At 41.9% G+C, this 144179-nt stretch overlaps 3 protein-coding genes across 11 annotated transcripts; 2 read left to right on the forward strand and 1 right to left on the reverse strand.

Moving 5' to 3' along the window:
* The first annotated feature begins 3387 nt into the window (after positions 1-3387).
* Positions 3388-6723, forward strand: CKS2 (CDC28 protein kinase regulatory subunit 2). Its single transcript, XM_082336088.1, has 3 exons — positions 3388-3516; positions 4935-5062; positions 6297-6723. Exons 1-3 carry the CDS (start codon positions 3458-3460, stop codon positions 6347-6349), a joined length of 240 nt encoding a protein of 79 aa, XP_082192214.1. The 5' UTR covers positions 3388-3457; the 3' UTR covers positions 6350-6723.
* Positions 6724-8095: 1372 nt separating this feature from the next.
* On the forward strand, positions 8096-38380 carry SECISBP2 (SECIS binding protein 2). Of its 8 annotated transcripts, none has more exons than XR_014230679.1 (18): positions 8096-8640; positions 12425-12686; positions 14699-14828; positions 15248-15471; positions 16540-16627; positions 18987-19111; positions 19690-19845; positions 22772-22873; positions 24687-24806; positions 26006-26138; positions 28777-28946; positions 30613-30751; positions 31190-31319; positions 33703-33923; positions 34656-34810; positions 35256-35457; positions 36281-37563; positions 38316-38380. XR_014230679.1 is itself a non-coding variant. In XM_082336143.1 (18 exons), exons 1-18 carry the CDS (start codon positions 8599-8601, stop codon positions 36388-36390), a joined length of 2655 nt encoding a protein of 884 aa, XP_082192269.1. In that variant the 5' UTR covers positions 8551-8598; the 3' UTR covers positions 36391-37578. The 8 variants fall into 8 exon arrangements, 7 of the variants coding, with proteins under 7 accessions (XP_082192268.1, XP_082192267.1, XP_082192272.1 ...); XM_082336143.1 differs by lacking the exon at positions 38316-38380 and adding an exon at positions 10452-10597 and having other exon boundaries at positions 8551-8640; positions 36281-37578; XM_082336144.1 differs by lacking the exon at positions 38316-38380 and adding an exon at positions 10452-10597 and having other exon boundaries at positions 8551-8640; positions 12494-12686; positions 36281-37578.
* A 1330-nt stretch (positions 38381-39710) lies between these two features.
* SEMA4D (semaphorin 4D) lies at positions 39711-76209 on the reverse strand. Of its 2 annotated transcripts, XM_082336150.1 has the most exons (17): positions 76086-76209; positions 73566-73711; positions 72282-72344; positions 69691-69789; positions 68375-68468; positions 67399-67512; positions 66316-66467; positions 64418-64593; positions 64146-64302; positions 63129-63351; positions 62564-62679; positions 57759-57931; positions 57485-57528; positions 56042-56368; positions 41864-42073; positions 40306-40403; positions 39711-39766 (listed from the first exon to the last, which is right to left on the reverse strand). In XM_082336150.1, the coding sequence occupies exons 1-17, from the start codon at positions 76177-76179 to the stop codon at positions 39737-39739; spliced, it is 2316 nt and encodes a 771-aa protein (XP_082192276.1). In that variant the 5' UTR covers positions 76180-76209; the 3' UTR covers positions 39711-39736. The 2 variants fall into 2 exon arrangements, with proteins under 2 accessions (XP_082192276.1, XP_082192275.1); XM_082336149.1 differs by lacking the exons at positions 39711-39766; positions 40306-40403; positions 41864-42073 and having other exon boundaries at positions 55411-56368.
* Positions 76210-144179: the final 67970 nt, after the last annotated feature.

Genomic DNA, 144179 nt, shown 5'->3' on the forward strand with positions numbered 1-144179 from the left:
AGACAGCTCTGGAAGATCTCCAAGGATGGAGACTCCAGCAGCGCTCTGGGCAACCTCTGCCAGTGCCCCATCACCCTCACGGTAAAAAAAGTGTTTCCTGATGTTCAGGAGGCACATCCCATGTTTCAGTTTGTGCCCATTGCCTCTGGTCCTGCCACTGGACACCACTGGAAAGAGCCTGGCTCAGTCTTCTTTGCACCCTGCCTTCAGGTTTTTATATACGTTAAGGTCCCCCCTGAGCCTTCTCTTCTCTAGGCTGAACAGTCCCAGCTTTCTCAGCCTGTCCTCATAGGAGAGATGCACCAGTCCCTCCATCATCTTTGTGGCCCTTCGTTGGACTCTCTCCAGTAGCTCCCTTGTACTGGGGAGCCCAGAACTGGGCACAGTACTCCAGCAGTGGCCTCCCCCGTGCTGAACGGAGGGGAAGGATCACCTCCCTCAGTCTGCGGGCAACACTCCTCCTAATGCAGCTCAGGACACCATTGGCCGCCTTTGATGCAAGGGCACAGTGCTGGCTCCTGTTTAACTTGGTGTCCATCAGGACTCCCAGGTCCTTTTCTGCAAAACTGATCTCCAGCTGGGGGGTTCCCACCATGTACCGGTGCCTGTGGTTGTTCCTCCCAGGCGCAGGACTTTGCACTTCCCCTTGTTCAACGCCATGAGGTTCCTCTCAGCCGATTTCTGCAGCCCATCGACCTGGCAGCACAACCCTCTGGCATATCACCCACTCCGCCCAGTTTTGTGTCATTTGCAAACTTGCTGCAGGTACGCTCTGCCCCATTCTGCAGATCATTAATGACGATGTTGGACGGGATCAGGCCCGGTACTGACCCCTGGGGTACACCACTACTTACTGGCCTCCGACGGGACTTTGCGCCGCTGATCACCACCCTCTGGGCCCGGCCATTCACCTCGCTGTCTGCACATCCAGCCCATACATCAACAGCTTCTCTATGGAGATGTTATGGGAGACAGCGTCAAAAGCCTTACCGGAGCCTAGGTAGACTGTAACCACTGCTCTCTCCCTGGCTCTGCCAGGCCACTTCATCATAGAAGTTTAACAGGTTGGTCAAGCGTGACTTCCCCTTGGTGAATTGATAATGATTACTCCTGATGCTTTTCTTGTCCTTCATGTGCCTGGAAATGATCATCAAGCTTAACCATTTAACAAGCTTATTACTTTATTTCGGTAATTTTACAAATGATATCCCTAACGTTAAGGTTTTCATTTTAGGAAAAAGATACCAAATTAATAGTGGACCTTAACAAATTAACAAATTCCTGGTATTGTTGCATTATTTATCATTCACCAATGTCTTCAAGTCTTGTCGGGAAAAAGAAATGATGAAAGAGGAAGCTGAAATGGCACTCCAGTACTTAATAAGATCTCCAAACCCTGGATTACTAAAACCAGTATGTTAGTTTTGTTAGCTCTACCAGTTGCCTGGCAAATACAGTTGTTTAATCCTAAGGAACATGGATTTTCAAAGTAATTTGAGGGATCTCAAAGAAAATTGGATGCATGTCTGCCTAAGAATCCTTTTAATCCTCCTCAAAATTGTGATTTGTAAGAGTATTTGCAATAGAAGGAAAAGTTGCTTTGAAGGGACTACAAGCTTTCACTTCTGAGTGAACGCAAAGGAGGCTTATGCATAGGCTTCCATAAAGGTCAATTTTGTCTCATGTTCAAGATGCGCGAGATAAGCTGAAAGGTTATAAAAAAGGCACATAGACGAAACATCTTCCGTCCAGCAGAACCCCTTTGTCAGGGTGGTTTGATCTTTCTTTCCATTATTATACAACGCCATTCCTAACAGAGATTACTGCGTACTCTCTGCCTTAAGTATTCAAAAATAACCATTGTGCTGCCTAAAACTAAGCTAAAAAAACCCCTATACTGTTTTGAATAATCACCCAATACCTTAGAAAACTTGCAGGTGGTTTGTACTTGTACAATTATACTGGAATTGATATTCCTGCCAAGAATCTTTGTTAATGAAAGGAATTTCACACATTTAACTACACCAGTACAAAAATACTGACTTCATTGTGCCCGTAAATTACCTGTGTCAACATGCCTTAAGATGCAGTCCAGTTGAGTGAAAAATATTAGTGCTGGATTATGATAAGCACTCCTTTCAATGGTTATAAGGTGTGAGACTGGTTTAAACCTAAGCATTTAAGACATCAGGCCGCAGTACCAGTAAAAACAATGCTGCTAAAACTAATGATCCCTACCCATGCATGTGTGCCAGCACTTGTGCCTCACATGACTTCAATTTTTTTTTCCCCATCAGAACAGTTTTCAGACAGATGTATTACATGATCACAGACAATCCCCGTGTTTCTGGTAGCACCATGAAAGCAGAAAAATAAACTAGTCGTCTCTTACTACAGAGGCCCAACAAGGAGAGGAGACGGCAGCACACCGTAGGCAGCGGGCAGAGAGCGTGAAGAAGAAAGCAGTGGCGAGCTTGCCCTTTCTGGCAGCATTCCCACTAGGCTTGTATCATCTCACAGGGCAACCACACCCAAGAACACCCGCTGGAGTTTAGGAAAGCACAGAATTCAGCATTCACCTACTGAAAAAGCCTGACACCAAAAATAACACTCAAATCCTAGGAACTGCAGTGCATTGTATCAAATCCTGGCAAGTTGCTACGTATGTTTTACCACGGAAGTATTTACTGTGCTATTTTGCTGTGTAGGATTGCTTGTAAGCTGAAATCCTGTCCACAGACCCCACACAGCTCTGAAAACACCTGCACCCCATGTTTATTTTCTGTTTGCACGCTGAGCAAGCAGCACTCCAAGTACTACGGACGCTACGGCCTTTACAAGTCAGGGGAGCAGCCGTCTTCGTCGAACAGCCATAACCCAGCACGCCGTGAGTTCACAACACCTACCCAGCCCCAGGGATGCGGCACACCAGCGGCACCGCGGCACGCGTTTAACTTAAACCTTTATTAAAGCTTTATGAGGAGGCGGGAGAAGGCTCCCTCCCGCTGCTTGCCGTGAAACATGCCCCCAGGGCAGGGCGCTGCAGCGCGAGACGGCCACCGCTAACGGCTCCGCACACGCCCAGCCTAGAACCTGCTGGAACCGCCCCGCCCCGGCCGCGGCTGGCCAATCACCGCGCCCTGCGCCTCACGCCCGCCCCCTCGGCAGCGCCCCCCCGCCCCGCCGGGCCGCGCTCCCAACCGTCACCGCCTGACGTCAGGCCCCCCTGCAGCTTCCGGCGATTGGTGGCAGGGCGAGCGCTCGGGTCACGCGGCGGCGCGGCGGGCGCGGCGGCGCGGCACGCTATTGGCTGGCCGGGCAAGGCCAATGAGAGTCGAGCTGTTAGATTCAAACCGAGCGGGGCGCGGAAGCGGCGGTTAGTCTGCGGGGCTGTCCGTGAGGAGAGCTGCTACGGCCGTTACTGCTCCTCCCGTCGCCACCGCCGCCGCCTCTCGCCATGGCCCACAAGCAAATCTACTATTCCGACAAGTACTTTGACGAGCAGTACGAGTACCGGTAGGAGGCTGTGGGAGAGCGCGGGGGGGCCGGCTGAAGGGGCCGGGAAGGGGCTCCCGCCGGCCCTTTGGCGGGGGGCGGCTTGGGCAGGCGCCTCTCCTGGGGCCTGCGCGATGCCCTCAGGGAGGAAGCTCCGCCGGCGGCGGCAGCGAGCGTGGCTCTGGCGCCCGAGGGGCCTAAGGCCTGCGGGGAGGGGCCGTGCCTTGCCTCTTCATGGCGGGTTTTGGCGTGGGAGGCGGCTGCGGCAGGGCTGGGCTCGGGCCGCGCTGCTGGCGGGGAGCGCTCGGCGCCTGCGGACGAGAACTGGGTGGGGACCGCGGCGGAGGGCATGGGGGGCGGCCGGCCCCATCCGTCCCGCTGGCGGCGCAAGCGCTAACGGCGCGGGGGAGGGCCGGCGCCTCTCCGGCGGGAGGAGGGTCTAGGCCGCCTGGGCGGCCTCGGGCCCTGCCGCCTCATTCGCGTAGGCGGCGTAAGAAGGTGGAGCGGGGAGATGGGCCCCTTGTCCCCAGAACGCTCTGTACAGCTAAGGGTAACATCTTGTACTGTCTCAATTCGAGCTCGCGATGTGGATGAGGCATGCATTTTGATTACCGCATCAGCTCTGAAGGCGCTTCATAAGTCCACGTCAAAACATAGTACTAATAAATGCAGTTTGTAAAGCCTTCGAGGCAGTGCTCTTTCTGCCAGTTTTCAAAGCTCTGCTATAGCACCAGTCAGTTCTGGATTAGAACTAATACTGTTGAAGTTCAGTCCTCTGGGCTTACTTGAAAGCACTACTACAAATCAGGCCTTTTTTTTCCTCTAAGTGTCCCTCTTACCAGCTAACTCTAACGATCTCAAAAAACAGATTGAATACTTCGCTTTCTATTAAGTGATAAAGGAACTTGCAGATGTGGAGAGCAGGCTGCATGTTTCTCCTCAGCTGACATCATGCTCTTACGTGGTGTTAGTGTTCACCCTTTCTAAACCAGTACTGTAATCTCTGTGGAAAACATACTGTTGGTTACAAAATGCAAAATACAAACGAGTGATTTTATCAATCATTCTAAAAGTCCAAAGCCCTTATTTTTCAAATAGCTGATATGACGGCCAATTGCCAGGAAGACATACTTCTATACAAGTAGCATGATTAGAGCATACAGCGGTATTAAACTCTTCTACGAAGCAAGTTGAGTGTTCCAACGTACAGTTGCATTACAGATGTAATGTTTAGTAGACAAAGTGAACTTAAAACTGGATTCTGGGACAGATGCTTCATAATCAAAGTAGCGGTGTCAGCACCCTAGGCTGCTTTATAGGGGATGCTGGTATTCATAACTGAACTTGCTTACTGTCTTTCAGTTTAGATCTGTGCAGGTTTTCAAGTGTACACAGGCATTAGTGTATGTAGCTTGTGTTTAATAATTAAACCTCTACAGGCACGTGATGCTGCCAAGAGAACTTTCAAAACAAGTGCCAAAATCCCATCTAATGACTGAAGAGGAGTGGAGACGACTTGGTGTTCAGCAAAGTCTTGGCTGGGTTCACTATATGATCCATGAGCCAGGTAAGCACATCTGAGCAGAATTAGATGAACAAAAGGGTCTAAAATATTAACTGCCTGGTGCTCAACTGAAGTGTGTAGTGCATAATCGCTCCTGCTGTGGAATCCGGATGGAATACACTACTGAATGTTTAGACTCCTCTTTATCTTCTTGCTATTTTAACTGTTTGGCAACAAAGGCAACGTAACAGCCATTATTTTAAACCTTTACATCTTGCTCCCACAACTGCAAAGTGCTAGCCTTGTCCTAAGTATGTGTGATCTGTCAGTAGACAAAACATGCCAGACTGGAAACTGTTCCTACCTGTGCCTATAGAACTACGCTTCTTTGTGAGCTCTTGAATAATGTTACTATCTCGGGGACTGAACCAAACTTTATGTAGCAGCATATCTTTAAATCATAAAGCTGACAAACCTACTTTTTGTACCAAAACTTAATAGATGCTTACCTATACAAGGTCCTGTATTAATGCTCTGAAAAGTCTACAGTATAGTTCAAACTCTAGTTATACAGTTTACTAAAAGCAGCACTTAAAAAGTCTTTCACTTAATGGGGTACAAAGCCCTAAAACTCTACCAGCTAGGGTGTACTGAAAACAGCCATTCAAGACAACTTACCACCGACAAGCCTGACTAAAAAGTAACTGGTGATAGGTGAATTGCAGCAGCATGGAGTTCCAAGTATCTGAAGAACCAGGTGAAGAATTTGGTATAACCTTCCAGTGTTACCCTTACCTGGGCACCTTTGATACTGTGGGCTGTTTTAGAGGAGTTTACAATTAATCAGATCAATAATAATATAAGCTGGTTGTATTAACTAAAGCAGCTTTTGTTGATGTTTGACACTACGTACCTAACAAGGACAGCATCAGCATTTTGTTAATCGAAGTTACAGTAATAAAGCTCATCAAATACCCCAATGTAGAGAGACAGAGTTAGTACCACTACTAACTAAAAATACTCTGTATTTTTTTTCCAGTATTTCCTTCCTGTAAGCATCTTAAGATACTGCCAACATTTGGTATAAAACTTACAAAAGCACCTGTTTGACTATTGCAAGGTTACTGCAAAGCTGGTCTGTAGATACTACACATGGGGCCACATTTGTGGATTTCTTAATCTGTTTATTATTTGACAGCAAGTTTCAACTATTGTTCAAGACTTCTTAAATGGAAGAAATCCTTGTAATCAAGACTTAGGTGACAGACTGACACTTTGTTAAATTTTATTTCCACAGAACCGCATATTCTTCTCTTCAGAAGACCTCTTCCAAAGGATGAGCAGAAATGAACCATTGTCTATAAATCTCCTAAATCTTCTGGAACTATGTATATGAGTGTATATATGTTGGTAGTATTCAGTGAATACTTTAAAATGTACAAAACATACATCCATACCTGTGCATGAGCTGTATTATTCACAGCAACAAAGCTCAGTCAAATGCAATTCCAAGTAGGCTGCTATGGTGTTCAAAGAGTGATGAAATTATCTTTTTTACTGTTAATGTAAGTGCCTATCTGACTTTTCAGTGAATTTTGTTCGTTAAATTTTACATATTGCATGTTCTGACTAGATGATCACTTGTTACCTGTGTTCAATAACTTTTGCACTCAGCTTTTCTGCTGAAGTGCAGTATATTCAAATCCACTAGCTCACCTGTTCAGTAGTAGGCATAAAGAAATAAACTCTATTTTTAATGCTCTATAAAACCTAAGTGTCTAGAGTTCTAATTCACCAGACAAGGCAAATATTCATTGTCTAACATGTTAAGAGTACCTACTTCAGAAAAAAATTAACCTATTTTGTTTCTCTGCAAGAATTATTTTGCCCTACATGCCAAAGTTCCTAACCCTGGTTTGAATTGGGAACTGCAGGCGATCTGAAAAGAAAGCTGGCAGTGACAGGTAATACTCAGACTAGTGTCTGACATGCTCCGGTTACGGGACTCTGTAGCTGATGTAGGTTATAATGGGATTAATTATTCTGCAATGTCTACTTGGCATCCTACTTCTCATGAGGTGTCCGGTGATAGGACACAAGGGAATGGCTTAATGCTGCGTCAGGGGAAGTTCAGCGTAGGCATTGGGAAAAAGTTATTCACTGAGAGGGTGGTCAAGCACTGGAACAGGCTGCCCAGGGAGGTGGTCATGGCCCCAAGCCTGTCGGTGTTCAAGGAAACAGTTTGGACAATGCTCTTGGAGGTGGGATTTAACTTTGAGGTTGCCCTGTATGGAGTCAGGAGTTGGACCATCCAGCAGCTCACCTTTGCGGGCACACGGCTCGCTAAAAGGGCTGGCCAGAGCATCGCTGTATTAGCCCTGACCTCGTATACTGTGAGGAGACCGAGACTGGCCTACAGCCAGCAGCTGCTTTTGTCAGATGAAAAGTTGGACTTGATCGTTGTGGATCCCTTCCAACTCAGGATATTCAATGATGACTTGGTATTAACCTGCCTTAAGGTGTTCAGCAGTACTTAATATTTTATAGGGATATTTTTATGCTTGTTTGATTTACTTTGGATGGCCTTGATCTGACAAGGTCAGAGGTAATACATTGCATCAAAAGGGTCACTGTGGCATCTTGGGACGCTGTGCTAGTAGCCACACAATCAGATTTTTCAAAAAGGTGCTTCAGTATACTTGGTGTTTGAATCCCTCTGTGTGGTACCAGCGGTTGTGTCTGGGTCATTTCAAATGCAAGCCAGCATTACGACTGTGTAGGATGTGGAAGGCCAATGGAAACGGGAGTATCTGCACGTGGCTTAACTGAACATGCTCTCCCTGCGTCACGTGTGAGGGCAACTGCGGTTGTTACCACGACGGACAGAGGCAAGTAACCTGCCAGGTGTGGTGAGGGAAACGACCCTCGTGGTCTTCCCTCCGAAGCTGCCGGAGACGCCTGTCTCGGTGGCGGTCAGTACCAGGCTGCCGGGGCCGCAGCGCAAGGCTCTGCAGCCTCGCCCCGCCCCCGCGGCGGGGCCCTCCGAGAGCCCAGCAGGCGCCGCCCCTACAGGAACCGCCCGCAGGAGTCCGCCTGAGCGGAGCCTCAGCCGCGCTCTCCCCAGGGCTCTGCCACCCGAGTCCTGCGTGTGGGCTTTCGACGTCCCGCCGCCGCCGGCGGTCCGTGAAGGGCTCCCTGCGATCGGCCGCCTGTCGGTGCCTTCCGCCCCGCCTCCCGGGGGACGAAGACCGGCTGCGCGCCGCGGCGGGGCCGAGCCCCCGGCGCTGCCAGTACCGGTTCCCCCAGCCGCTCAGCGGGGGCTGCTCTTCGCGCATGCGCGGCCCCCTGGCCTGCCCGCCTGACGCCCGCCGGTTACGTCACTGTGCCGTAAACGCCGGCTGCTTCCTGAGGAAACCCTCCCCTGCGGCGGCTGCCCCGGCCGCTGCGGCCCCGCCCCGTGCCCCCGGCCTGGGCCGCGGGGGCGGGACCGACCCGCCACCGCCCCTCGCCCTCCGCGGCGGCGTCATCGCGGCGCGCCGCTGCGTCGGGGCCGGGGCCGGGGCGGCGGGGGCAGCGGGGAGCGGCGGGGCGCCCGCGCCATGTCCGCGGAGCGGCGGCCGGGCTCGGGCCCAGGCGGCGAGGTAAGGGCGGCGGCAGCAGCTCCTCGCAGTCCCCCGCTCCCTCCCCGCCTCCTCCCGGCCCCCTGTGTAACGGGGGCGCGGAGCCGCCTCCAGCGAGCCGCCGCCTCCGCCCGCCGTGGGAGCCGCGGGCGGCCCGCGGCGCTGCCGGGGCCGGCGGCGGGCTGCCTTCCTCTCACCCGGCGGCCGGGCCGGCGGAGGCCGGGGTCTGCCCGCGCAGGGGCGGCCCCGCCGGGCCGAGCGCTCCGCCTGCCCGCGGGCCTCCGCCGGGGCGGGACGGGTGGCCGGCACCGCGCCTTCCCTCAGCCTCTGGTTCGGGGCAGGGGAGAAGAGCCCCTCCCGAGGGGCAGCAGCGGGGCGGGGGGGAGCCGGGGCCGATGCACAGCGCCCCGCTTCCCGCCGCTGGTGGGGGGGACGCCCAGGCGTTGCCGCTTCCAGCGCGCCCGGGTCGAGGGAGCGGGGAGCGCCGCGGGGGCGGGCAGCCCGTCCGGTCGCTTCAGAGACGGGTGCGCGAATTCTCACCCGTAACAACGGCGGTGCCTTGCACCCGGGCTCCGCTCCGTCCCGGGCGCTGGGTCTTTAAAGTTAGTGATTGATGAGCTTGCAGTCACGGGTGCTGCCTGCTGCGCCTTTAGCGAATACGGTATTCTCGGTAATTGGTCAATAACGCTTTGCGTTAATTACCTCCCAAGCTTACGTTTTTCGTATACGTTAGTGTGCTTAACTGTGCAAATTTCGCCTTTTATTTGTCACTGTTATAGTGGATGTTCATTGTTTATTTGGATCTGCTGGTTAATTCAGAAACGGAAGAGTTTGCAGTTATTTGTAATGTGCTTTAGGCTGTCAGAGCTCTTTAAATGTTTATAACACAAGTGACTGCTGCTGTAGGATGCAGGGAGTCTGGTTTATATGCTCAAGCGTTGAAATTATCGTTCAAATATTTTTAAAAGCCTTGTGTGCAATTTAGTCATTGAAACTGGCTTTGACAAGTGAAGAAAATCCCAGTTTTCGTGTAGTGTGTCAGTTACCCGAAAATACATGATCAGCTACAGGAACGACTTGTGGCATGTATTAGAGTGAGTAAAGCAGTGTAACACAAAATGGCAATAAATACTTTGAGTCTCATTTCAATGTCCTTCCATATATACATATCCAGTTCAAGTTGATGGTAATTCAGAACAAATGGAAGATTTGTCCTAATAGATTTGTGTTGTGCCAAAAATGAGAAGGCTATACAATTAAGTATTGATTTCAGACAGACTACCTTAAAACACAGATGTACACAAAGCTATTATTCTTACATACTTCCAGAGTTTGATTTTACAGTAGTGCTAGCATGTGTTATGAGCTTTAGCTTATGTTGTTCAAATCTAAAGTAAGAACTCGTATAATGCTGTTTACTGCATCTTTTGTTAAGCAAGCCTATGTCCCTTCCATAACTGACCTTTTTGAGTATTGACTTTTAGCTTGTATTGTTAAAATCTAAAGCAAGAATTTGTATATTAGCGTTTACTGCATCTTGTGTTCAGCAAGCTTCCGTCCTTTCCGTAACTGACCTTTGTGAGTATTTCGTGATAAATGTGGGTACTAAAGGAAATAACATTCCAGAACAGTCACATTTCTCTTAGAAGTCCTTGGGTTTGTTTTTCCCTTTTCCTCCATTTCCTTTTGGTGAGCTTTATTATTTTGCATGCTTTGTTAGAAGAGAGCAAACTAACACTTACCTATGACAGTTAAGCTCATAAGGATGACTGTTTTTCACTGATAACATTAATCTCCAAATGCGTGTAGCCAAAAAACGTTTTGTTTCTCAGGGCATCAAGTTGTCAGCAGAAGTCAAACCATTTGTTCCAAAACATGCGGCGGTAACTGTGGCATGGTCAGAACCCTCAGAAGCATGTGTCTTTCCTAGGTACTTAACTACATGCTACCCATTTGTTCAGGAACCATCTTTGGATAAGTATGTATATTTTCTGCATCTTATTTCTTGGGGGATTTTAACCTTCCAGTTTTGGACATTGAATACTCTTACAAACTCAAAGCTCTGATACATTAATATTTTAACTGTAGAAACGCTTGTGCGTTGTCTTCATAATGTATGTTTTTGTATTTATGTTCTTCGGGCATATATCTGGTACCTTGTCTCTTGCTCCCGAGGGCCTGTATTGTTATAGAGCATTTAGGAGGATTTGTTGGTCTCTAATGATTGATCTGGTTCATTAGTGCTTTGGAAGGAACTGAACCCAGTCCTTAGGTGAAAGAATGTTTGTGCGAAAGAATGGTTGTCATAACAAGGCTGGGGTAAATATAGTTGTATAAAAGGAAGAGGAAGATCCTTCAAGAAGGTTTTTCATGCTATAAAACATTTGAATACTGTATGGGGCTCCTCTTGGATCCCCTCTCCACAACCTGCGCGTCCCCAGGAAGGCAGTTTTAGTAAGAATGCTATAGGTTTCTGAAGTTTTTTTCTAATAAGGCCTGAAAAAAAAGACATTCGTGATAGACTTATAAAAGTATTGTTAACCCCAGAGCAAGCTAGAAAAAAGCCTACAGAGTAGGATAGGAAATAATCGAGTTTTGTAAGAATCTTGTGGTGTTACATAGTTCTCTAGTTGCTTCTCAGAACTCTAAGCATTGGATTAATTTTGCAATTACTGTAAAGTTATTGGTGCATCCGAAGAAGTTCAGTTAGAGCCTTAGTGAACACATTCATTGTAGGCCTTAATTTTGCCCTACAGGAAATCTCAGTATTTTCAACCCATTTTGATTTGTAATAGAAATTTAACATTGAGGTGAGTATGGCCTGTTCTATGCATTAGGAAAAACACAGCATATAGCATTAAATGAATTAGCATTAGAAAAAAACCCAGCAGAGAGCAGCAATGTTCCGATTAATGTTTTGCCTTGTTGGGACTGAGCCATAGTTATTTTTTTGACTCTCATTTGTTACTTTTCTTACCTGTGTGTAAACTACGATTGTAAGAGTTGTTTTGACTACAGTCTATCAGAATTGCAACAGGCAGTAAGAAGGGTGTTACCTGCGTTCTCTGGTTCTGATGGGAAAGCCTCTATGTTTTCCATTACATACCCAAGATTCAGAGCTTGGCTACTTCGTGGTGATCAGCTTTAAAAACTAAGTGCAGCTTTCTTAAGCTGAGAAATTTCCTTTCTCCCTAATCAAATTTGGATCTCAGCATATAGTTTCTGTACAAAGTGTAGGAGGAAATTAGAAGGGAACTTTGAGTATACATTTGAAGAAAAAAGGCATGCCCCAGCCATGTTGTGTTTTCATAAACTGTGATGATTAAATGCAGGTCAGTTAATGGCTGTCTTATAATTCTGTATTGTATTTCATACATGTCTTGTACCCCATAAGATGCTATACTCCTACTTCATTATTATGGCATTTTAAGACAGGTTTTACTCTTCAATGTTTGTATTTTTTCAGTCAAGTATATAATGCATGTCAAGTAGTAATACTGTGCTTTTGGTTTGTTTCACAAGAAAAAGCCTACCAAAAATAAGTATGAAAAATCTTGATAACCTTAAACAGAAATGAGGACTATAACTGCAAATCAGACTAGCTGTGAAACTTAGAAACAGATAACATCTGTGTTTTAAAATACTTGCTAAACTGCATGGTTTCCCAAAACAAAATTCATTCTTTTTAAAGCAGTCTGTAGCAGTGAGTAAATACTTAATTGAAGCAACATGGAATCATTCTCTTTTGAAATACAGCTTTCTTGTTAAACAAATTCTTCAGCCAAGGAATGATACGTTTATCTAGGCAACAAGTATATGCTGAAGATTTGCCCTGGGATGACTTCTCATCTCTTTCTCAATGTCCATCACATAGTGTTGTGGGAGATCCTGCCTTCCGTGAATACTCCAGCTGCTCTTACTCACCTGATGTTGTTTCAAATGTATATCCAGTAGCTGGCTCACAATATCATTCTAACAACTCAACACACTATAATGGTTCAGGAATAGTCAGTGAATCTGCTGAGCAAACGTATCCTATCAGACAAGAAAGTAAGAATCTTTCAAAGGTGAGCAAATACATGTTTTTTAAAAATTAAAACTAAATTCTTATTTTAAATCAATCTTTCTAAATGTTTGGTTTGTTTTTTAAAGTGAATAATCACTCTCTGTTCTTGCAGTGACAATGAATGGCATTTAAAGAGGATGGTAGTAATGTCCCCAACTTCAGATTTCAAAAAAGTTCATGGAATTCTACAGTTCAGATTAATACAATTTTTCAAGCGGTGTTTTTGGAACATGAGGGGAATTTAATTCTTTTTCCACAGAAAGCAGCATCTGGAAAAAAAAAAAAAAAAGAAAAGACCATTCGTTTGTGAACTATGCTTTCCTTTGTTCACTAGGCTTGGAGGGCGGGGTGGAAAGGGCTTTTTTTGAGCCCAGTGGCAGCTTCCATGAACCTGAGTTAAAAGGGACCTAGTGGCTGTAATTGGCTACGTGGCTGATAAGTGATGAGACCACATCTGTTGTTGAAGGATTTCCAAGGCCTGCTACAGGTAGAGAACAATCCACAAGAGAGTAGGAACTTGTGTTGGTCTGGAGAGGGAAGAAAGGTTCATGTTTGAAATCTTCTCTTTCAGTCAAAAGTAAAACAGAAGTTCAGTAAACATTTTCTGTCATTTTTTGTGTGTGCCTGTTTGGGGATAAATTTCCTGAAACTTGGATAATATTTTCAAACAAAAAATAGTCAAAATCCTCAAAATATAAAAATCAGGGGAAAAAAATCAAATATATTATTAACCCATTTTCCTCTCTGGTTAGACGTTGTGTCTCCTGGATTTGTAAGGCTGTTGTTGTTTCCAACAGGTTCAAGTAATCTGTTCTCCAGTCACATCCGTCTGGTGGACCTTACTCCCTAGGCAGAGACCTGGTAACTTCACTGTGGTCAAGCCTGTGTAGAGGAAGTTGTAAGATCAGGTCCCATGCATGCATGACTAGACATGAGATACAAAGGCTAGAGACCGAAAATTAGTAGTTTTCTTGCTGAGAGAAAAATTAAACACTGAAGCTCTCTGGGGAGATGATTAGCTCAGCTTTAGCACAGGTGGTGTAATGTGAAGAAACTTAGTTTAGCTTCCAGGAGGATTTCTGTCATGTTTCTTGGGCTGAGCTGCATACTGTTTGACAGTCTTTTTGTCATTGTTCCCTGTCGTTTATTTTTTTGTGAGCTTGAAGAGAAATGATTGATCTTTGCAGGTTTGCATTAATTTGAGCACATCTCCTAAAGCTTTACGAATTTAGCTTTGGAGGTCAGGAAATGCCTTGTCCTCCCACCGAAGAAAATAATGTTGCTGCCAGATGTACTTTGAATTTAGTCCAGCATCCTGTAATGAGAAAGAGTTAAGCCACTCATCTCGGGTGATACGGTATACTTTGCATAGATGCAAGCCTAGTGCTTGTTCCTTGCCTGCCATACTGATTCTTGAACCCACATCTTACAGGCTGTTTCTTGCGAGAATCACAAGACTTTACAGGATAGGTGAATGTGTTTCCTCTACTGGGATCATATAGGTGTATCTGTTCTACTTACTTTCTGTCTGCTCCAAGTGTTTTGGATGTTGTGACATCAGTCTTGCCTAGTTTTGCCCATAATACGTAGTTTGGTCAAAAGATTGGAATGCTTTTAGGATTTTTAGCCCTGTTCTAGAAGAAACTCATTTTTAGAAAATCAGACTGGATGATTTAAGACCAAACAATTTTAAACTATTAGGAATGCTCTGATTAATGAGATCTTAAAAATACAGTTGTCTAGAAACATATGGAATAATCCTTCGTGCTTGGGCTATAATATGTGCTAAAGATAGCACAGTTGACAACGTAGATAAAATTAAATAACAAATCTCTAACTGGCTGTTCCTGTTTTTATTGGTTATTTGTGGTTAGGGTATACTACTTATGTTGTATTAACTTGATGGTCAACCTCCAGATGCAGAGGTAGTTAACTGTAACTCAAGTTAATGCAAACTTGATGGCTTTACAAAGTTCAAGTAAAATCAGCTAAATATGTCACAAATACTTGCAGCAGAGGAGATCAAAAGAGGGTGAGAAAAAATCCGACAAGAAAAAGCATGATGGAGATGACTCTTCTGTCAGAATTGCGAACAGGACTTCGTTCCAGACCTCTGCATGCAGCAGAGATTCCGTGAAGCCAGGTACAAATGTGTTGTTTGGGTAGAAATACATCAGATAGATAGATGTCAAATGGTTGACTGTGCTGTAGCCTCCAGTTTGTGACCATGTTTCTAATCTAGAATAATTAAGGAACGGTATTTCTTTCCTGTGTGACTTTTTGACGAGGGATGGTGACTTACTTCTTTTTGCCGATTGAACAAATTCATGTAAACTGATAGGAAAAATTTCCTAAGCAAGCATCTGAATTTATAGTTGCTTGTTGAGTCAGTGTTGTGTATACATGTTGGTTATAATTACTAGGTTGTTTTTTTAATATGAGCTATGTGTAGCAATAGTTCTGTGACAATTACTGTAGTTATATCAACTAGTGTACTATAAAACATACCTAAAAATGATCACAAGCAAGTTTAACTATTCAGACTTTACATGCTTTATTCAGACAGGTTCAATAAAACTACAACCCAGAAGTCAACTCGAACTCCAAAAACAGAGTCTCCTCCTGTACCCACATTTGAAGCTACCATTCTGGATTTCCACAAGTCACAGAGTTTGGGAAGCAGTGAGATATTGAATGTACAGCATAAAAGCGGACCAATATGTTCAGCGGAAAGTAACATTACGTGCCTTAGTCAACCACAGATGTCTCTTTTGTTGAACACAGAGGTTAGCTGATGCTTTCATGTTGCAGAACTCCTAAAAATAAAACTTTGTCTAAAGTTCAAGCATTTCTGAATGCAAGTATTTTGCATTTCGTGTGATAGTTTAAGACCTCTTTAAGTACCTTGCAAGCAAGGAGTTTCATAGCTAGAGGTTTTATGGTTCTTTTTGTAGATGGTGGTGTCAGTGCTTGCTGTCTCCCCTTTTACCCATTCTCACTATTCTTTCCTTGTCTGTGTTGCCAGCAGATAGGGGAAAGCCAGGTACTGTTAGAATGTAGATTGGTACTGCTATGGTCTAGACTTATGTGCTCTGTATAGGCAAGCTATATGTTCCTGAGGTTTCTTAATAGCTTCTTGTTTTCTCTCTCGCCTGGAAATAATAGGTAAGAAGTCACTTATCCAATAGTTTTAACAGCTGAAAAAAAACACCTCTGGAATATTGTACTTAATTTCTTTGTGCTAAAGGATAAAAATAAGAAACTGAATTCCAGGAGGAAAAATATTGTTAAGATGTAAGCATTTAACTTTATTCTTCTCGATTTCCTTGGTTCCCTCTTCCTTAGTAAATACAATACTGATGCATTCAGCAGTATGTCACATATATTGATTCAGAGTTTTCAACAGTGATTGAAGGTGAATAAATTTGAAGGATCCAAACAGTATAATACTTCCAGTGCCTCTCAGTGGAAAACTGCCTGTGATGGAAAAAAGACCCTTCTGCTGTCCTTGAGTTTCTTTTTTCATTGCTAGTTTGAGTTTGATGATGGGCTTTGGTTTTTCTGTTCATTCCTAGGATCGTTGTTTGGATGCTTTTGTAAAATGTAAGAAGGCATCATCTTACTTGTGTACAGCAGTGGAGAGGCATCTGCGTATATTTTGTAATGCTATAGGGTCGAAATGATGGTTCCACTAAGAAAAGCAACACAAAAAGTCAGGCTACAAAATTCCCTACACCTTTATCTGTAGCATGGGTTGAGGATTTTTTTAATTTACGGGTTTTTTTTATGTTTAGCTCTGTTTAGGTCAGTGATTTTATTCTTACTTTTATGATACCTGCCTGTGTATTTTACAGGAAGATAGTTCTGCGGAAAGCAAAGCTTCATCAAAAACTTTAGATGAAACAGTAGCCAGCTTAGTTCCCTCTTCATTTGATGGCAGAGGTAAGTGCTCCAGACAAATTATTTCCCCATATTGGAACTGCTTGCATCCCATCAATTTGGAAAACTCAAGTATTCTGAGGAGCTGTTGATGTGTAAAAGCAAAAAAGGAATTAAACAGCAAGCTCATTACAAAAGAAAAAAACCAAACAAATATAGCTGAATCAGTTTCTTTCAAATGAGATGACCACTTACAGCTCATTCTTGCTTATGATCAGCAGATCAAAACTGGGATTATCTTCCTTCTCTGTTGTTTCATTGATGCTCAAGGGCAAATATTGCTGTGGTTGCCTCCCATGTTGTTTAAGAGGAGAGAAAGTAATGCATATTGATTATTGGAAGTCTGTTGAGTAATTTTCAGGTTTTTTCAAGAATAAATGAGACGTAAATATTTCATCAGTCTTGATAAGCAGGTTTGTTTTAAATAGCTGTCAGTCTAGAGTCTATTATGTACCTTAAAAATTCTGTGGCATATGTTATTTCTGTCAAGTCTGTTAAACAAAGAAAGTTAGCTGTGGAGAACCGTGATGGTGAAATATCTACTTTTTTTTTGTTGTGTTTACCTGTTGTCTGGCTGTGAGGATGCAGAATTTTTTTTTTTTTTAAATTGCCACAGACTGTCAAGTGGCTAGTTTCAAGTAAGTAAGTATTTGAATTACTTGAAACTTAAATAATTAATTTAATTATTATGAAATAATTAAATCCAGAATTGTGTGAAAAAAGGTCCTGTTCGGCAGGACTCTGTCTTGGAGGCGTCACATGCATTATGCATTGTGTTGTCTAAGTGCTTCTTACTGGATTTCTGTGTATACACAGACATTCACCAGTCTGGACAGTTGGGTCCTTATCTTCCCGCTGACTTTGGTAAGGATTCAGAAAGGACAGGTTAATCTGCTGAAGTGCCTTGAAGGGCCCTCTAAAGATAAAGTTATTCCGGAAACTTTACAGTCATCTCATGTGTTTTGCCCAAACACTATCCTCAGTTCCTATCCCCCAGAATACAGCAGCAGTTTGTGGTGGGTTGACGTTGGCTGGAGGCCAGACTCCCACCCAGCTGCTTTCTCACTCCCTCCTCAGCAGGACAGGAGGAGAAAGTAAGATAAAAAAACTTGTGGGTCAAGATAAGGACAGGGAGATTACTCACCAGTCTCACATTACGGGCAAAGCAGACTTGACTTGGTGAAGATTAACTTGTTGCCAATTATAAATAGGGAAGGGTGGTGAGAAACAAAGACAAAACTAAAAACACTTCTTTCCCCTTCCCCCCTTCTTCCCAGGCTCATCTTTACTCCTTCAAGTAGCACAGGGGGATGGAGTTGCGGTCAGTTCATAACAGCTCCTCTCTGCCGCTCCTTCCTCTGCAGGGCTGCTGGGGGACAGCCTGCTCCACCATGGTCTTCTCCAGGGGCTGCAGGGGAATCTCTGCTCCAGTGCCTGGAGCACCTCCTCCCCCTCCTTCTTCACTGACCTTGGTGTCTGCAGGGTTGTTTCTCTCATGTTTTTTTCTTACCCCTTCCTCTTACACAGTGTTTTTTACCCTGTCTTAAATATGTTATCACATAGGCGCCACCAGCGTTGGTGATGGGCTCAACTGTATCTGGCAGTGGGTCTGTTTTGGAGCCAGCTGCGGCTGGCGGTGTCCATCTTCGGACAGAGGCCACCCCTGCAGTCTTAGCCCGCTACCAAAACCTTGCCATGTAAACCCTTTATGCTCTTTAATTGTTCAGTGAAAGTTTTCTTAAAGAAAAATTTAGATTTTGTTCTGTATTTCCTGTGCGTTAGGAATATTTACAAAATTCATTAAGTGTGAGTTCTTTCAAAACATTGAAACATCTGAATAGTAGTGGGTGAAATTCTTGTACACCAAGGCACATTAGGAAGTCTTCCAGCTGGTATATATGTCTGTAAAACTGGGAAGTTTTTAGAAAGTAGAAAGTACTGATGTAGCCTCGTACATGAAAGCTGTATGACTGAGTGGGATAAACAGTAAAGGAATTTTGCATATAAATATAGCAGAATTTCATTATTTTAAAGAAAAATAGCTCAGAAAATGAGCATGGAATTATTGTAGTAGTTAGTATGACACAGTATAGACTTCCAGTTATAATTTAATTGGGCTAAATATATGTATATAGTGCTGGACAATAGATATGGAGTAGTTACAATTCTAGAAATTTTTCTGGAGAAATGAAATGTGTGAGTGTCTTATTGCAGTCCTTCTTCAGAAGGAATATTTGCTGTATTTGCTAGTCCTTGATTAATTCATTACTGATCCTTTTTCTTTTGAATATTTAAGAAATATTTTTGAGACATCTTTGTATATCACTTTTTTTCCCAATGGCATTTCCTGAAACACCTGCAGATGGCTCTGCTCAGCCATATGTGTCTTGGGCCATGGTGCTTTCACAGCCCCCAAAGAAAATTGTGTCATCACCAGCATCTGAAGGTCTTTCCAGAGGCAAAGGAAAGCAAGATAGTGAAGCAAAGGTACTTGAGAAATGTCTGCTCTAAACTTATTTCTGTCACTGTGTGATTGTGTCTCTTGATGTGAGACATTGCTGTTTTTTTCCTAGGCTCTGTAGAGTGTCCACTTCTAATATAGCTTTTAAGAAGTAATATAAAATTACCTTGTCCTTATTAGAATTTTTCTTCTCTTGTAGTGGAAAAGAATAACAAGATGTCAAAAAGACAGTGATACTCCAGCAACACGAACTTGCAAAATAGCTGATTTGAATACATTACTTTTAGGCTGGACTTTTTTCAAATTCTTGACCCTCAGAACGAGATGTGCAACATGGAACTCTTTCCTAATTTGGGTGGATATTTCCTGTTGAAATCTCAGGAGTCCCAATATGTTCTGATAACCGTGCAATGTGCTTTAAATGAAGAGTTTTTACAGTAGCTCTGAATTTCGAACTACTTGTTCCTTGTCCACCTAATGTCCGAGCCTCAATTGATTAAGATACCCTTTCGTTGTATAAGTGTGGTCACTTGTATTTGTTTTGGTAGGTGGTATTGAAATAAATCAATTTCTAATGGTCACGCCTCATGATATTTTTCAACAGTCAGAAACAAAAAATGACGCTAGTGAAACTGAGCCTGAAGAAGGGTCAGAAAAGAAGAAGAAAAAGAAGAAGAAGAAGAAAAAACTGAAGTCACCTACTGATGTAGAGAAACCTCAGAATGAATCTACTACAATACAGGAACCACCAAGGATTGAGGTACAGTGAAGAGGTTTTTGTTATTGTTCTTTTAAATGTTATGAGTGTATTGGAAGACCAGATGTTAACACAGCTTTGTACAAGTTAAGGTTCAAATCCCATTTGTAGAGGATATTGGTTCAGGTCCATTTCAGTTGAGATGTTTGTCAGAAATTACTGGTAGGGAACAGTTGTGCCTTTTGACTTATCACACATGCAGTGAGCCCAGAGGAGTTCAGAAGAGACTTAGGCGCAAATTTGGAATGATGCATCTGAGAGTCTGGGTGTTAACAGATAGTAATAAAAATCAAATTGCCTAAATTAAAAATACTCTGTTGTAACTGTTGCAGAAAGCAAAGTGCACAAGGGACAGGGAATGTACTGGGTACCATAGTCTGTCATAGTTTTAAAGAATGTGGTACTGGTATTACAGTTCTACCCATCTCACATCTGGAAGCAATTTCTATGGAACACAGTTGTCATTGCTTGCATTCCTGATGGCTAATTCTAGGGGTTTTTTCAAATTCATATAGCTGTAATATGCATATTAGTATTTTGATACTTTCGTGTATCAGTATAATGAAGGCTTTAGACTCTCCCACATTAGAGAATTGTTGTATGGTCTGTGGTTTTAACAGTGCTTCGTTGAAGGACCAATATTGCACAGCACTATGTACATGTGTTGATTTATATGTTTGCTTTAGAGTAGATAGTGTTCAGTCTGTGAAAGGACAGCATAAAGAAGCCTTACTGGCTGGCTTCTGTTCTGTATGTTTTAACAGGGAACATGTAGCCACAGTTCTGCTCCATGTTCTTTTCATTGTATGGTTCATTGTCCTGGAACAGCACAAGAAATGACAGCTTACAGACCTCTTTGTTAGAGAATTATGGGTAGAATCAAAGATCTGCAGGTTCTTTCCCTCATGAGAACATCCCCATTTTTACTATATGCTACCATACAATGTCTGACCTGTGAATAACTTACCATCTGAACAGAAAGAGAATGGCAGGAGTCATGGAAAATAGTAGGAAGGTAATGGGACTATTGAAGACAAAAATGAAAAAAAAATGGCGTAGAATTATGGAACAGGACATACGCATTGCACTGAAATCTGTGATGTGGATGCAGCATCTGTTGTGGCAGTGGGGGACGGCTTTCAGACCCTCCTGATTTGCTGGGAATGCTCGCGTGCTCATCAGTTTGAAAAATGGGTGAGACACTTGTATAATGCTCTTGAAATAGAAGAGCATGAAAAGATCATACACACGGAATTTCTGGGCACCCAGGAGATTTAAGAAGGTTCTGCTATGTGCAGCAGCTCACTGGAGCAATATATTGGACTGCATACTAGTTTTAAGTCACTCATTTATAGATGCTGTTAATGAGCATAAATGGATGCATTTGGGGAAAAGTAATCCTGTTCTTCGATACACAGTGATAGGCCCTGAGCTAGGTATTTTCCCTGACGGGAAAAAAAATTTAAGCTACTGTTGATAATCAGGTCAGTGCTGGTAGTACTGGTGAAACATGCAGACAGTGCTGGGAATTATTAGGAAAATAGAAAAGAAAATGGATTATGACAACACATAAATCCAGGACATGTCCAATCTAAATATAGTGTGAATTTTGTTTTCTTGTGTTTCCCCCACTCCTTAAAAAATACACATACTTGAACTGAAAAAGATAGTCAAAAAGCTCCAAAAATAATCAAAGGTATGAAGAAATTTCTGTGGGAGGCAAGACTTGAATAAACTAGAACTTCTCAGTCTGTAAAATAGATGGCTAAGTGGGAATCAGAAGTGACATGGAAATAAAAAGGAGATGATTTGATCTTTCTCCTAATTTTGTTTGATGTTCTCTGGTTCTTACAGGTGATGAGTTAAGAGCAAATAGAAGGAGGTATATTGTCACACTGAGCGCTAGATTTTAGTTATTCATTTTGCTACAGGATGTTGCAAATGCCAGAAATTTATTTGAATTCAAGAAGTGATTGGACAGACTGGAATAAAAATTTATTCTAGTGAAGGCTATTTAAATGCCAAGGTACTACCTCTGGTTCAAGAAAATCCTAAGCTGGAAGAGAGTGTTTGTGAAACATTTTTCTCTTTCTTGCAGTTGTCTTTTGGCATACTTCCAAGCTTCTTTAAAAATAGTTCATTAAGTGAGGTATGTCTGTCCTTATGCTAGAGCTTCCTAGCTTGGGCTGTTTAAGTGAAGTCTTTTGGGCTGCAGAAGTGTTGGTGTGTTCGGTAGTATTGTATTGCAGCTAAAAAGGCCTCTCAGAAAGTGGGAGGAGAAGTAATTGAATGAAAATCAAGCTGGTGGATCAGGATCATTATGATTGAGGTAGTGGATATAAGGTGACTAGCGTAGAGCAAGCTCCAGCCTGTCTGCACTTAGTTAATCCAGAGTCTGGATAATGTATCCTCTGCTAATAAAATTTACTGTTGTGTCTAAGCCTACATAATCACTTGAGTGATTTATCTGTTTATTTCCATACTGTAGTCGAGAGTTATTACCCTTTTGTCTGCCCTTTTTGTTCTTCACCACTCACATGTTTAAGGCAGAGTTGCACAGCTGGTGACTGTACTGGAAGAAGAGGGAAGTTGTTCGCAAGGCTGTTAAATGATCTGAAAAACACTCCTTTAGGAGCCGTTTACCTCTAATTATTTGTATCAGCTGACAGCAATAACAAGCTGCTGTTGGCAGCATTTCTCTTGTAAGCTCTTTCAGCCCTGAATTAGCTGCCACGTAGATGACTTAACCATTGTAGTGCTGATTATAGTTGGTGGCACAGCACTTGGCTTCTGAATTTTTGTGCAGTGAAACAAATTATGGTAAATGTTTGATAAGCAGGGAGAAAATCATTTGAACATAGGAAAACACAGTTTTGAGAATATAGTCTTGATAGTTCTTATAAAATCATCTTCTGTTTTATTTGTTCAGGATGCTGAGGAGTTTCCTGATCTGGCAGCTGCTTCTGAGAGGAGAAACAGACTAGGATCTCAGAAATCATTATTTACTCCTGCTGTCAGAAAGCAGTCTGAAGTAAGTAATCTTACAATATTATGTAAATGTTAAGAAAATAAGCAGGAAAAAACTGCAAGTTTTAAATGAGACTAAAGGTAAAATTCTTTTGAGTAAATGTAGGTGCTAACGATGTGGGGCTCTGCCCTGGCAATCCCCTTAGGTACTCTGTGGACAGTGAAGAGCTACTCACTATATTCAGTAGATTCCTGTCATTCCAAAGGACATACCTTTTTCGTCTCTGAACTGCTGCATAAACTCTGGGCTACTAATTCCGATATAGACACCTCTTTTGTGGACACTCAAAGTTAGTTGAGATGAACGAATTCTGTTTATGTAGTTTATATTCCTACAGGTAGTGTTCTGGTTTAATTTTGCATTTCATAAAAATAATACTACGACACTTTCAATTTCTGCCTCTGCTGTTTGTTCATATAATCAAATTTCAAGGGCATCTGAAAAGTGTAACGTTTTGTTGTCAAGCTGTGCAAGGGTAAGAATTTTGAGTCTAACATCAATTATAAATTCAAGCTATTTTTTTTATATAAGTGAAATGAATCCCAAGGATTAATTTGGAAATCAATTTAATATGGGAATGAATCCCAAACATAAATCACAAGGATTGGAAATATGATTGTTCTTGCAAAGCAAATAACATGTATAATAAAGGTGAAATTCCAGGTTCTGTTTCTTTGAAACTAGTTTTGCTGCTAGTAATTTTTGTCATTTGTTTTGTTTCACGGCAAATATTAGTGGTATAAAAACAAACAAAAAACCCCAACAAAACAAAACACAAAAAACCAAACTCCTTGTTTGCGCTGAGGCAGTAAATTGCATTGACAGGGAGGAATGAGCAGGAAAAGGCACAGTAATTGCTCAAACCAGATGCGTTATAAAGAAAGTGCTATACAGACTTGCACCTCAAATGAGAGACACCTTTTAGCTTTGTAGGCATAAGTGGGGTATAAGCTCTCAAAGCTTGCCCAAGTTGTAGAGACATGTGATCATTAAGCCACTCATACTCCTCTGTAACAAATATTGGAAGATGAAGATGCCGTGCTGTTTTTTTCTTCCAAATCTGAAAAAAGAAGGAAATAAGGAGTCTGAGTAGTATGGCAGCCAATAAATGATCATGCTTTTAGAAGGCCACAGTAGGGTCTTTCCAGAGCCTTCTCTTCTCTGTGCTGAACAACCCTAACTCTCTCCACCTTTTATCATAGGGGAGATATTCCAGCCCTCTGGCCGTTTTAATGGCCCTCATCTGGACCTGCTGGACCAGGTCCATGTCTTTCTTGTGCTGGGGACCCCAGAACTGGATGCAGTACTGCAGGTGGGGTCTCACCAGAGCAGGGTAGAGGGGCACAATCACCTCCCTCAACCTGCTGGCCACACTTCTTTTTACACAGTCCAGGATAGAATTGGCTTTCTGGGCTGCCAGCGCACATTGCTGGCTCATGTCCAGTTTTTCATCCACTAGTATCCCCAAGTCCTTCTTTGCAGGGCTGCTCTTAATCCATTCATCCCCCAGTCTGTGTTGATGTTGGGGATTATCCCAACCCAGGTCCAGAACCTTGCACTTGGCCTTGTTGAACTTAGGAGGTTTATGCAGGCCCACTCCTCAAGCCTGTCGAGGTTGCTCTGGATGGCATCCCTTCCCTGAAGCATATCAACTATACTACTCGGATTGGTGTCATTCACAAACTTACTGAGGGTGCACTCAATCCCACTGTCTATGTTCCATTTGAATTTAATGTCATCTTCACTTTACGCTTTTCCATGTGTCTTTAAATATTTACCCTTCCTCCTTGTCACCTTTCGTCTCTAAATTTTGAAGATCCATCTCCCTGAAGAGCCTGGCGATAGTCGGTCTCCCACACTGGATGGAACTCCCAAGGTGGATGGACTGTCAGGGAAGCAAGCTTCATCTTCTATATTAGAAAGAAAGAAAATGCAGGTAAATTAATTCATGTTTGAAAATAAGCTTACAACTCAAAATGATAAATGAAATTAGTATATTTAAATATAAGACTAAGTCCAAGCTCATCTGTGATTGTATTCATACTTTGTCATTCATCCTTTGAGATAAGTGACAAGATCCTCTTGATTAGAAGCACTCAATGGTAGTTATTGCTAGCCTGCAGTTTGTGATACAGTGTTTAGGGAAAAATACTATCTTTTCATTTATGTCTGCGAGTTTCAGACACCAGGGATTGTTCTTTCACCAGTCTTACTTGATCATGGCATAAATCCAGTCCAAACTGATTGTCTTAAGCTGTTGGGAACCTCTTAAAAGTGGTTCTGCTAGATTAAGACAAGGAGGCAAGGAGATCCACTTAGCCTGGGGCAAGAAGAAGAAATACGGAGCAACAGTGAGTTCAGTGAGTAGTTCCATGTTGGTGAGTAGGTTCTGGCATAGCTCTTGATGCAAGATGAGATCCTAGGCTCGGAAGGAGCAGGTCACATTCCTTAACCCTGTTGCAACAGAAGCTATAATGAATTGATCCTCCAGGGTAAGACTTCTAACAGCACAAAATCTGTGAGTCATTTCCTTAGCAGGTTCTGCTGTGTCTTTTGCCCTTTCTTAGTCTTTGCTAGACAATTTATTTGTAATCTTTTGCTATTCTAAATCATTAAATGTGGTGCCAAGTGTTGGGCACCATTTTTGCCTTCTCTTCAAAGCAGACAGAAAGATTACTGCTTATGAGGAGATGGTGCTTAAAGATAATGACCTCTGTTTTTAATAAGGCATTGAAGGTCGTGATATATGTGTATTGCAATCACATACCCTGGAAGATTCACAGAGTAGTTTTTCTGTACTTCTAACAAAACTTTCAATTCTGGTAAGCCTTTTTTCTTTTTCAAAGATAGGTGGCAGTCTGACCAAAGTGGGAGTGTGACATAAAGCACCTCCTTTATTAAAGACTTTATACTTCTATGCTTTATTGCAGTAGCTATTCAAAAGTTATTTGAACTGTTTCTGACTTATTTATTTTTCACATTAAAATTGATGTTTATTTAAAGATCAAAATACTTTGATTGAATGAGGTTAAAAGCATCGTGGATGAAGATGTTGAGTGTATTACACGCCATACAAAATACAGTCTTTACATTCTGAAATGGAGAGCATTACTAATTGGTACTGAACTTGTTCAGGAAACATCCAGGAGCAGTGGTAAGAAGAGTCAAATTCCCGTGCAGTTGGATTTGGGTGGCATGCTGGCAGTCTTGGAGCAGAAGCAGCAAACAGAGAAGTCAAAACAGTCTTCTAAACCTGTGGTGTTTTCAGGTATTGGTTATGATGAAATTTCCTTTCTTTTGACTTGAGTTGTTTTTAAGTATTTGAACGTCAAATGTAGCCTGATTTCTGATCTGTAATGATCTCTGAATATGCAGGCAGGAGCACAGTTTACAAGATACAAGAGAAAATTAAGGTTCTTTTAAAAAAAAAAAAATTAAAAAGCATGGCAATCTGAATTGTTTGGAGGAAGACTTGGGGAACGAAAAATCTTCAGGACAATGATTTGTAAAAGAATACCTTATATAAATATGAGAGGTGATTGAAATTTAGCTCTTACAAAAATACTAATGTTTATGGAGGTTTTTGCTTTGTCTTAAATACGTGTGTTACTGTTGTGATGTTATCCGGCAGGAAGGGGCTACACAGTAACAAAGGCTTGCTTAAAAGCTCCTCTGGTGCTAGAAATCCTAGAGCTGTAACTTGAGTGAAAAAGCTCCTTTGCAAACACAGGGGTGTTATGAGTGTCAATCAGCCCAAGCCAAAGGATGAGTTCTGCTGTGCCTGATAATTGTGAAATAATTGCTGTTAACAAAATGCTAGGTTTTGGCGATGGAGAGAATCCTTCAGACCTTGTGGGTGCATAACCAGGAAGCAGAAACAAATAGCTCAACGTCTTTTTCATTGTAGGTCAAAATTTAGTCTTGGCTATGTTAGTGCAGTATATTTTGCAAAAGAAAACATGATGTTTGCTAGAATTTAACAATGATAGAATTTCTCTCCTTATTTCCGTAAAGATTTTTTTAAAAAATTATTTCAGAGACCTCATCAGGAGAGAATTCATCTCACAATGTTTAATATGATGGCTGAGCTTTTAAATGAAAAGTTCAAAATACCAAGCATCGATGAGATTTTCCTTCACTAAGTGAGAGAACTTGTAAGATGCTTTTTTAAATTCTTTTTCTGCAATTGATCTCTTTTTTTTTTTTTTTTTTTTTTTCATTTGAGTCAGTCAAACTCAATGCTGCAGGGGTGCTAATAGCCAGTTTTGTTTATATAAAATGACACAGTGCACAGATTGGTGAGTAGATGGTGGAGCACAAAGGTATGGGTCACAGTACCTGTTTTCTAATATTGCCTGTGTCTGAATCTGCTGCAAAAGAGAAATTGATGTGTCATGTTCATATCCTGGAAGTAAAGGCTGATGTTACCTCAGCTTTGTACTTTTTTTTAACATTCAGTGAACCTATTAAATTGGCATGTACGAAAATGTAACTTTAGTTTGTGAAGTGGGATTGTGCTGACCTCTGTAACCAGAAGAGAAGCACAGTGAACAAGAAGGGCAAGGAGTGTGACTGCAGACAAAGTTACTTCATTCCACTTACTACTTCGTTTGGTAAATAATGTATGGAGGGAACAGCATAGTAAAGCAGTGATTATCTGAACTTAAGTTACATTTTGGAAATGCATCAATCGTGCAAAATGACACAAACTGTTAAAGACACTAAGTTCAGTGAATTTCACATCACTTTGAAATGAAGAGGTGATGTACACAGTGAAGGAAATATCATGTGTTTGTAGGATGTGTACTTATGTATTGCTTCAATTCTTGTAGCCACCTATGCTAACATACTGCACAACGTTCTTGGCAGTGTTCTCAATTTGCCTTTGTTACACAGAGCCAAAAAAAAAGTTGTGGTGTAGCAGTTTTATGAAGTATACTGTTTATGCTAATAGTACTGTATGTGGTGTTGGAGGATCAGCATAGAAATACCTTGGAAGCAATAAATGAAGATGACTTAAGACAAGCTGCCAGAAGCTTTGGGTGTTTTTTAGGGAGGAGAGGTTGCCTGAGGCACAAAGATGTCAAGCTCATTCCACTGATACTTTTGTCATCATCTTCATTGACTTGCTAATGTAACCTGGTTTATATGGCAGGTAACTGAAGTTTGACAAAGTGCTCTCACATGATACGGCAATTCCTACTGACAGCGAGTTGAAACGGGAGAGTACTTTTTAGGGGTTGAGGTCATGGTTTGGAAGGTCCGGGTTCAGTAACTTGGCCAGTCATTTAAAGCTGCTGTGCTCTAAACCTTCTGAAAAATGCAAGTAAAGTGGACAGCTCCTGAGAGCTGTGCTGGTTAAGCAGAAGAGTTTTAGCTGTAGCTTTGCATTACTCATTACCCATCTACAAATGAACTTTATTCAACTTCATTAAGGTGTAACAAATGGTAGGAGTGAGTACTCAAGATTATTTACAGCAATTAAATCTAAAATCTGTAGTACTGCAATTCAGTATTTATCTTAACACAGTACAGAATCTGTGGAGGAGGAAATGCCATTACCATGAAACATGGAGATTCCTGAAGGTTTGCAAAGCTGGCATGGTGTTGAAGGTAGCTTGGAGTGCAGCATTCTGCCAAATTCTGCTTTTGAGAGCTCAGGGACAGAGCTTGTGATTCTGGTTGTATAATGAAAGTAGAGGACATGTCAGTCTTCTGGGAGGAGTTTCTTTATTAAATAACATTGTTTAATGACACAGGATTGCCTATAAATATTCTTAATAGCAACACAACACAAATTTAATATGCGTATACTAGTGCTAATCCAGTCATTAAACTTGCATTGGATTCTAGTTTAGGTATTTGTTACAGTTGTCTGATGCAGACTTTCTTTTTTTTAATCTCAGTTGGTGGTGCCGTACCATTACTTTCTAAAGAACCTGCTACAGCCACAAAAAGTCACCGGTTAAACCAAGGAAAGATGCCTCATAACCCTTTGGATTCCAGTGCTCCTTTGGTAAAGAAAGGGAAACAGAGAGAAGTCCCTAAAGCAAAGAGACCAACACCTCTTAAAAAGGTGCTCATACTTTTACCTTGAATAGTACAATATAGGCTAATTTAACTTCAGTATTACTCTGAGTCTGTTAAACCTTCTGGTATGGAGATCTGCATCTCGGCATCCGCTTGTCTAAATTCCATTTTAGCTTTCCTTGGTTTAAAAAAGGGGAGGGGGGGCAGGGGAGAAGAGGGGAGTCTTGCTAAATAGCATATACGAATTCACCCAAAAGATATTTTCTCACTTAAATCACTTGATAGCTGAAGAAGCGCCACTACAGAAGTGTCCACACATCATTGGTACAGGGGGACATCCAAAGAAATGTTATTTGGTTTGGACACGACATGCTTATTTGCAGGACCAGGGAGAATGGATCAAAGCTAGTATTTAATGTTTCTGTGCTCTTCCAAGCCAGAACTTCAGCTGCTTCTGCAGCGACTACTGTTAGATCCACCTGGTGATTTCTCTTGTATCTTCCCTTTGCCCATTCACGTTGCTTCCTGTGGTGTCTTCTATACAGAGGATTTGGAGATGCCACTCCATGGCTAGGTCACTTCTTGGTCTAGAACAATTCTTACAGAGCTAGTGTGAAAGTAGTTTAGTGGTCATTCTGTGCTGCTTAATTGAATTTGAGAACTGTACAATATAAACAACATATAACAAACTCTGGAGGGTGATACTAATTATGGTCTTCTGGCTGTTCTGTCTTCATGCCATCTATTTTCCAAAGTAGGTTTGAGAGGACAAAGATTGCTTTGTCTGTGTAATATCTGTGTTCTGAGTATGGTAGGGAGCTTATTTTTGTTCTTTGTTCATCTTTGACAAATGCAAATGGAGAAATTTACTTCTGCAATTAGATTGTGTGGTGTAATTAATTACAAATTTTGGGTAGATTAGCTGAGCTAGTGGTCACATATACAATAACTGCTTCTTAGCAGCTATGAAAGCAGAGAACGAAGATGAGTTTCAGGAAACTGATTATTGCTTTCACTGATGGTAGCATGCTTGGATCCAGCATATGTCCTGCTTTCCTTCCTTCCATGTAGCATACGGCTTAGCTATCCATGGTAGTTTCTTCTTTTACTTTTCAACCAGTAAATTCAGAGACAGCGGTCTGTTAGACTGACTCAAGATTTTTAACAGAGGAATAAGGGGAAGAGTAACTGTGTCTGTGTGTCTGTGTGTCTGTGTGTCTGTGTGTCTGTGTGTCTGTGTGTCTGTGTGTCTGTGTGTCTGTGTGTCTGTGTGTCTGTGTGTCTGTGTGTCTGTGTGTCTGTGTGTCTGTGTGTCTGTGTGTCTGTGTGTCTGTGTGTCTGTGTGTCTGTTCAGCCCCTTGCATGTTTGGCTGAATTGCTACAAAGATAAAGACGGAGACTTCTTCACCTGCTTCTCTGCATTGAAGCAATTCATGTCTTTAATTTTAGTTCTGCTCTTGTAGTTGATCCCTAGTAATTGTTTTCTCCACCCAGACACTGGTAATCAAGGAAAAAGTCCTTTTCTGTGTAGATTTAGGGAATATCTTTCCTTCTTTTTATGTGCAAACTAAGAAGAAACCCAAATGTTATCAGCTTTGAATGATAGTGCCAAACTTCCTTATGAATGGTCTGTATGTAAACACTTGGTAAGAGAAACTGCTTTGTTACCTATGTGACATTGAATTGATTTGGGTTTTGGTTTTTTTTTTTAGATTATTCTGAAAGAAAGAGAACAACGAAAACAGCAACACCTGTTAGAACAGAGAGCAGTACCAAAAGATGAAGATAATATTTGTCAGTCTGCAGAAAATATTACTGAAGCTGAAACACTTCCACAGGAGAGTCAAGCAGGTATCTTTCAAGAGAAGGCTATAATACAGTATGTAGATGGAGATTTGAGAGTGAGCACACTAGTACTTTCAAACATGTGTACCAAATACTGCCAAATGAAAATGGTTACTTGAGAATTTTCTAACATTCAGCTTAGGCTTATCTAAAGTTTAAAGTGTGCTGAAGCTGATAGTTGATGTAGTTGAGTATTTGGCATTCTGATTACTGTTCCACACTTCAGTGCCTCTTGGATTTATTGTATGTTGAAATGAGAGTCCCTGCATCTCTCTGGCCATCTGTTTAAAAAGAGGTACAATAATAAAAACTAAGAGATTAACAATGTGTGATCTGTTCCCCTACTACCACAGACTATTGTAATACTGAATACTTGACAAGTTAGTCTCTTCACAATGCTTTTTGGTCTGTCTTTTCATTAAAATATCTTTATTTACATGATAGCTGTTCCTGTAACACAAGTTGCTGAAGGGGTTGTGGAGAACACAGGGATCAAGGAATCTACAGAAGGTTCTATGACTTCAAAGCAGCTAACCTCCAATCTTCCAAAAATCCATAGTAGGAATTTTAGAGAGTAAGTATTTATTGTATTGATGTCTGTTTGTTCACAGTACTACTGATATAGCATTTTTCAAACAAGATACTTCAATTGCATTCTGTGCAACACCAATTGGAGTTCAGACTGAAGGTTCTAAATATTTTTTTTCATTTTTTCTGAAAAGCTGACGCACAAACAAAGAAATTAGATCCAGAGAAATAGTCTGTACATTGTTGTAATTCTCACTTCAAAATGCATGTTCCTTGAAGGAAAGAAAGACTGGAAATTCATTAGAGGCTAAGGAAGGAAAAGGAGCCACTGTTAAATTAGAAGTACCTTATTTTAAATAAATAGTGTACCAGCCTAATATTTATGAAAAAGAGGAGTTGTCGTGGTTTAACCCCAGCTGGCCACTAAGCACCACACAGCTGCTTGCTCACTCCCCCCCAGTGGGATGGGGAAGAGGATCGGAAGAGTAAAAGTGAGAAAACTTGTGGGTTGAGATAAAAACAGTTTAATTGGTAAAGCGAAAGCCATGCACGCAAGCAAAGCAAAACAAGGAATTAATTCGCTACTTCCCATCAGCAGGCAGGTGTTCAGCCATCTCCAGGAAAGCAGGGCTCCATCACGCGTAACGGTTACTTGGGAAGACAAACGCCATAACCCTCAATGTTGCCCCCTTCCTTCTTCCCCCAGCTTTATCTGCTGAGCATGATGTCGTATGGTCTGGAATATCCCTTTGGTCAGTTGGGGTCAGTTGTTCGAGCTGTGTCCCCTCCCAGCTTCTTGTGCACCCCCAGCCTACTCACTGGTGGGGTGGGGTGAGAAGCAGAAAAGGCCTTGACTCTGTGTAAGCGCTGCTCAGCAATAACAGAAACATCCCTGTGTTACCAACTCTGTTTTCAGCACAAATCCAAAACATAGCCCCATACTAGCTACTATGAAGAGAATTAACTCTATCCCAGCCAAAACAAGCACAGTAGTACACCTTCGTTATTTTTAGTGTGTACTTTGGTTTTCTGCTGCCCGACCAGATGGCAAAAATGTAAAGAATGTGACTAGCCAGATGACATTTTCATGTTGTGGCTAGGCAGTAAAATAAAGGAAAGATTTATGGGTGGTTATGTGCCAACACCTTTAGTTTTGTTTAAACAGATGTGTATACATGTTTCCTTATAAAAGAAGAAATAGTCATTACTATATGTGAAGAGGTCAGAGATCCAAGCCTGACAGTTTAGAACAGTTAGTTTAGATAAACAGTATTTTAACTTTTTGGTTTCCTCCCATAAAGGCACCACTAGCCTTTTTGCAGTTCATGTTCTAGTAAAGGTTAATACTTACATGGTCATTCTTTATCTTCCTGATGCCATGTGTTAACTCTAATTTAACTTTTAATTGCATTAAAAATTACTTAATTTGTGTCTATGCAACACTGTTTTACTGAAAGCACAGTTTGGGTTGAATATGTACAGGGCAACTCAGTCCTAGCTATTACAGAATGTAGAGCATTCAGCAAAGCTTGGAGTATCTTGTGTCTGTAGATCAGATTTTTCAGTGTTTTAGTAGACTTGTCTTTGAGACTTCATGACATCAACTGGAAATAATAAATAAAAACTCTTGTAACTTAAATAAAATTTTGAGATAATTCTGTCTCTAAGATCCAGGGTATATCTTGCATTCTCTTCTCATAATCTTAAGTGAATTTGCCACTTGGCATCTTTCTGTTGCCTATGCAGTTGAGATTCCTTTAGTTTTTCTCTTTGAGACCCTTCTTTACTGAATGATTCTTTGTGTGAAAGATGGGGGAAAAACAATTTGGAACCCTGATCTTTCCCAGAGTGTACTAGAAGGATGAAGTACATCCATTTGTATCCTTGCCTTATGAACACCACAAGGCTGTAGTCTGATAAGTGAAATAGGATGAGAGACAGAAAATAAGAACCTAGGGAGGAGGAATTTGATCCAGATTTCCATCTTTGTTATAAGTTGCCTTGTATTTATAGAAATAAATTGGAATTTTATACTTCGGTTGCGGTACTTTGATTTATATAGGTCAAAATAAATGCCCTCAGAAAAATGCTTCAATAGAAAACATATGTACATATATATTTATTGGTACAAAATATATTTATATAGGTTTATTGTACATGTGTGTATGTATTTTTAGTATAGTTTAATAGTGGAGCCAGATACCACAAGTAACAAAACTTCCTGTAAGTTCTCAGCCACTGAAAAAAAATATTAAGTAAATTTTTGTTTTCATATGTATAACAAGAGTGTTTGGAGTGGAAACAGGAAAAAAAAGACAAAGACATGGAATAGAAGGTAAACTGTTTATATTTTACTTATTTTATGTATTACATATTTGTGTTACATCTTTGTAATGTTAGGGTTTTTAACATTTGACTCTTTCTTCCAGTTATTGCAGTCAGGTGCTTAGTAAAGAAGTTGACGGTTGTGTGACAGATCTCTTAAAAGAACTGGTTCGTTTCCAAGATCGCTTGTATCAGAAAGACCCAGTAAAGGCCAAGATAAAACGGAGGCTTGTTATGGGTCTTAGAGAAGTTTTGAAACATCTGAAGCTGAAAAAACTGAAGTGTGTTATCATCTCTCCTAACTGTGAAAAGATTCAGTCAAAGGGTAAATAAAGTTTTAAAAAAATATTTCTGTGATAAAACAAATGTAAAAAAGCAGACTCGGTATGCTGGCAGCAGTATTATTATTGGAGGAACCTATTTGAGTAGTCTTTGAAATCCAGTCATACGAAGATGCCTTCCTTCTTCTTGTTTACTGCTGTGCAGCTGAAGCGTGATCTGAGTCAAGACTGTCTGGGGTGGGGGAAGTTATCTGAAACTAGGATCTGTTTAGTTATCGATTTGCAGTGCAGTTGCACAAAAGATTGCACTGGCACAGCTGAGAAGAGACAAAGGCTACTGATGCCAGCTGTGCCACCACAAGAAGTCGTGCTGTATCGGCCTCTTTTAGGCCACAGATTGACAGTAAGTTCTCAGTGACAGTTTGTTTAAAATTTGTTGTAATTATTGTCATTACTCTCCATTAACTTTTAATAATTTGTTAGCAGCTGGGTCTTTTCTTAATACTAAATTAGACTGTGCTGTAACAAAATACGGAATAGTAGCAGTCTAAGGATACTGCTAATTAAGAATGAGGAAAAAAATGTCGACTTCCCCTTTAAAAATGGATATCTAATGCTATTATTGAGATCCATGTATTTTTTCCTATAAATTCTTGTAGTTTCAAAATGCACCTATAATCTTGGGGTATTTTTTGCCATCTTTTAACAGTACTGTCCTTTTAGTTATAATTGGCTTGAATAGTGTCATTCTTTGCAAATTCTGCTGTCTGCTCCAGGTGGGTTGGATGAGACTCTACACAACATTATTGACTGCGCCTGTGAACAGAATATCCCCTTTGTTTTTGCCCTTAATCGCAAGGCCCTAGGCCGCTGTGTGAACAAAGCAGTGCCTGTGAGTGTGGTGGGAATTTTTAGCTATGATGGGGCTCAGGTAAGTTGAAATACGTTGGTTTATGTTTTTGTTTAGCTTTACTTTTTACCTCCAAGGGAAAAAAAAATACTCTGACTTTAAGGGTTGGTTGGTTGGTTTGTTTTGCTTTTGCACACTTACACTTTTTATCCCAGGTCAGTGGCTTATACGAAAAATTGATTTTAGAAGTACAGCCACTCAGCACTGTTCAAAAAAGTAGTTTGGCCATCTCTTCCTGACATCCTCTCCATCTAGATCTCTTTCCAAAATTTTTTTTTCAAGAGAACTGATGTTTTTATAAATGCTTATAAATGGTTTGATTTTCATGTCTTTATACATACTTAGCTGTTCAACTTTTATATATGAACATATGTTCTGAATAAGGAATATTCGTTGCAGATTTTCATGGAGATGTTAAAAAATTACTGTATGATTTAAGCTGTACTAATATTTTATTTTTCCATAGGACCATTTTCATAGAATGGTACAACTGACAACAGAGGCCAGGAAGGCCTACAAAGATATGATAGCAGCTTTAGAGGAACAAGCTGAAGGAGGACTAAGAGAAACCCAACCCAGCATATTAACCACTGAATATGAAAAAAATGGCTTATCAGAAACTGGTAAAACATCTTCCAAGGACTCTGAGGAGGATGTACCAAATTATAGTGAGTATTTACTGACTTGGTTTTGGTTCAGTTTTCATTAAAAAGTGCGCTTCAGTTCTACCATTTTCATTGAAACAAATGACACCTGACACTTTTGTGGTTAGTGGGGGGGGGGGAGATTCTGCTTTTCTGTGATTTCTCCCCACCTCCCTAATTTTATAAACCTGAAGTTATCTTTTGCTGAGAAACTGTTAGAGAAAATTCCTCTCTGAAATCCACTGATGGCAGGTGGTACTCATTGCTTTGTCCAAGGAGGTTTAACAGACCTCTTTATTATTTCTATTTGTTAAAAAAATCCTCTTAAGCTTTTTTCTAGAAGTGCATACTCTGTAGCTATGGTGGACTTAAGTTTTGTATTGAAGCCTGTTTTAGATGCATCTTCCTGTCCAAAAGTGTTCATGTTTTGTAAAGGCCTTCCACTTCTAGAAACACATTCATCCAGCTCTGCTCATACGGTCACCAGACAACGACAGTTATCACAGATACATGAGGCAACTTAAACCTTCTTTGAAAATTTGGAAAACTTCTGAGTTTTTTTTAAAGTTGGGTCCACCTTCACAATTAGCCTTGCTTGACTAGGGGGCTGGACACAAGGACCTCAATGGATCCTGTCACTCCTAAAGTGTTCTTTCATGCATCACCTGATGTCGCGTCGTGTACATGCCAACATGCCCACGTGCCAACTTATCTCAGCACTTACTTTGAGGAGGAAGTAGAGAATCAGTGTGACTTTTCACTTTTAAGTTTTTCCTCAAGTATTATACAGTAACCTGTTTGTTGTTTGTTTTGTTTTTTTTTTTTTCCCCCCCCTAATATTCCCTAGTTAAAATCTGGAAGAGAAAACTTGAAGAGGAGTATAACCCATATGCACTGGAACTGGAAAAGAGTGCAACTGCTGACATGGTGATAGTGAATTCAGAAGAGCATCAGTAAATCCAGATCCAATTCTATTGGGCTCTCAATTTCTTTTTTTTTTTTTTTTTTTGACCCCTAGGAAGCAGGTAGCAAAATAAAATAATAAATATCTGAGGTCAGCTAAGTAAACTGTTCTGAATCCCTTTAAGCAAAATACACACTGGAGCACATGAGGCACTGTCTAATGCTTTTATGTTTTATGTATTTGGCTGATTGCTATAGCAGATGACAACAGCAAATTGTCTTAGCCCCAAACCACTTGAACTGGTTTGGCATACATTAATGGTTTTATGGACTAGCATTGATTTGTTAGCGATACAGTATACCAAAAGAACTTGCTAGAAAGATAATTTTATGTGGGAAGAGATTCCATGAGCTAGAAGGTTGGGGCTTGTGGGGAGTTACTTCTTATTTTTAACTCTTGTTTAAATAATGTCCAACTGTTTTTTGATTGTGGGTTTGCTTTTGTTTTTTTCTTCTAAATAGAAGGCTGGCATCAATGTCACTTTCTTCCAGTCAGCAAGAAATTAATTCTGGGCAGGCAGCTTGATTGAAACTAATTAAGGAAGGCCATGATGACTCAAGTTCCCAGTTAGCTCTTCTGTGTGATATTTTTGTTCTTCTGGGATCATACAGCAGGTGTAAAGGAGAGAGCATGGACTGCGAAGGTCTGAAATCCCTGAAGTGAAAATGATCTGTTTAGAAATTTTGTAAAGTTGATTAAGTGTACAATGATTATGTTTCTGCTGCTACTGAGACTAGTTTATCATAGGTCCTGCTTTGAAGTTATAGGATATTGAAGGACAGCAAAATGTGCGAGCCTGCTATCTTATCTGTACCTTCTCCATGCTGACTGACTCCTCATTCCTTCAGTTTGGGGTTGTGTCGGTGTATATATGTAAGAGTTTTGATCAATCTCAGTTTGTATCTAAGGTAGGGAAAATTTATATGTCTTATACAAAATAAAATTTATATCTTACAGGAGATGAAATTTTGAAAACAAAGTGTGCTCATAATGGTGGTGGAGCACCTTAGTGGGAATGTCCTAGATAAATACCATTGTTTACAAGTTGCAGACATAAGAGGACAAGCCTAAAGAAAGTAACTGGAGGATGTACCTGTAACTTGTCAGCTGTTCTGAAAGATGCTATAGATGCTGCGTGCTGCTGCCAGCATCTCTGAAGTGTGTCTGTAAGTGCTTCACCACATTGACCATTTGTAGTGCAATACTTTGGAAAGTAGCTGCCTTGTGAAGTTAGAAGCTATATAAAAACTTTAACTGATTTTTAAATTCAAACAATTTTGTAGAATGTAAATTGTATAAAATCTGTTACAATATATTGATTCTATAAAGTATGGTTGTGACTTAAATAAATTCTTCTGATGGGTACTTCATGATACTTGAAATGCCAGCTTTGAGGAGGAACATTGGTAAGGGAAGCCAGCCTTAAGCTGAAATGCACAGCTGGTCACTAGTTATAATGATGATCTTTTTGTATTAGTTTTTTCTAATCTTAAATGGAAATTGAGGGTGAAAGATTCCAGGGATGAAAGATGGTTTTGGCCAGGAGATATCCTTGATCCAGAGGTAAGTTGTGATTTATTCATACTTGTGCCACTTTGATATACATCTAAAACTCTGAAACTGCTAAACTTAGTCACCACATGGAATGGAGACCAGTTGGTGAAGATCACATTAACAGCTTCTTGGGTTTTTGGCCATATTCTCTATTTTGTCTTACTGTAGAAGAGCTTGAAAAGTTACTTTGGAAACATTACAGGTTGTTTAAACTCTTAGAGAGTTATTTCCTGTTCTTATAATATAGCAAACAAAATTCACTATAAGGGGTCACAGCTGTGTTCACTGATTCTGTTACACAGATGTTTTGTCACAAAGTTGAGCTAAACAAAAAATCTGGCAATCTTTTTTTTACTACTTGCAGTACTTTGCTGCAGAGACAAGGCAAAGCTCAGCTATGCTCATCTAAAACTCTGACCTCAATTTTACAAAGCCTTACCTTCCCACTCCACCACGGAACTAAACTTAAGTAAGTCTGCTCCAAATCTATTGAACAAATAGAGGCGGGACAATTCAAGAAGAGTCTTCTTATAGTTGTCTCTTAGCCATAAAAGATGCTGCAAGAGAAACACAATGGGGAAAAATGCCCTCTGAATGTGGGTGTCAGAAGTCTGCATCAGCATTCATTTATGATTGCCAAGGTGAAAAATAGGGAAAATGGTGTGTGTTTAAGAATTTTCACCCTGCATGTTTGTTTGACCACAAGGTGATCTGGTATTAAAAAAGAAAAAAGGGTCATTTAGAAACAATCTAATTTAAATCTTACCAGTTAGGGGATAACTTTGGGATAAGTATGAAGCTTTCTGCTATTGCTAGCAGGGGCTGTCCCCATGGACTTAAGCTGTAGTGATTCTTAGGTGGCATCTTACTTGCTTCCAGATTGTTGAAAACCATTGAGAAGACAAGACAGAAAACTTGACTTGTGACTCAGACTTTTGTTTATTAGATGCAGAAGGACAAAACTCTGAACAGCAATGCAGTAAAACAATTTCACTGTGGATTAAGTAGGTCCTCACATTTCCAGTCTGCAGTTGTTCACTAGGAATATGTGAACTTGATGCAATTGTAGTCTCAGAATTCATTTAACATAGAATTTTTTAAAGCTACCACAGTTATCTCAAATATAGAAGAATAATTTGCAAAAACTAAAGAGTCTGCTTTAACTTGGGTGATTTGTAATCTGTATTTTGAGCATTAGTCAGAAGTTCTTTATTTGGTACAGAAACTTTATTACCAAAGGAAATGTGTTTGAACGAATGAACTTGCTGACACCAGAAGGGAGGGCTCTTCAAAACACTGGGAAGAGTATAAGGGTAAACACATTAGAAGAAAATAAATGGGCCAGTTTAAGTGCCTTTAAATAAATGTGATCCACATCTTATTATTAATCTCTAAATCATATGCCAAGATCCACAAGCCCAAAATTAACTGGTTTGCCTAATAAACTCAAAACAGAAGCCATACATCATATTACATTGTTTGCGCAGCACAAGTCTTACTGAGGCCTCTTTTGTTCTTCATTAAGCTGAAATAACTGGCATCGGAAAACCAGAGGTAGTTCCAGCATGGTATGGGCGGCCTCTCTTGTAGCATGTAACTTGGTTATTCTTTGGTGCAGTAAGTATATTCTTCTTCCACCTCAAGCTTCAGGTGATTCTCCTGAATATCAATTTTAATGCCAGTACTAGTACTCGCAAATACCTCTTTGAATGCTCTGATATTACAGTACCTGGTACTCTTAATTTGCATACATTTCTCCTTCTAGCCTGTTCATTCCTTTGTCCATTAGAGGCTGTTTTTCTTGTTGCAGCTCTCCTGAAGAAGTTCAGAGTGATGTGTTAATACTGCTTTAAAATTAAAATGGGGTTTAAAGGTTGCCTATACTAAGTGTTCCACATGCACGTGTTGTATCCAAAAGTTGTCAAAAGTAATCTTTGTTATAACTGTTGGAGAAAAACATTAAAAGCTAAGTATGGACTATTTTTAGAGGAAGGCCAGCTTTGATGGACAATACCATTTATGAAGTCCAGTAGTCTCTGCAATTCAATTAGTTTATGTATGTGATGAATTTAATCTACTATATTCAGTATACACAGACTACGGTTTTGGGCAGGATGACAGCTACTGACTGATTAGCGAACTGAAGGAGCAAGATGACATAACCGTAATATGTCATAGATCGAGCAGGTTTTACTGCTGAGAGGGTCAAGAATGATGATGTGTACAGGAGCGCTAATGACTTTGTTATATAAATAGATTAGGTTGCAGATGTGTCATAGGCTATCTATAAAATTGGGACTGTAGTGCATCATGTAGAAAGCACTGTAGGAGATATCTTTTCCAAAAATTCTTACCCATGTTTTCCTCCAGTTTTGCATCATTTTGTCATGCTCACTGATGGCACTTCTCCAGGTATCAAATTCTTTGGTCCATCCATCCTGACCACCACTACCTGAAAATTGTACATGGGATGATTACATAACTACGTAATGATGCAGTAAGTTGATACCTATTCAGTTACAGTACCTCCTGTGGAGGACTGGGCTAGGAGGAACAAAAGCCACCATCTTGTCCTTCATTTTGCTTTACCTCCTCTCATGTTATTTGCAAGTAAGTTCTGTTCAGATGCTTGTGTCTCTTCCCCTCTGCAGCAGACTTGATATCCTCCAGTGTAAACAGATTCAGTGCCTTTATCTGTGATTCAAGGTCTAGGAAATGCAGCCTACAAGTTAAGAGTTCACACCCATCTAAGAAGCACAGGAATGCTCCAGTTAGATCTTATCATTCTTCTCCCCAGGCTTGGTATGATGCAGCTGCCTATGTCCAGTTTGTAATTTCCCCATTTTTCAGTAATGTTACATAGTTATTCTTCATTCCATTAAGAACTTAAGAAGGGCTATTTCACTGCATTTTGATAAAATTATAGTTCTAATTCTGCCAGTTTTTCTCGCAGAATGTAACACTGCAGTGGTGACATACACAGATGTAATATTTTCTATTTATCCTTTGGGACGCTAGCAACAGTATGTAAAGCTTTTGGAGCACACTGAAAGCCTCCCTGTGTTTCACGTTTACAGTAGTTTCATAGAGATGCTCTTCATTCTGCTTCCAAGACAGACTTCAAAGTAACTGGAGTGATGGGAAGACAACTTCTGTAACTCCTACTGCTTTTCTCTGTCACTGGAAAAAGAAGGGTTGAGCTGTTCTTGACAAATTTGTGTTCGTTATTAACCAGCTAATTAAAAATACTTTTTCCTTCACCCTGCCAAGAAAATCCATACTATATCATCTTCATTGCTTCTGCTGTCTTTTTAAAGACTAATTCAGACCTTCTCCAGGCCTGGGTAAATTCTCAAAAGCTAGTTGCAAATGATGCTGAAGTTGCATCAGCCAGTTCTGGGTACCTGAAGATCTTGCACAGCTGCTGGTTAGCTAACTGACCTCCTGCCCAGCTGGTGTCCGAATGAAGAGGTAGGAACTGACCCCATGCAACTACAGGTGATGTACAAATCATCTGATTTTTAAAAATCTCGGGTAGTGGGGGTTTCTCTTTACCATCTGACTTCCTTGGTATTAAAGAATTTTTCTACGTTACCCTGTGGAGTTCTGGCAGGGCACCTATTTTAACTCTCTAGTACTCATCTGACTTCCAGTTTGTGTCCAGTAGTTTAGCAGTTTTGGTTTCATTTCTAGATCATAACTGCTAATTTGCAGGTTAGTCCTTTGTGGGAGGGGGTGGAAGAAGGAATTTTTATGGCTCTAAAACCTATTTGTAAACAACTGAAGTGCATACTGATACAGTAAGCAAGGGTTACCATCTTCAGACATGCACATATTTTATGGGTGAAAATTACAGAGCTTTTCTTGTACCAGGGTCAGGCCAAACATGGCATACCTTCAAAACCAGCCTACCTTTATCCTCCACTGTGATGTGCACTTCTGACGTTGTGTTCCCAACTTTTGAGATAAACGAACATTTATATTCTGTGTTTTCTGATACTGTGTCTTTCACCCAACTCAGAACATGCACTCTGCCATCAAACAGCATATGAGATTGCTCAGTGATGCATGCCTTCATCTTCTGCCCGTTCTTCTTCCAGACAAAATGGGAGTCATCCGGACCTGTAAAAATGTCAGTCAGCTTATTTTGTAAGAAAATACAAGATGAGTCTTTTCAAAGAAAAGAAAACAAAAGCCGAAGACCTCAAGATTAGGCTCAAAAGCATAAATGGTTGGTTGTAATGTTTCTTAGGTTTCTTCAGCTGAAATTCTGGGTGCCAAAAACCTGGGATAAAAAGGAGCTACCACTGGTAATTTAGGTTCAAGCCAAAGTTGCAAATGAGCTCATGTGTATAAAGGAATTCTGTCTGGATTCCCACAAGGGGGAACTTACCCCATGAACATGATGGAGCCGATGAGGAACATCAGCACTATCTGCCTATAGGATTTCCTGTAGAGCTAGGCCACGTCACCTACTGCTGATGAAGCTAGCTTTTAGTACGAAGCTGAAACCGAGACATACCTTGCAAAATCTAAAATAAAGGCCAGGAGGGGAAAAAGTTCAAGAACTCACTGTGTCAAAGATGCTGGAACTAATAATGAAAGCAGCAGAATTGGAAAAAGCACAGAACCATTAGTCACAGCAGGCAATTAGGCAAGACACAACTTGGAAGAAGCTTGGATCAACAACAAAGAGCAATCTAATCTTTTAGCCTTGCTGCTATTATTCGTCTTAACCTGCGAGGACAGAATTTGTATAAATCAGAGATTGACAGTAGCCCAGAGGACATATAGCAGCTGTTGCTGGAAAATTAGCAAGGTTGGCTGAAGTATACTTGGCCGTATCAGAACCTTTTCATTTAAAAGACAGACATCTGGGCCAAGCTAAGAACTTTGCAGTAATTCTGATGTTTAAAATACGCCTATTTCTCCCTCAGGGCCTAGGATCCAGACTAGCCTTAGCAAGAGAAGATGTAAAGAGAAATTTGGGGTAAAATGAAAATAAACTATTTTTGCAGGTGTGTCTTGAGAGAACAGGTAGCCTATACAGAAGTCAGCTTTTACTATGAGCGTTTCAGATTGCAAATCAATGTGGCATTTTTCTGTAGAAAAAGATTTGATTCTAGGTCAGTGTCCTGAAAACTAATTAAATGTTAGATAATCATGCAGGCAGACAAAAAAAAAAAATAGTCTTTACACCTGTGCACTTCCTCAGCATAGCATGTTAAATTCTTAAATCATTTGAAAATAGAACTAATATACTACAAATATAGAGATATAAACCAGTAGTAAGAGTAAGGGCGAATGATAGAGAATGTGATCTAGTTAAAGCCTGGTGGAGTTTTATCTCTGAGGGACAGAGGGAGGGAAGCAGTACAATCTCTCGAGAAGGATGGACAGCAGCTCTGACAAAGTGGAGAGGACAAGCATAAGCTGAACTGAAAACAGCTAGCCTAGCACACACTGATTTTTTAAAAAAAAAAAAAAGTGTCTTATGGACGATTGTACTCATTCTACCATTAACGGTCGATGGGTTACGTGTCGCTAAAATCACGTGAAATCTGGAACCCGGGACAAATTATTTCAGTAAACTAATGCTGAAGTTGGAATTTGGACAAATAGGAGGAATAGTAAGTAAATGCAAGCACAGCAGAAAGATAGAAATCTTTAAGTGGAAAAAAAAAAAAAAATAGGCTTGAAGAGTAGAAACCTACCTTCAAATACGCTCTGGATTATCATTTCTAACAGATGCCACAGTAAGTCAGAAACGAAAGTAAGCTACTTGGAGAAGTTAGTTAAGACCAGCTTGACCACAGTGAAGATCAGTAAGAAGTGGGAATGCTGCGGCACAAGCCTCGGGATGAACTTTTCCAAGTGTAGAAGAGTCATTACTCTAGCATGGTAAAGCTAAAAGCTAGGTGCTCAAGTAAAGCCACAAGCTCACAAGTTTTATTTGCAGTAGTTCAAACCCTAACACGTGGGAACAGGGCCATTACCTAAAACCATGAGCTTGAAAGATACCATTTTAGGGCCATGTAAGGAAGTGGCAAGTTCAGTGCAGGACACTTCCCTAAACTTACTCCAAACGTTACTACTCACACCAGAGAACCTGCTCTATTTTCTGGTGCTAAAGATCACAGTTGTTCTGGAGATCTCCCAAAAGCTCACAGTTTAGACACAACATTTCACCAAAAGACTAAAATCAAACAATTTCTTCACATGGGAAATCCTGCAAGCTGTGTTGTTGCAGGTCAGCCCCTTAACAAGTTGCAACTGGGCAATTTTGCCCTACCTTTGTTTTCTGGGTAGTCAGAAGCACTGGAAATCCCCACAGAGTAACACTCATACACAACTTAGTTGACAGCAAAATCTAGGTTCAAGTGCTAGTCAGGGTTTTTACTGATCTTCGTGTTTCACTGCAGTTTATTCCTGATTTTCAGGCACTGTGCTATTACCTTCTCTACTTTTATTTCCTTTTCAGGATTGAGCAATAGAAAAAATAAATACACTGTGAAACAGCTTCATCTGCAAAAACTTTGAATCACATTTGTTAAATGCAAATTTGCTACACCTCGAGAGTGAGATAAGTTCAGACTCAGATGTAACAGAGTATTTTTTGAAAACAAAGGCAATTAATATGAACACATACTCTGCATTTGCTACTGTTATAATACAAATTAATTACATGTCTAGTGTAAACTTTAAAATACAGATTTCTAATACATTTGATCTACTTACTTTGCCATCCATTTTAAGAATGCTTGAAAGATTTAAAAAAGTCATCTCATTAAAATGTAACATTCAAGCAGAGAATTAAACAGCAAGTCAGTCTAGATACGTAAGTATCTATGTTTAAGCAACAATGAAAGATATTTCAAACAGTTAACTTCGAAAACATTGCTTCAATTTCAGTAAATACATGATTAATAAATCAACTTCACGACCTTAACAATTTTAGAAGGGGAAAGGTTAACAGTTATCAAACAAAATAAAAAAAGCTTTGCTGCACTGTTTAAACTACCCCTTTTCTCTGCATAAGCTCTTCATAATTTCCAGTGTCTCTGGAAGTGTTTGCTGCTTTTCCATATAGATTGTATTTTCTATACCGCTCCTGTCAGCACTTTGAGTGAAATGGTACTGCCCAGGTAGTAAGTTTCCGCTGGCAAAATGGGTTCCCTGACCTACATCAGGTCAGGCAGGTTTGCACAAACCATGTATTTAGTCAGCAGATGATTCTGCCTCAAGATTTCCCAGAAGGAAAAATGTCAGCAGCCACAGATAGCATTAAAAACTTAAACCACTGCAGCTGCTTGTAAACTTCCACCCACAGTCTAACTGTATTCACTGAATTATTGGTGTAAATTTGATCTTAGGTTAAAATAAATCAATAAATAAATAAACCCAGATGTAAAGAATTGAAGTATACAGCTACAGATCCAGAGCAGCATGCTGACGTGCCCTGCTGAACTGTACCAAATTAAGCATTTGCCATATACGCATCAAACCCTAACAGACCTGTGGCTTTCAAGAAGGCTTGGAGATACTAATTTAAAAGCAGAGAAGAGAAAAAAAGAGATTATGGATTAAGTAGAGCTCACTGACATAAGGCTGGGGTGGGGGAGCAAGAAGGAGTACCGGCCAAGCTAGCTCCTTTTGCCAAATGCTGCAGCCTGCAGAGCTGCACAGACATTTCAAAAGCTACCCAAAGAAGCTGTATAAGCGAAACGCTCAGTAGCACTGCTGCACTGCTGCTGGTTTAGCACGCTGTTTTTCCTAATTTTTAACATGGTTCTTGAAGGGTAACATTAAAACAAGGCTTCCCTATAAATTATTCAGAGAAACACTTCAGGATAGAGGGAGGTGAGCTGGGTGAAACAGAGCATGAGAAATCCAGTGAAGATAACAGACAGGTATCCCACAGAGAAGTTCCAGCAGGGTAACAAAAAGTCTTTTTCACAAATTCCTATAATCTAGACACGGAACTGCTACCAGAGGCTATCCTCAGTGACAGGAAGTTTAGGTTGTTGGGGGAAAAAAACTCCCCTCTATTCCCCAATGCACACCAAAACCCTTCCAAAGCTCACAACGTGTAGCAGGATAGAAGAAAAAAGTTAATCTTTTTTTTTTTTTTAAAAAAAGAGTGGCATCTGGATTTAACGCTTGCTATCTAGCTTACAGCTTTGGCTCGTGCTGAATGCTACTGAACTAAACATCCCAGATTTCAGAAAACCAAGATCATATAGAAAGTGCTCATCCAGAGCAGGGATTAAGTTTTTAAAAGACACGACAATCTGGGTTCAGAAAGATGATTATTTTAAATCAAAGTTAGCACAGGAAGAGGTTAGTCAATCGTTAATATGGAAAACGACCACCAGCACTACCCAGTACGTGAATGCAAGTTAGATTTAAGGCTGATCACAGTTAATCTTGAGTTGTAGGAGTCTGAGCCACTGTTGCTGACAAGCTAACAAAATAATAAATGGATAGTAAATGAAGCAATCAGGAGGGTCACAGACTGGAAAAGTGGGGAAGGAAAGAATCTTTAAGACAAGCAGTTTTCTGGAAATAGTGTCCAGGGTAGGTAACCTGAATCTGAGAGAACTGGGGGGTTTTGGTAGTTTTGGTTTTTGGTGGGTTTTTGTTTTGTTTTTCGACTAGGAGCAATCCATTCTAGAAAACAAACTGGAATAGCTTGACAGCAATGAAAAAAAAGCCAAAACAATCACTTAAAAAGCCAAGGAAAACAGACCTCTCTGAAACATCAACAGAGACTATTGCTTCAAACACCAGATAATTCATACTGAAGAACGCATGACATACATACTCCTTGAAAAACCTGGTGACTTTGTTAAATTACTGGTCCATTTTCTGTCACATCACCATGGCAAGCTGATGCCGCCTTGTCGAGGCGGATTAAAAGCAGGGAGCGCCTGCCGCAGAAGGCGGACCACGGAAAAGCCGGCAGGAGCAGGCAGTCGCCCGCGGAGGCGATGCCCAGCGCGCGCAGATGGAAGTGGGACGCGGCATCTGCCTTCTCGGGTTGGAACTTCAGAGCAGGCCGGGAAAACGGCTGCCTTGCCTACGAGACGAAAATGCAATTCGTCACTGTCCACGCTTCCCAGCAGGAACAGCATTTATTTAGATATTCTCTGAGTGGGTCCAAAAAAAAAGGTTTTGCAATTGGAACCCAGATAATTGCCTCTGAAGAATAATTAAATGAAGGACTAGCAAAGTAGAACGAGGGACTGGCAGAAAAAATTAGTTTCCAGCTTGAGTTTGCATACTTATTTTTGGCCCTCCCATCAGCTGGCAAGGCTACTACATTAAGTTTTAAAATAAAGTGAAGAAAATTGGAGAACCTATTTCGGGGTGTAACCTGCTCTCCAGAAATCACTCCTGCCCTCCAGAGAGCACAAGCTACTGCTTTTGCTCCTTCATTTGCCAGACAGACCCAGCAGGAAGATGACTGGAAGAGATGGAAATGAGATTTTCATCTCCACTGAGGGGACAATGCACATGACATGCTGAAGCAGCTCTGGTAAGCCATTTCTGCTGAAATAGTTAAAAAACAGTGACAGCTATGTTCCAAATCCATACCCAGTTAATCAGCCATCACACTGAGGGATTAATTATTACAAGTCTACAGGTTGCAGCTCTCATGGGGAAGACAAGAAAGATAAGCGTACAGGTAGTCAGTCTGCAAACAGGGCTGGTGGGGGTAACAAGAAGTTCTGAGGAAAAGAGCATCACGTTGGGGTTACGCTGCAGAGACTCTGATGCCAGTCCAAACCCATCACGTCTCACTAAGGCAGCACTGGGAAATCCAGCTTTTCAGTCATGGCCAGGGTTTAGGAGTTGGTACCAGCGTACCGCTCCAAGATGAGACATTACTGAATCAGAGCTGCATATTAGTGAGGAGAAGAACAGTGTAAATATTTATGTTGGATTGCAAAAGAAGAAGAGCTAAGCTGGGACATCAAGTCAAACCTTGTAAGCAAATGATACATAGAAGTAAATATACAGCAGGTGAACCTCTCTCCTGAGAGAAGACACATGCCAAAAGTCATTTAGAAATTACATTTGGATCTCGACAACCCCAATGTGAAGCAAACTTCTCCTTTTATATATACGTAGTCATACTATAAAAGCTGCAATGGATTCTGCAATACCTCTTTTTCTTGCACTCTTGTAGTCCCCCCATAATAACACATATATGAAATTCAAAAGGTGAATGCTCCTCGTTTTGTGACCAAACCAGTTTGTCTCTGCGAACGGCCCGTGCAGCACCTGATTCCAGCAGTGAGCTGAAGAACTGAACTCAGCAACTCGGCAGCAAAGCTGCTGCTTCCCACGGGTACTCCTTCATATAGGTACTGGCTGTTTTCCTTAGTCTCAAGAGACTTTCTGACAAATTATTTTCTGAAAAGGATGGCTTATTCAAACTGTGCAGCTACCAATCAAAAAAACTTTTAAAACGATGCAATGGGCTTAATCTAACTAAGCCCTCTGCTGACATATGATGCAGCTGATCAAATTCACCAGTGAGTGTACAAGAACACTTACTGGTATTATATGGGATACACTACAACTTGCATGCAGTTTGAAATGTTTTAAGCACATTACAACAGTAATAATTACTTGCAGGCTACGACTACTAGTCCTAACTGGACTGATTTCCTCACAGGGAGGAAGATATTTTAGAGTCTCTTCTTATGTTTTAAGCATTTATAAATTGCCAGAAGTCACACAAGAAGAGGTTTCCGAACTGCACCTTATTATTCATTGCACAGGAAAAACCTGTATGAATGCAGCCAGCTGCACACTCTGCAAGGCAAGACTCTATTCAGCAGGAAAAAAAAAATGAAGGAAATCTTTTGAAGAAGAAGTAATAAGACCTTCTTGGTTCTGCTTCTCCTCTTTACTCTTCCCTTTTTTAACTTGATGTGCCTTATGCTTAAATTATGTTTATACTGAGGTTACACTAGTCCTTACAAGAAAATAACATATTAATAAAAAAAAGGAAAAAGGTGTTCTTCTTGCATGCCTTCCCAGATATTTCTTAGCTTGACCACAGCCTTTACATATAAGAGTGCACAGCAAAAGAAACTTGTACAGAAATTTTTCAAAATCTGCTGTTGATGCCAGAAATTAAGAATCCAGCATCCATATCATAGTCCTTACAGAAATTAATTTTCAGTTGCCTTACAGCAGTGACTATGCTCTTTTTACACGCGGCGTCAGATGTAAGAGGGCCACACACAGATCCACACGATGGAATGGTGTCATCATACCAAGATGACTTTAAGTCAGTGCAGAAATCACTGAAACAAGTGGTACAAAACTACAGAATTACAAATTAACGGCTACTATCAGACTACTGTAGCCAAAGATGCTGAAACTGAGTTGTAGGTAGACAGCAGCCGATAAAGCACCAAAGGTCTGTGGAGACGCTAATTCATAAAGCGGGATATGAAACTGTTTAATGAGGTACAAACCTGGCACTCCCATATGAGGATAAAGATAAACCAACCACAGATTACTGAACAACCATACAGATGAAAGTCAAGGGTATTCCTTCAACAAAGCATCACCATGTAAATCTCAAAATATACTGCATAAAAACTAAAAAATTATTTTACGAAGTTTTAAAATATTTGTGCAGTGGATTGAATTGGCCTGGTAGATGCAGAGCTTTTCCTCTCTAGGCTACCTGTTAAACCATTTTCAGGTTTCAAAAACTAATGATGTATCATGTCCACAGGCATAATTATTAAGAAACACTCACTAGCGAAGGTAGAAAGAGGAGATGTTCTGGGGATTACTTCATACAACAGTTCACAAAAAGAAAGACTAGCTGGAAAATGCAACTGGTTATAAAACACAGATGTACATCCACGGAAAATTGCTATCTGATATTTGTGTTCCTGTAAGAGCAGAACAAAATAACGACCGAAGTAAAACTCCATTTTAAGATACTGACATGCTGCAATTTAAATGCTGTTAATTTGTAGTCCTAGACAAACATTTTGTGGTCTAGCACAAAGCACTTTCCTACGCAGGCTCATTCTGCTCGGGGTGCTGCAGGCCTGCACGCCTCTCCTGACAGAGCTCTTAATACATTGCACCACGCCAACCAACCAGACCACCCCGGGGCACCACGGGTGATGCAGTTCATCTAAAAAACCTCACCCAAGGGCGACTTAGAAAAGCCACTTCCAGTGAGAAAGCTTACTCGTGTCCGTGGGCAAGTCAGTCTCTGGCAGACGGGCTCCTCCTCCCAGGGCAACAGGCGCGCCTTGGGGCGCAGGGGCCCCCCGCTGCAGGAGCGCTTGGCGAGAGCGGCACAGGCAGCCCTCGGGCACCGGGACACAGCCGCGGGCGAGGTCCGTTCCGGACTCGCTCGGCAGGCGCTTTGCCTAGAGTTTTGCTCCGTCTGTAGCAGCGCTTGGTGAAGCACAGCTCCTATTTTCCCCGCCCTTCTGCGTGCCTTTCAGTGCGGCTTCTTCACCAAAGAGAGGAAAACCGTAGTGAATCACGTGCGACTCCGATTCTTGCGAGTTGTGGATCTTTTCCCGCATGGATGTGGGAAGCTTTCTTTGCACTCCCTTTAAAATAGCGTAACCACAGGGAACAGGCATTGTACGTGGGTGTTATCAGGTACCCATCTCAATATCTCTGTGAAATAATAACTCCTTCAAAGTATACTGCTGAGTTTGCATAACTTTTATGTTCACACTCCAGGGGTTATTTTAATGAGACTGAAAAGTTAAGAAACCATTATGGAAAAACTCCAGCTTCAGACAAACTAAGGGAAGAGGTAAGACTTCTTGACACCATGGGCACTGACAGTCTGAACCTGCAGGCCAGAAATACAAATATAAAGCATAATGTTTCGCACTGTTTGTGATTATAAATGCATTTAAATTGTTGCTCAGCATACTCAGGATTTTCTAGTATGTCATTCTTCTGTGAAATTACGGCCAAGGATATACTACTCTATAGTTTGGGGAGGAGGTGTTAGTAAAACATCTTTAAGGAGAACCAAAACTGCTAGAAAAAGCCTGTTTCTACTATACCTACATTCAAAACAGAGCACACCAGAGGAATTATAAAGCAGGTGCACACACCATCAACTCCCTGCCTCTCCCCTGCACCAGATGGTGTAGTATTTTGTTCAATTTATTTGAAGCCTGCCTCAAATGCCTTTAGAGGGTTTAAAAATTCTGTAATGGGAGAGAAAAGTTCTATTAGAGAAAGTATACGGGAAACCTAATGTTCGCCAGTGAGTAACTAGCAGACAGGTCTTTGGAGAAACGTGAAGACGTGAGACTCTTCAGGGGAGCAGAGAGAAACTGGGAGGGAATTCGTGAAGGGAGATTTATTCCTTCCTTTTCAGGAAGGGCAGGAGCACTCCATTCTTGAAAAACTCATTTTCTGGAAAAAAATAACAGTATGTGACAAGTGGCTGTTTGTGCTGTATGCACTTTAACTTAACGCTGTTGAAATGAGGCAGTTACAAGGTTGTAAAGTATTATCCTTAGGCGAGCTTTCAGGTTAAAACATGTGGTATGAGTAAGAGATGAGTAAGAGAACTCACCAACTCCTGCTGAATTTCCAGACAGCTTGAAGCAGACATTTACAATTAAAAAAAGGAAGAGATTCAGTAATTCACATAAAAATAATGTTAGAAACGTAATTAAAAATAAGCTTCACGTTTTTGACTGGATAATACGGCAATCTATGTATTTGCATCATACATTTGCTGATACCATATCATTTATGCGGAAGACCAGGTACAACATTTAACTCTCTGCCCGTCTCATTTTACCCTTCTGCTCCTTGTGAACACATTTTACCTTATATTTATAGCAGAGGGAAATAAAGTTCCATTACAGCTATGTTTATATAAAGAAATATAAACAGGCACCGAAGGAGTGTGAATAAATCCAAGTAAAGAGCTTCCTAGTAAAAGCATTTGTTTAGCCACCCCCCGCACCAAGGTCAGTTTATACATCCTCACATGCAGGCCCCAGAAAGATGCAGAAGACGCACATCAGTTTGGTACGCTGGTTTGCATTTGTTGGGTTTTTGGTTTGTTTTTTTTTTTTTTTTTTTTTAATCAATGGAATAAAGTTGTGATTCTGGGTAAGAGAAGGGTGCGATGCATCAGCCAAGTGCCTTGTTTCCCAAAGGCAGTAAAACCCCCATCCGTAACAGAAAGTCCCATCCTTCACTGCTTTCGGAGAGAAGTCAGAAACGCTTCCACAGCTGGCTCATCCCGCCCCTGCCTGCGCCATCACCGCACCTCTGGGACGGCCGATTCCTGTTACAGTTTCTTCCACTATCTGTCCCTACCTCCTCAGGAGGCTGACTTTAGGACACTGCTCCTTCTGGCTTAGGCCGACTGCCAAGGGAATTACGATTACTGACAATTTTTAAAAAGCAGCACGTGAGTATCATGTTAAAACAAGACACTGCTGGATGAAAAAAGTAATTTTTAAAATAAATTCCAGATCTGTAGCACAATTACCAGGCTGTTTAAATCCTCCCGCTGTTCTTTTTAGCCATGGAAATACAAATCATGCCTTTGTTAAGACCTACTCTAATAAAGATTTACGCATTTTGATCTGATTCCATGTACACTAACAGACACTGACTCACAGACAGACCAATATGAAACAATGCTACTTTCTCAAATTAATCTATATCTATATTCTCTTCTTTTAAGGAATAAGGTTACATTTTAAGACCCGTTTAGATCCATTAAATCTCACTTAGCTTAAACAGGCAACTACTATCCAAACAAAAGCTGAAAGACAGATGTTGGATTTCTATAGGAAAAAAAGCTTTGTCCTTCTCCTGTACACCTCAGATAATCTATTCTTCATAAAATGGAAGTTGCCATTACTGTAAGTACTTTACCATTTGAAATAATTTAAGACTAAAAAGGAATAACTGACCTGGTCCAGAAAAATACACTGAATTCAAAATCCAACAGAAGTGTATTTTTCAAATGGCATATGTACCGGCAGTGAAAATCTTTACCTGCTAAACATCTACATGCAATCCTGATTCAGTGAACTCCTTCGGCATGCAAGTGAGCCTATTAAAGTCAATTGACGATTAATAGACTAAAGTAGGCTGCTAAATCAGAGCCTGCATTGTATAGTACAGTATTCGCAGTGCCCGGTTCTGGGTAACAGCATGTTCACAATATATCCTAACGTGGTCTTTTTTTCTTCCTTCTTTTTTTTAAACATCAAAGAAGTAAAACATACGCAGTACATGGCGACACAGCTAGACCTTTAATGCAGAAAATGTTGGTTTATACAGGGGTCCTCCAACTTACCTGTGGCTTGGCAGAAGAGGCGGAAGGGTCCCCGGACACTAACATGCTGTGCCTGGTCACTTAGGAAAGGTGGCAACAACATGACCTTTACAGGGTCTGTGCTAGACCAAACATCAGGCTGGGTACTGGTGGGTGAAGGAGGTGAATCACTTCCCACACAGGACAAAAAGGAGGTACCAGTAGGAGGGAAAGGTATAGGAGATGAGGCTGTGTAACAGAAGAGGACAGAAAAGAAAAAAAAGAGGGTACTAAGGAAAAAAGTTTTGAGAAATTCATCACACACCGAAGAAATAATGCAAAAAGACAAATGAATTTTAGAAGGGTAATATGAGGAAGTGTCCCTAGGCCCCTAGAGAAGAGCGCTTTACTTCTTCACCCATGTTTCTTTCTCCATCCTTCCAATCCTCCCCAGCCCCGGGTTATAACCCATTCAAATAAAGCTGAGAAGAGAATTCTGCTTCAAATTAATTACAAAAGTTTTCACTTTTCCCCCTTAAAGGAAACCACAAGTAACATTAGTGCTTGCAATACGGAAAGCAGTGTCATTGTGCCAAATTTCATAAAAGTCAAGATGTAATACAATTTATTTTAATATTTATTCTGTTATATGTACATAATTAAAATAGAAAAATAAAACCAAACTGAATCTTATAAAATATAAACTGTTTACACTAAGATGGTCTAAATTATGTTCGCATGAAAGTTCAACATAGAAAAGCAGCCCAGGCATACTGCTATTTACTGTTAAAACATACTCTACTGCTAGCAATATTTACAGAAAGATGCAGTGAGAGGAACAATTCTTCAGGACTGTACCGCACAAAATGCTTTTACAGACAAACAGTGCTGCTGTGAACCAGGCTGAGAACAAATGCACACTTTCACGTTTGCAGGCACGATTCACATGAACAGTTCGAATGACTGATTGTTTGAGCAGCTCCAGTTTCAGTCTCCAGTTGCACAGGAGATTGGAAGGTGTCATCCAGAAAGGGTGACGCTGCAAAGATTTGTCACAAAAAGAAGCTGAGTTATTTCTGAATCTGAAAAAAAGAAAAAAAATCGGCAATGTTTTCTCATCAGGCTGTATCCTAACAGTCCATTCCAGCGAGTCACTAGCTGAATTACTGTAGTTAATTCTTCTTGATTCGTGTTTCGCTTCCACAGTGCAAAAAACCTCTCTCATGTCACGGCTAACTGACGGCTGCTTGCCTGTACTGTTTCATCAAAAAAAAAAAAAAAAAAACAACAATAATATCCCCAAAAATCCAGGTTTGTATAGAAAATAGAATGTGACTATGTCCAGCTTGCTGGTTAAGGGGGTGGAGGGGGGGTGGGGGGGGCGGGGAAGAAAAAAAAAGGAAAAGCGTTCCTAAATCTATTATTTCCTCCCTCCCCACTTACTCCATGTTTTGTACTGATATTGTTGTACCTAAATTTCTAGAAAGCAGCAAAGAAAAAAGCCTTTAAACAAGATTATCCCTGAGAGTCTTACACAAATCAAGCGAATGCTATCCCCATTATACCTTAAAATCTAAGATACTTAAAAAGTAGTTAAAAAAATTAACTTTAACCAACTAAAGAGACCTAGTGTGCCAAAACACAAAGCTTAAAACTAAAAATAATCACTAGAAGCAAAGAAAAAAAATGTCCCAATCTGGACAAAAGTCTATAATTTACCAATCTGATAAACTAAACTTAATTTCCAATTTGGAATTAAAATGAAACTAGGTCTTTTTTTAATGGCAGCTAAAAATATGTGTGGGCTGAAGTACTTTTTAAAGCCAACTGAATTAGAAAGTTACTTTTATCCCATGGAAGAACAGGGCTGAAGAACAAGCAATTAACTGTTCACCAGAGCAAAGCGCTCAGTGGGGGGAAAATTGGGAACAAACAAATGGTGATCTGAAACTGGCCATTTTAAAAGGAAAAAAAAAAAAAAAAAAAAGACAGTACAACACAAGATGCTATGGTCTGCAGACAAGAACACCGCTTCTCTAATCTGGCGAGATCTGAACGCAAATTGGCTTGCTGTACAGCTTAAGCATGTAAACCCCGCTATGGCTCCGCTGTCACACCCACGCTCTCTGTGCTCAAACAGCTAGCCGCAGGACCACAGCTGATTTCCACCACTGAAATGGGCGACAGGGTCCTTCAGTCCCCCTCCGCATCCGAGTCGGCGTACTTGAGCTCACACTTGACATCGAAGGGCTTGTCCTTGGCCTCTCGGGATGCCTGCGAATCCCCAGGCTGCAGCTGGCCATTCCCACAGTCGGGCTCAGTCTCATAGCCGGTGTCGTGCGCCGGCTTCGGCTGCTCCCCGCTCTGGTGGCTGACGCTGCCTTGCTCCACCAGCGTCTCCTTCACGCTTTGCTCGCAGTCAGAAAAATCTGACTTCGTTTTCTTCTTACCAAGCAGCACGACAGAGCGAAATTTCAAGCACTGCCCTGGCAAGTACCCTTTGTAACAGTTGTAGGAGAGCAGGCACAAGAAGAGAATAAAAAAGAAGAGGAAGAGGAACATCAACAGGAAGTTATCGTTTGACTTGAGGAACATCGTCTTTTCCGGGACCGCGTCAGGAACTGAATTGAAGAGCTCCGTGTTGGAGGCTGCGCTTGTTAGAACAGGGCCAACGGGCTTTGTTACTATCCTTGCTGTTGTTACTGGTACCATCTGAGTGGTCGAGGTGTGAGCGGCAGACCCCTCGGTTGATACAGCTGACACTTTTGGCACATCGCTATTACCTTCTGTTGGTGCAGCTGCCGCGGTGGGGCCCACCGTGGTATGCTGTATCTTTTTCAGTTCCAAAACGTGCTTAGCCAGCACTTGAGAAAATTTCTTATTCTTCACTTTTTCTTCTGACAAACACTGGTAAACACCGCTGTCTCCTTCTGATAAATTGAAGATGAGCAGTGCCTTTTCCAGCAGACGGTACTTGGGGCTCTCCACTCTCAGCACATCGTCTTTGAACTTCCAAACTACCTGTGCCAGATTGGACTTTTGAGAACACTTGAGTTCTGCTGTGCTCCCATGCTTGAATGTATGCTGTAGGGAATTCTCTCTTACTTTATCTGGAACATCAAAATAAACGTGCAGAGTATCAGCAATGATTCCCGTTTGCTCTAATCCGTACAGTTTCACGAGACTGTGCTATAGTCTTAACGGAAACGTAAAGATTACAGCATTCAGATTACCTCACAGGACCAAGATGACAGCATGCAAGAATCTCAGTGAAATACCAAGCTACAGCTGTGTGCGAGACATCAAGACAGACGAAAAGATAGGACACCTCAAACGCTAAGACAGCCTCCACTTCTAAAGATGAGACCTTGTTGATCCACAGGTGAGTGTGCATCTGAGATGAGTCATTGTTTGAGACAAGATGCTGAACTTGGTATCACTTTATATGCAATTGGTGCCTTTTAAGTAAATCAGCAACTACAAGATATCCAAGAAGAAACTGAACAAAGTGCTGTTACTCAACTTAAACTCTTATAAAAAAATATCAGCACTTACTGGCACACCCATAATGCAATACCATAAATTAACAAAAAAAAATAACAAGCAAAACTCTCATGGCGGTTCATGCTTTGCTTTGTAAATAAAACTCTTAAGAGCTTTGTTTACTGCAGTATATATCTCCTGTAACACTACTCTTCTTTAACATCTCCTTGATCGGGTGGCAGCAGCACACACTATGAAAAAAGGACCTGTGGTTACTTGCCTTAAAGCACTATGGAGAGTACTTCAGCTGCTCTGTATCATGTTCTGAGTCCCCCTCCCCTCTCACCATAAAACCAGCTTTTTTCAGGATCATTTCATCTGATCCACCAGCAATAAACCAGCACTTATCAAGGCTCACAGCAGAATGTCAAATGCTGTATCAAGAGACAGAGGCCTCTGCACTAGAAGTACTTATGGTAAATACTGCTTTCATTCACAAGTCGTTGTTGAGGTGCCCCCGTTCATTTTGGAGATTTTTGCACTGCACACTGAAATGTATACAAATACAGACATTTTAGACAACATGCAGGCTGTACACATGCTCCAATATTCAAAAGCAGAATCTCATACCTATTAAAATATAAATGAATGTCCAGATAATCACAAAACCCAAGACAAACTAAACACAACTCTTTCACTATGCCACCTAGACATGTGAAACAACTCTTCAAAGACTAACTCACCAGAACAAGACGACGCATCTCCACCTATGTTCTGAATCCAGTTCCTGTAAAAGGAAGTCCAAGTATTACAACTTCAAATCTTGTTTCCTACAGCCTACCCATCCTCTCGTACTGAGCAAGATTCATCTAATCTAAATAGCACAAGCAAACATAGAGAGATAGGAAAAAGTCTGTATTTGAAAACACTCAGTTAAAAAAAATGCCTGTTATCAGTAAGGGGCAAGACTGATGCAAGAGTCATTGTAACTGTGAGGTAACCAAAGGCTACCATTACCTTTCAATTTCACTTTCTTTAAAAATATCTATGCAGGAAGCTTCAACAGGTTTCCAAGCACAGTAAGGATCCCTTGCTAAAACACAGTCAACACAAGTGGTGTACTTGTCACAGAATGCCACCGGAGACTGAACCACACCAGAATTTGAACCAGCATAGAGGTATCTTCTGCCCTAAAAAAACAAAGCACAACAAAAAAACCACAGCCAATCACTTTCTCAAAGTCAAACAATCCAATTCGTGAAACAATTTAAAAATTGTTAAAAGTGAAGAGTTGCATACATACAGCCATGTTTGTAAAAACCAGAGCATGAGGGGAATAAGCATTTTCATTAGCTTTTATTTCTAGAAAGGAAAGGAAACTTATCCTGAAAATATTCAGCGATGCTGAAAGTACAGGAAGACAAAAGAAAAAAAACCTGAAATCAATACAGTTTATGAGAATGGAAAGTAGCCAGATCTAACTGTGGCTTTATCACACAGTTTTTCCACACATACGAATGCACCGACAATTCTCGTACGAGGCAAGGCAAGGCTGTGCTGATGACAAGGCTGCAGCAGGCACACGCAACCCTTGCTGTACATAGGACCAGCTCCTGTTAACCCAAAGCAGCCCTACTGCCTTCAGCTCTTCTACCAGTCAGGTCTCTGCAGCCACATCAGCATCATGATGCCTTACAAGAGTCAAACACAGCTGCCTACTTGTACTCAAGGAAGAACACTGCATAGTATTCAAACTACCCACTTGCACCACACCTAGGAAAAAGGGGACATAAACAGAACAGCTGTTTGACCCACTGTTGCTGGGGATCCCAAACAAGTCTTATACTGAGCACAGCAGGAAAAGACCATGCTCATCTCAAACAACCTTCTCATAAAAGGCAGGCAGCTGCCCTATTTCACTCATTTGGTTTCAAAGCTCAGGGAAATGGATGGCTAAAGGTACACTGTGAATTTACATATTATTATGCAAAGCCTTGAGAAAGGGGCCTGCGCTGCAGCCCAAAACCACCAGTGACCAACCCTCCAGTCCTTTTGAGAGGCTGTGCATGCAAAGCAGAACAGCACACCCCACCTTGGCAGTGGGTTGGCTTCCTCCTGAGCAGAATACCGAGTGGATTTATCAGCACCCCACCACAGTTGTCATGGCAAATGAGCCAGATCCAAGCACAGAGTTGCTTTTCCTGTACTGCAGCTATACGGATCTCAGTATGTAGAAATGTACTCAGGGGTCATGTCTGCAGTGAGACAGCTTGACTCCAGCAGGATGAATATGGTCACAAAGTGATGGGCAGACATCCAAGAAAGATTTCTAGTAGAGAAACATTCTTCAAAAACCTCATGTCTGTGGTACAGACTTTCGGTCTTGACATCACAAACAGCCTCAAGAAAACAACTTAACAGAGCATCTTAGGGCTGAATTTACATTTTGGAGCTCACTGTCACTCCTTCACTAAGGATGTAAGGAGGTTTTGCCATGAGAACTCAGAACAGGTTAGTCTCTTTAATGCAATGATCATGAGGAAGTCTGTCTTAAAATTAAGCTAATGAACGATGCTTTCTGACTAACAGCAGTCTCTCGAGGAAGCTGCAAAAGAAGCACAAATCAGTTTGGATCTGTCTCATATATGAAGTGGGCAGACAGCTTTCAAGGAAACTCTTGACACTGGAAGATGAAAGACAAAACTGGATCAAAAAAGAATCTGCTGGCACTGCTGGAAGATGGACTTTGAAAGCAAATCAAACTTCAGAGACATACATTCAAATGCAGTCTTTCATCCTGAAATTTAACTTACATTAGTGTTGGACTATGCTGGAGTGCCCACAGAAGGAAGTCTGCAGTGGTGGTGATGTACAACTTTCTAGGACAAGCTTCCCACTCTGCCGGAAAGCTCCCCCAATGCACTGAGCGCTGCTCATCTCTCCAGCACTCCACTAGCTAACATCCAAGCCACCAGTGCAACACTGTGCCTGGGTTGTCGTGTCTCAGCATGGTTCCCAGCTGGTACATCCACGAGTGCAGAGAACATGCAGTGAGCTGAGTAGACCATTTTAAAAAATCCAGGCACATGTTTCAGTCAAGTGGGAGTGATGAGCATCTACTATAGGCTCATCTGACCCTGCCCACTACCCTCCAAAGAAGGTGAAGGTATATGGGAAGGGCCTGGAGACTACTGCAATAAGTGTTCAGAAAGGACTCTGACTCCAGAGAGCTCTGAAGCCCACCATCAGGGTAACAAGTATTACCCTCTTGTGGTTAATCCATTACTATGAGATGCCCCTACACATATCACAATACTAGCGCTATGAAGCACTTCAGCAGCAACTGACTGTGATTGCTACTGTGTGTCCAAGGAGGTAGAAACTTGTGTTTTCACACTGGGGAGCAGAAGTAATCCCTGCTTGGGTGGTACCACGACTATACAGCTTTCTTGAGTCTGGCACCTGACCCAGCCTCCAACTCCTCACTGCTGAAAAGGACCACTGATTTTACGGGAATGTATTGGGCAGCACTGCTTCAGTTTTGAGTGTTCGTTTTAGGTATCAAACGTTATTCTAGCAACATGGATATGTTTCCCTTGTTACTCTCCCTAGCGCCACGCGGGAAGCAGTGTTTTGTTTCAATCCTAAGCTTTGAAAGAAGTTTCTTTGCGAAAAGACAGTGTGTTCCCTATGCAGCCCCTATGCCATGTCTCGCACTGCCCCCTTTCAAGACATTCTTGAGGAACTGAGAACGTGGCACCTGGATTCAGAGCAAATAAATTCAGAGCCATCATTTCTACACTAGCTTTGGCTACCAAGTGCATACTGAAACTGCTAAATCTTGTGTCTTTGGTATAAGGCTGTAATGCCTATCCCTTCCCTTCCACTCCCCAGAAATGGGGGAATCATAATTAAGCTAGTGTATGAATGATCCCACAATTTACCCACAATTAGAAGAACGGGCATTAGCATATTGATTAGAAGAGTTACCTATCATTATCTTCTATCACAGGGCAAATGCTGAAACCTCCTGCCAAAGCAAGGCATTTGAAGCTTTCTTTGCAGATAAAGCAGAAGAAACCAGCAAACCTTTACATATGTATATACACACACACTATATATATATACACACACACTATATATATATACACACACACTATATATATATATATACACACACAGACGTATATAGTAAGTTGCCAGTGTGATGCATCATACAAAAATAGTACAAACATCTTTACTGAAATCTATGAGCACAGAAGTTTTTAATCACCAATTTTCATCTGTCTATCAAAAGTATATTCTGCCTTCAAGACTTCTTTCTAATGTAAGCATGAAAGGACAAATAAGCATGCAAGATGAGCTTGAAAGAATTATGGCATGAAGTTCTCTTCCACCAAGCTGATCATGTTGGCTTGCAAAGTTTTATTAAATATCACACAAAAATAAAAGCTGTTTCTAAGATATCTTGGCAGTATTCCTAAATCCCTAGCTGCAGAGCATTTATCAAACACTAGGTAGCTACTGAATACCAGTGTTACTACCAGACACTTCAGAAGACATTCTTTCCTTAAGAAACCCTAAAACTTCACCAGTTGAGGGGTCTGACGCTACAAGCCACTGCTTAGGGCAATAATTTCATAGACGTTCACAGATCTGCAGGTCTGAGTAACTAGGCCCAGAAGCCTAACTCGTGTACAAAGTACACACCGTGATTATCCCCTCGCTGTCACAAAACCACTCCAGGATTAAATCCAGCAACTGATTAATAGTGCAGAACGACCGGTGAGTTTGGAGCCTGCAGCTAGGCTTGTGTCCCCAAGCTGGAGCTGCAGCTGGTGCCCCACCAGGCAGACAGGACCTCACCAGAGGTCCTCAGCCCCAGCCCCACCAACATGACTGCTCTCAGGATACATCTAGCACACAGGAGCCTGAGAAATTTGGGACAGCAGAAATAGATTAGTTACCCAACGTTACTAATGTTCTCCACCTAGAGAAAAAGTCTTATGAGGAGCGGCTGAGGGAGCTGGGGTTGTTTAGTCTGGAGAAGAGGAGGCTGAGGGGAGACCTTATTGCTCTCTACAACTACCTGAAAGGAGGCTGTAGCGAGGTGGGGGTCGGCCTCTTCTGCCAAGTAACAAGCGACAGGACAAGAGGAAACGGCCTCAAGTTGTGCCAGGGGAGGTTTAGGTTGGATATTAGGAAAAATTTCTTCACTCAAAGGGTAGTCAGGCACTTGACCAGGCTGCCCAGAGAAGTGGTTGAGTCTCCATCCCTGGAGGTATTTAAAAGACGGGTAGATGTGGTGCTTAGGGACACGGTTTAGTGGTGGACTTGGCAGTGCTAGGTTAACAGTTGGACCTGATGATCTTAAAGGTCTTTTCCACCCTAAACAATTCTATGATTTGTTAGAAAGATGTATCACTCCTCTGCTAAACCCTCGAGGATTTTTCCTCACGGATTTCCAATGGCCACAAGGGGTCAGGATTTTTACACTACTGCTAAAGTGAAAACTCATACCGTAGAACATGTTACAGCTTTCAGCTTCTGCACATGGAATCCCAGTGAAGACCTGCACACCTGTGCCCACCACCACCACCTTCGCCGTATCTACATACCTTCAGAAGCTTGCTACCTACCAAACACACTGAAATGCAGCAGGCAATGTATGATACTGCTGCAGCGCGAGGAGTTACAGATGCAGCCTTTAGCTCTGTGCACAGTGACAGTCGTCTTTCATCACGACAAGGTTACAAGGTGGTACTAAAAAATTCTGTGGAAGAGCAAAGTGATACAAACACTGTTATGCTTATAGCACTTACTTTTTTGGATGAAAGCAAGAGAGTTTGAACTGGCTCAAAGTTTGGGAAAAGCTGTGTTTCTTCAATAATATGCATTCCATTTTCATAGCTGATAGCTTTGTGCAGGGCTCCTCGATCTGAAACAACAAAGCAATATATTTAAGTAAGATCCTTGAAATAAAGAGGCAGGGAAAAAATTGCACAACTGCTCTAAGTTGTCTCAATAATCTGCTTGCTGTTCAACTGAAGACTTCACACAACTCTGTGCCAATGGCAACCATCAAACCTGCCATCATAAGGAGCTCTGAGCAAGAAACAACATTTTCAGACAAAGAATGACCACTTAGGGATTAACTTATGTGTGTTTTTGCTGCACTCATTGCAGTTCTGCAGTTCTTTTCATGCAATACTTTTTCAAAGCACATAAGATGCTCCACTTACTCACCATGGCCCCTTATTCTTTAACGAAAACACCAGCTGGTGTAAAAGCACTGTAAAAATGGCAATCTCCAGAGTTTCTCTTAGAACACACTTCAGCCTAAAGAATCAGTGCATTATTAAAAAAAAAGTGCTTTGCAGAACTCACCTGTACTGATGAACATAACATCATATATGGTGCCATTGAGTGCTCTGACTCTGTCTACTACAATCTGGGTATACTTCACATCTCGTTTTACTAGTCGAGGTCTGTCTCCCATTGGAGTCACTGAGTCATCCATTAGAGGATGATCTTTAACAAACTGCAATGTTTTGTCTGGTAAATTCAGAGAACTCATGTAGTTTGATGCTCTGGCTTCATTGTTTATGCACTAGCAGTGGGGAGGGAAACAAACCAAAAAAGAGACAACCAAATTATATCATTTACTTGTACAAAATAGAGACAATTAACAGCAGCTAGATGCATTTTCTTCTCTGCCTTATGTTGGCCAGTAAGCACACCTTTACATTACACTCATTCTACTGAGGAAGGTCCTCAGGTCTCGTAGCGCTTTGGCTTCTGCGATGTACTAATCCCCGAGAGCTTTGGCTTACATTTTTGTTTGTTTGCATTCCCAAAACACATTTTAGGAAAATATTCTTGCTGGACTCTCATGTTTCTGAACTACTTTTAACTGTCAACTCATTCAGCAGTAGCAACAAGATGACTGCACATCTTGGAACATGGAAAAGTAAGAGAAGTCTGAAGGAGACCCAGCACTATGAACATTTTAGTTTGCAGAGCAATGCACTGCATTGGATAAACCTGCTGAAACTGAGACAATGCGGTGATTGCTACACTTCTGTTCATCTGAACTAAAAAGTATTTGATGTCGCCTAGTGTATACTGACATCTATTTCGCCACTAGAAAATTAGTAACAAAATAATGAAAATACAAAACCAGCAAATAATTCAATTGTAAGTTAAAAAACCCCACTCTGATTCCCAGATACAAAGTTGAGAATACATCACTTGAGTGTTTTTCTACAAAGTCTTTACTACAAAAAGTATCAAGATGAGGGCAAACTAAAATTAAGCTTTAGTAGGTTATCTAGTATTTCTAGTTTCTTTACTCCGAGCATTAGAAAAAGACTAGTCATCAGATCCAAAATTACACAAACTTACCGCACCAGGTCGAGGATTAGGAATTTCCCCATTATATCGTACCCACTTTGTATGAGACTGTTCTACTGTAGCACTCTGCATGTATTTTCCTTTCGAGAAAACCTCTTCTATAGTAGAGAGATTGTATGCACACACTGCTGACAGCCCCACGTTATTCCTAAAAGTCCAGGAAGAAAGAAAGAAAAAAAAAATCATAGAAGTAATTATTACTTATTGTAGCAAACAACTGAGATTAAAAGTATTTATCGAGGAAAAGGCTATATCACACTTACAGTTGCGGGGTGAAGACTCCATATATCACTGGTTCCTTCAAAGTTGGAGACTTGAGAATAAAAACATCATTGATAATATTGAAAATTAAATTCTTATCAGGGATGGTACAAATCAATCTGGCCTTGAGAAAGGAAGTCCACTTTTTCTGCAAAGTCCTTAATCCTCCTTGGTCCCTCTTGATATTAAAAAAACAAAAAGGTGTTTGTGAGGAGAATTAGCAGCATTTTTGCATTTAAGAACCACTGCTACACAGCATGAAATTACTGAGCCCTGTTATGTTCTAACATTTAATCTATAGCAACACCAATAAATGTTAACACATTCACAAACAGAAAAGTAAGGAAGCCACAGGAAAATTAGTTAATTCAACAAAAATAACGCAGAATGCTTTCTTATCAACACATAGAGGTAAGATGAGATATGAGATTTATAAAAGAACCATACTTCAGAAGCACTTGAAAAATTGAGATGAGCAATGTGCCCTTAGAAAAAAAACCTGCTTATTAGAACAAGTAAAATGACCAGTATTATACTGTCCCTTAAGAGAAACAAGTAACATTATATTTGTTCTGTGACATCTAAACTGTGATTTAAATTCTAATGTTGCAATATGCACTTAAACTTGCCTGACATTAATAATTTCACTAGAAGAAATGCAGCAATGGCTTAATCCTGCAAGCAGTTACCACCTTTATGAAGGATTTGCAGAACCAAGGCTTAAAGAAGGAAAGATAGATTGACTAGGAATGTTCCAAAATATTTGATACTCAAGCTGTAGCTCTGTTAATTCTCTTCAAAAAGCAGGCATATTTGAACATTATTAATATTGCGCATTCATTATCCAATGCTGTTATGCAAAGTATTAAAGGAAATCTGCAAAATTTATGAAAACAATTAAGTATAAATGCTTATAGATTTGCAACCTGACATTGATTCCTATTTCAAAAAAACAGCAGCAATAAAGCTCCCATATTCCATGATACTCCCCTTTTACAGTGTGCACAAGCTGTCAGCGGGCAGAGGGCCATAATAATAAGCCCCACGTAGATCTGCCTCCAGCTGCTTGTTTAATGGAAATCTCAAGGGCACTAACTTGTTATTGATGTTTTGACTTCCGTGTTTAAGTATAAAACTGTAAAGTCAAAATAAAACATTTCAACCTCATCAAAATGAAATGGCTAGATAAATTTCCTGTGGGGAAAAAAATCCTGAGGAAATTGATACATTCCACTGCAAAGGTTTTTGTTAAATCAACATTTTCTCCTGGAAAAAGCCTCTTTCATCAGCAAGATTTTTAACCAACGCTCCTGCGTACATACTTGAGTCAGCCTAACACACTGAGGTTTAAGCACAGCAAGTGTGACAGAATCAGGCTGCTGGTGACCGTTTTCTTCAAGGCTCTGGCAGTTCTAACAGCTTCATGGAAGTCCCGTCTGCTATATCACAGTCAACAGCTATTCTGCTGTGGACATAGCTACAGTTTTGTTTGTATACAGCTACTTGAAAGTAACTTGACAAACATCCTATCTGCTCAGCTTCAACCACAGTCAGTTCTTCCCAGGGAGGTGTACATAGAGTTGTTTAAAAAAAAAATAAAAAGGAAAGCCAGGGGACACACTTTTTCTGTTACTGGGTTTTGTAGTGGTTGTTTTTTTTCCCCTAGGGGTGGGCAGAACCCTCAGGTGCACTGAAATTTCACCATTGTGCAAAATTAAACCAAGTATTTGATCCCAAAGCAACAATTAGGCTTTCTCAGTTCTGAAGAACTGAATGAAATTGCTGATTCACTAAGTTCGACCACTTCCATTTAACTGGCAGTAAGTCCATAACAATAAATACTTTTTAACACACACACACACACAAAATTCTAGTAAAAGTAAATTGAACTATATCCCACCTTGCACACTCTAGCTATTCTTGGAATCATCAGTTTTCCAACAAATTCATACTCCACAGACACCTCAGTGAAAAAGAAGTATATCTTGTCATCTTCTCCATCTGTGCCGTTTTGATCTGCTCTTATCACATCAGCAAAAACAAAATTGGGCTCTGCAGATACAAGAGAAGGATTTTATATTATATGAGACTACTAACTTGATTCCCTCAAAGACCCTCTAGGAGTCCTCTTTCGCCCAAACTTCACACTGCATTTACCTGCTCTCCAGTCACTGACTTGCCTAGACAGTTTGCTGTTCATAGTATGAATAGCATTTCTAAAAAAACAGAGAACAAACCAAACCCACAAATCCTATGTGAAAGCACTGAGATACCTGAGAGATCTCTATGGTCTGATACCTCGTTACTTCAAAGTTCTTCAGTCCACGCTCAAGCGTGGTTTTTCTAATGGGCCTGGAGGGGTACTCTCCCTTGCCTGCCTCTCCTCTATTTTAGCTATTAGCTGAACCACTAAAAATGACAGTATCATTACAACATGTATTACAAAACTCAGTATCCTGTATTTTTTGGACATAATGCATCTTTTGGAATATGCTAACTTCATGTTTTGGTGCCTTTTGGCAGAAAGCCACAAACCTCTGAGCATTCACAAAACGTGGTAAATTTTGAAATTCAGGAACAGAAATCATCAAGAACCGTGATCAGCTCAATTTGAAAACCCATTAGAGACCACAACCATTCTCTTCCTTACTATATCATAACTATGCTGCATTATTGCAAGGATGAACAAGTAGATACAAAATAAAATGCAGCCCTTTAATGTCGAGTTGAAGCCTGTATGTCTTGAAGCTGTTCTCATTGTCAATGAGTATAAAAATTCTGGAATTTCAAAGTAAAATCTCTTGATGGCACACATGAGGGCACACACTCACATGTCAGTGCATGCCAATATAACAAAATCCATTCTCTTTCAGATATTAGACAATTGCCCCTTACCCCAGGTAAGACACAAACTCTTTGTCTGCAAGTGTGACATTGAAGAAGGAAGAACAACTTGGTTGGGCCAGTTCTCATGCCCACTTACCATTAAGCCAAGGTATTGCATACTCTGTTCTCAGAGGGCTCTGGTGAGAGTGCCGTGAAATGATAGGTTCACTTCCCAAGAAATTGTAGGAAGTCCCGGAATAAAGCTCCTCATCTTTAATACAAAAACAAATATTTTAGACTTTCTTATGCACTGGATACCAAAAAGGGTACATAAATATTCCAGGAGACTATGTAAGCTTAAACTTCCCACAAGAAAAGATAAGCAAGGACTTCCTGTAAATTGCCCCAGACATCTTCTATGTTTACATTTCTGCTGATGATTCTCAAGGCTAACACTTCCATGCTTGGGTTTATTATTGCTGTAACACAAGCAACTAGCTAAAGTCAGCATTGTTTTTGTGGTACTTCAACACTTAACATGTAAACCTACAGTTCATGTACAAACATGCAAATTTACTTAAGAAATGCTACATAAGTTTTGGAAGTAATTACTCTCTTTCTATGCCACTGTTATTCAAACTCAACTTTTAAGAATTTAGGCAACAATACAGGGAGTTGTTCTTTTCTTTCTCATTTCCTGTTTCGTGTTACTTTGAGCTTCTCTTTTATGATCTTGTGACACCAGGGTACAGCCATGAACTCATGGATATGTCTCCAGGACAGCTAAAAAATTCTACTTATTAAGTTTACTGAAATGACAATAATTGATACTACAAAGGCAGTAGAAGTACATTTAGACTACCTGGACTAAATATGTTAAACCCCTGAAAATATAGTTTAATAATTAGTATTTTAAAATTTGCTTCCAAAACAACCTATAGTTTTAAGATCTCCTTTTAAGAAACATGCTATGGCTGACTACGTAAGTATTTTAATATCTATCTAGATATACAGTAAATATGTAAAAGTATGGACGCAATCTACCATTTTGATATTGAGAGACTGCAGAGTGACAGCAGGAAAGACTGAACATGTTTATACATAATAATGAGGTATGCCAAGTCTGAACTTACCAACCATAACAGATGTGTAGCTTTGAGCAGGATCAAATGGACATCTGCCCTTACCATCTTCATTTTTACCTCCAAGTTCAAATGAAATTAAATTCTGCAAAAAGTTAAGTTGAAAACCACAAAAAAACTGTTAGCACTTTTTCTTTCAGCCACTTGACTCGTGCAAAGGTAACTGAAAAAATTAACACTAAATAATGGACTATATCATCAACTTCCAGCATCAAAGGCATTTTTTGTAAGATTATAAAAGGTGTATGTGTTTTCAGAAAATCTTATTGAGTCCAGCAGACAGAGAGGAAATGTGATCCTATGATTTGTGAGGGCGGGAGCAGAAAAGAACAGAAGACGAAAAGTTAAATCCAGACAGATGTCAAGAAAGAGCACCCAAAAAAGCCAGGCAGCAGGAAAGGCAGAGAAGTTAATTCATATATGGAAAGAGCTGGCAATTACTGAATTAGCCCACACATAAACGGAGAGTCTTAGAAATCAAGAAGGCTTTCTGAAGTGGATTCAGCAATTTTTGACATTACGTTAAATTTGTGAGATGGAGCATAATCCAACTGAATTTTAAAAAGCAAAGTATTTTGGCTGCTACTTTGTAAATCTCTCAAAAACCAAGGGAATGAGGATCAGGAAGATGACAGAAAACTGCAGCCACCGTACTGGGGAAGTGATCAGTTATACTATGTAATGAAGACATTGGACACTAAGGGCAATGACTTCTGGCAATGTTCCAGAGGTGATGGCAGGCAGACTTGCAGGCAGGGGACACAAAAAAGAACAAACAATTACAAGATTTCTCAATTTCAGAATTGTTAAGAGCCACGGTAAGGAGAATGATACAAGAGTCAGCAGCGAGAAAAGAGAGTCTTGATTTTGTGCCAAGACTTCACTCTGAAGCATTCAGCACTATGAAGTGGTGGCATAGCCAGGAGCAGAGACAAGACAAGCAGAGATAGCAATCTGAGAAATTTCAGGGAGATTCAGTAATGGATGGAAGTCACAAAGAACATCATTTCAGTTTTAGAAATTGTTTTTATGCTAATGCACAATACACAAAGAATTGTGAAAGCTAAGAAAAAGTAAATCCACAGTAAAACAAGGCGAATCAATAATTCAGTAAGTGCTTTCAAAAGGAACAGTACGGTTTATTTCCATGCCCTATCATTACTGTGGGACAGTGTACTAAATGCTCCAATTGTTACAACTGGCACTGAAATTGCAACAGTCTTTGGGAATGGAGATTAACTCATTGTTTAAATGAGCTGCTTTTAAGTTACAGTTGTTATTGGGTCAAAACGTATGTACGTTCTTACCAGGTAATCGCACGTTGGCTGAAACGCATTAGTTCCACACACGTAGAGAAAAGTATCGTTCATCTGTTGCAAGACACGCACATAATTACGACACTCTGTCTGTAATAGAGGATGAGAAAAGGACCAGTCTGATAAACCACAGCTTCCACATTCCAACATATATGAAGAATTAAAGTTGTGCTGTCAGCTCGTCTGTTGCTGCTACTTATGCCACACCACACCAGTAAGGCTGGGTGATAGCATCACCACTGGGACACCATATCCCTGCAATTTCCAGGTCTAATCCCGCAGCATGTGGTTTCCTGCAGCCAGTAGTGCACAGCCACCTCAGTATATCTATCAGGGTAGCATGACCAAGTACCATATGCTCAGCAGGGTGCATCTCAAGTTGTTCCATGAAAGCACAAGCTCCAAAGACACATCCAATCCATGGGAACAACTAGTTAAACATGGAGTAAGCTTTGGACTTTGTCATCCCTTATAAGCCTAGATGAAACAGTAAGTGATAATCAAGGTTGTTTCTTAAGAGAGAAATCTCTAATACCATTAAATTAGCTACAAAGCTTTGCCACTTACAGCTGTCCTTTTTTTTTCAGTGCTTGTTATCAATTGCTCTTTCATGCAAGGAAGCTTCTTAATTCCTCTGGCTCTCAAACAGAATAAGGAGTTTGAGCAAAGCCTTGAATTGAGGATATCATAAAGTTTCAGAATAATAACCAAGAAAAACAACTCTAAACACCCACTTAGAGAGAGGGAAAACACCAGTATCAACACCATCCCTTAATTCTTGCTGGTACACAGCCAGATACCACCATGGTACTGTAATTTCACAGACTACTTAAGCAAGTGTAAGCACTGTCCTTACGCTTCCTTCTTATGAGCCAAACCAGGTATTTCTGTGACTGTATGGTCGGTTCAGTATGGCAGAAAACTGGGGGGGGTGGGGGGTGGGGGGGGGTGGGTGAAGAGCAAAACCAGTTTTCTGCCAGACGAGGTCCCTGAACAGCGGCATAAGTGCTTTTTGTTGGCACTAAACAGCATAGTGGTGATGGGTGGGGGAAAGGACTGCCCATTTTAGCGTAAGAAACAGCAGTAGTGGCTTAATACCTTGACCCTTTTGAAACTACTGCACTATGGAAAACATCACAGCAACAACATAAATGTGACTAGTAAAAGGTTTGAGCACAGTAAGGAAAAAGCATGGCTGGCAATAAGTGTGACTTGCTACACTGGGGGCAGGGCAAAAAAAAAAAAAAGGAAGAGAAGTTTGTTGCTCTGACAAAGTACCTATTTATGGTGTCTAACATCTCTTCTAACCAACACCAGTAATTTCTGCAGAGGACTGGTGGAAATGCAAACACTGTCTGCTAAACTGGATGTGCATGCACAGGACAGAAATTCACATCTCTTGTATTCATCCTGGCTGTATGTAAATATTATTACTAGTAACCTCAACTGAATCTGGAGAACACAAATAACACTATCCGAGTGCATCATGAAGAGGCAGAAAAGGAGGAAACGGCCCCTAAATACCTGCCCACACCTCCTGTTAGGATAATGTATTGATGGTTGTCAGTCGAAGGAAAGGCAGTAAGCTGAGCCAAGGGAGAGAGAGCCCACTCCCACCTCGAGGAGCCCCGTGAATGCAGGATGTCTGTCAGCCCTGGATGCAGCACCTGGGGTTTTTCTAACAGTGTGAACCAAAGAGGGTGCAGGTTCAGAGGTGCCGATGTCAAATCCCTGCAAGTGTAGAGTAGGACTGCTTTTTGTATTCACAGGGCTTGCAGACTTCCACTTTCAAACCTGTCCTAAAAGCCTGACCATCAGTCTTGCCCAGCAAACCCTCACTTTAGCCTATCGCTAAACGAAGTGGCGCTACACAAGGGGAAAGGTACATCCACACACACTCAACCACCTCAAGCAAATCATCTCCACAGAAAGGCAATATGAGCAAGCCAGCCTGTGCACTGGCAGTTGTGGGGAGCCTGCGGTTCCCAGAAACACCGAGGCTGCTCAGGTGCTGGGGAGCTGTGTGAGCGGTCACACCGGCAAGGCACTGCCGCAAGGGGCACACCCGCTGAGCACCACAATATGCATATATGTAAGTTAGTGAAAAATACACTGGTGGAACAGCACTGGCCTAATAAATAAACCCTATCCCCTAAAGCAAAGCAAATAAAAATTATGAGTCATTTTGTAAAAATCAAATGCTGGGGAGGAATTTTTGCAATAACAAAATGCAACAGTTGCTATCAGTGAAAGTTACCTCAGTAAAAGTATTACTAGTTTATAATTTTAATGGAAAAACTTATAACATTAAGCACACATCAGGGTGTATTCAGATTTTCAAATATTTGAATAATATTTACCAGCAAGAAATAATGAACTAAAAATTAAAAAAAAAAAAAAAAGGAAAAAAAAAAAAGACTAAGCATGCTGCAGTTTCTAAAGCTCAAGTTAATTAAAGAATTTAGGTGACTATTTGATTATTTGAAAATTTTAATTTCAAACAGTTGGAGCCTTTCTTCTTTTAATATCACTCCTCTTGAAGTGAAATGTACATGTTTCTCAAAGTTCAATAAAATACATACCTGTTCTGATTTGCCCTTGACTGCACATTTAGTCCTTTTATCTTCAGTGACCTTCCAGTGTAACTAAGTGAAAAAACAAGCAACAAAAAGGCACATTCAAAGCACATTAATTCAATGCAAAGTCTGAAAATCTTGCAATAACACACAAAAAAAGGCAATCCTAAGACTATCTGCAGCAAATGCAAGCAGTTTTCAAAGGTTCAAAGCCATTCTTTCCTGGGAAGGTGACACTTTCAAATGCAAGTGCCTTAAGCCCGGCTAAACCACTGCTATTATCTTTCATCATGGTGTCTCCCCCCAAATTGCTAATGAAGTTTCCATTACCATGTGCATTAGGGAAATGTAACTGTAACTGTTTTAAGTACTTCCCAATTTTAAGTACTTCTCCATTTCATTCACACTTGAATGAAAAACACTTGGGGGCGGGAGGGGAAATCAAAGAAAACTTATTGGACCAATTTACACTACACAGAGAAGTACAACTTTGACAGTTTCATGCACTCATAAACCAAGTTTTATGTGCTGGTTAAATTGCCGACCGCCACCCGTGAACATTTTGTTCAGATTAAAAATCATATGACCATCTTCCAAAACATCCTGGGTAGGACTCCAGGCTGCCCCTCTAAGTGCCAGCCTGTGCTGCTGATGGGATGAGAAGCAGGAGCCTAGGAAGGACTGGAAACAATACAATGTTAGTAGACTTCTGCATGGCCTTATCTACTCTGAGAAGCCAGTGTCAGCACATCCAGAGTACTTCTCTGAGCAAGCTGGATCAGACCTGTCTGCACCACTGCTTGCTGTGCAGACACACCTAGAGACACAAAACAGAAGCTGAAACTGAAAGGACAGGGCTTTCATTTCATTTGAAGCGTGTCTACAGCCTGCCACTCCTAAGCAAACTCCAACTTTGCTTCTGTTTCAGATTAGATTACCTTCCAATTCAGATTAACAGGAGATGGCCCACCCCTGATAATAAAAATATGCCAAAGAACCACCATTACAGATGATTCCAAAGTCCCTCCCATCCAGCATCCTGTCCCCAAGAAGAAAATACCTAAGGAGACCTCTATTTACTTGTTTATATCCAACTTCTCATTTCTTCCTCACATATGATGGCATGTTTTACTCTATTGCATCTTCCAGAAATAACACAGGACTAGCACACAGAGAGTATTTTCTCTTTTAAGTACCTACCACCTAGAGCACAGTGCTACTGATATCAGGAAATGAAGTCAAATTTGGAGTATGATTTTTACATGGAGGATAATGTATTAGAAAGCATACCTCATGCTGCTTCTCAGCAATATTCACTGCATTTAATGCAAAGATCACTTCTCTGGCTCCTACATACAGAACATCTTTGTCTTCACTTAACAGCAAGGTTGAATAGTTTGACACTTCTAATTCATGAAAATGTATTAGCTGGACCTCTGTTGAAAGAAAAATAACACCACATGATCACTTAGGGCCAAGTTTATGGGTCATTTTTCTAAGTTGTCTAACAACTGTTGGATATTTTGAGAACAACAAAGGTTAGTTTGGACAACCCATGTAACAGACAAGAGAGCCCTCAGAAGCTTGGCTCAGCAGAAATAGCAGCTCCCATCATCATCAAAATCACTGGTCCCCGCTTTCTTGTTCAATTTCAAATGCCTAAATATTTCCTCTCATAGCGATCCCTGTAATTCACGTCTTCATTTTTTTCTACCCGTTAATTCCCTTTTCTCTAACCCTCCATTTTACACATCCACTGTCAGGTCCTTTCTCACCTTTTCCCTTCCATGTACACACCTACCATGGAAAATCAGGTCAGTCACCATGACCCTGGCAACCGCCTCAAACACATCTCACAAAAAATCCTGCACCTTAAAAGACGAGACTTCAGCATACCATATTACCATAGCAGAAAGAAGACACAGAAGCTAAAAAGGAACTACTTACAGAGGGTCAATACGGTGATTTTGAAGTGGAGACCAGAGACGAAACGCACATGATAGAAAGAAGCAATATGAGGGAAAATCAAGATTAAAAGGAAGATGAAAGAAAGAGGGAGACATGGGGGGAAAGGCAGTGGAATGAGGAAGCATGCAGACTGGAACAGAATGGCTTGGAGAAAGATGACACAAAATGACTAATATACAGGAATATTTCTTCTGCATGTACAACCATAATGGAAAAATGACTGAAAGCTTGGGAGACCATGTTTTACACAAGACACTACCACAAGATTAATTAAGCATGGCTTTTTAAGATACAGACAGAAAACAATGTATTATTGCTCCCAATTCTAACATTAGAAATTGCACATTTTCAACTATAATACTCTGAAAACATTCATTTTAACCTAGATTCTCAAGCATGTAATTTTAAAATCTTTTACTTGGCAGGAAAAGTTTCCCCAAATGGATGAACTGGTTCATACAACTCTACATATTCATTCCTCCACTGACTAAATTCCCCCTCCTATTCAAAGTAGGCTTCCCATATTTAAATGCAACAATCTTTAGAAGAGACAGGGAGAAATAGCAGGAATGAAAATAAATTCCATTTATTTTGAGTAATTTGGATGTGGTTCTGCAGTGCATTACCGTAATACCATTAAACAGCAACTTGCCAAATTTTAACTATTATACAAGATAGGAGCATCAAGGAGCCTAAGCAGGACCGAGAAGCCTTGTCTAGACCATTCTTTCTGAAAAGCTACATCAGCAACTCACTAATTGCTACACTAATAAACAGAAAAAACACTTCCTACAGTCATCTCATAAATCAGCTTATTGTGACCACATTCTTAATCTCCATCTATCTTTTCCTACACTATGACTGCTCAGTATTTAACATCCTTATTTAAGTCTGCTTCTTCATACTTCCCATATTCCTTTTTGGTTTTGTGTGGTTACAGCACACTTCGGTAAGTAATCGTTGCTAACTAACTAGTAGTAAAAGAGGACATAAACACAAAACCTTGTAAAATCTAAAGCATCCATGCCACATGGGCGGGGGGGGGGGGGGGCGCAGACACGGATGACAGGGAAAGAGAGAAAAGGGGGGGAAAAAAAGGATATTCACAAACAGCAGCAAATAACTACTCTATAGTCCTTCCTCTAGAGTTCTCTTCAGACCCAGACTAAGTTATTAAATCAAAAGCTAAAGGATTCTCTGGCCCCTATTACTTCTCTTTGTGCCACATTTTCTGGTTCCTGCTAATTGTATTGGGAGGTCATGAATACTTGCTGCAACTTGAAATACAGGGAAAGTGGTGTCCTGTGAAAAAGGTTGTTTCAACTCTAGGCACCATATAATGCTTTCAGAAGAGGGCCAAATGCTTATCCTTCCTTCACCTGGTGATTTATTTTGTGCACAGGATGGCTCAGTGTCAAAATACATCTCAGTCTGAAAAAGCATTAAAAAGATTATTAGCTGGAGAGGTGCGTTTTGCTAATATGTTCTAAAGCAAAGTAAAAATAATTTGATTAAAACAAAACACAGCTATTGGGTTTTCTCTTGAAGCAAGCTTCAGCTGCAAGATCCTTCAGTTGAGAAAGCCAAATTCAAAATTCCTCCTTTAAAAACCTATGTTTTCAGAACTGCTTGAAGGATCTGAGATCAGGTAATTCAGTGCCTGAGTCCCTTTGGAATATTCTGGTCCTAAGCACTTCATAAGCTGAGCAAAGCCAGCAACACCTGACCAAACCTGCAGCAAGCAGGCTGGAAGAACATACAGCCTCAAAGAGTTTCAGATCCCGCAGAAACCCTGAGGTTGTGGCAGTGTCCCATCTTACCCCACTGAAGTTCTCTTCTTACCTCTGTGCTCCCAAGTGATCCTTGGTACTGGGCCAAATGCTACTGCCACTTCCAGTAACAAACCCCAAACTGCATAAAAAGCACACAGAGCCATCTTCAGCTTCCTTGCTCTTCGGGGCTCTTTGGATAACTGCAGCAGGTAGTGTTTCTTCGGCAGAAGAAATGCAAATCCCAGAGAGTATTAGAGACCAGGCATTTCAGACCTTGAGAGCAGTGAAACAAGGCAGGCTGGAACAACTGTACAAGTACACGCTTTTCAGCATATCACTTCTTCAAGGAAACGCACATTTTCCAGGATGCCGCATACAGAGACTGCCCACACTCTCCACAGGCTGCGGAGCTGCTGAGAAGTGCAACTGAGCACATTCTTCTGTTTCGTTGCAGAAATAAATGATGCTGTGCAGAGAGGAGGGGAGCAAGTAGAAGAGAAAGCAAAGTGAGTACTGCCAAAAATAGCACGTTGTATGCACTGATCTTGCAATACTTCTACAGCTGCTGGCATAGCTTAATTTGGATAAAGAGTACATTAATTGGTGAAAATACGATTCTTGTAAACAAGCCACACATTACATGGCAAATAGGCAATAACTGAAAGCAATCATTTCAATCTAGAATGACAAGTATAAATATTTTGAACTTTCACTTATGTTTAACGCACACAATTCAACTCTAGTTTACATATTTTCTTTTACTTTTAATAGTGAGTCGAAGAAAATCCCACCTCTCTCATAAATGATAAACCAAGATAACAAAAATCACTATGGCTAAGTTCAGAAAGCAAAGGAGATAAGAAGGGTAGCATTAATCCTAAACATCGGTTATACAAACCTGTCGCACCTCCCATCCTTGGGATCTTAGGAACAAAAGTGTCATTTTTAGCGAAGTCTTTTCATGCTACTAATGCACTCAAGGTGTGCGAAGGTAGAAAGAAACACAGCTATGGAAACAAAGAGCTAATGCACTGCGTACAAAAATAAAAGTAGAAAATGCTTAAGTACTAAAACTGCTAGATAGTCCTATGAAAGTCCCTCTGTCTGTGAGCATTATTCTCATTAGTCTCAGTCCCAGAAAGGGCTCTGGCCTCAGCAATCAACAAAAGCACTCACTGCTTTCTACACCATCTTCCACAAGTCTCCACTGCTCCTGTCTTCCTACAAGCACTCCTAGGTCAAGACTCTTGCAAGTATTTACAAGGAGAAACAACTGCATTCACCAATGACTAGATTACTGCATATGGATAAATTTTGGGGGGTGTACACGGGGGAGGCAGTGAGAAAAGCACATTGTCCTTTGCAGCAGGGTGCAGAAGGTGCTAGATTTACACCATGCCATAGCCTGAGACACTAGCATGACCCTAAGAGACACACTACAATCCAAGATAACCATAATACCTAGAGGTCATCGAGCGCGAGGGCAAGGGAAGGTTGCATAATCCTTAGCAATGTTCAAGAGGAAAGGGGCAGCACTTGACAAGGACAGAAGTAAAAAAACTAAGGCAAAACTGCACCAAGAATGTCTCTTTAAGGACAAGCATGATGCTGACAGCCTCTTTGGGAGGGAGAGGATGCAGTTTTAAGCAAGCAAAGGCAAGGAACCTCTCAGAAGTGCAGCCAGAGGATCTGCTACAAACTCAGACGTAATGTGGCTCAGTAGAAGATGGACAAATACATTAGAAGCTTTTACACCTGCTTTACTAAATGATCACAGGCAAGGTTAAACCAAATTTTAAAATCTCTTTTATTCCTACAGATCTGTTGTCTACTAAGAAAAAAAAAAACAAAAAAACCAAAAAAACACAACTTGCTCAAGCTGAACCTGTGACTTAAATAATTTTTCCTGTTCTTTTAGTTTTGGTAAGCACTTTTGATAAGATCCAACTGTTTGTAGCAGATCATATAAATCATTTTGGTCTTTAAGGCATCATATTTTCAGTTAAGCTTACTAGGCTTGTTTGTCTGTCTTGCACCCTTCTTGTTTATTATCAAACATAAGCAATTCCACATTTTGCTCTCCAACACGTTAAAAAGTGCCCACTCATCAGAGTTGCAAGGTATCACACAAATGTATTCTGAAGCAAACAGCTTTACAGGTAAGTATTCAGAAAGTGAACAGTAGTTCAATGATTAAGTTCAAGGCAGTTTAGCAATTTTACTTTAATGGAAGTGTAAGGGGGGAAAAAGCAGTTTGAAGAAAGATCTTCAAGCCATTATTTCTACACACTGCTAATTTGCTTTTTCATGCCACCTTTTATTACTGAAAACACTCCACATAATCATCAACTCCCCGTTAACTTTTAAAAAAAGAGACAGCCAGAACGTCATTATTCAGTACCAGTCCCAACAATAAGCAGTCATTTATGTACAATACCATATGGTAGAAATGCCTCCAGAGAAGACTTCTGAAGTCCTGTAGATTTTCTGGACTTTAAAATAGGATTAGCAAATCTATGCTCTTGTAAAGGAAAATCCTGTCTCCCTACAGCCACGGTTACACTCCTACCCTAGCTCACCTACCTCAGAAAATGCAAAATGACCACAAAAACTGAAACAAATTACATCACCTTCTGAAGACGACAAAAGGTCTGGCTGGGTTAGTTAGTGGCTACTTTGCTGTGTGGCTGGAGAACTCCTCTGGCCACACAGAGATCTGTCATTTCACTCCCACTGTACAGGTTTGCAAGACAGGCCCTTTTTCACATTAGTAAGTTTGACTTGTGGGACATTATTTGTTGATCTAAGGTAAAATTCTGCATGTTAAAAAAGGGGGTGAGACAGACTACAGTGAACGTTACGTGCCCAATCACGCAAGATCCACTTTGTTCTCATTCCTATTAGTTTAAATAGAGATGAAAATGCACTCAGGACCTTGTCCTTCAATTTAGCCTTCAATTTAATTACTCTCTCCCCACCCTCCCTTCCCTGTGCTGAAAATTATCTGGAATAACTCCTTCACCGACATCCACTGGGAAATCATCCATAATCTAATATGAACCTGGTTTTACATAACAGAAAGGGTAGAAGGAGGGGTAAGAAGGAGAGGAAAAAAAACCCCAAAAACACAAGCAAAAAACAACAGCCCAGACAATGGCCTAATTTCCCAATTAGCTCAACTCCATCAGTGTTCACTGGCTTTGATTAGATTTGAGTACTTTGCATTTCTGGAAAGTTAGGTCTCCTAACGCTTTAGGTTTTACTCCTAAAAATGAGCCACAGTTTGCTTAACAAGAACATTTACGACATAAAGCAGAAAGAAGCTTGCAATGCCTAGTTACATAATTAAACTCTAATTAAAAGTGACCATAGGTCTACTTTCCTGTTTTCTGTAAAACTGCTGAAAATTTTCTGAGGTAAATTTAAAGAGTAATTTTAATTTAGGTACTCTGATGATGATGATGATTTTAAATCAATGTATAATGACGAACCGGAGCAAAATAACATGTATACTACTTGCATGAGTTTTCCATAATGCTTGTATTCGTGATTATTAATACCAGGGCAACTATAGGAGAATAAAGAATCAGAAAGCTTCTGTCAGTGTGGCAGAGCACAGCTGGAAATTCAGAGATGTGAACATTCCCATTGACAGGCCTAATTTTAGTGCACAGTCAGAGAAACGGGAAGAGAGAAGTTCTTGTTCTCTCAAAGGACAGGAAATCAAAACTGTTAGAAAGAAAAATTTCAGGCTGCCTAAGTGCTAATAGGGAATACTAGCACAAATCATGAAAGCAGGGAGTTGGGATGGCATATCCTGACTACTACCAAGGTCGAAAAACATCTGGCTCTCACATCACCCCTGTCAGTGGGTATCAAAGAAACAGTGCTGCGGTCCGCCTACCAGAAAAACGCAGAACGCTAGCCCTACTACAGTGGGAGAAGCTGAGAAACCAACAACGGGAAGATGACTGCCATCTTCACAGGCAAAGTAAGCACAAAGAGGTATGTGTTAACATAAAATGTCATTTTTCACAGATGTCAACTCAGCAACCCTTATCAGTACCAAAGTAATTTTTTTGATAAGTAATAAAACAGAACATCAAAAACCCAGGTCAGTGTCTTCTCCCCCCGTCAGCATGGTAACGCTGGATTCAAGTATTCATCTTGTTCATGCGATACTTACACCAGCTATCTAAATTCTGGAATTTCAAAGTTAGGAAATGCCCAATTTTGCAACCCTGGTTTTGAAATCTTTTTTTCTTCTAATAAATACTTAGTTGCATTGTGCAACTTCTGAATTCTGCTCAGTATTACACAAATTGCTAAATGGATCTATCTTTATCTTCTCTATGAAGGTTAAAACCACATGAGAATTTACTGACACGCTCACAGCAGTCAGAGTTATAGCTGCGATCCTTGCAATTCTCAAGAAATGATCGTTAGCATCACAGACTATCCAGCCTATCACTGCATAAAGACAGAAGGGCACTAGCCCTCCTGCCCTAATCCTGTCACTCTTTTCATTACTCCCCAGGCACAGCAAGTGTCCACATCATTTTCCTCCCATGTTGTATTGTACTGTGTTCTCCTCCCCAGGGTTATCTTTTCTTGCAATCCCCCGCCTACTCTGTGCTTATGCTCCCACCCGTGCTGCCGCCACCGCCTCCTCCTCCCCAACACAAGCAGTGCACAACTGCGTGACCACAGGTGATGCAAGCCCTGGTGAGGCTGCCAAACAAAAGACCACCTTCCTTTGGGCTAGAAGGAAGACATTTTAATGTATACACTTCCCTACCTCTCCATGAAATCACTGTCACACCACTCTCATCCAGGCACAGCAAACCAGGGCCTCACAGTAAGCAACAACTGACTGCAAGGCACCCTCCCTTCCCACCACCAGGAACAAAAAACCACGGCAGGTTTCCCAGGCAGCCCACCCTCCTTATTTTTAGATTAAAAAAAAAAATTTGCATTTGTAAAACTTATAAGTTACTATGATGAGGGATATGAAGCTCAATATGCGGAGACAGGCAAGTTTACGAGCCAGTTGCTTCCCTCAGCAGAAAAGGCAGGGGTTAAAGGATTCATCTGTCAGAGGGCAGAAATGGCAAGTTCTTCCAAAACAACTTTCTTCAAAGGCTTTTGAAAGCTTTAACAGAATACAGACCTGCTTCAATGTTTATTGATGCCCATTTGGTAACAAAGATTTTAAGGCTTCATACATGAAAAAACAAACCACAGAACTCCCACTGTGAGATTTTGCTTAAACCTTGATTTTTTCAATTTGCCCAAAGTTTTGTTTCCAAAAACAGAAGAAAAAGTTAGCAATGCTTGTATTTTAAGCAATCAAAATTACACAGTAAGAAGTGTGCAGTTTTCCTTTGACAGCTGAGTTTTATTTACATAGTTCATTTATTTTAGACCAGTAAGGTCAGGCTGGATATATCCTTTGCTTTAGTTCTCACCCTTTAAAACCTCAAGCACAGTGCCATTTTTAGACTGTCTCATGAAAGATATCATTTTTACACTTTTTTTTATTATTATACAATACGTATGAACTCGTTTTCTGCTGAGGTAAGTTAAAACCTCAAACTAGCAGACCAGTAGCCCTTTATGACTAACATACACGTAGAGCATGGGATTATTCACATTTCAAACTGTAACCAAAATACTTTGTAGTTGCTAGGTGCTTACAAATTAGATTAAGCTTTTTAAGATAATTTGATGTGGTCTTTATCTCCACCACAAAGCTTACTGGGAGATGTGCACTAGTGCTAAAAGAGCATAAAAATTCTGAGGAAACTGAAATTCCAAGTTTTAGGCTGAAACCTTCTGTGAAGGCAAAAATTTACTCTTTTCCTGATTCTGCACTATAACACGCAATCAAGTAGTACTCAGGAAACTAATGCTTGAGCTTAAAGCAGTGAATATTTATAATCTTCAGTGGAATACTTGAAGACATCTTTTTTTTTTTTTTTTTTTAAACTCACATTCCTGTTCTTTTCTCTACTACTATGTGCTTTTTGCGGGGCAAAGATTACAAGAAGACAAAGTATTATGCCAAAAAAAATCCCCAAAGATTACAAGAGGACAAATAGGAGATTAAAATTCTTATTTTTCAGATTGTTATGGGTGGATTGTTAGAAATATCACTTTAGCCTTCAATCCTGAAGAGCAACAGGAAAGAGCAAATGGGTTTGCTTCTGTTTGCTTTGTCTTTCCTTAAAAAAAAGAAAGCTAACTCTAGCCTTGGACAAGTCGACCTCTGAGATATCAGAGGTTGTAGGACTGTTGTGGGTCCTCAGCCTGGCTGCGTAGAAGCAAGCTAAACAGAAATTATTAATGTAGAACTACAAGGATGATCAGTAGGACCCAACCACAGCTGCAGTGCCAGACCTTCTGCTAATTTGCGTGCTGAGCTATCCCAAATCCAGAATTCAAGGGCGGCCCAGGGGAGAGATGTGTTTTAAGATCCTTTTCTGCCTCACTGTGTTCTCCCAGATACTGACCCTGGGTTGTAACCGTGTCAATGCTGCAATGACAACTGTTCAAATGACCAAGAAATAAAGTCCCTGAAATTCCAAGTCCATCTTCCCCTACCACTTAAACATGCTCTCAGAATACAAAATATTGCTCAGCTTCTTCCTCATTTCTTCTCGGGCTCATACGACTGAGTCAGTCATTCAAAGTTATTTAAAGATGCCTACTGGCAACTAATGGCACTCACAAAAGTACCTGCACATCTAAATCAACAGGTACATGCGCTTTTAAAAAAAGACTATCCTAGGTGTCCAGCAACACTTTCAAAGACACAAATGTCTCTGAAAGCAAGCCCAGTACTCCCTCACATACAGAAACTGTGTAACGCAGGAGGGCTGCAATCCTAAACCAGACCTTTCAGTAGTAACTAAAGCACAAGTAAACATACAGTATGTACCTGAGTCAAAAAAAGTCCCTTTTCTGGTAAGTTTCTTGAGAAGTATTCTGAAGCAAAACAAAGCAATAAATCGAGCTTATCATTAAATCCTTATTTATGTTTTCCCATATGAATTAAGTCCCTAGTGTTCTTGCAATGTATTTATTTGTTTTACTAACAAAGATACCTGTAACACAGCCACCACAAATCCACCACAGCCCCCTTGTTGCGGGCAGGTACCCCTAGTTTCGCTGTACATACCTGCCACCTCTTGGAGCCTCCTGCACAACCCTGGAGCTGGGGAGCTGTCAGAAACACGTCTTTTCTGCAAAGAGATAAGAAACGGGGTTTGACATCATTGCCGCATAAACCTGAAGGCCAAGTTTTGATATGGAAATTATAATAAAAGCCAAACTCTTGGAGGAGGATTTATTTCCCAGATTACGAGGGCAGACTGTTTCTGACAGAAACCAGAACCAATACGTTTGCATCCAACAAGCCAAGATCCTGATACTGAGCTTAACACAAAAAACTATGAAGCAGTCCTGATAAACCAGCCCTTTTCAAACTCAGTTTGTTTCCTCTATCCCAAGCTGGCCAGTAAACACTCGGTACTGAATTGTTCAGCACTTGCATTGCAGTAGCCATTATTGATCCTGGTAAGAGTCTGGGACTCCTCTTACACTGGTACGGGATGTATAAAGAAAGCTCAGGAAGGTGAGAAACCAGCCAGCCCCACAAACAATTACCTTCACTAAATCCATATAAAGCAGGTACGACACTCTCCTGCATTACTGAATGACTACATTACGCACAAGCTTAGAACAACAGTATCCGGATATTTACGACAAAACCTCGCATGCTCGAATTTATTTTGGTGCAATCAAAGAACAGTGGGCCACTCCGAAGCAACCACAACAGTGCACACGATGCATTTATCGCAACAGTATTCTAGGTAACACACTTCTAAATAGGCAGACTTGTAATACCGTTACATCAGCTTGGTTTTAGCATATATACTTCCTACTGTTCACCCAACTGCTTTTGGAAGGGTGTGGGCTACCTGAAGGGGTAGTGTTTTTTAAATGCAAGTCACCACGGGTCTGATCTGGATTTCACTGAAGTCTACAGTAAGAGGGTTCCCACAGATACAAATGGGAAGACGTGCACCTAAAAAAAAAAAAAATTCTCCATTGCACATCTGAAGGCTTCACTCTTGATCCAGAAGATTAAAATGCAAGGCTCACAAGACAGAGGGCCCCAAAAGAAAGAGGTGAGACAAAATTACGAGGAACAGTTCAATATTGCAGGTCTCTAAGGAAAGGGAGAGCTTACACAGGGCCTTTTCAAAGGCACAGTGTCTGCCCTGTCCTTCAACACCTTTTGTAGCACATTTTGTAGCTGCCAATAGAGTAGCAGGTATCAAAGAGGTACATCAAACCCACTTTTGCTTACAAAAAAAATATTTTCAAAATCTTCCTGATCTTTCACATTGTAGAGAGGGAAATCTAGTCTGACTCTCCCCACAACATTTTTTTAACAAGACATCCCATGGAAATCTGTTGCCCATTTATGCTATCACCTATTGGCTATTTTTCACAAGCACTAGCAGGATGTAACTGACTTGTTTTTGCTGTAAAAACAGCCATCTACCTTTCATTCTGCTGAGGAAAAGAGAGCAGGCAAGCTGTGAATCATCTAACCAGTTATGAAGCTCCTCATGAACCAGCTTACAGCAGATCATCTCTATGGCTGTAGCTACTCAATATCTAAGTGGAGAGTTAAAATTTACAAAAATTGCTGCTTGCCACAAGAGGCCATCAATTGCCACAGTCACTATCGCTAACCAGACTTTTCAGATCCCAGTGTTGTTTCCTTACAGCTTACTGCTTGCAGAGCAAACAAAGGTATAATCATCCATTTTAGGTACCTTAAGGGGAAAAGGAAATTCTCTTCTGCCTCTTCTGAGAAAGGACTTCTAGCAGCCTGTGGCTTCTACAAGCACTTTCATCAAAACTATATACTTGCATCTAAATAAATAGCTACTAAAGTAGGTGTGAAACTGCTCACGAAAACCCTTGCAGCAAATTAGCTGACCTGCAGACTAGCTCTCGAATGAGCCTGTCATGGAGACTTCCACATCTCCACAAGTGACTCCAGGTTTCTGAGCTAGGGTCTGGAGCCACTGGGGACCCAAAAGCCACGTGGGCAGGCAGCTGGAGCCCAGGCCAGCTCTCACCCAGCCCCTGGATCTCCATGGAGGCAGGGAGAGGCAGAAGAGCCACAAGGACTTTGAAGTTGCTGCACCTCAGCTCGAGAACTGGGCTGCCAAGAGCAGTGCATCCCTCCTCAGTCTGCCCTCAGGAGGGGGCCACTACCCGTCGGTGTTTCCGGCAGGGAAGCCCACAGACACGGGGCCGGGTGCGAGGGCGGCACAGCTTCGGTGAAGAGTGGTTTGCAAGTAAGGGCTGACTCTCTTCCATTGCTCACGCCGCCGCCGGCTGCCTGTCTGGACAACACCTGCAGTCATGCTATGCACACGAGTAACTACTCACAGCTTGCCAAAAGCTATGACGTAATTAAACCCTTTAATCCAAGCAGGACTTGAGTACAAAATTAACATCCGTGTAAGCACCGCAGGTTTGCAGACACCCTTCTGGTCCTCTTGTTTGACCCAAGGCTCACAAGTGATTCTTTAAAGCAGGCACTATAGGACCCCTCTAACAAACCTTGAACGCTGTCATGTTTTAAGAGTGAAAACAGTATTTCAGTGTTTCAGGGAAAAAGAAAAAAAACAAACCTGTTTCTTCTGGTAACAATTAATCTTGGGGGGAAGGTACAGGGACAACAAAAAATTACACCATGAAAAGCTCCTTATTTTGACAACTGTGACTAAGTCCTCAAAGATTAAAGAAAACACCTACTGGATTATAAATGAAAGACAGACTGGAATATATTATGCAGAATAACATGATAGCCACCTTTAGGAAATTTTTCATAAAAGAGCTGCAATCCTTCATACATGTGTGTTTGCATATATTTTATTTATTTATTTATTTGAGGACTTTCTTTTTAATCTGTCAAATTCCAAAGCATATTAATCTATTACAAGGTACTCCTGGCTGTCACAGTCTGCTTGTATTAAAAAAGAAAAAAACAACCAAAACCCAACACATAACTTGTGCTACTTCCTTCTGCATACCAATTACCATCCAGATCAGAAGTATTTCTTTAATCCTCTATTCAAGCATACGCCTGCTGTAACCAGGTCCTAGGGATTCTAAATGAGAAGGAGAAAAGAAATACAGAAGAAAACTAGCTTGTAAGAGAATTTTAATTACTCAGAGAACTCTTTGGGAGACCACGAAGGCAAATTTTAAGTTCGGGAATGTTTGTATTATTACAGCACTCTCCACTGACCTTACCAAAATACAATTTCCAGATCAATACCTTGACAATTTCAAATAGAGCTATATTTGCTACCCGTATCTCAAGTAAGCCACAACCTGTCTGTGCTAGCCTTCTTAGAAAAACTATTCTAAATGCTTGTACGGAAGCCACAGATAAAGCCGACATATAGCTATGAATAACTAATGCTGCGTACACTGCCCACAGACAGCACGCTAAAAGTTTTCCTGTGAATGCTATGTGTGGCTTTAGAGTCTTAAAATAATTACATGAAAAGATAGGCTACCTCACAAAATTCAAAAACTGTGTGTATTATCAGCACTTTATTTTAATAACTGGATATTTGACATATCAAAATAACTGTTGCTTACTGCAGTAATATCCATACCTCCCACCCTCTCTCGATGGGACTGGTGGTGATACCTGCTAATCACCTGTGCAAGACATTGCGGGGGGGAAAAAGGCACGTAACACACACACACAACAGGATTTACAGAGCAAAGCCCCAAAATGTTTTTCCCCTTTCCCACTTGCGAAGCTCCACTTCTAATAAAAACATCTTTATTTCACAGAACTATTTACTGGCCTATCAACATCCCCCAACTTTTTCTAAACGTTATGTTAAAGGAAAGATAGGGTTGCCTTGGGCCTGACTTTCTGTGCACGAGCATTAACCTGCAGCAGAGCCTCTTGCTAAACCAGGTTTTGGAACAACAAAGCAGAAAAGCCCTCTTGTCTCAAACAGTCATTTTAATTTAGCGCAAATTGAACTGGGATCTTCAGCTTTCAATTCCCCCGTCACCCTGACGCTCCTCAGATCTCACAAGCACCCTCAAAAAAGCCAAGAACAACATAAAGACTATCACGGAGGCAGAGAGCCGAGGACTGCTACAACTCCCTCCTGCATCCCAGTGACAAAATATGAATACTGAGGTTGGACCAGCTAATGCTGAGAGCGGAGTTCCTCTGTTTTTAAGGATTTTAAGAGAAACTGTAATTAAGCAACCTAACTTCCACAAAACCGGGTGGGAGCATTCATTATATTATCTATGCATCCCTACCCTTCTTCAGAAAAGGATTCGAGTGTATTTCATGATTCTAACTTTCCTACAGTTACAATATTATACAAATATCAACATAAGATTATTTTAATAAAATTTTAATCAAAACCATGGTAGTGGTTCTGAATCAAATTCCAAGGAAGACAGAGGGCACTAGCACTACAACTGTGTGAGAACAGAGCCACAGAGCACCACAGAAAGGAAAGGAGGATACACAATTGCACAAAGAAAATAACAAATACCAGCACTTTGGCTTCAGATTGAACTTTTTAAACCACTTTAAGAACATGTAAAATTTATACGTACTCGCAACAGGGTGCATTTGCTTAGGGAAGCAAATGTTCCTTCAGAGGAAGCATTAGAATATTTTATGTGGTCAAGAAACAACACAGCCTTTGAAGAGCAGAAGTCATTGGGAGCATCCCTATATTCAACACTTTTACTTCAACAAGGTCAGTACAAAGGAGACAATTACCTCTCCTCTCACCATACAAGCATCGTCCCTTCTTATCCTACAAGGTCTCCTTCCCCTTCTAGCAGAGAAGGAGCAATCCAGAAAATGATTTGCTGGTGCTAAAACCTGAATAAGAAGCAGCAGCAGATAAGCCTCCAAATCTTACTCTAGATATTCAATGAAAAATAACAGAAAACAAAGTTTAAGTTCTGCCTATATTTTTTGTTAATGTTCTTGAACAGAATGAATGAAGCATACTACAAGAAAATCAAGTTTAAAAAAACAAACAAACAAAAAAACCAAACCACAAACAAAACCAAACAACAACCAGGAAGTCTGTACAAGCTTTGCTTCACAGACATGTCCTACCCAAAAGACTGTCAGCTGCCAATTAAGTGGAAACTCCTCATAATATTAAAAAGAGAAGTGAATGAATGTCACGTATTTTCATATTCACTATGACAATACAGCAGCACAGAAAAGCTAAAACTAAAATCCACATGCTGTATTATACCACCCAACTTAAGAGCTTATATCACATCTTTTGTCACTCTCAGATAATAACTTTTGTTGCTTTTCAACTATTTATTACTCCAGCATTTCCTTTTTTGACTTTCTCCGATTCTTTCCATAAACTGCACTTATCACTTTTTACAGGTGATAGTCTATATTTAAGAGAGTTATCTGAACATCGAGATTACAAAACACCCAGGTGTTACTTCACAGTGCTGCATATTTAGTATTTTTCAATGCTGTCTTGACATTTTTCTTTCTCTCTCTTTTCTTGAGAAATGCATGGCCTATGCCAAAAAACGCAGGCAATGAGAAGACATGGAAGTGAGTCTTTAACGCATAAAGAACAGCATATTTTACCATCATGATAGTGTAGAAAAACCCTGTTATTCAGTAACGGATGCAGGCTTTTCAGGCTTTCAAGACAGTTTAACAAATTATGCCAGTTACTGACAGGTGCCAGACCCTGAAGCTTCTTGACTCTCAGAGGAGGCAAATACAAAAGCCACCTTGTCCACACAGTAGAGGTCTTCAGTACCAAAACATCCTCAGCCAGTTTGCCCACCGAAAACACCCACCTTATTAAGTTGTATGTACCCCTGTGCTCTGTGAACAGCATGCACTGCTCAGGGGCACCTACAGCAAGAAGACAAAAAAGACAGCTTTTAAACAAACCTTAAAAGCGCGTCCAAATCACTGCCTTCCTTTTATTTTTTTATTTTTTTTTGCTAAAATGTATTAGCATTAGGTGGAGGAAAAGGAAGAGTAATTTTCATCTCGGCACACAAGATTAAAAAACAGCATTTCTCCAACCTGCAGAGCAAAACATATTGCAACTTACCGAAGAGAAGCCTCAGTAGAACTTACCTGTCTGTGCTGAGAAAACAGGCGACTTCAGTTCAAGGAGCCAGAGAGTCAGCTCCCTGGCTGTGTAAGTCACAGCACAGCCTCCCGGAGGGAGCTGCGCAAGGTTGCTCAAGTAGGGGATTTGAACCAAGTTATTCAAAACAGTGGAGAAATAACAAAAACAAAATTTCACTGTGTTTGGCTGTATGACATTCTTAAGTTGAACCTTGCAGCGGTGTTTACTATTAAAAAACACTTAAAATTCACAGGTGGAATTTACCCATTTTTTTGTAAAAACAAAACAAAATGGTCCACGTCCAAAAAAAATCCGAAAAGCTATAAAAAGGGATTTCCTCAAGCTTTAGAAGTTATGTAAGGACATCCGTAACTTATGAACACAGGTAAAATTTGTTCTGCTTCTGAATATCCTTATCATACTGATCGTGCACTGCAACTCCCTTATCACACCCCCCCCCTTTAAAACTATCTTCCTTTCTCTCATGTCCAATTGCACAAAGTTATAAAGAGAATGTCATTAGGCTGGTTAGGGCGATACTTCATATCATGTTAAAAACATGCCCACTCAACAGAGAAACAACCAGAATGGACCGCAGGAAATTCATACATTTGTGATTCCTCCTGTATCACATTCCCAGTTTCCTTTGGAAGAAAGAACTACAACACCCAACTGGCAAATGGATCCGCAATAATAATTTTGAGTTTTCAGTGTCAGATGCAGCGAGGAGATGGCAGCATCGCTGCTCCCAGCACTTCACCTGTCACTCCACGGAGCTGCTTCTGCTGCCCACTACACTCAACCAGCTTTGCATTTGATGTGAATCATGCTGACTAAAGAGTAAAAGCTGTGCAATTTTTCCTACATCGGGCATGTACATGTGTTCAAGGTGGTGCACTAAAGACCTCTTTTGAAATGCCAGTTTTTTTTCTCGATTAAGAAAAATATATATTTTATTCATATGGCAGCTATTTGAAGAGTCACCATCAAGTGCTGTCAATTCTCTTTCGTAAGTACCAAGCTGAAGCCAGTGCCTCCATGCAGGTGCTGTTTTTTGTAAGCTGCTTTTTCTGCGGCAAGTTTCAACACTCACATTTCCATACAACAGACAGAGGGGCGTTTTGAGTTACATCACTTCCTTCTTCCCTGTCAACCAGTCCTAGGATGGAAGTTGTACGGGGAACCTTCTCAAACTAAAACCAGTCGAGTTTCCAAATTTATTTCCACTGAGAACATGCTAAAGGTTAAATATTAACAACAAAAAACCCCCCACTAAAACTGCTAGTTTCCCTCAGGTCTGCTCATCCCTATATTAACAGAAAAAAACCTAGAAACCTCTTATTTTTACCTCCCATTTCCATTCTTTGACATCTGACCCTCAGACAACAACTGTCAAGTTTTATTTTCAGATACAGCATCAATAGCACCAAGCAGTAATGCAGCTTTCCCTGCACTGACACGAGCAGAGTTTGACATGCTCAGCTCTCACACCTGGCTTGCCACCAGGGTGCTGCTGTTTTCCTCTCTCCCCTGCAGTATTCCACTTGTTGTATGTGGTAACCCACTCTCTATCCATACTCTTTATTTAATTACAGCACGTTTAGGCTTTACAGGTCCTAGATAGCAACTGTGCACTGATAAGAACTTATGCGAACATCTTTGTTTTAAGACACACATCGGAAATTTAGCAATGTGCCAGGGTGAATGGCTTGAAAATCATCCCCTGGACCCCCAAAACAGGGCTGGAGGAAACAAGCTAAATAACTACTCTTTCCCCTTACAGTTACAAGGGGTCCAGCCTGCTTACTTAAGTTGTCCTGCCTACCTGCTACCTCTGGCCACTTCTGTGTCCCCTGGTCTCCATACATCCCCACCTCCCAGCCCAAACTTGTGCTGCTGTGCAACCAGTTAGGGAAGCTGACTGATCAACTGCCACAGGTTAAAACCTACGGGGGGGGGGGGGTGGGGGGGTGGAAAGGGGAAGGATCAGGGTAGTTTAAATCCATCCACAATGCCTCTTTCAGTAGCAGCACTAGCTTGTGTCAGATGAAATATATGTGCAACACCACCGGAGACATTAAATCTGAGCCTTCCTTGGGAAAAAAAGTGGAGGGAGAAGCCCAGCAAGTGCTACACTCACTCTGAGTCCCCCCAGCCTCACCTCAGGGCCAAACTAAAGAAAAAGGAAGGAAGAGTTGAGGAATCCTGGCCTGAAAAAGAAAACCCTGAAGGACTAATGGCTGTCTGGCATTAGGCCTGTGATGGACACGATGCAGCTCTCCCCTCTGACGCTGCACAGCACCTCCTGGGGGACTAAGCTTTCTGCAGGTCTGCTTGCTGGAAGAGATCTTGAAGAGACAAAAGTCAGACCTACCTGAGGGTAGGGCTGTGTCCCTGATGGCAAGCGTTGCTCTTTTCCTGCTGCAGCATCATTATGAAAACAATTTACTTTATTCTGCCAGTGGTGAGTAACTAACTACAGTTCCTTCTCATCAGCTAAACCCTGGCCACACGGGTGTTACATTTACTTGCATATTCAAGATACTCGGTTGCCTTTGAAGGACTGGCACAGAGCACGTACCGTGGGACAACTGCATCACCCAGCCAGCCCCACGCAAATCAGGATATACCAGGGTTTAGGGTCAAAATCCAGAATTCACATCACACCGCAAAGGTCATTTTAAATACCCAAGATCTTGACAAAAGGCTAATCTCCAATAACAGACTGCAACTCATGTTTTCTTGGCAAGCACCATGGAAATGCAGTAAAATAGCCTTGAAATTTAAGAAATCGTAATTTCGCTGTAACAAAAACACCTAATGCAAATAGCTTCAGCAGAAAGCATTTTAAAGGCTTTGGAGTTTTGCTGTGCTTAAGGTTATGCTAGCTCAGGAAAGAGTTCCTCTTTTTTCCCATATTAAAACCTCTACAGCAACCCTGGCATTTTTTATGCTGAAAACTAACACAACCATGCTTTTGAAAAGCTGCTAGTGCTTTTCACAGATAGCACAGGCATGGATTTTACTAATCATCATTAGATTATTATACTGTCACTCGCTAACCTTAGCTATTTTTTTAAACTAACTGTGTACATCCAGGGAATCTGCACACTTCTGTAAGGTATACAAAGAAATCATATGTACCAGCAACTACAAAAAAGTTTGTGCAAAACAGAACTTGTTAAACATAGGTGTTTCGTTGCAGAATTTGGTTAGCAACAACTCAGTCAGCAATGACTAACTCTGGATTTTGAAAAAACAGCTCTGACTTTGGGAGAACTTACACAAATACAATGATTTATCACATGTTGCTACATCCACTCTGTGAGGTTGCAGAGCATCAATCATGCCTGCTCCTGCCTCAATGCAACCCTTGTGTTGATATTAACAATGCAAAGGTCATTTTGACCTTTAGCTAGTAACTGGGTATAGGTTTGTGCCCATATTACCCCTTTCTGTATGTTCAAAAACACAGGTGCAGATCTTTCAGTGTAAGTGCTTCAGATTTCACATCAAATTATGTGTGAGCATGTCAGGAACAGGATTAACAGAAGCTTTGCTTGCAGAACATTCTCATGAGCATTACTGAGATTTTAACTCATGCCAAGCCTAAAATGAGCTTTTTCTTATGCCAAATGAAATGTAGCAGAGAGAGTCATTATTACACTTGATGATTAACTAAGAATCTTGTTTGCACTACCATTAAGGACATTACGAAAGGGAAAGACAGATATGAGAGCTGCACACTACAGAGGTTCTACCTCAAAATTGCTTGACAAAACAGATAATTACTGCAAGTTTCCAGCCCTTGAACGCTAAATTTGAGTTTTTTAGTTTTACAGAAAACAGAACTGTAAAATTATATGGAAGTATTAGAGGCAAGACAAGATTTATGTGCTTCCTTCAAGGTTTAGGGCTCAACAGTGAAAGACAAAGCCCTCCTTGTGAAGCTGACCTCCAAATGCAGCAGGAGCCATCCACGTCTTATCTCAAACCAGAGATCCCCACCCCAGACCACTCACAGCTTTCACATTTCAAATGCCACGGTGGAAAAATTAGGTTAACCTCAGCCATGTGCAAAAATCAATCCCAGCCTAAAGAGATATGACAGAGAATTCGATGACAATTAATGTTACTTGTGTACCAGATTCTGTAGAGGTGCTCAAGCTGGTAGCTGCTTCCCTGTATCGCTTTATAACCTTCTGAGGTCGACAGCTACAGGTATTGCATCACCAGATATACAAAGAAAAAGGAAAACATCCTTGAGACAGCTACATACTCTTTCCTACTACATGACCCAGAACAGGCACAGACAGGACTCAAGAAGATACCATCACTGTCTATACTCTGAGTGTCATTCTGCATTGTAAAACACCCTTTTCTTCCAGAGCACACTAAATAGAGCAAGGAACAAACCAAAGTCCCCATACAGCCTGTAAAATAAATGGGCCATTTCTATAAAAAATTAATTCAAATCAATTAAACTTTTAAGTTCAAAGTTCTCTGTGGATTAATTTCCTTAATTTAAATATCAATTGCTATGCAGCTCATTTGCTAAAAGTTTGCTGTTTTGAATATTTTTTTTTTTAATAGGGACAGACTTAATACAGTAAACAAAACAGTGATTCTTACTAAGCATTAGTTTCCTTCTCACTCTCCCTTGATGCTTCCTTCCCTTGATGCTTCCCCCAGTTTTCTCTAATTGGAATATTAGCTTTAAACTACTGCAAGAGTATGTAACAGCAAAGCAAAACAATGCCCCAGTATTAAAATGTGAGCTTAGCTTGGTAGTAGTTATTTATTTATGAACAGAGAAACTTCTCATGTACAGTCTTCTTTCCAGCAGACTGTTATTTAGACTTCTTTAAGTCTGAAAAATTTTTTCTTAGAAATTGAAAAACACTAATCTTCAAGTTTCCTACAGGATGTGCAGACTTGCACTGAGAATTTAAGTCTACTAACAATCAGCTTGCTTTTCTTAAGTAGCTTTTGCAGATCTCTTAGAAATCATCCATGGTACCCAGGAGTATATAGACCACAAGCTGTACCACAGTACTCCAGATTAACAACCATTTATTAGTCGTTTTGCTACTGCTCTTCTGCAATTAAAGACTGAATGACAGTTTTCATTATTTTTTGTTGCTACAAAACCTGCCTCCTATTGGACTGTTTGCTGATGGTCCTCACTCATTACAGCAGATTTTAAATAGCAAGCTTCATTTAAGCTTCCTTGTTCTTAAGGGCTGCAGACGTATTTCTGCTTGGCAAAAACGCTTATCGTCTTTAACAACAGATTTGCTGTTCAGTGACACACAAGAAACTGCGCTACAGTTTGCGTGCAATGGCCTGAGAAGTCCACCGGCAAGGTCAGCCGACTGCACACCTCAAGGCACAACACAAGCTGCTCTTTATTGACCCCAAAACTTTCATGACTCCCCTCCTACAGAGCCCAAAACTAACAGGCATCCTGCAGAAAGAAAAAATACAGGCACCCGAGTATCTGTTTCTCTATCTTTCTAACATGGTGGTTATCGTGCATTTTACCGCTGGCTCTTTTGAGCCATGGCACTTTAAAAATATCTGAATTTTAAAGTTCTTTAAATTCTAACATGCTTTGAAAGACTGGTGGTGCATCCAATATTTAAGTGACAGCCAACAGTTACGCAATTTCACTACAGCTGACCCCTCCCTCAAGACTCCTAGCAAAACACTGTCACACTGTGGGTCGCCTCGGGTTATACAAACTGCCATCACTCTTCAGCAGGAAAAAAGCCCTTGCTTGCTTATCTTTTTGTTAGCACAAAACAAGGAATTCAGACGTTAACATTTGAAAGTACTGCTCGAAATTAGCTTTCTGCAAGACAATGACAAACTAGTGGAAAGCTAAAAAATAAGGTTTATTTATATCACTGCTGTGACATAGGTGAGATGCTTCGTCTTGTTAATGTTCACCACACCACTCCTGATTCATGGGGAACGAAAGATCTCCTATGTCCTCCTGCTTCTCAGGGTATGAAAACAGGTTGCTTGGTTCTCCCTACTACAGGATTTTTTGCAGGATTTCCTACAGGAGTCCTTCCTGTCCGACACGAGTGAGGTTTCACAGGACACTTCCTGAGAAAGCATGTCCTAAAGACGATCTGGTCACATCCTGGCCAAGATGAGCTGCTGACTATCTCTGGAAAACAGCCCTGTGGGTGACGGGTCTTTCCATCCAAGGCCCAGAACTTCTCAATGGCATTTATCTCCTGTCCAGTGCTTTGGTACGTTTCCAGCTTTCACAGGTACATGTTAGGTTTAACCTTCCCTGACACATGCCAGTGCAGTTGTCAGTTCCATGCCTGAGAAAGAGTGCAAAAGCCTGGGGACCAACCACTTCACCTCTGAAGGACATGGTAACTGCAAAACCAGAAGGTGACCATGCCTGGGAAAACAGCTGCTCAGCTGAGAGCCCCACCAGCTCCTGTGGTTCGCAAAGGCTCCTGGTGAAAGCCAGGCTCAGAAAGCCAAGAGAAGTGTCACGATGGACTCACGCAAAGGCTCGTCTTGGTAAAGCACAGGAACACCAGTTCAAACATGAAAAATTTTACTTACCAGGAAGACTTGAGAAGTCTTCAGCAACTCCAGCAGAAAGAAGGTGAGAGGACTGCCTACTGAGACCCACAGCACTGTAATAGGGATTTTCATGTCACTTGTAACAATTAACAACTTGCACCTTTCAGTGAAAGTCTGTACCACACACAGTTGGCACCCCTTTCAGCTTAAACATCTTAATGCTCATGTCACTCATCAAATAGTTTTTTCTTACATCTAAGCCACTTCATAAGTTTTGAGTGGGGAAAATAAGTTTAATAAAAAAAATATTTTTTTTTGGCTGTTTAACGGGCTGAGAAGTCGGCAGCACAGCCCGCAAGAATCTCCCACTGCTCGCCGTCTTCCTCTGTGAGGATCTCCCAGCCACTCACCATCCTTCTCCATGCCTCCCGGAGCCATCTCATCCTAGCAGCCACTCCTTTGCCACCATGGGGCTCTTCCAACTGCACCCAACAGCCCACACCTGCCATGGGGCTGTGTCACCGCACTTTCAGTATTTACAAGCAAGAAAGTTAGAAAACACCATCAGCAGAGACATTACAGTCTTAGTCTTGTGCATATGAATACAGGCAGGTTTGAAAAAAAAAATGCCTCTTCTCACAGTATCACCCTATCTGGTCTTCAACAGCTTGCACGCAGAAATCAAGCAGACTAACACTGCACCACATACAAAAATATCACAGCAGCAACAATCAAATTCTGCCACCGCCTTACAAGAGTGGGTATCATCTACCTTCTTCTCAACCCATCAGTATAACACACATTAAGAGGAGCAGCTAAAGCAGCAGGGTGTCTGCTTCCCAAGGAGCTGCAGCTAAAATGGCATCCTCAGGCTTCCCCTGCACCCTAAATAAACCCATGTCCACACACTTCTGGTAAGTGAGAGACACAGGTGCAAGCAAGGGCTCCACGCCAGCCCCTCCACTGCCTCCCACGCTGCCAGAAGAGCCAAGACCCAGGTGGGCAAGTCTCTCTCACTGCTACACGGGGTCCTGTTTCATCACTTTCACTCCTGGATGGGTGACAAATTTTAAGACCGACAAGCAACAAGACGCACAGTCTCTCAGACTGCAAAGCGCACTGCCTGTTCTGGAACACCTGCTGTCATCGACAGGGAAAGACACACAATATCAAGAAATAAATGCATGATCATTTGGATCACCTCACTGCCCAGGCGGGACAAAGCCACTACAAAAATCTAGAGCTGGACAATGTTTCTCAGGCGAAAGGCTCATAAAATAAAAATCCCGTAGTCCTCCACTCCTTGCCCTCAATAGCTGTGCAACTGAGACAAATAAGATTACAAGTTTTTAAAGTGATCTCTTAAAGCAGATGAAGCAAATACTTCCATGTGTTACTGCAGCAAGCTGGAAGACGTGACCAAAACACAAATCCTGTTTCTCGAACGAAGAGGTCTTCAGAGCTGCAGAGTACCACAGAAGAGTATGGGGTTCTTTCTGCTCTTGGTGTGCCAAATTTAAACGGAAAACATCAAATAAAAATGCTTAGAGAATGTACCTTATTGTCAAACCCCATTTCAATAATGTCAATTGTTCGTAGTCCAAAAGATTAAACTCTATGGGATTAGTAAGGGTGACACGTCACTTTTAGAAAAGCCTGGCTGTGACAATCATACCCGGGAGACTGCAGAAGGCTGGTCACCAGCAGAGGGAGGGTAAGGCAACTCTATAGGCCAGGAAGTCAAGTATTAGTCAGCTCTTGCAAACAAGACTATATTCAGGCCAGGGTTTAGACGACATGCGGGACAGGGAGCACAGGCCTCCATTGAGACTCTCAACCTACACAGCAGATGCTGCCCGTGAACCAGGACTTGAGGAAGCTGGCGTAAAGCTGCCTCAATTTTTTTTACCTGGACAGTAATGGACTCCTTGCTGATTAGCAGGATTTGCATTCAGCACTGAAGAGGACACTGCAATACAGGAACAGAATAAGCACGGCTTGCGTGGGGCAAGTAATGCACCACACAGCAGTCGCCACAGGGTATGGTGGGGATAAAAAGCAAAAATAAAAATTTAAAAAAAAAAAAAAAATCAGCAAGCTATTTCAGTGGAAAGCTACTTCAGGGGAACAAGACAAAGAATATATTGTTACCTAAGTCACCCTACAGTCCCATCATCGTTAAGATCTCATTCAAGGGAAGCAGCAGCAGCACAGGAGGTCAGGGAAGGGAGGAACAGGACAAGGAACAGGCAATTCCAGTTACTGAATTAACCATAACCTGAAGCCATGACTTAAGGTTGCATCCTTGAAAGACCGGCCTTCCTCCTGCCCCGCTGCTGGGCTGCTGCCTGCAGCAGCTCCGAACAGTGTGAAGCTGTTCCCAGCTACGAGCTCCAGCACCGACAACCAGCTCCAAGCTGCAGGAGTCAATATGAGAACTCCGGTTTGTTTTCCTTTGCTGCACATTAGGAAGGCTCTGGAAACAAGGCAGACTGCAACTCCAACCAAGGATTATTTATACTCCGTTCTTAGTGGACATTTTATCTTTTTAACATACAGGCCACTTTTACAGCTCCAGTTTCAAGGAAGCTGATAATTTACGCCACCAGCACAGAGAAACATCATCATCACCACCAAAAGATGTTTTCAGATGTTGTGTGTTATTTGGTCCAACCCAAGGCTGACCAGATATGAGAGGCGCCTGATCTGTGATGAGTCTGCAGACAGTCTTTCCTTTTCTTCCGCTTATAAAGGTTCTACGTCTGGCAAAAGCTAAAGAGAGCAAGAGCAAAAGCAGAGTATTTCTGCGGGTCTAAAAATCAAAAAAACCTAGACTGCAAAGCAGTAATCATTTCCACCTTCATGGGAAAAAGCCAGAATCAGAACAAGCTGAGTGAATCTAGTTAATCATAACCACAGTAAGCCGTTCATCTCTGTGGCAGAACGTCCCAGGCTTTGCAGCTAACATTTCACTATGTGAACGGTAGAAACATTTGCTCGCATAAGCTGGTTAAGTGTGATTCAGCCCAGATGTCCAAATGGCTTAGCAGTCTTTGTTGAGAGATGTTTGCAAAACATCGAAAAAGAATGACAGATGCAAATACATGACCGAGTTCCTGTCCAGAGGACGTGCAAGGCCTGGAGTTTAACGAGACTATTTTTGGTAGCACGTATTGCTAAAACCCATTGATGTACCACAACTGTCGTTACACAATGCTCAGTTCTTCTTCAAAGGAAAGGTGAAATGGAATACAATCTGGGCTGCCCATTAGGGTCCCCTTGGCCCTATGCAGCACTGCTGCACCTGTAAGCAACAAGGACATGGAGCAGGGAAATGAGATATGAAAAATGCTGCCAATCCTGAATGTCTTGGAAAATACCTGATACACCATGGGGTGGGGGCAAGTGTTCCACTTACAGCCTTCATACAGACCCTCAGGTTTGATAAAGGTGTACCAGGATAAGTCCAAAAAATTTGTCCTACAGATAGCAGCAGGTTTGAGATAACTAGGGCCAGAACTGTATTTACAGGGGATCTGCTCACATAATTCTATCAAAATAATAGTACTGTCCAGTTCCTCTTAGTACCACACGGTTCTGGAGAACACACACAAAAGACAGTATTTTAAAAGTAAGTATCATAGACATACAAAACTAAACAGAAGAATTCAGGGTGAGAATAATGCAGGGAAACCTTGGAACAAGGCCAATAACACACCAGTAATTCATCCTTCCAAATACAAGGTCATTTTCTTCTCTCGTTGTGGAATGTATTGATTCTAATTAAGCACAAATTTTCCTCCAGCAATAGTGGTTAATATGATGTCTGGTTCAGACAGTTTCTGCAACATACGTCTACATTATAAATTTACCCTTAAAAATCAACGTGGGGAAAAAACATGGGCTTGCTCTATTATGCAAGCATGTGTACACATGCACGTACAAATCTCCACACAACTATTACACAGAAGTATTTGGTTCAACACAGTGAAACAAACTGATCCATAACCACTTTCATAAATAAGGGCATTCCCCTCACTCAGTGATCTCCAACAACAAATGTATCTCAATGTCACTATACCAGATTACCTGCTGGAGGCATCTTACCAGACTATTTTGCTGAAACCAGCCAAGCAGCTTGGTTGGAGCCCAAGTCTTCCCCAGAATACACCATATACCAACAGACAAGCCTCAACACAGGAATTCAGACCTACCAGTGGCAGACCCACCAGTCCTCCTCTCCTGGTAAGACAGTCTGTATCTAACCTGTAATAAAGAGGCATTTCACAGGCAAAAGGAATGAGTATGCAATAATCAGTACCAATAAAATCTACCATTGCAGCAGGACACTGTCTTCCCTGCTACCAGGTCTATTTCCTCCAAATTTAATTATAGAAACAACAAATTAAAAGGAAGCACACAACTCTGAAAAGGCTGAACAGGTACAACATTTTTCCATATCTCTGACTTCTCATCTACAAGCACAAAAGTCAGCTTCAAATTCTCCTCCTTAAATCCATCCTCATCTTTAAAGCCCAACAGACATTTTTCTGCTTTTAGCAGGCTATTCAGCCTTAAAAAAAAGTGTCATAACTTTAGAGTATTTGCCTTGACCCAAACCTCAGAAGTTTGGTTTTTAACTTTGGGAGTGGAAGGGTATGGAAGAAATCAAGCATAAAGTACCTAATTACAGCTTAGATCCAAGCAATGCAAAAATTTGCTCACCCTGTCCATGCTTGACTTTGATCCACACAGGAACACTGAAACCCTAAGTAGCCAGACTGCCTGATATGCCAGAAGTCTTTGTATTCTACAGGAAGAAAACTACCTTTTGTATTCCACTCTCCTTCACAAATCATTTATAACTCCATTTAGTTATAAATGTAGTTTTCCTCAGTGTTCTCCAGAAAAGGCAGCAAAAAAGCAAAACAAACCATAACATTTTGTGGCAAAGAAGAGAACTATATGCAATGTTTGGGGTTCAGGAGCAACTAAAGCAACAAGCAGAGCTTCCCCTGCCCAAGATTTAAAACATGCGCAGGAAGTTTAATGATGAAATATTCAGTCTTTTAGTCTACTCTGTACCTATCAGTTTGCAGAACAGAGGCACCACTTTCCGGCACCTATTTTTTGAAGGTACGTGGACCAATTGTTTTACATAAAATTGTTGTACAAATATTCTTGCTACCTGCCACACACTTCAGATGGCAATGTAAAAGCAGTTGCTCTAGCCAACTTTCTTCCAAAAGCAGCAACTGCTCTCCTTGCTCCTAAAGAGAATTTAATGAAGCCATCTGCTCGCAGTTGAGACTATTCTAAAAACATCCTGCATTCTTTATGCTCCTTTTTACAGTTCAAAGCCTGGCTAGCATCCCAAGGCTACAACCTTTGCAAAAAAGCAAAGCAAGAAGCAGAAAGAAACATTACTGAATACATTTTGCTCATACGTACATTAAAATACTTCAGTATCTGCATATATCATATGCAGATATCATATTATTGACAACATTTTGGCCAATATTTGTGTTTAAAGGCAGGCAATAGACTAGTAAATTGCAACACGCATATAAAATTGAATCTTGCAATGCTTGTTTTTAAATATTTGAATATGTTATTTGGTAAAGTAAACAAATGTCAAATCAAGGAAGCTATCTTAACTGATCTACAACTTTAAAATACCTCAGTGCTACAGCCTCATATAAGCATAAGCAAGAAATGAATTTCTGTTCATTTAGTTTCCAAAAACTCTATCCAACCCATCTGTAAAATACCAACCAGGAGGAGATACAGATTTAAAAGAACTGCTGCACAGACTATAGGAAAAGGCTGTCGTACAACTTAACTGCCACACACCTGTGGCGGCCAGTTTCAGCTGTCAGGATGTTGCCTGTCCTTCGGGGATGCGTGGGATAAGAGTACTGGAAGAGGCACAACCAGGCAAGAACGAACCCTGAGCACACGTAGGTCTTCTGCGTGAAGTTACTGCTTTTACACAGAGTAGAGATACGTAACATATATTGACTTTCAACACTTCCATACTTAGAGGTACATTTCTCCAATTTCCCGTCTGTTAGCACCCCTCTGGCAGCAGACTTAAAACATGATTTTTCAAGGAGATACATTGCAGCACAGGATTAACTTCTGCTGCACCTGGCAGTATAAATAAGCATAAGTGTGCTTTTCCAAATGAAAAATACACCCTTTTCTCAAAATGCAAGTTCAAAAAAGTAAAAACCTGTTTCATCGTGTTTCCAAGACGACTCTGAAATTAATAGTGCTGCAAATCATCTAGGAACAGAAAATACATTCATCACGGTACCAAGCACAATGGAGCCTTCAATTTTGCCTGGTGCTTCCAGATCACTTTCCAACACAATTAATCATTGTGTTCAGTTACAAACAAAACACCGTCACCAAAAAAACCACCAAAAAACTATATGCAGCGTAATAAAAAACACAGAACTTTATTTGTAGAGGAGCAGAGCCTACAGACACCAACCAAGAGCAAGAGGTTGAATATACAACATGCATGTTTTGGGTTTCACTGTTTCCACAGCAAGACTTTCTGGGAGGCAGGGGACGAGAAAGGGAAAAGAATCCCTCTTCCAAACATTTCTTATGGCAGTTTCCAAAAGGCATAGTTTATCAGTGGGAGTCACATCTAACATACCAAGACTGCATATTCAAAATTTCAGTAATCGTCTGGTGGCCACGAGAGTTATGGCAGTAGCACAGGACAGGCAAAAATCAGAGTAAAGGTGCTATAAAAAATTCAGCAAAATTCCGCACCAAAACTTGAGCGTGAACAGTTGCTCTGCTCTTGCAGCACTGAGTGACAAAATCCCAGTTCTGCACTCACACTTCAGAACATTTTGTCAAATAGCTGCTTCTTCACAGAGCCAAGCCTCTTGTAGCATGAACAAAAAAAAACAAAAAAAATCTGTATTTAATTTTTTTCTCCCAGATTTCTCTGTAATAAAAACCAGTCCTTGACTTATATTCATTAAAAAAAGCGTGCCTTCCAAGTTTGGCCTTTTCACATTCACAGAGCAACGAAAGCAAGGGTGTCATTTTTGGATTTCATCGCAGGGAGAAACAGAAGTAGAAATGGTTCTGCAGTGACTAAGACATAATTTTTTTTTTTTCCAGTGCTGGGATTCTCCAAAAGCAAGCATGCTGCTACTGTCACAGGCATAGCTAACTCATCTGAAATAATATGTGGTTGACAGAGACAGTTCCCAAACTAGGACAAAGCTACCAAAGGGACTTTATAAACCCAAAACTCAACTTCTACAACAAGCCAGTTCTCCCACTGCAAGCGGTGCCACTTCCTCATTCTGCACGTGTTAAGTGACTGAAACATGAGGTTCACAAAAATCAAAGCAGAAAACACCAACAGGGTGCCACAAGTGTTGAAGACACACAGCATCTCCTGTTCTAAGAAGCAAAACCACCCCGCAATTCAGACGGAAATGGTCCAACTAGGGTGTTTGCTACATTCACTGATTTAAAACATATGAACACACACACCTCCTCCTCTGCGCTGGCCTGAGAAATTTGCACCCCGACAGCAAAAGCTTTACTAACCGACCCACTTCAGCTTCAACCTCTGTGCGGTAAGGCACATCTGGCAGACAGATGGCAGGATGGGCCTTGCTGCAAATCATCTGGGCACCAGCACCGAGAATGCATCCAGCACACTGTGCCTTCCATTTCCATGAAACGGTCCCTAAACACTCCTGCTTTCAGGCCAGAAAACAGGCAGCCAAAAAGACGTCTCATCACTGTGCAAAAGGGAAGCAAAAGATCTTCCCACCAAAGGCGTCAGGGAAGCCTGTGCTTGGTAGTCAGTGGCTACTTAGCAAATTACTGCTCAAACAGCACCTTCATCCAGCTCCTCTTCCTCTTCTCACACGCAAGGGAAATTCCCAGCATCATCCCTCACCGCATACTGTACCAGCCTAGGCTACCTGGGGAGAAAGCCAGCTTTCTCTACCAACACAGCAAAAAGAAAAACAGTGCCCCCCCAAACACCCCTCCTTTTTAACCAGGAATCCTAGCTAAAATGATTAATGCAAGAACCCATACTACTGCTTGTTCTAGCACTTCTCAGACCTGACGTGTTCTGGCGAATCTCATTCTGGGGTATATAAAAACAAGTTAAGAAAAAACATATTTTCCAGGCTAGTGCTAGAATCACATCTGCATATGCAAATTTTTTCTCCCCCTTCTTGTCTGGTGCCTGATCAGTGTTATTTACCATGGATTAAAGAGGTTGTAAACTACCAACTGCTTGAAGTTTGCTCAGTTGGAAAAGCCCCAAAGCTCATTTGTTTGAAGTGTGTCAGGCAAGAGAGAGAAGGCAATTCGAACAAATATTAGCAGAGCATTAATTGAGATGCAGAGACTTGCCAGCAGCAGACACGATCTCCTCTCTACCTCCACAACCAGGGACAGAATGTCATCACCCAAGGGACCAGAAGAACAGGACCAGGCACACAAGCAGAAAAATTCACAGGAGACTTTATACAACCACCAGGCTGATAGCGCCTGGAATGACACTTCAAGAGCAGAAAATATATAACTTATGTGCTAGTCCGAGACATGCAGAAAGCTACGTGCGCAGGTTTTATTCCCCTTGATCTTAGAGACAGATGAAAATACTAAATTTAAAGTTCACATTGGTTCAAGAAACTTATCCAGCTGAAAAACTAAGCCTTTTATGGGGAGAAATGGAGGTTGTGATATGTCACCTTTCAGCCAGATCAGTTTCTGAATGTAGCTCACTGTACAGCCAGACAAGTTTTAATACTAGTGCAGGGAAACAAGTAAGACCTCATTTAACTGCAGATTTTCAAGAAAAATATGCTCCGTCTCTTTCACTGTGCAGAACTGCAGTTTTGGAAAGCATTAAGGTTTTGACTGAAATTCTGCCAACCAGAGAAAATAGATTGGAAGCTACCAGACCAGTTGCTGCCATGGAACAAAGCATCTTTAATGCGTTCCTCACAAGCTGAGGTCTCCACTGATCCACCTGTCTCCTTAATTCGTACTTGCATGAGGGTATCTTTCGAGTCTTTTGTACGTAATTTTCCTTTTGGCACTTGCACCAGAGAATTGGCACGAACTCTAACGCACACCTCTTCAGCTCACAGCACGCACAGGGTTAATCGCCTCCTAGGACACTCTTGCTAAGCAAGTGAGAAAGCGCTGCCAAACACCAACCTATTTTATTTGAACTCTGTGTAAACTTGCATTTGAGCTCCAGTGAAGGTGAGAAGCATACAGAAAGGCTGGACCACGCAGGCTCTGAAAGCCGCATGTTCATGCCAGAGGACTGAATAAACATGAGTGAAAATGCACAAGCTGTGTTTCTGTGACACATCGGTAGGAGCACACTTAAAAACACCAGCCTGAGCACCACTGAAACACACCTGCCACGCACAGATAAAGGCTTCTGATCCACAGCAGTATCGACAACACGTCAAAGCCTGTAACACAGATGTATTAAAAAGCAGAAGATCTGGACTTCAGAACAGCAGGACTTAATGCACATCACACCACATTTGCTCTCTTCCCATCCCAGACCTTGTTTCAGTCCCTTAAGCAGACAGACAGCGTGGGCTTCAGCTGCCTCCAAAGCCTGTCTCTGCAGCAGCGCATGGGGGATGCCCAGCCTCTGTTACTCCATTCCCCAGCCTCGACATAAGCTGCTCGCAGAGGATTACAAAATCACTGAATGGCAGCTCTCCCGCCGCCCTCTTCAGTTCCCACGCTGATGAAAGCTAGCAGCCCATGGCAGGGACATAATGCTTCAAAACGTACAGCAGCAGGACCCAAAAAGGACCACGGAAGACCGAGAAGGACAAGTCACCTGTGCTGAAGCCTGTTTACTCTACTTTTATTTGTCTTCCAACTTCACTGATTTCAGAATGCTGAAAGCCATTTGAGTGCTATGAGACAGAGCAGAAAAAACCCTGAACCACAAGTTTGGCAAGTACAATTTCTACCACAAGTTGGTTTCACTACTCGGATATCACAAAAACTAAGAACACGCACTGTTTGCATGTTTGAACTTTACTTGCCATATGTTGAAGACTGACAATGTACCATAAAGGATCATTTACAAAACAAGGCAATTGGTACGGCAAACACGCAAACTATCTGCATTACAGTTACACAAGTCTCTCAGCCCTCAGCTTGATGCAACTTCAGGCAGCAAGCAAAGAGTGCAAGAACAAAAATCAATCTGAAAGACACAGTTCTTTGAAGAAACAATTTTAAATAGACTAACATGCTTCCATCTCACTCTATCAAAGTTAGACTGGTATTCTCATCAGACGATCCTAAATGCAAAACTGCTGGAGAAAGAGGTAGTGAAATGAGTAATTAATGGCTGCCCTCTCCACACCAATGAACAGTGATGGACGGACCAAGACACAGGGTATAGCCACAACGGCTACAGCAGACAGAAAACACTGCTTTCTGCCAAAGCTATCCTCAGGTAAGCTTAGAGCTGCCAAAGTTACCATACAACTAAGACCTTCACACGCAGGCATTTTATTAACCTTTGCTTTTCATGCCATGCATCCATCAGTAATTGCTACCTGATACTTTGTTTTAAAAGGTATGTCTACCTCGCTATACATGTATACCATCAGTGGGTCCCAAAGAGAAAGCATTACAGTTACTAAATCGATTTAGGTGGGTACTACCACCTTGAGAAGTAGAACCCAGAGGTCTGCGATCAAAACCCGGCCTAAGGGTGGATGGTACCCATTTACTTCCCTGTCAGAAGAGCTGGATGCTAAGCCTGTCACTCAAAAGTGGAGCTTCAGAGCAGATAAACCATAATTCACAGCTACTGGTGCAAGTCTAACTTTTTGGCCTATCAGTGGATTTCTGCTGTTGCAATTCATACACCAGTTGAAAGGTTTCCAAGGCAGAGGTCTAAATACTCCTGTAGGTTAGTGTACCACTGAGCAATGGGCCTGATAGCACAGTTAAAACGAACAAACCAACAGACTGTCCATTAATTAAAGCTGACCCTTCTTTGCCCATCAGGCAACAGCACAATCGGCAGCCATCACATAATGAAACCATTGTTAGTCTTTCCTTTACATATTCAACTGCAGAACAAAAGGTGACGGTTGTACAGTCAACAAGGACTTGCACTTCTGCAGGTAGCATTGCTTCTCAACAACAAACACAAGAGCAAAAAAGATCTTGCACTCAAAGAAGAGGTGAAAACTCTTAGTAAACAAAAAAAAAAAAAAAACAAACACAAAAAAAACCCAACAACTAAAAGCTTTCTATTACCATTCTTCACTGAACAACACCCTTTCATAACCATGGTCAGTTTTTTAACTTCAACATCATACCACTTAGCCACTATGATTAGCTAGAAAAGATAGCAGAAAATGCCTCCCTAAGATGGACAGTTTACTCTCCTTCCCTTCTCCCAAGTTGTCACGTTTAGTGCTCTTCTGCAGTTTTTCAAACATATAAATAAAATACAACAGTTTGGCATTTGAATATGAGACAAATGTCTCAAAAAATGAGATATCCATTTCTTGCAAAATGTTAGTGATGAGACAGAGTTATTCTTCAATAAAAAATAGACATAACAAGAAGTCGCAAAACACCTACCAGAAGGAGACGGTAAGGTGAAGGTTCCTTGCATAAAGGAATGTAAGGGGGATTTTGAACTTGTGGTGTTCCATGAATTTGTGCAACACATTTAAAAATTAATTCATATTCACACCAATATTGTTTCTAAACTGTGATGTTTTGTCAACCACAGTAACTACAAATAGCAATCACAGCTGGCATAATATGAGGACTAACCCAAAAGGGCAAAATAAATATTTTCATCCCAATTTTCCTGAGAAGAGCAAAACAGGTGAAAGAATATCCAAAGCTTCAGAAACGAGCAAAGAAAGAAACCCCTGAACAAAAAGAAATAACAGGGTAAGACAAGTAAAGGGCCTCTAATGGTAGTGATTTATTCTATCACAACCTGTTAGTGTCAGGTTATGTAATGAGCCCACATGATTTAGGAATTCATGTAGGGAGAAAATGTTTTTCAATTAGCAATATGGATCTGGGTTGGCTGATGTCAAGTGCCTGTAAGTGATAAACTCACAAAAACGACAGATGAAGACTTTAAACAATGGCTTAAAATTCCTTACTTTTTATGACCCTAAGTTTATGAAGGCGTGCCTTAACGCCACCTTCAAAATAAACCAAAAGAAATTAGAAGAGTAGATGTAAGCTGTAATTCTCCCAAGTACCAGCATTTCTCTGACTTTCAAACATCTCTGCTTCTAAATTAGGGTACAGATGAAACGATGTATGAAGCTGAAACAGAGGTAGGTAACACAACAGCTATGAATTAGAGTGGGAGAAACCTGTAAGCGACGCAACAAAACTACAAAGAATAATTAATACATGTTAAGTATTTACAGGAGGGAATACAGACAGAAAAAAACATGCAGCTACAAAGCCAAAAGCTGTCACTGAAAATCGGTTTGCCCTCCTGGGTAACAGAGGCTGCTAAACTGCTCCATGAGTCACGTGAAGTGAAAATCTCCTCTTAGAAAAGGAGACAGTCCCCAACATACAGCCTCTTGCAGAGGTAGAATCCATCACCAATTTTCTGTTACATAAGCGTGCTTTATTGCTGGTCTGAAATGCCTGGCTTCAGCTTCCAAATATCGGGGTCCTACCGTACCTCACCCTGAGGAGTCAACTAAATTTTTCCTCCCCATCATTCGTATTTATCAATTTATGCCCGTTACCTTTTCTTTGGTAAGTTACACAGGCAGTGCTTCTTGAATTTGTCCCACTATGAACATATTTTCTAGCACTTATCAACCCTCCGGGACTCACGTACTTGTCCACAGGCAAACAAGATAATGGAAGGAGACTAAACCAAGTTTTTTGTGAGCTTAGCTAAACTGATATGCATTACAAGCACCACAGATTAAAAAGATACATAGAGGCAGTTCACGATGGCTAAGACACTACAAAACCAGCCAAACTTTCAAATGCATCCTTGGCAGTGGCTTTTAAATCTGTTTGTTGAGACGTTCAGAGAATGGCTGTCCAAAACCTCATCTTCCTAAAGGAACCAGGTTCAGAGCCAAATGTTGTGACTCAGACGAGCAGCCTCCCAGGGCTGTCAGCACTGGGCTCCCCTAATGTCAAGTCAATTTAGGTAGCTCTAGAGTAACTGAAAGGAAGAAGCCTCCAGCAAGCATTTACTCTCCAGAACCTAGAAGACACAGATACTCTTGTTTTACAACACAAGGGGCATAGGTAAGGCCATCTCTGGGGGAAGGAGGGGATTGGGGGGTAGGACTGGTGGTGTTGGTTTTGGGGTTGTTTTGTTTCAAATCAACTATTATTTCGGTATAGCAAGATCTTTCCTTAAGTGACGCATCTTCAGCCAGATCAGTGCAGAAAGAGCACTCCTAGGGTGGGGAAGCAAGAAGTAAGCTTTGGAGCACTTCTGCGTTCTTTTTTTGCCTCTAGGTACACCACTTCATATGGCTAAAGAAGCTGAGTCAAGAAGTAGAAATCCTGCCTAAGTAAGGACATAGGATAAGCTACTGAGACAGTTACAACAGATTTTTCTTGTGACACAACTCTGACCGTACCATGAATACACATACTTCTCTTCAACCTGAGTCCAGTTCTCATATTGCTAAAAGACAAACAAAACCCCCTTCATCCTCTTATTCCCATCAGCTAAAACATACATAAAAGTTTCCAAGAGGAAGGGAAGCAAATGAGATTACGAAAAACAGAATTAAACCCTTCTGACTCATGTCTTTTTTCCACTTTCATCCATTACAAGCCAGCAGACCTCTTGCCTTCATCACTCCGCAGAAATCACTCGGATTCATTACCACCTGCACCTACCTTCTTCAGGCAGCAAGAATCCCAATGCCTTTCTCTCAGCTGAGCTTCAAAATGTTACATGGACAAGAAGAAATTAAAATTTCAGGGCGGGTACGGACAGGCAGGAAGGCGAGGGGAGGGCTGTCTGGGCGCAAGGCCGGAGGGCTGGAGGCCCCCCCCCCCCCCCCACGCTGCCCGACGCTGCCCGTGCCCCCGACACAGCCTCGCCTCCCCCCGTCCCGCAGCCAGCCCGGCCATCGCTGCGCCCGGCCCCTGCCCTCCCAGACACGAGCGCCTCGTTCACCGCAGGGAGGAAAGCAGAGTGGGGACAACACGGGAAGAGAAAGGGCGTTGTGTTTTCCACCAGTCGGCTTTCTGGTTTGTTTAGAATTTGACTTATTTAAGAAGTAACTTACGTTGTCTCGGCTCGGTACTCCAGTGCATCAGGAAAGCAGAGGCCACGGGGATTTAAGGTAGTGGCTACCGCTGCCATGCTCCAGAAAGCTCCTCAATAATAGAGGTAAAAACACTTCCTTAAAAAATAGGCTACAGAACCCAAAGGAGGTCAGGAAAGAGCTCAGCAACACCAAAATGGGAAAAGCAGAAATAAAACGCAATACAATATTATGTTGTAAAGTGAGCCCAGCAAATCGCAGAAACCCGATGGCCCGGATGGCACGAGTTAGCATTCAGAAAAGACACGTCAGTTTGGGCAAAGAATACTGCAGGTTACACAGAAGAAAACCCTATTAACGGCACCATTACTGAAAAGCGACATAGCCCAACTCTCAGGACAGGCCCTGTCGTCACCTGGTGCCAAATATGAATCCTCCAAGAAGGCATCCTACTCGTTAACCTGCTTTTTGATGCCATTTTTTGATGAATCCGATTTCTACAGACAGAACGAGGCGATCCCCAGCTCCTCACCGACATGAGAAGGGGACGCAGGCCACGGAAGCTGTTGTGAAGGACACGGTCCCACCTTCGCGGGCCAGCAGCAGCAAGCCCTGCGCCAGAGGGTTTGGTTTGCTCTCCCTCCCCTGCGCTGGATCAAAGGCCAGCCAGGATCCGTATGCTCACGAACTGCCATTTCAGCTGTTTGCCACACAAGCGAAACCGCACCACACAAAACACACAGGCACACCATTCCCCCAGAAACCACGGGGAGGGCAAAAGATGGCGTTCACGCTCCCCTGACGCTCAGGGCCTGCTCCCTCTGGCAGGCGGCAGGAGCCTGGGAGGGAGCGGACACGGCGCGGCGGGAAACCTGCCGAGCCGGTGCTCGTGACGGAGAACACCGGGATGTGTAAAAACTCAGTAAGAGGCACAAATCACTAGAAACGGAGTCTGTTTGTGTAGTAGTGCCGAAAGCAGCCGTGGGCAGCATTGCACCTCGCTCAATCATTAACCAAGGGGGAAGAACAGCAACACGCTTCCCGCCCGTCAGTCAGTCAGAGCGGGTTCGTCCCGGCCCCGTTCAGCTCCAGCGGCCCCTCACAAAGGCTGGCGTTTCAGGGAGACGGCACCGCAGGGGCACGGCTCTCCCGTCACACCCCCGCAAGCAGGGAAGGGCCGGCGGCCGTTCCTCCCCGTCCCCTGATGCCTGGAGAAGGACGTAAGGCCACAGAGGCCAGCCCTACTGCCACCGGGCTGACGTTGCTACCTCAGGCTCCGCGTACTTACAAAGGAGGGGGGACAAAAAATTAGCATCAAGATATTAAAAAGAAGAGTCACCGTCAAACACAAAAAGGGTAAATAACGCCACATCTAATTTAGAAAGAAAATTAAATCCATGCTCTTCAAAAAAATTCTCAGATGACACAAACTTGAAGGGCCTGCCATCGCAGCAGTAGTTATTCCTTGCCGTGTTTCTGTTCGGTGAAGAGTTTGGGTCAAAGCCTCCCCAGGATCCACACCACATCTCACATCCCCGATCAGCCTCCGGCTGCCCCAGAGGACTACAGCCACCCACCCTGAGCCACCAGCTGCTGGCCAACACTGCTGCAATACGCAGGGTCCCTACACGACAGGCATTAAGATACCTCACAGAAGAAGGAAGGAGGTCTACAGCTATCATCTACCATTAATAATTTGAGGCATGATATCAGTCAGCTTTATTATTTTTTAAAAAAAGGCTTTGTTCAATGTTAAACCATGCAACTCATTTATAGGACCCTTAAAAGGCATCTTATCCATGCTGAATACATTAACTGATCAGTTTGTTTCACGTTAAGGGTCAACCCTCTTTTCCTAAGGCACAGAAAGACAACTTCTACCAGTTCACATTTTATACCTCCAAATGCTTGCCTAAGCTTTTCACCTAGAACCTAACACTTTTTCTTTTAACTAGAACTAAAAAAAAAACAACTAAAAAACCCCAAACTGTTACCCAGTTCTAGCTTTGAAGAAACCCTGCTGATCTACACACTCTTCTGACCCATGTACCTCCTGTAAAAGGAAGACGTACATTCCCAAACCCTATCCCACAAACAAACATATTATTTGAAATAAAACCAGCCTGAAGAATACAAACCCAGCAAATTAGGAGTTTAAAGTGCTAGGTAAACATACTCAGTTTGATTAAGTACATTTTATTCACCAAGCACTCTTCAACAACCAGATTCAAGACTCATCATGCCTACAGCATTCCTTCCTTCAGGACAATGACTAAAGAGAAGATGCACACCATTCTGTCACTATGATGCAAGTTCTGATAAAGAAAGGTTTCTGTATACCTAAAAATAAGAACCACAAATCAAGGAGTAAATTAAGATCCCCATCATTAAACAGCTGTGGTTTCTAACACATTTTTCCTAGAATTTTTCCACCATTCAAAAGCAAACAATGCTCCCAAATAAGACAAACCATTATGTACTATATCATTCCATGGAAAGTATATCAATCCACAGAAATTTAACAGTTTTCAAATTAAAACAAAAAATTCTGCTTTCAGCCTTCTTACCTAATAAGTAGTCCAGCATTAAGTCAACTGGACCAACAAACTTCATGGCAACTATCACATAAGGGTGAGCTAAGGCAAGATAGTTTTGTAGCAAACCACCGCCTACTGCCTGCAAAGTCATTACTGAATGACTATTCCCTATTAAAATCAGCAACTTGCTCAACATAATTAAAAAATGTAGGTTAGAAGCGGCATATTAAATCTCGGGGAAACTACTTAAGCAGCAGAATGTGAGGTGTGAAAAAGCACCACCCACCAACAATAACACAAACACAGAAAATGCCCCCCAATTCATTGGTAGCAAAGTGATTAATGGTAGCGAGCTGGTCAGTGCTGGAAAGCGTACCAAAAGCCTATGGACCAGATTAAACCACCTTTGCTCACCTTATGGAGAGCGCTCCACTACAATGAAGGTCCATTTTTAAACCAAGACAGCCTGCAGAAGAAAATGCCACCTACGAAGAGCAAACAAGAGGGCAAAAATCTGTGCCTGAACAAACAAGATCAATTGCTAACCCGAAATTAAAATCAGAGAGAAAACAAAATACACAGCCCGCTCTACGAAACTGTCAGCAGGAGACGTTAGGGTGCTGAATGCTGTTATTAAACTGAGCCGTAACAGAAGCCAAGGAGCAGAGATCACTGAGCCGCGAGGAGAAGACGTTGGCATCAAAAGGAGGAGGACGTTGTGCAACAGGTCTCCTACCCCCCATCCTCTGCAATTCCATCCTAAAACTTGGGGGGGGGGAGAGAAGAGATAACCTGACAAGCTGTCATCACAGAGATCATAATCTCTCACTTCAGGGAGAGGCGTGGAATTAAAATAATTTTCTCCTTTGGTGGCTGCCAAGGAACATGACCTACAATTCCACACAAGATAACAACTGAAAGAAAGCCAGTATTTATGAAATATTTTTATCAGCTGAAAGAAACTGTCACTTCAGTCAAGCCAGATTCACCCCTAATTTGTTAATGCCCGTTTTCATGCTCCAGCTCACCACAGCATGGATCACACTGCGGTTTCACGGACATTCCTCTTGCTGGCAAAACCAGATGAAGCAGCTCCTGCCCCCGCAGCGGCGCTGCTCCATCACTGCTGGGGCTGCACCATCAGCAAGCAGCACTGATGTGGCCTCCAAGCAGCTGCACCACCACTTCTGAAGAGGCTGCATAGGAGCAAGGAGCGGGAGTGGGAACTGGCAAAAGAAGTTTAGGCTGGCTTTTCTGGCATACGCGACAGCAGCAGCGCACGAACACTGAGAAGCCTGGGCCTCCATGAATGCGATGACCACCTGAACCACGTAAAACACCACCACTGCTGCTCTTGAGTTAGTCTAACGAGCAAGTGGCAACACTGAATATTTGCATATGTATTCACAAGAGAACGGTTTTATTGTGCAATTTTCAAGCTACATTCAAACAATACATATAATCACGGTGGAGAAAAAGGCAGCTCTGCTTTTGCCCACAGTAAAGACGAACCCACAGGCAAGCAAACATTGGGAACAACCACGCTGTCCGGCCAACAGGGGCTTGCGTTCATGCTTCACACTCCTCAAGCCACACTGCCATCTGGTTTAGGCAGGAGGAGGAGAGCATGGACACTGGCACACGCCCAGGGGCATGGAGAGGCCCTGTGCCCAAGCCATCGCACCACTGTGTATTCTCCCTACCCTGGCAGCACCACTGTGCCACCACGGCTAACCCCAGGTTAGCTCCTCACAGGGTCTTAGGAAGGTGCAGCACTTACGCACCCCAAGAGCCACTGAGATGCACAGGTAGCTCAAAGCTCAGGGTCCTTCCTAACATGATGGTCAGCCCACCCCAAGCTGCAGGCATTCCTATACGTCCCAATGCACAGAGGGGTACAGACTACACCAGGCTCAGCCTGGCCCTTCTGCGTGTGGTACAGTACTGATATCAATTATCAATATAGCAATATCACTTCAAAAACCTGCAGTACCTTTCCTCATGGGCTATCATGCATGTGTAACTAGTATGCACAAACAGTTATCCCAAGGCAAAGGGCACACTTCTTGCTGTAGTTAAGGTAAAATGTCTGAGTACTACTGGTAGTTGAGAAACCATCACCGTACTTGAGTAATCTTTGTAAACAAAATAAGCCTCTTCTATGTAGACTGTCTGGGTACACACTACTAATAAGGATGAAGGACAAACAAAGGTCACAAAGCTAGGAGTTTTAAATACCTGCTTTGGAGACAAACCTCAGCACAACATACAGATTGCAAATAAGCAACATGATTTTTTTTTTTTTTTTTTAAAGTACCGTGAGATTGTATGAGATCCTATACCTCCACCTCAAATTGCAATTAGGACTCTCTCAGTAACATGTGCACAGGATTATAGATTTTTTTTTTTTCTCCCCTAAAATCAAGTTTCAAGTTTGCGGACTAGATCCAAGAAGCTGGTTTCTATGCATTCCTGAGGGAGAAAGGGCTATAGAAAAGCCTTTTATTTCTGCATGTATTTCCCAGAAGGCCTAACTAATGCAAAAGGAAATGTATCAGGCTTCTTCAATGGGGGGAGGGCAGGAGGGGATTAAAACGTTTCATGGGCAGAGTGTGTGCAAGTGGGGAGGGGTGAGCACTTCAGTATGAGCAATTAAACACAATTCTTTTGTAAACCTTACGATAAGACAGCTAAAATACCCTTTACAACAGAAAACCCTACTCGAGTAAATGTCAAGGTAAACTGCACTGAAAAACAGACTTTATGTCACAAAAAGCTACTGTGAAGGGGGACACTTGAGACTGCACACGTACAACTCGTGAGAATCACCACTTAAGCATGTCAGCATCATGAAGTTACGGGTATAAATACAGGAGTGCGTGTTTTCACTGCAAGTCAGCATCATCTGTGTGAACAGTTTCACACAACTGCTAGCAATGGTCTCCTCCTCCTAAATTGATTTTATACATACTTCTCTGTAAAGCTTTCCAAGAACTAACCAAGGTTGGTCCCAGGTTCAGAAACACACTTCAATCAATTTAAAAAAAAAAAAAAAAAAATGCAATCAGGAGCAGAGCAACTGTTCCCTGTTCTAAAATAAATACTATAGAAAAACTGAATAAAAAGTTACTGCTCCAGAATTAGGACTTCAGGTGATGGGTCTGCTTTGCTGCCGAAGCATACATATAGGCAATGCACCAAGCAGCTTTTGCCCCACCTCACCTCTTCAGTGACCCAGATCCTGACTCCAGCCCCGACATAGGCTGCCAGCTGCAATGTGCTGCCTCCAGCCTCTGCTGCCCATCACAGGTCAACTGCTGTTCCCCTTGGGGCTTGGTTTTTCTTTAAAACACCCCTCTCCCCCTTGCTAGCAAAAGTAGGGCTTAAAACAGACATGGGCCAAGTTCGCTGAAGGTACACATTGCTTTTATTTTTACAGAGAGGAGAAGCAGCAGAACACGCGGCTCCAGCTCACAGATTAGTATACGCTTACCAACATACAATTAATTGAACAAGAAGCTTAATTCAAGTTTTGCTGCACTTGCTGGTTCAGAAATTCCTACTCCACCTGTATTTAAACACTGTTTTCATGTTTAATACAGCATGCAACTACTATAGCTCTCTATTCACACTAAGTAAAAACAAATTAATGCGAAATAACTCTGGGAATTAATATTAGTTACAGTGTAAATAGCCTACGTTATTTAACTAGTCCACTCAATAACACCATTAGCCATCCTTCCCTCCAACCCTCTCACAGAAAGGTAAAAGCAGCAAAATTAATTATTTACTTAAAACGAAATAATCAGATTGATAGTTCTAGGACTGTGCTTTTAGGTGGTGAGCTACTTAGCATCGTATTTAAAACATTTAATAAGTTAACAGAAAAAAAACCAACCAAGATTTATTACTGATTTTGCTCAGTCATTTATTCTTTTCTGCAATCTCATTTTACAGTATTTGAAGACTTCCAGCTTTGCAACACTATATTCTGGAATTTTGATGCTACAAATGATAGACATTTATGCATCTCTCTGAACACAGAGATCAACACTTTCAATAGTAAACCATTTGCTTAAGAAAAAAACCCACTTGTTACAGTCTAAGCAACATGCAAGCAACTTGGAGCTTATCATGTTTACAGGAGAGGGCGATATTGAATAGCACGGTCTTTAATTTAATAAAGTACTGAAAAGATCCAGCAGCCAGAAACTGAAGATCAACAATAAAATGTGCAGACTCTCAAGGCAGAGAGTAATTAACCATTGGAAATAAGATGCCATGGGGGCTTTGCAATCATTAGAAACAAAATGAGGAGAGATCCGTTTTCTGGATGGGGAACATGAGAGTAGTGGACAAACTCCAGGGCTCGGTACAGAATTTCACCCAGTCATTCCAGAGCTCCATATTACTCAGGAGCTAAGGTAACACCTTTCATTTGCTTTTCTTCGGGGAAGTACTGGGTTACTTTTTTCATCGGGTTACCTTTTCACCTCAGACAAGCTGAAGCTCACCACCCCACCTCACCACCCTCTGCCTCAGAGGGGGCACTGGGGCGGGGGGCAGGGTACCAGCTCCTGTAATTCTGGGGCGATACACAACAACTGTTTTCCCAGGACGTGTGCCTGGCTTCATTGAGATTCTGCCTAACTTTTACATTTTTGCTGAATATTTCTACAATGCAGCTGTAGCTACAAGCTCCAGAAGCAATGAAAGCTGGAGCACGGCTGCAGGAGTAGCATGCACGGCTCTGCAGCATAACTCTTTTTCAGAGCAGCAACCCACTCCACTGCCTGCTGCTCCAAGTACTGCTCCCTTAGAAAGAGAAAACATCACGATCCCATGCAGTGCTCAGAAAGACTTCATGCATATACTTCTGAGAGAGGCAACAAAGATCAAGGCAGCCATCAGTGTTCTGGCTGGTTTGGATACTCTTCTCTATTTTTCAAAAAAAAAAAAAAACAAAAAAAAAAAAAAAAAAGAGATTCATCATTTTTCTCATTATGACTCTGCCCAGCCCGTTACCAAATTGGAAGCAAAACCCAAGCATCAGTACATAAGTGCTTTGGAGACATAACGTCTAGTCATTACACAGCAAAGCTCTACTCAGTCACCTATCTGAAAATTATTTTGAAAAAAAATCTTCTTAATTTCTCTCTGGCTGTATACACAGCTTTGAAAAAAATCACACCTAGATTTTAAAGTCTCCTTCACAAAGCTACGCTCCTCTAAGTCTGCTCTTATTTGCCATGAATCATTTCAATACAACTTCTCCATATTAACTCCTTCAACCTTGCATGGCATAATTACAAATGTTCTTTCTGCACATTTTTGCATATTTAACTGAGAGACATTTCATGCTAATGCAAAGGAAATGTCTGAGTATGCATTTCATATGTTATGCTTACATTGTGCTACACTATTTACTTCTCAATTTCTAGATAACCTCTAGCACAGTGCAGGTGTAATTCATAAACAGCAATTATAACACAATATAAATTACAACAGAAGTTCTGACAGAACATCAGCTGAAGGTAACACAAAGGGAACTCCCCAAATTGCACGTGATAATTAAGAGCCTTCATGAGAAATCCCATGTGGAGAAAAATCTCATCGTAGGCCAGGAAGGTGATAGACTGTAAAATCAAATGAATGGGAAGGTAAATTTCAGCCTCAAGACACCGCGTGTTCTGCATGCATGCCAGACCTCAGAGAACTTTCTCTTAAAATTCGACACAGGATCTGGGATGGTCTGGAGCAAAAGGAGAGCAGAAGTATGTGGTCTTTTGCCTACGGTAGCAACGTGGCTTGGAGGAACTCTCTCATCCCTCTTGGTACCACACATGTCTGCCCAAATTATCATTCATCCAAAGCATTTGTGCTTCCACTGTTACTACCCTGATGAAGACACACGGGCTGAAGGGTTACTGAAAGTTTACTAGCAGAACCCATCCCTCTGGAAATCACCTGTCAGACTGAAGCCAACAGCATGTGCCAGTACAACGTAAGGATCTTTCCTCCCCTGCCAGTCTTTCCCTCCACAAGACTGCAAATTCTCAAGCAGAGCAGGACCCCTGATCCAGTGCCTGGTGTGGAAGTGCTACTCAATGTACAGCTAAACATACTCCCCAGGAGCCCTGCAAGCCTCAAGCCTCTGAAGGCACGGGTGGTCCCTTCATGAAATAATTAATCCCCATCACCGAGAAAAACGGACAAAACCTGATCCATTGGCACTGAGCTGAAGCAGCCTCCTTTCTCCATTCTTGGCTACTTCCTGAAATATTTCATCTGCTTCTGCCACCCACAAATCCAAAGCAAGGCAGCAGATCCTATAATAAGAGCTGTAAGACTCCTGAGCTTGTAACTAGTAGCTTCTCAAATCAAAGAAACAGGTATAACTTGTTATTTCTTCTTGAAGTTCCTCATGCATCCTCAGAATAACATCTGAACTTCAAGCAAATAGGGCCCTTCAGGATCCTGTCCTCCACTAGATTTCCAGACAAGAAAATTTGTATTTACATGATTAATAATGTAATTACTATAATTACTTATAATAATATATATTAGTATATATTATATGTTAGGGACTATAATATATATTAATACAGTAATATAATTACTTATATTTATTAAAAAAAATTTTAGGAAGGTACAGACTTTTTTAATTGACCGATGCCTTTAAAGTTTAAAGCAACATTTAATATAAAAGGAGAAAATATAACAGTCATGAAAGTCAGGTTATACACTCATCTTGCTTTGGTCTTTCAGGCAAATTTAAGCACCTTACTTTATTGAGATTTTTTAAAAAGCTCCTCCCAGTCGTAGCATTCAAACTGCAGATTTATGTTGTCCGCATAACTTAATTTCACGATCATGAGGCTATCACCCAAAGTCCTATGAAACTTCTAAAAACAAACTTCTTCATTTCATACTTGGTTATGCCGCAGCTTTCCCAGAGGCCGAACAAAACGTGGCACCTCCGTCACTGCAGCCCTCCCCATGCCTCCTGATTGTTTGCATCTCTGGAAGCTAATGCAATGGGGCGACTGTGTCAGCACTATTTTTACAAGCCATTTTAACCGCGAAAGCCAGCATGCACCACTGGCTCCTACTCTGGCATGCTGTGCTACACACCCCCATCTGGGCCTTGTTCACGCTGCTGAAGCAATGCCGGACTAATCCCAAACGTTTGTGATTCTTTCAAAAGAGATCGTTAGTTTCACAGCAGTTCTTGGGGACCTTATTTTACACTGATGAAGGCAAACAGCAAACAGCAACATCCAGAAGAACAATAGCTACTTTGTTCACGCAATAAAACAACGTGAAACTGCCAGGGTCGTTCTGAATTGCTGAAATTGCTGAGTTTTACGGCACTATGTTAAATAGCTGGTCCACAAAGCAAAGTCATAAAACTGATCTTTGATACTCCCCTCTCCCATTCACCCTCTCTCATAGCAGATGCCAACTACTTGGTTAGCCACATTTCATTAATAAGAAAAACATGCAGTCAAATGATACAAATATGGTAATCGGAAACCTCTCTCCATCGTTTTAACCATTTGGCTCTTGACAGAATAATGAAAAAGGAAACCTGAACACTGTCCACTCCAAATCTGCAGCCACGTGTCTGCAGCTTCCACTTACAGCACAACTCTGCCATTAAAAAGCAGTAATTCTCAGTACACAAATAAGAATTGCATCCTGAAAAATACTTTGCAAATACAAGGGTTTCTGGGTTAAAAAAAAAAAAAAAAAGCCACAGCAAAACGTGCTTTGTGGAAAAAGAGAAAAGCGGTGGAAGGGGACACAACTTTAATACGAAGAACACTCTCGTTCCTCCTTGCTACCACTCATCGCAGCGTTACTCCTTGACACCCGGGGCTGCCCAGCGGGTCCCTTCGTGAAGCCTCCGTAACAGCCGGTTCGGGTGTTGGTGTTCGCCGGGCGGGCAGCCCGCAGGCAGGCAGGCTGGGAGAAGAGGCTGCAGGCAGCGGGCAGGCAGGAGCCGCGGGCAGGCAGGAGCCCCGGCGAGGCTCCCACAGCCGCAGCCGCGGCCGCCAGGTCAGCAGAGGACCTGCTGAGCCACTCTGCAGCGCTGGCTGCCAGCGCCTGCAGAGCTCAGGGGAAAACTAATTACAACGTCAGAGACAGGTACAAAAGCAAGAGCAGAATAGTCTCTACTGACGTGCATTAATAAACCAGTCCCTAGAAAGAGTGAGTTACACCAGACACCAGTCACATGGCATCTGATTAGCTTAAAAATAAAAAAAAAAAAGGGGAAAAAGCAGACACAGCTACATATGCAGACAATGGGGAAAGCAGCACCAACCGCAGGGCGAGACACCAAAGACAGCTACTCTGCATCAGCTTACCATTACACCATGTGTCAGTTTTCAGCCATTTGGGAGAAAAGCAGGTCTGTATCATACATATCTCCCACCAATAGATGGGACCACCCTCTCAAATCACTCAGGCTGAGCACAGAGAGAAGCCACCTGCACCCACAAGAATAAACCTCATCTCCCAGCAGTCCCCCAAAGTCAAACCACAACCAAGAAAGCCTGCTGCGGCAAACTCTTTCTGAAGGACCTACCAGCTCCAGGCCAAACGCTGCTCTCCTGCCAGCACCCGTCCTGCACTCGCTGTGCCCTGACCCGTGGCACCATTTACTCAGTCACAACATATTTCAGGGGAAAAAAAAAAAAAAAAAATCCTTTCTCAACAAAGGTGGACTTCCTTGAGAAAGACAGCTGATTCTTTGTCTGCACCATGGTCTCACTTACGGTAAAAACCTTCCCCATTCTGCACTCTACATCCTCAGCTCTTATTTTGTCTGCTATCTGCTCATCTCCCTGGATATACAAATATATATACACATGTATTTTTTTTTATAGTAGGAGGGGAAAAGTCATTTCAACACATCCAAGCCTCAGACAGCACTACATGCCTAGCCACCACAGAGCAACCCAAAGTTGGGTTTCTTTTGATTCACTGCTTTTTTTCTTAGTGTGACAGTTCTGACTTTCTTTTCCTGACGGTATTCAACAAAAAACCTGATTAAGAATTAATAGGTACCCTTAGACCTCAGCCAAAGTAATGAAACATTCCAACAGATTAAAAAAAAAAAAAAACCAAAATCACTGTTAACTGAACATAAGGCAAATTTCTACTTAAAGTCTTAACTTCTCAAAATGCTCACAAATTACCCTCCCCTTTTGTTTTCTTTGTTTCTTACTAGACAAAGCATCAATGTCATTACAATGTAATGGAATCCTTTCAATATTTAATAGATTCTTGTTATTAAGGAAAATAGAACTTTTAGAAGCATGAAAGATCATTATTCTGATGTCTCCTGAAAGGCAGATTTTATTCTTGGTTTGCCTTTTGCTTTGCCCGTATTTGCAAACACCACCCCACTGATTTTGGATTTGTGTGGAGTGAGTTTCATTCATTTACTCAAGCGAGCTTCAGTGATGCTGATACTCAAGGTACAGTTAAATTTAAAAAGAGCAAAACCAGAAGTATATACTAGTTATGCAACGCATACATTAAGTTTTAATAAAAAACAAAAGCATCAGCATGATTTAATAGCAATAACCAGAAAACCTAGTAACACCTCCCAGAGCACAACCACAACTGAGGTCTGTCCCTGTCTACGCCCCACCCTCCCCCCCATGTATTCCTCTAACTTCAGCATGGCTGTTCTTTGGGAGAAAAATACTGACATTCAGCTGCCAGTTACTTATATAAACACAGATTATTCTGTATACACTAATACAGATCACTTCAAAGTCTGATGTCTTCAAAACAGATCTCAAGACTCAACCTACAGTTTTGCACACTCACAGTGTAAACAAAGCAGCTGTCTGTTCAGCTACAATTTACACAATACACCCATGAAAGGGTTTTTTCATTAATTCTTCATATTTCAGCTGTACGGCAATAGAGAACATGCAGTATCTATATACGATGTACTAACAAAAAAAAAAAAAAGACAGCCTCCCAGTATTTCGTATCACAATACCACCGAGGCACTTGCTCAGGCACTGCTGTTCATGGGGACTACACCTACGTGTGTGCATCTGAGTACGCTCAAGCTGGACCAAGGCTATTACAGCAATTAAGGCTAGTCAGAGAAAGAGATCCCTCTCTAACGTACACGTAAGATCGTTTACAATTAATCTCCACATAGGCGATATATGACTCACAGTCAGTATAAGGAATCTCAGTCTGCTGAGTAATTCAAACAGCTTCATTGTTAGTTATGACGTAATGAAATCAGCCAGTCAACAGTGACAACACTAGATAAACCTCTCTCATTTGGAGCCTAGATTACAGCATTTTGCAAGTTAAGACAATTATTTTCTGCTGCTACTAAATTATTCCCTATTGTGACAACTAATAAACTTGATAAAGAACCTTTAAATGAGCTTTTAACTTACTCTGCCCTACAAAATATCTAAAATATTAATTTCTTACCTGCAACCCAAGCTGCACGGCTGTTCTCACAGCTCTCTTACAAAGACCGTAGCAAAATGTTGCCTTGAGCAGTAGGCAATGGCCTGAATTTTGTCACCAAGTAATGAGCCTGCCACAAAAATAATGACCGCATGGCAGCAGCCTGCTGGATATAAATCCCTTTGCTGCTTAAAACTAGATTTTGGATCAATATTAAAACAAAAATGAAACAAAAAACCCAATACTATATGAAAAGAGTAGCAAGAATAAAAAGCATCTATGCTGGTCTCTAACTCTACAGCAGAATACAAATTAGCACTAAGTTGTTTTATATTTAAGCAAGTGTAAAAGTAAGAATATGAAACAGTGAACACTTAGCTCTGGGCAGCATCAGCCACAAGCACTAAATGCCTCACGAGGAAAATGGTGAAAGCTTTCTAAAGACAGCCCAGTGCTTAGAAGCAGTAAAATAAACGTCACATGTTTTGTGAGTGCCCCCCTCCCTCTCGAGCCCTGCTCACCCTCTCCTCCCCTAAGGCTTCAGTTCTTGGTTAATATCTCTTTGGCTGAAAATAATTGCCTGCCTCCAAAAGGCATCTTGGACAGCGTCACTCCTTAATCAGCAGGAAGACAGCTGAGTGATGTGAGGCATTTCCACCTTCTCCCTGGAGTAATCGCACCGTCTCCACAAGGCAGTACTGCAACATCAAGAACTAAAATGACTTTAAATCCAGTGCTCTCCCCTAATGAGAACCATATTCCAATACGGTCGCCCTCCAAAAACCCACTTCACACTGTTAAACCAGCTGCCTATTAGGACTTAGCTTATTGATACAGCTATTGCCAAGGATCAATCAGTGCAGCCTGCATACCAACCTCCGGGAAAATTCATTTGTAGAAATGAACTCATAACGCTTTTGGTGTACCTAGATACATATATGGAAGCAATAATCAACGGTGTTACCTTTAAATTTTTATCACAGTGTGAACAGGGTAACAAGTGGCAGTAGATCTGCAAGTTCTCATGCCCTGTCAGAGGAAGGATACCAGTAAAATTACACTAGATTTACAAACCGGGATGAATTTACCTCTCTCCAGAAACACCTTAGAAAATAAAACTAGGTATCTATTTCTCAATAAATTGCAGAGATGGAGAGAAAAAAACATGTTTGTGGGCTTTGCTAATACACTTGCAGTGGATAGACCAAGAAGGAAACGTGTGAACCAGAATAAGATAAATTTCAGCTTTCATCAGATCCGTAATGCATGCTGTAGTTTCACTCCAGAACGAAACATCAGCATCTGGAAATTGCATGGGTGTGTTTCTTCAAAACAAGTCACCTTCTCTTCCCCACATCACACATTCACTTAGAAAAGAAAATCTAGATATGATCATCACCATCCTTATCCTCAAAGAACCACCAAAATCATCTTTTCTGTAAGGACACTTAAATCCCGTAATTTTTTGTTTTTACCCATTCTTTTTACCCAGTTTTCCATCCTTCCCAACTCTGCCCCCTTGCTAGTTATCCGCCCTTAAAGCTTGACACCGACCCACAGCTCAGACCCGGGGTAGACTCTCGTATTCCCTGTACCCCACACCCATTTCATTTTGCAGCTTATTCAAGAAACTGACAGCTCCTGCCCCCTTTTCCTCCCCCTTGCATCTGAGATCCACATTTGCATTAAGACTTACAGGAAATCATTTTCAGATACAACAGCCAAAGGCACAGCTCAATAACCAGGTGCAGCAGGACCGCACAAGTCATCTTTAACCCGCTCTTCCAGACTCTGCTTCTCCTCCTTCCATGAGGCTCACTTTCTTCTTGCTGTAAACCTCCCAAGGAAGGGATCGTATCTCCCACACAGGTTTATACCATAAACTTTTAACACACCAAAGGTCTGCTGGGGGCCCTCGAATGCCACCAGAATACAACAGCCCTGGTAGTACCGTAAAACCGTCAATTACACTTGAGCCTAGCAGCTTCAGATTTTTGCAGGAAATGGAAATAATTAACTAAGAAAGTGACAAATACTGTCCTTTCCCAACCCGCAAGTCCCTCCTCTCCACACAAAGGGAACTACCTAATTTGGTTATATTAGACAGAGTTTGATTGTTGGGATGGAAGTTTCAGGAGCCTTCATATCCTCCTCCACAACCTCTCACAGATATCAGTTACATTCAGCTTGTTTTCTTCTCTGCTCACCGAACATTTTTGAAAGCTCACATTTTCATCAACTATAGAAGATTAAACTGCTTTTGGTCAATCCCACATCAGAGCCACACAGAAACCTTTAAACCTCTTCACACAAACTTTGAAAAGCAAGTGTAATTAGGTACTGGAAGTAAAGCAAGGAGTTTTGAAAATGGAGAAAGCAATGCTTGCTTTGGGAGATCTGAAATAAGTGCTTTATCTCCTTAAAATTATCATAGGTACGTTAAGAAACTTAAGTGGAAAAAACACAGCAGCAATATAAATAGATGCAAAAAGCTCGACCACAAGTAGGTTTTGCCGAGTGCTTAAAGCATTCAAGTTGAGAAGCAAATAAACTGCGTTATTTCAATAGACAGAGGTGAGGCAGGGAAGTGCTACTGAAAAGCCCCCGTTTTTAACAGTTTCCTGCTCGCACTAGAACACTTCCTTGATTAATCAATGTATTGCTTTACAATGCACGCCTACATGGCCCCCATGTACGAAGATAGCTGTTAACACAGCACGCATTAAAGCTCACAAACATGTTTTCCACTCTGCAGATGGACACGACAAGAAGCATAAACCTTCATTACAGATCTTCACTGCTGTCATGGTTTCTTCCCCTTTACCGATTTCAGAGCTACGCTGTTGCACGTGGCTCTCGGAGATGTAAAAGCCGGAGTAGCCGACCTCAGGCTCTGGACCAGATTGCTCCCTCCTCCTGCCAAAGAGCTAAGCAGGGGGCTACAGCCAAAGTCCAGAAGCATTCCACAACCGCTGCAGCAAACATTCGGCTGTTTCAGCAACCTCCAACTTCCACCTGCCACGAAGCCCGATCCCAAAACAAGGGCGAGTACTTCACTCCTGCGAGCAGCCCACTGGCTGACAGCCGGGCGAGCAAGACAGAGCCTCTGCTGAATTCTGCATTTTGCTGTGCATTTTATGAAAGAGAACAGCTTTCACCTTCCCACTCCCTCCCTCCGCCACAAACCCAAGCACTGAAAGTAACATAAATACAAGGTTGTGAAGGATTGTTGCACAAACTTTACCAATCATAACAAAGCCCCAGAAAAGACAATCATTACACCACTGGCAAAACTGCTGGTGCTGTGCTGGATATCGCATGCCCTGCCTCTTATTCTACACGCTTAACCCTTTGGCATGTGTCCCACTGTTGGTTCAGCATGATGAGTCTGGAAAATCTGTGCCAATGTGGCTATCCGTAGCACATAATTTGCAAGAACAGACGTCTCTGTGTACATTGTTGTACATGATAGCATTAGAAACTTTAGGCAGCCAAAAAGCAAAGTTTATGTACAATTCTTTGTCCGAGGTGTTAGAAATGCTACACATATGACCCGATTTATATAACCTACACATACTCATCACTAAAAATTAACTAAAATATCAACTTTGCTCTACATGTGTAAATATCTAAACAGTTTCATATTAAAATTTAGATCAAAATGATTTCTAAGCAGTTTGATATTTAAATTTAGATTAAAGTGATTTTAATTTTGATGAAGCCTGAATTCTAAGTCCCATGGAACATACTTGTCTTTAAAAGCAAAGTACCAACTATGTTTTTTATCAAATGCTTTGAAGTAAAGGAAATGAAACATCAAGAATTAAAACTAAACTGAATTTCAGCTACAGCTTTTCTCTTCAAGTGAAAAGAAGGAGTCATCTGTTTTTATTAGAGTTTTGGCCTTCACATTCTTATACTCAGGGTGATTCAGGAAACAATAAAGTTGCTTGTTCCAGTACAGACAGTACCCACCTGACATTGTTCTGGCTCACAACAGTGCAAACAGTTCCATCAACACATTTTCAAAAAATGACTCGCTGAAATAAACACAGTGGCTCAAAAGTCTCTATTTTTCCTCTTTGAATGCTGAAATCAATAGGCATCAGTATCATCAGTATCTCAGCAATAAAACTTCTTTTTTTCCTTGCTTCCCATAAGAATCTTAACATATGCCAGTATTACGTATACTCCTATAAAATGCCCGTGGCTTTCCTGTCAATATTTGATTAATTTTAATCCTAACCAAAGGTTCCTCTGTCTGTGAAGAGAAGGAGCATCCACAGATGGCAATGTGTAAAGAAAAAAAAATAACAACTTATTGCGCGGAGAATTAAATATAGCATCTTGGCTGGATAACTAAATATAACATCTCAGTATTAATACCACATTTACAATTTTAAAGTGTATGAAGTCTTAAAACTCAAGACTCGTACATCTTGAACTCATGTAATCGCCAAGGACTTTGAACACTGCCAGAAGGGTCTCAAAAAAGCCTACTGAAGTCATTTGATCACATCTGAAGAACTTTTGAAGTCACTGCAGCAATCGCAACCCCACATGGACATCTAAACAAGCGTTTTCACGGTGCTACTGGCTATAATGAAAGCACCACATTAAAAATCCACACTGCTCTTTTTAGTGAAACCATTAAAACACTTTTTTCAGAAGCCAACATAAAAACATGCAAATTCTGAACAAAGGCTACAATATTATCTCCTGCGTACATACCTATTCCAGCTGAGGGTTATCCAGACAGACACTTCAGGATCTGGATGAACCGATCACCAAGACTCCCCAAACATCTCGGCCTGAACGCACAAGTTCAGAGCTACTGCAGCACCCTTCCAGCTGGCGATGCATGTTCAGATCATCAGGGTCTGTCCCATATTTACGTACCCATCTTCAAATGTCAACATGCGCTTTCACGATCCTTAATTTTGACAACTCGGTCCCCACCTCTACGCATCTCTATCTGCCTTTTTAGGAAGTTGCAAATATTATTCTTTATCTGGAGCTTGCTTGTTGTTACGCTCTCAGTGATGAAACAGGACGTAAGACCCCACAAAGCTCCCAGACAAGTTCTCAGGACCCTGAAATAGCAGTTAAAATCTTAGTTGTAAATGATACAGAAGAAAGCCATCAAACAAGGTTTTCTTTCTCCAAACACTGACCCAATCCACTCTCCACACTGTATGACAGGTAGGGGACTGCTCTCCTTCCCCATCGCAGGGGCTGACGAAGACCTCACGGCTCTCCTTCTCTGATCAGTAACCACTACAACAAAACCACCTTAGAAAGGGGGTTTGTGACTCCGGCGTTTCACCGAGAGCATTCTTCCACCTGAAGACAAATGACAGCCCTCTCCACAGGTGTACCTGGATACGCTCACACAACGTCTTGTATTCGGGTGGTAAGGCAACTTGACGCAGTAGTTCCTTCAGCCTTAAAATGCAGTTGTTTAACTCTGGTCAAAACCAGAAGTTGCCAAAACAATACCTTATATCCCAGTAATCGAAGAGGCGCTCAGCCAAAGAAATCTTTACTTTTAAGGATCTGAAAGCGTACTAATTGAGAGACCTCCCTCCAGAGCCGACCCCTGACTAGGGCCAAGGTCTTCTCTCAGGCAGACACGCGCTCACCAGGCTGAAAACAGAAGCGCCTTGCTGATGGCAAAACACCACCACTAACAACTCCAGAGGTTTCATTTTCAGATAGGTCTTTATTTTGTCCGGATTCATATTCTGGTGCACATTTTTCAGTTAATTTATGAAACTTTTAGAGCTTTCTTCCCTTTCCAGCTTGCTAGCGGGTCAACTTGAGTTGTTATATCCCCCCATACCAAATCACCACTCTTTTTCAAAGCACTAATTAGTTTGCTTTGGGAGTAGATTTCTACCAGCAGGTAAGACCAGCTTCATCGCTGACCTGCCACGAGCACAGGCCGTTAGCTGAGCCCACAAATGCCCTCACAGGGTTTGAGTCTGCCGCCCTGCGAAGCAGCTCCTCCCCAAATCCAACCCTTTGGGGATGCTGTCATTCAGGGGACCAACGTTACCCAGCAAGTGCCCTAATGCCTGTACAAGTCTTCAACCCCTTCTCACAACACATGAGCAGGAACCAGACTCCTCTCATTACAACGCTCCTCCACCTATGCATCTCCAGAACAGAAACAACGTGGATTAAACAAAAACTTTCACAAAAAGCTGCTTGAACTGCAGGATGGCTGATGGCATGTAAAAAAATTAAGAATGGGTAGTTGTTTTAAAGGTACAAAGGGAAAAGTGGAGTAAGGAACTCAGACAAGAAGAAAAGGGGGGGGGAGAAATCACGCTGAAGCACAGCATCTTCTAAGCTTGCAGAACATAAAAACACAGCTCTGAGTTCTCTTAACACTAGTAACACCTGTGCATTCACAGTCCTCGTGAATGAGCCAACCCATTTCACGATGACATCACTTATAAAACGTGCACTGGATCACAAACATTCCAATATACTAAAAGGAAGCATACAAAATGCAACACAAAAATATGTAATAGCAAGATGTCCATACTAGTACATGCACATTTCAACACAGAGGACACCTTGGGCTGTTTCCTGAGACTGGACTGTATAGCTTTCATTTGCTGACTATTAAAAAAAAAGTGACTAATCCCAAACCCATCTTTCCGATTCATGAAAATGGTGGGAAATGCTGTAACTATGCCAAGAAGTCCATTTGACATACAGCCCTGACATCAGGATGACCTCTGTATGCCGCTGCTTTTCAAAAGTACATTTAGATCCCAAGCAGGTAACATGTCACCAGAAAAGTTATTTCTCTTATTTCATAGGGTAGCCAGAAGTACTTACTCCTATTACAACAGCTACTGAAAATCATCCCCAACCCAAAATTGCATGGATTAGTAACAGCATCAATACCCGTAGCTAGCCTGGATGGGGAAAAAAAAAAAAAAAAAAAAAAAAAAAAAAAGTATTTCGCAATGCCCTTTCATTTTTCCTCCACGTTTTCTTTTCCTTTCTGTCTCTTCTATAATGGAGGACATCCTTATAAATATCCCAGTATCATGAACTTTCCAGTTGCGTTTGCATAGTCGTTATGAACTTTCCACAGTAACCAACCAGGTCTTTCAGTGCTAAAAACTTTCTCGAGGAATGTTCAGGGCTTGTACCAGAGCAGCACAAAGGCCCCTCCACAGCCCCAGCAGAAGCAGCACATGAGGTTACTAACAACCATACAGTGTGCTCAGCTTTAGAAATTTGGATGGAACAATACATCTGTAGCAGTGAAACTCTCTGTTTTGGCAACCGTAGCCAGCCCTGTCCATTTAAACTACCAGTCACCAGCTATTAGGCTTAGCCTTAGCAGTATCTATACATCTCTTCCTTCGGAAAGAAAAGAAGTGGTGGTGAAATGCTGGAGCATGCAGTCCTAGCAAAACAGCCCTTTTACACTTGTGATGTTCTCTCACCGAGCCAGTCATACCACTTCTGCCCTCACCTAGAGTCAGTACTGATTAGTACAAAGCAAAACCAAATTTCAGCTGCCCAAAGTACAGGCACAGAAGAAACACAGCTTTATTTCATCCCTCTTCACAGCTCCCACTGTGCTAGTCCTGACATTACAGCTCAACTTTTGGTAGCACAACCATGAAATCCACTAGCACATTCAGTACTTCCTCCATTTCCCCAAGGATGGTCCAAAAAAGGTGGCAGATGGAAAAAAAAAAAGGGGGGGGGGGGGGGAACCCCACAAGATTAAAAAGAAAGCAGAAAAATATAATGGAAAATTATTCAATATGCTTCCAAAATTCCACTGCTTTTCAGCAGTGAGAAACTCCCAGAAAGCATAACATGCCACACCTGAGCATTAGACATGAGAATACCTGACCTGAACAGAGAGCATTTATTTCACGGCACGGCTACCTGGCCGCCATAGCATGAAGTAAAATACTTTAAAGAACACACACATGGGGGAGAGGAAGGAGGGATGGGAAGATGCACCGAGCATAAACATGCCCTTCCACACAGTTTGCAAGCCAACAGCAAGCCTCAGTTTCTGCAGGAACAGCTTGCTCTCCCCGCTAGCATAAGGCTTTTGTGTATCAGCCATTATACTGCTTAAGAGACTTTAATTTAGGGTATATCTCAAGTTCCTCCTCTTTAAAAATAAGTTTTATTCAACACAGAATTAGTTATTTTCCTCAAACCCTTTTATCAGAGACACAAATGTCCTTGCATAATAGACTTAAAGTATAATTTTGGTACAAAATACACTAATGTAAATAAATAGCAACTAAATTGGTGGAGTGATGCCAGTGCAGCTATGATCAAAGTCAGACAGCTATCTCCAGACACATCTCATTTACCCCGAAATGTCATCACAAAGTCTACCAAATGGGGAAGGGACAGCTGTGCTCCTTATAAAACCTCCACACTCCAAGGAATGTAAATAAGGGATATTGTTAAAATGAAAGACCTAGTTAAAGCTTTACATTTGTAACGTTTAAAAGGTTTTCCCCTCCTTTTTGTATCTTTAATCAAAGGTTATAAATGTTTAAGGGATGGCAGTTGCCATGGAAATATACAGGCCAAGATCTCTCTGTGGGAACCTCAAAGCTCCCTTCACTACCGAGCGCCATAGTGACAGGGTCACGTTAACACCTTTGACTCCCAAAGCCCATTTATTGCATAGAAATTAGCACAGCTGACTCCATTCACCTTCCACAGACAAACATTAACCACTGCTGCTCAACTGATTTTCTGCTGCACTCACCCCTTCCCCTGGACACGCTCCCAGACCTATTTCGGCACCATCCTTCATACAGCAGCAAATTGCTCTTCGATGTGTACCACCTCCTCAGCAAACACTAAGCAGAAACCAGAGAGCGCAAAGGCCATCAGATGCTTCACCTGATCAAAAGCATCATTTCATAATCTGTTGAGAAATTTCTTTCTCCAAAGCAATTGACATAATAAATCTGCATCCTATTCCAGATGATGAAGGCATAGCTATGAAGAAAAACAGAGGCAGACGTGCAGCGACAGAAACTGAACTCTCATAAAAGCCAACAATTAAATTAGACAACAGAAGACAGGTTCTGAATAATGGGCACTTTTTCCCCTGGTGGCTGTCAGTACTAAAGCAGGAAAAAGTAGTTCTTAAAAACCTCAGTGGAATTCCTGAATATCAGCATGTACTATTTGATGCACAATCAATTTATGCACATAGGAGGCCCATTTCAGGGTAGAGGCAAGCAGAGCCTTTTTTTTTTTTTTTTTTTTTTAAATCAATTCCAAATAGGCAAATTCAACTACTGGAGAATGTCTCCTTATTAGCATCTTAATTCTGTGAGCAAATACTAAATTTAGCTTTAAAATACACACATTTAATTTACACAAACATGCGTTTTTGTATGAAATAGATTTATGTCACACAGCCTCTGCCTTGCAATAAGAAATCCCTTAGACATATAAAATACAAGATTCAAGATACATTTAGAGTTATTTATTTGTATATTTGAAGACAACACTATTTCAGGAGTATCTACCCTCATTGAAAATAGCTAGTCAAATATTTTAAACAATTAATATGCTGTGAATGTATACATATGGATTGGCAGGGTATTTATTTATTTATTTATTTCTCTGGGGAGACAGAATCACACAGAGAAGAAAACTCTTAAGCCTATGAAAAGGTCTGTCTTACTTAACATACAATCCCTCACTGTGCAAAAGAAGTGAAATGAAAAGGCCATTAGATGTCTTACTTACCTAGCAGATAATCAGGATAACTTTTCAAGGCAGTTTATCAATTTCCCCGACACCTGCAGTAAAAACTCAGGTTCCACTGAATAGTAAACTTATTTCAACAGGGCCAAGCATCTAAACATGTAACTGCAGATATTTTAACACCACCAATAATTTAAAGAAGAAAAAGGCAGCCATTCTCTCACCTAAATAAGACCAGATTTTAACAGGTTAAAAAAAAAAAAAAAAAAAAGTAATTCTTACTCCTGAGCAAAAGGCAGATACTTTTTAGTGGCTTTGCGGATTTTTTGTTTTGTGTTCTTGGGGGGGGGGGGGGGGGGGGGGGGGGGCAGGATACTAGTTCTATCAAAGGTATTTATTTTCTTTGCACCCACAGTTCTGATGGACGACTAATTTTTTGACAAATAGACCCTTCAGGTAGGGTACATCTGCAGCCAAATACAGAAGTGGATCTATGTGTGCATACATATGCATCTCTAGCAAATCCTCCATAATTATGCAACTGCTGAGTGAAAACAAGAATGCCTAATTTCTTGCCTCTGGACATTTTACGCACTTTTTGTTAAAAGAAACAACAGAAACGTGGGAGAGGAAAAAAGCTTTGAGCGGAACATTGCTCCAGCGGACTTCTATATGCAACCTGACAAATTAAAGCATTACTGCCCTGTTACTATAGCAACTATTTTTATATTTTTGTTGCTGTTTTTTGAGACATCAGGACAGTATGCTTGTGCGGGGCTCCTGTCCTACAGGTAAACCTCTGCAGGCATATCCCAAACCTCAGCTACGCTCCATCCACACAAACCTGCGAGCAAGGACAGCGTCCTGACTTCGCTGTGCAGACCACTCCTCTGTTTGTAAATGCTTTGCAGATTGTTCTTACCGTACTCAAATTAAACACAGATTTACACACAGAAATATCTCACAGCCCACACTACAATGTCTGGCAAGAATTACAGAGCCTACCGGAACATCCAAGATGGGACTTACAGGGAAGGGTGATAAATATTTTATTAGATTAGGTTGAGAAAAGACTGATTGTCCAAAAAGCCTGTCTATATTTCCATCACTTTCCCAATTACATCATTTGGTCCAATGGAAGGTACAGCCTCTTTCTACAAACTCTGTCTCCCTTACATCCTCCAGTGAGTGAGAAGAATCTCATCTGGCTTCACTGAACAGCAAGTGTTCTGCTCGCATTAACAACTGGGATTTCACTTCTTAAACGTGATTTAATAAATGGCTTCTGAATAAATTCAGGCACTACTGGATGAGGTAAAAGCACAGAGAAAGGCATCTATACGATATTATATTGGTACTTAAAAGTTACTGTAACTCCAGAGAACATAGCAGTGCTACCCACGTGCATGTGACAGTCCCAAACACCACGAGGCATAGCAGGTTTATTTTTTCCTACTGTCACAAGAGACAGCTTGCAAACTGGGAAGTTACAATAATGCATTTTACAGAGATAAATTACCAAATCTAGTGTGTCCTCACACAAACTTTGACGAGCCTATTTTACGCTAAACGATATAAGAGACAGCTAGCTCCTTCTGAAGTATTTCAAACTTGGGAATTTAACTGCAACAATCCTAAGCCAAGCACAACCTCAACAACCTGACTTAAGACATAAATTCATAGCACACTTTGTTTAAAAAAAAGTCTATATTGTTCCATTCTCCCCAAAATGCATCAAATTAGACTGAGAGAGAATTCAAATACAAATCCAAGAACTTTCACATCTCTAGGTCTCTTCCCTACATCCTGCATTGTTTTTCCAGTAACAAACAACCATAACACATTATCTCTTTCAGTGGAAATGAGAACAAAGACATTCTTTTTAAAAAAAATAGCCTCCACTTTTCTATGCATCTCTTTGTATATACAATGACAAAGTTCATAAAGCATCATTTGTTTATGAAAAGAAAAAAAAAAAACAAGCATATACATATAAAAACCAATTATTTGGGGCAAGGAGAATGCTTGCTTTATATTGGGGGAAGGAGGAAAAACTCAGCAGAAACACAGTTAAAGTCTGCCCTTGAAAACTACTCTTGAACAAAGCAAGAACTATAATCACATTTCATGCATTTTTCCCCCTTTTCCTCTCTCTCTGGCATTTGCAATGCATGCAAATCTGTCTGGACCTGGCAGGCTGTATTCAAGCACAGGAGAACAGCAGCCTCCCCATTCTGTCTCACCTCGCCGCAGTCGTATTAGACCTGCTTTAGCTTCCAGACACCAGTTGGTCTCTCTTGCATACCAGCAAAGAGCAAATAGAGTTTGCAGAAGTTTCTACTCTCCTGCCTGCTTTCCCAGCAGAAATGCCTGTCTCCGTAAACTTTCCCCTGCTTTGCATATCCTCTTCTGTCTCCCAGCTCAGCCGAGTAATCAGATGCATTAAGGACATCACGATTTCCCAGTCTGCTAACTCCATACATTTCATATAAGCACCCAATCACGTACACAGCTGCTCGGCACGCACAATCGTGCACAGGAACATAGGAACCAAGCTCCTCACAGTGCACAATCACCTGTTCCCCTCTGAAGCCCATGCTGTATGACAGCACCAAAAGCATTCTTCAGAGAGAGGGAACAAGTGAAATGTTACTTGCCTGTCCTTGCAATGAGGCCAACAGGTACTAATTTTGCAGCACCGTGTTCAATCCGCTTTGGTCTGCCTCATATATAGGCTAATACTAATTTTAAGAGGATCAATGCAGAAAATGCCTGGTGGATTACGAGTTCACTGCTGTACACGAACAGAGAGAAAAAGAAATAGGTAGAAGAGGAGGGAAAGACATGAAAATGGGTATTATTTCTAGATTACTAACAAACTTGTTCTAAACTTGATACGTGGGCTTAACTTTATTTACTGTCCTTACAGAAGTTCCTTATCTGCTCACATCTGTAGTGCAAGTTTTTATTAATTTGCCATTTTTATTTGTTTGCCATCTGTTTTGTTTCCCCCTCAGGCTATGTAAGAACATACTCTTGAAGTCAAGTCTGCCATTTGGTGCTCTAAAACACTTTCTTGTCAAAAATCTGAGTCACAGCACTGCAACAACATGCATGCCCCCTCACTGAAAAAAGTCTTTTCTTTCTTCTCCCTCCATTCCATCATAAAAAAGCGCTAACAGTACCAAAAATAAGTTTCTTGTCATGCTATTTTCAGAAACCTGTTCACATACCCAGAAGCTTGCTGCAGCACAGCTTGGCAAGGCGGGGAGCAGGAGGGAAAAGAGTGGCTCCTGGACACCCAAGGTTTGCAGAAGTGGAGCGCAACACCCTTCTTACTACAGGCACTAACCTTCCTTGTAGGAAGGCAGGCTGCAGCAGCAATACCTCCAGCCGGAAAGCTGAGCAGCCCTTTGCATTCCTGGAACTTTACAGGTAGATAAAAGAGAACATAAAAGCCTTTTGGCCAGAACACAATTAAATGCAAGACCTCGTTAATCCAGTTCTGGACAGCAAGACGTGCAACTTCCCCATCCAAGATGATGGCACACATTAGCCTGAAATGCGAGGTGCTACTTTTTGTTTGTAACTGAACAGTTGTGGCAACACAAGAAGTCATTTTCTTTCCTTTCATTAACTCATCCAAGAAACAAAGATGAAACCCTCATATCAGAGGGAAAACAGTTAAAACAGCTTCCACCCAGGCTGTTACAGCTACATCAATGCACAGTTAACTCTCCAAATGGCAGCTGCAGCAGCACCCTTTCAGCATTCACAGGCTCCCCTTGGTACAGAACCAGTTGTGTGCTACACTGAAAAAGCAACTCCGCAGCCACTTCATCTTCCTGAAACTCAAGACCCCAGTAAAACAAGTGGGACCTTCCTCACTCTTTCCAATACACTTCCACCTGTCTGCCTGGACACTCAAGCACAAGACTATGCAAAGCCAGATGAAGAAGGCCTTATAAAACACTGCTTTATCATCAGAGAAACGACCAGTCAGACGGGAGGAGGGGGGAAGCTTCAGGGAAGGAAAAGTCAAATGAAACAGCCAAAAGCACTTCCCAGCTCCTTATTTATTATACAGGCTCCCAACTGGGCACACCTTTCTTCAGCTAACTAGACACAGCACACAGCAGCTCAGTACTAGGCACAACAAAGAACACGCCAAAACTGTTTAATATTACCACGATAATGAAAATCTGAATTCTCATTTCAAACTTTAAACACAGTAATTTATATACACGTGTAAAAAGAGGAAGCTTTAAAGGGTAACTCAGGGAAGTTTATGACCTGCTTTGCTGCTTCTTCTTGTCACCTTTAAGTCTCCATCCTTTTTGTCACATGCTACCTGGACTACATTACTGTTTCATGCATTTTTCTAAAAGTGAAACATTGTGAAAAATTCTCTCAGTCATGTCTACAAGTAATTACACCTCAGTTTAGTGGGAAGCATAGTAGATCAGCATCCATTAATGAATAACACTTTCATGGTCATGCACTTTCAGAAACTACTTTTCAACTCATTTAAATCATAGAATAATATGAATACTTACAAGATCCAACACTCGGAAGCACTGAAGGCTTACAAGAAATGTTAGTCAGCCTTGGCAATTACATCTTTCCTTCCCTGTCAATACTCATTTCAAGTTATCTTTGCACAGCAAAAACTGGGACAAAGAACCTCATCCCTGAGCATTCAGGGGAAATACAATTTTGCAGATCATAAGAAAATAAAGTATCAACTGTGGCTTGAGATGCCATTTTTTCCAGAGAAAACAAAAATTCAAACAAAACACTTGAGGAGATAACGTCACGTCAGAGATAACGTCACATAATGTCACGTCAGAGATAACGTCACATAATGTCACGTCAGAGATAACGTCACATAACGTCACGTCAGAGATAACGTCACATAACGTCACGTCAGAGATAACGTCACATAACGTCACGTCAGAGATAACGTCACATAACGTCAGAGATAACGTAAAATCTTGGAGCATTTCTATCGTAGTCATTTCCACTTATTTAAATAACAGTCCCACGTTGGATCACCATCCTTAGAATCAGAGTAAGGCACAACCATCTACCAATTTATCCAACACCTTTTGCAAACCAGGTGGCATATGCAAGTACTAGGTCACGTGATAGCAGCTCAGATCAAGAAGTCACTTTGGCATGACTGAAAGAGACCCCCACTTACTTCCCTGCAAGAAAACATCTAAGACAACACATTTTAACATCACAACGTTCATTCGACATGCACTCCTTACGATGGCTGGGAGGGAGCGTGAGAGCACACAGCAGAGCAAGCACAGTGCAGTCTCCAACGGCAGCCAAGCGGCCCTGGGCAGATCGCGGATCCTCTCCAGAGGTCTCCAGCTCCTCCCCAGTCAGAGGCTGCATGAAGCGAGTAACTCTGAAGCTCGGCTGCTCAGGAGGCAGGCCAGCCAGGGAAGCGCCAGGGCAGCCAGATCATCTCTCCTTGTCGCAGGACCTCCAAATGGTATCAAGCCACATGCATTTGGCAGGGCACAGCTGTATCCATGCAAGCAGGTTAACAAAAGGTTATCGAGTGTTTAATGCAATAGCTGTTTATATTGGGGGAGGAGAGGGGACTGAATCGTAAGGTCAGCAAAGGGAGAGAAACACAGCACATTAAATGAAGTCTCCAGGCACACCTGTACTTAGAATGTCCAGAAAAATCTATGAATCAGTCTTACAGCTTTGAATAAATCCACTCACATCAAACATTGACATCAAACGCTTCACTCCCTGTGGAAGGAGCTACCGCCCTCCCCACCAGCTACAACGCCTTTTGTTCCTTTAAAAAAAAAAAAAAAAAAAAAAGGCAAAACAGCTATAGACCCATTTTGGTAGGCATGAGTGCAAGCAGCTTTTGTCAGCAGACTCTGTAGCAAACCCTGACCACCACAAAGTCTACACAGAATAATTGCTGGGGGGGGGGAAGGGTGTGTGAATTATTTGCTCTCTAAGCCAAGAAATCCCAGTAGAGACAGACTTCATCTGTCAATGCGGCTCCACATTTGCAAAGCTTTCTTTTTTTTCCCTGGATGAAAATACACATAGCAACCTATTCCCCTGCACTCATTTGCTTTCAGTGGAAAAGAGCGGCCTGCACCTCATCTCCGCTACCTGAAAGAATTATGAGTGCTGGTCCATCGCCTGCTCATCCCAGACAGCACACGGTACTCGTACACTTCCCTGCACAGTGGGGAACATGGTACATACGGTGTTTCGCCCTACACGACCTACCCGGTTCTCTCTCTCTTGCAATACCCCCTTCTCGCCCAGTTTGTAAGCGATACTCCCGCTCCGGGGGGGCTGCCGCACAGCCCCTCCGCAACAGGACTTCCTTTCGGTGCACTTGCATAACTGCCTAAGCTCGCACTCTTTCTAATAAAAGAACTCATTAAACAGTTCTCTAACAAAACCTCCGTATAGGTATCCAAAGGGCAGTATGAGATCAGCAGCTATTTCTGAGCCTGATGGTCATAACGCAGACAACAGCCTATGGCTAATTACCGTAGGAATTTTAATTAAAAAAAAAAAAAAAAAGAGAGGCTTTACTACTCCATTGATTTCCAGAGCCTACTAGAAATACTTGGGTGACATCGACTCAAGGGTAACATTTCACATTTTTCAGCTGAAGCATCTCCTTGCAAGAGGCGGGTGATAATGAAGACAGGGGGTAAGAGGAAGGCAGGAAAACGTTTCAGCAGGAAACCAAAGAGCATATATGAAAAAGCCCTTCCACCTGCAGGTCCATCAGGTTCCCTCCCACACCAGGCCAGGAACAAGCTCCCCTTCCCCTCCCTGCTAATGGCAGTCACATCACCGAAAGGAGCGGCAACAATAAAGTTACACCCGCTGCGTTCAACCACTCGCTCCTTCTCCCTTGAGCGCCGATGCTGCCTGGTTTCGTACAGGCAAAAAACACCGCCGAGCAGCCCACACCTCCACAACCCGGCAGCGAAGACAGCCCCTTGTAACCAGCGGGAGGGCAGGCAGGAACAGACGGCAAACTGCCGTGCCGCTTCACCCACCCCTTGCAAACTCAGCACCTCTGTGCAGACCCGATCTAAACTCTACTGACCGCTGAAAAATGAAACAGCATGTAACAGCCCTTCAAAACAGACGCAGCCCGCCTCCCCGCAGCAAGCACCCAGCCCGGCGCCCTGCTGCGCGCTGGGGAAGGGGCCGCGGCTGCCAGCAGGCAGCAGCCTTCCCTCAAGAGCCCGGAGGCAGTAATGGCAACCTGGGCTGGCACTTTGGAAACGACCGCGTCGCTTCCCGGCTGGGCGAAAACCCCTCTCATCCGCATTCACCGTCCCCGGGAGGTGCCCCCGGCCCCCGCCCAGCCCCGCCGCCGCCGCAGGTGCAACCAGGACCGGCAGCGGGGCCCCGGGCGCCGGCCCGGGACGCACCGGGAGGGGGGAGCCGCCGCGGGCGGCGGGCGCGCAGGCGGCGAGCGGCCGCCGGAGTCAGCGGGGCTGGGGGGCGGTGGGGGAAAAAGCACATTTATAAACCTGCCAGCCCTCGCTCATTTGCTGCGGGAGGCTCCTCCGCTCCGCCCCGCTCCGGCCGCGCCGCCGCCGCCGGGGGCTGCCAGCGCCGGCGCCCCCCTCGCTTCTGCCGCCGCCGCCGCCGCCCGCGCCCCCTCCCCGCAGCCGGCGGGCGGGCTCGGCCGCGCCGGGCGGCAGGTCCCGCTCCGCAGGTGCGCCGGCACCGCCCGCCCCCCGCCGCCCTGCAGCCCCGCGCCCCGCCGCCCCGGCAGCCCCCGCACCCACCTCGGCGGGAGGAGGCACGGCGGGCACGGCCAGACGCTCCCCCAGCGGCGGCCGCGCTGCCGCTGCCTCCGCCTCCACCACCAGCGCCGCCGCCGCCTCCTCCTCCTTCGCCTCCTCCCCTTCCCGCCGCCGCCGCCTCCTCCCCCGGCCCCGGGCGGCGCGCAGCCCGCCCCGCCGGCCGCTCCTACCTGCGGGGGTCCGCCGGCGCTCCCCCGGCCGCGGCCCCCGCCCGCCCCGGCGCCTTCCCCGCGGCAGCCTGGGCCGGCGCAGCCCCCGCCTCCCCGCGCCGGCGGGGGCAGGGCGGCGGCGGGAGGCGGAGGCGGAGGAGGAGGGGTTGGAGTTGGTGCCCGCGTGTAACAAGTTTGGGTTGCCCCGCAGTATGGCGGCGGGGGGCGGGCGCGCAGGGTCGCCGCGCCCGCCCGGAGCGGGGCCGCAGCAGCGCCGCGCCGGGGGCCGCACCCGGCCCTCGCTCTCCGGGGGGCCCGGGGCGGCCGCCCCCGCACCGGCGGGGCTCGGCCGGGGGGGCCGCTCCGCCCTCTTCTCCGTAAACTCCGCTGTTTTTTCCTGCCCCCTACCCCAGCGCATCCCCCGTTAGCGGCAGCATCCCTGCAGGGCCCGGCCGGAGGGGGCGACGCTTTGATGATGCCCGCTCGATGGCACCCCTGGTAATGGCACCAGCAAATCGGCTCCTTCCTCAGGATTTAGGGCTGTGTAGCTTGAAAAGGCTTGAGGCACTTCTGCGGAAAGCAGATGCAATGCCCCCACAATTTAACCAGGCCGCGCAACAGCCGCCTCGCCTCCTCACACCTAGGGCGGCTGGTCAGGTTCCCATTCCCATTCCGCTGCTCCTGCTCCGGCTCCGGCTCCTCTTGGGCACGGCGGACCCGCTCGCTGCAGACCACGGCGCAAATTGCAGCCTGTTGGCACCACGGAAATATGAATGATTTATACTGAAAGCAAACGTTACTGGAATTACAGTACCTTAAAGTGTAGGCCTGCGTAGGTGACTGCTTGGTAATATTAAAGGAGCAGCAGCTTGGCATAAAAAAGAAAATAGGTCAGTGACTGCACGGCTCTCGCCCAGGATGCTTCTGCTGAGTCACTGATGAGTTACTGATTACCGTGTCATGTCTGTGCCCGCCTGTGGTGACTGTTCCGATGAATGACACGAACCAACACATGGGTGACTGATTGTTTTTTTTTTATTGCTGTGGAACAGGTGATGTCCAAAGTCATTTGATTGCTATAGCTCAGTTAACAGGACTGAGCCAAGCAAGGGAAGCAAGACTGAACAAAACATTTAGTTTGTCAGATGTTGGCTGACCTTATAATTCCAGCACTGCACAATACGTATGTATTGTTCAATGACATGACAGTCAGTTTCTAATATCTGTAATTCACATTAGCTATAGCTGAGAAATACTGTCAAAATGGAATCATTGAGGAAATAGAGCTTCTTAAAGACACAGAATCATGAAGATAACCTCAGATGAAGAAAGTTTACATGCAAGGCAAGACCTGGCCACCTTGATATTTCAGGGTATTTGAAACTGTAGGGTTTGAAGGGGTATATTAGTGCAGCCCGTGAACAGTTTGTTGTTATGTGGAAAACACTGGAAAATCCACTTCCCCTCATTACGTTCTGAAAATGGTGATTAAACTTAGGCTGGCTTAACATGAGGCCACCAGCATCCATCACATCAAACAGGGTCACACACCATCAAAACATTAGACTTGAGGCGTGGAGAAGCAAGGAGTCACACCCAGCTCTGGGAGGCAACAGCAACAGGGAGCAGGAGGCGCCGAGGACCCAGGGCCTGCCGGGAAGGGGGAGAGCCACTTCTGACGATGTACCTGCGTCTGCCAGGAGCGTGAAAAAGGGATCAAACGCTGAACCCATGCCGGAAAATCACTAGTGCAAACACAGTAGCAGGATAAAAAATCCTTATCGTATTTTATTTGGGGAATTGCTGTAAAGTATACCAGCAGAAGAATAAGCCGCATCTCCTCTGGGACTGGCTGCTGGTATTAATATACTAGCAAAACCTTCCTAGCGTAGACAAGACTTTAAGCATCTCCTGAGGGATACAGCTATGAAATGATATTCCAAGGGAAGAAACAAAGGTGTTTTTTAATCTCTTTTGCATTGTATGAATTCTAGGCTAGGGCAGTTCTTAGCATGCAGTAGGAAAATCACAGGGGTTTTGTCAGGTTTCCCCAGGGAGCCTACGGTCTGCACAAGCTTCCAAAAACCCAGAGCGGCACGAAGTAACGGGAGCAAAGGCTAGCACCAAGACAAAATTTCCATTACTTCTGCTGTCTCTATCCAGGTTAGATTTCATGACCCTTAAGAATGATATTGTTCATTTGTGTATCGTAGTTTTCAATCTCCATTCTCAGTAAAACCTAAGGAGTATTGCAGACTGAAAGGTCAGAGGTAAAACAAGGAATTGATATTTGGACCTTGCCAAATACCAGATTCTCAGTCACATTCAGGATCTTCTTTCAAGTAAAATGTGTTACCAGCAGGGATGTGTTGAGAAAAAGGAAATGCCCTAATAATAACAGTGTTGGGAACATACAGCAGGTAGCATAAATTGCACCACTGAAAATTCCTATCAGTTCCCATTATAAGTAACATCTTTCACAGGATTTAAAAACAAATGGCCCCCGAGGTGTGATGGACACAAATTTGGGAAGTTTTCCAAAGGTCTGTAACATTAGCCTGGATAGCATGTGAACTAGAGGTGCAGGGCTAAAGACACTGGTCTTCGCAGTAATTATAACTGAACTAGTTTTGCTAAAAATGGTTATTATCTTTGAAATAATACATGCTGCGGCAAGGAGATCATATAATGAACAACTATTAATACATGTCCACAGCAACTCCATAATGGATTTTCCAAAGATATGCATGATACATACTTTTAAAAACCTCCATTATAAGCATAATAAAGTATAATCTTCGAGAGTACACATAATGCCTGCTGCGAAGTAGTAATGTGTAAAGACTGCCTCAGTCATAATATACCTAGTTCAGAAATCATGTTGAGGGATGAATACACACATGGGTATTTTAAGCCTAGGCAAGCTGTATCAAATCTGTGCTGGGGGGGAAGAAAAAGCAGCAATTAAGGAAGAAAAAGTAAAAGAAAGCTATAACAACTGACTGTGCTTTTAAACCTGAAGTCCTTAATTAAACCCAGGAAGATATAAGCTGCAGGGCCGAAGATACGAGAGGAGAGTACGGAATGAGAGGAAGACTGAAGCTGGCCCAGAAGCCCGGGCTGAGGCTGAGGGCAGATCAGTCCAAGAGTGAGTGAGTGAACAGGTGGTAGGTATTTAGTGAGTCGGTGAAAAGGGCAGCGAACGTGCCCGGAGGTTTGCCGACCAATATATAATGCAATGAATAGGTCAGTAGCAGAGTACGTGAGAGAATGAATGGATGAGGGGATAAAAGAATAAATAGTTGTGTTGAATGAATGTGATTATGTGAACAGTTCTAAACAAAGTCAAAGTTTCAAGCTGTACTGTTTTATTGCTATATTGCTATG

This window comes from Platalea leucorodia, assembly GCF_965183815.1.
Source record: "Platalea leucorodia genome assembly, chromosome: Z".
In the NCBI taxonomy this organism is placed as follows: Eukaryota; Metazoa; Chordata; class Aves; order Pelecaniformes; family Threskiornithidae; genus Platalea; species Platalea leucorodia.

Excerpts from the sequence above, each read along its gene's own strand:
- CKS2 (XM_082336088.1), top strand. The coding sequence starts at position 3,458 with ATGGCCCACAAGCAAATCTACTATTCCGACAAGTACTTTGACGAGCAG. Across the intron at positions 3,517-4,934 it reads GACGAGCAGTACGAGTACCG|GCACGTGATGCTGCCAAGAG; the intron begins GTAGGAGGCTGT and ends AAACCTCTACAG. Across the intron at positions 5,063-6,296 it reads CTATATGATCCATGAGCCAG|AACCGCATATTCTTCTCTTC; the intron begins GTAAGCACATCT and ends TTATTTCCACAG.
- SEMA4D (XM_082336149.1), bottom strand. The coding sequence starts at position 76,179 with ATGGCTCTGTGTGCTTTTTATGCAGTTTGGGGTTTGTTACTGGAAGTG. Across the intron at positions 68,469-69,690 it reads AGCCAACGTGCGATTACCTG|AATTTAATTTCATTTGAACT; the intron begins GTAAGAACGTAC and ends AACTTTTTGCAG. Across the intron at positions 57,932-62,563 it reads TCTTGCTTTCATCCAAAAAA|GGCAGAAGATACCTCTATGC; the intron begins GTAAGTGCTATA and ends TTGTTTTTTTAG.
- SECISBP2 (XM_082336141.1), top strand. The coding sequence starts at position 8,333 with ATGCGCGGCCCCCTGGCCTGCCCGCCTGACGCCCGCCGGTTACGTCAC. Across the intron at positions 15,472-16,539 it reads CTCTTTTGTTGAACACAGAG|GAAGATAGTTCTGCGGAAAG; the intron begins GTTAGCTGATGC and ends TGTATTTTACAG. Across the intron at positions 31,320-33,702 it reads CATAGTAGGAATTTTAGAGA|TTATTGCAGTCAGGTGCTTA; the intron begins GTAAGTATTTAT and ends TCTTTCTTCCAG.